The sequence below is a fragment of the Pristiophorus japonicus genome, chromosome 7 (genome assembly GCF_044704955.1).
Source record: "Pristiophorus japonicus isolate sPriJap1 chromosome 7, sPriJap1.hap1, whole genome shotgun sequence".
In the NCBI taxonomy this organism is placed as follows: Eukaryota; Metazoa; Chordata; class Chondrichthyes; family Pristiophoridae; genus Pristiophorus; species Pristiophorus japonicus.
The window spans coordinates 147,086,876-147,231,054 of NC_091983.1; the positions used below are offsets into that span (position 1 = coordinate 147,086,876).

General features: G+C 46.4%; 1 protein-coding gene across 1 annotated transcript; it reads left to right on the forward strand.

Annotated features, from left to right (window-relative positions):
• Positions 1–20,321: 20,321 nt before the first annotated feature.
• LOC139266871 (4-galactosyl-N-acetylglucosaminide 3-alpha-L-fucosyltransferase 9-like) lies at positions 20,322–111,231 on the forward strand. The gene is made up of 3 exons (XM_070884480.1): positions 20,322–20,404; positions 97,432–97,510; positions 110,177–111,231. The coding sequence occupies exons 2-3, from the start codon at positions 97,456–97,458 to the stop codon at positions 111,229–111,231; spliced, it is 1,110 nt and encodes a 369-aa protein (XP_070740581.1). The 5' UTR covers positions 20,322–20,404; positions 97,432–97,455.
• The last annotated feature ends 32,948 nt before the right edge of the window (positions 111,232–144,179 follow it).

Sequence of the window (144,179 nt, forward strand, 5' to 3'; positions counted from 1 at the left end):
CCTGGGGTAGAGGGCTGGAAGTTTTTGTGCCCAACAAAAATCTTTTTTAAAAAAGCTTGACCTTTTCAGAGTGCCCTCTGAGATGAGAAATGATCAGCTGGCAGTTAAAATCCCCCCATTGTCTGTCACTGTCTGCGGGGCCTTATCCTTCCTTATTCTTTTGATGTCTCTGAAGTATTCAATATGATTGACCTTATCATCTTCCTCACTCACCTCTCTGTTGATCAGCTCCTTGGAAATACCCTGACATCGTTTCATTCCTCCATCTGTCAACATGCAGCCAGCACAGCTTGTCTTCCTGTCCCCACACCGTCTCCTCCAGAGCCCATCAAAGACCTGTCATTGGCCTTCTACTCCTCATCATCTGCATGCTGCCCCATTATCCACAAGCTCAGGGACAGCTTCCATCGGCTTGCTCATGACCCCCAGCTTTATCTCTCCACTGCTTCCCTCAGCCTCGTGACCACTTCTGGGAAACATCATCTCTGCATCTATCCTGTCAAGCCCCCTCAGAATATTATACGTTTCATTTAGTGTTCTACTTGCTGTTTCTTCTATCTTCTGTTCTGCATAAACTCGAACCTGTTCAAAACTCAACTGCCCATATCAAGTCCTGCAGTAAACCCTGCTCGCCTATCATTCCTGTCCTTGCTGACCTACAATGGCTCCTATTGCCTATAGGGCTGAATTTTTGTTTTAATTGCATCTCTGTTAGTGCCCCGGAGTGGCAGTAATGGGTCTGGAAATGATTAGCTTCCAGCGCCCCGTCGGGAAATTTGTTGCCAGTTTTGCGGGGGGTGTTGAGCAGTACCACCTGGGAGTGTCACGCCGGTGTGCATCGCCCCCAATATCATCCCGATCTGAAAATTTGTTTCGCGCTGACCCCGTAGTGCCCCATAGCCAACCCGATAGAAAAAGCTGGTGGTCAGAGCTGTGCCGGCGGTGGTGAGGGAAGGAACAACTGCAAGAGGTAAGTGTGATTTTTTTGTTTGTTTTATTTTTGCAATTTATCTTTATTTGGGGTGAGCAATATATTGGGAATGTTTTTTGTATTTTTTGTGCCGCTTTCTTTTTCCAGAGAGGCCTCTCTTAGGACGCTCCAATGCTGGTTCTTTAGCAATGGATATGCAGTTGCTCACCCGGCCTACCGCCCTCAAAGAAATGTGGAACGCCTCTCTTAGCGCTCCGCTCCACTCTCAGGTCGCATCAACCGAATTTGTTGGCTGCCATCGCAAACCATTTCCTGACACCATTAGCACCCTAAGAAGCCTCCAACTGAAAATTCAGCCCATAGCATTGAATTTAAAATTCTTCTTCAATCTTTCATGGCATGGCCTCACCCTGCCTCTGTCGCCTCCTCCACACTTCCATCCCCTCCCATCCTTTTCGGTCCTCTGACTCTACCCTCTGTGCATCCCATATCTTTACCCCACCCAAGGAAGCACCTTGCTAGGTTTTCTATGTTAAAGGTGCTATATAAATACAAATTGTTGTTATCTACTTTCTGTTAACATTATCGAACAGAAGAAATCTCTACCCTTTAGAGAGGACGCTTCAAAGGCTAAATTTTATGAACTTGCACTGCTGGCACAGAGCATTGTATGCCCTTCAATGTAAGCCATGATTGGACATCAGAAGAGTCTGATTTTAAACAATGCTGGAATGTGATTATTCATAAACAAATTGGAAATGACACTACTGTCACTGAGTGATACTTAAAAAAAAATACTCTTTTCAGTGCAAAATAAACATTTGAAATTTCTCTGAAATCTGCCAAAAATTATTAGAACTTTTATTTTGATTTTAATTGTCAATCATTATCTGCTTTTAATTAGCCACTTGTTATCAAGCCAGCTTGCCGAACACCAGGGATCCAGGAAGAAAACAGACATTTTGAAATCATGTAGTCAATTCAAACCTTTGCAGTGATTTATTCTGGTAATTTGCTTCCTCACAGAGTTGTTGAGTCATAGAATCATAGAAACTTATGGCACAGAGGAGACCATTCAGCCCGTTGTGTCTGTCAAATCTCTAGTCTATCCTAGAGCTGCTACATTCATTCATTATGTTCGCCCTCTGAACCACTCTGACATTGCATGAGAAACAAAAATAAATGTGGACGCTGCAGCAACGAAAAAGGAATGTTCTTCAATGCACTCTTCAATTAAAAATATCTCTATTTTATATGTGCAAAAAGAGAACATTATGGAGATCAGGATAATCTGGAGATTGTTGAACAGATAACTTTTCCTTATGTGGGTAAATTTACTCCACTGTGTCATTTTTTTTTCTCCTCCACTTATCTCTAAAAATATATCACTTGCTTATCAAAATGGAGGGAAAGACTACAACACAAAAAGTGCCCCTGATTATTGTACAAAAAAAAGCAGCCAAGTAAACTAGCATGAAATATAAAAACAGATAGTAAGAGTTTCTACAGGTACATAAAAATGAAAAGAGTGGCTAAAGTAAATGTTGGTCCCCTGTAGGATGAGACTGGGGAATTAATAATGGACAACATGGAAATGGCAGAGACGTTGAACAAATATTTTGTATCGGAAGAAGACACAGTAGAAGACACTAAAAACATCCAAATAGTGGATAATCAAGGGGCTACATGGAAGAGGAACTTAATACAATCATTATCACTAATGAAGTAATACTAGGTAAAATAATGGGACTAAAGGCGGACAAGTCCCCTGGACATGATGCCTTACATCCTAGGGTCTGAAGAGAAGTGGCTGCAGAGATAGTGGATGCATTGGTTGTAATCAACCAAAATTTCCTGGATTCTGGGCCGGTCCCAGCAGATTGGAAAACTGCAAATATAATGCCCCTATTTAGAAAAGGAGGCAGACAAAAAACAGGAAACTATAGACCAGTTAGCCTAACATCTGTCATTGGGAAAACGTTGGAGTTCATTATTAAGGAAACAGTAGCAGAACATTTGGAAAAGCATAATTCAATCAAGCAGAATCAGCATGGTTTTATGAAAGGGAAATCATGTTTGACAAATTTGCTGGAGTTCTTTGAAGATGTAACTAGTAGGGTGGATAAGGGGGAACCAGTGGATGTGGTGTATTTGGATGTCCAGAAGACATTCGATAAGGTGCCACATAAGAGATTACTGCACAAGATAAAAGCTCACGGGGTTGGGGGTAATATATTAGCATGGATAGAGGATTGGCTAACTAACAGAAAACAGAGAGTTGGGATAAATGGGTCATTTTCCGGTTGGCAAACGGTAACTAGAGGGGTGTCACAGGGATCGGTGCTGAGGTCTAAACTATTTACAATCTACATTAATGACTTGGATGACGGGACCGAGCGTAATTTAGCCAAGTTTGCTGATGATACAAAGATGGGTGGGAAAGCAAATTGTGAGGAGGACACAAAAAATCTGCAAAGGGATATAGACAGGCTACGTGAGTAGGCAAAAATTTGGCAGATGGAGTATAATGTGGGAAAAGGTAAGGTTGTCTACTTTGGCAGAAATAATAGAAAAGCAAATTATAATTTAAATGGAGAAAAATTGCAAAGTGCTGCAGGAGAGAGGGTCCTAGGGGTCCTTGTGCAAGAAACACAAAAAGTTAGTATGCAGATACAGCAAGTAATCAGGAAGGCAAATGAAATGTTTGCCTTTATTGCAAGGAGGATAGAGTATAAAAGCAGAAAAGTTCTGATACAACTGTACAGGGTATTGGTGAGGCCACACCTGGAGTACTGCGTACAGTTTTGGTCTCCATATTTAAGGAAGGATATACTTGCATTGGAGGCTATTCAGAGAAGGTTCACAAGGTTGATTCCGGAGATGAAGAGGTTGACTTATGAGAATAGCTTGAGTAGGTTGGGCCTATACACATTGGAGTTCAGAAGAATGAAAGACGATCTTATTAAAACTTATAATATAATGAGGGGGCTCAACAAGATGGATGCAGAGAGGATATTTCCACTCATAGGGGAAACTAAAACTAGGGGACATAGTCTTAGAATAAGGGGCCACCCATTTAAAACTGAGATGAGGAGAAATTTCTTCTCACAGAGGTTTGTAAATCTATGGAATTCTCCGCCCAGAGAGCTGTGGAGGCTGGGTCATTGAATATATTTAAGGCGGAGATAGACAGATTTTTGAGCGATAAGGGAATAAATGGTTATGGGAAGCGGGCAGGAAAGTGGAGCTGAGTCCATGATCAGATCAGCCATGATCTTATTGATTGGCGGAGCAGACTTGAGGGGCCAAATAGCCTACTCCTGTTCCTATTTCTTATGTTCTTGTGTTCCTGTTCTCCAGTTCTCCTGCTCTCCAGTGCTCCAGTGCTATGTTCTTAAATCCCCGTTGGCTGGTGACTGTGCTCTGCAAGCATCGCTTTGTCTGAGATCAACGGAGGACAGCCAATTTATGTCTGATTGAAACGCAGTTCCACCCCTTCCACAACTTATGTCCGATGTACATAAAGCAATTTCTGGCATAAAAAATTTATCTGAAAAGAAAATAGTCAGATCTCCAATAATTCGTAACACATAAAGGACTACAATTGACTTCCTCTACAGCTAACATCTCCTTTAAAAATACTTTTGTTGCATTGTGTTTTACTCTTCTTTGACCATGTATACAGAGTATTGAATACCCCCATAGACACTCTGAAAAAAATTACTGCATTCTTTGTACATATTCTGGTGTTAAACTCATTTCATTAATTTGGGCTAGATTAAACTTGCTTCCATAGATGAATTACCACAGAGCTGATGTTAACTCAGTCCACCCGGAGGGGAGCCAAGCGGCAGCAGCCCTACAATTTGAGGGCTGCACTTACCGCCCATTTCCCGCTCCAATCTCGTCTGCCGCCATTTTGTCTAGGGGACCATCACAAGGGCATCACGGGCATCCATCTGAAGCAGGTGAGAGCCTCATTAAAGTATGAAGATCAGGTTCCATGTCGTATATAGAACCTAGAAGGCAATTTTGAGGGTGATGGGTGACAACCCCACAGATCCTTAAAGCCCAGGAAATGTCTAATTTCTTTTGTGGAGTCAAGAAGAGCAGGAATGCCCATTCGAGGCGCCCACCCCCACTGACCGTAATCGCTTTCTTGTTCCCAGTCAGCCAGCTCAGCTTTGTGCCTTTCCACAACTAGCAAGCTGCAGCGGGGTGCCAGAGTAAATGGCTAAAGCCTACCACCGGCAAGAATGTGCAGGTGTGGGCGCAATCCGTCGGCATCACCCATTTTTTGACAGTAGTTAAAATCAGCCCTCACACTAACTCCCTCCATCTCTGAATCTCTTCTCCTCTATCTCCAATCCTTTACTGCCTCTCTCCCCCTTTCTCTGATTCCTCAATGTCTCTTTCCCTCCATCCTCCATTCCATCAGTCTCTCTCCTCAGTATCTTTCCCTCTCCAATCCCTCAATCATTTTGGTAACAAAAATAGGGAAGTCATTTATTGGAAAATAAGGATCTAAATGGGGTAGAGAGCAAAGGGATCTCAGAGTACAAATACATAAATCACTGAAAGCAGAGACGCAAGCTGATAAGGTTATAAAAAAGTTAAGACCAAGCATTAGAGTTTATTTCTAAAGGGATAGAATTGAAAAGTAGGGAAGTTAGGCTAATCCTGTATCAAACCTTGGTTAGACCATACTTGCGGAGTACTGCGTATAATTCTGTTCGCCATATTATAAAAAGGATATAGGGGCATTGGAGAAGGTGCAAAAAAGATTTACATGCATGATACCAGAAATGTGAGGGTATACATATCAGGAAAGAATGAAGAGGATTAAATAGGATTACATAGAATATATGGCACAGAAACAGGTGCGCCTTTTTTCTCTTGAAAAGAGAAGGCCAAGGGGTGACCTAATAGAGGTCTTTAAAATTATGAAAGGATTCGATAGAGTAGATACAGAGAGAGTGTTACCACTTGTGGGGAAGAGAAAAACTAGAAGCCATCAATATAAGATAGTCAGCAAGGAATCAAATATGGAATTCAGAAAAAATGTCTTCACCCCGAGAATGGTGAGAATGTAGAACTCACTACCACAGAGAGTGAAGTGAATATTCTAGATGCATTTAAGGGGTAGATAAGCACATGAGGGAGAGGGGAGTTGAGGGTTATGCTGATAGAGTTAGATGAAGAACGACCGGAGGGGGCTCGAGTGGAGCGCAAGCGCCGGCATGGACTGGTTGGGCCGAATGGCCTGTTTCTGTGCTTTATATCCTATGTAATCTCTCTCTCCCTCTCCAATCCCTCAGTCTTTTCATCCCCCGACGCCACCCAACCCCCCCCCCCCCCACCATTTCCCTTAGTCTCTCTCTCTCCCTCATCTCCAATCCTTATTATCTTTCCCTTTCCAATCCCTCAGTGTTTCTCTGACCACCATCCTCTCCAGCCCCCTCCACCATCCCCAAGTGGGATCTGTGCCAATCATATTCCACTTATGTAAATCATATTATTGACATCTTCCTCAGTTATCAAATTAATCTTGTGTTCCAGTTCCTGATTGAGTATCCTCTCTTTAGTCCAATCTGATTTAAGTAAATTTCTGATATACTAAAATCTTTAAAAAGTACAAACTAATCAAACTGGCATTTTTGACAATCCAACCTGTTCTATATGAAAAGTTCTATAGGAAAGCTTCTATATTAAAGGTTTTCAACTAAATATATATGGAAATTGAACCATACGCTGAAAATTGGATCATAGATGATTTTTTTTTTAAAGCGTTGTTTATAACAACCTGCACACAGCAAAAATTAATAAAAGTATTGGCTAGGTGAGACATGACAATTTTCTCATTTCAGGAATTTGCGTGTATCAGAATTCTGTATGCATATATTTGACTGTATTTGTGTTAGTTATATGCCAAATACAAGTTAAACACAACCTCATAGCATCCTGAACTAAGTTCCATAATGAAGGGTTGAGCTTACTTGGTCTACATGACAATATATTTAATATATTAAGTGTAATATATCGGTATGAATAGTTTTGTAATATCCACCTTTGTTCTCGTGTAAACAGCCATGTAAGCATTCAGTTCCTGACCCTTTTATGTGAAAACAGGGATTGTAATAAATATTTTGTACCTTGATTCTAAAGTTTGTGTAATTCAGATTGACAGTTGAGATGCATTCACCTACTCGTACCAAATCAAACCACTTGATATATATTCACTCTTGCCATGTTGGAATTGCCAAACTTCAGTACTTTTTATTTCAGAGTTCTTGTGTTATAGCATGAAACTTTATTGACAATATTTCTGTTCATTTGGTCCAAAACTTGTATGAATTTGAAAGCTGATTATTCTGTGTCACTAGCAGTAAATCTCTTCAATTAAGTTGGAACTTTTTCGGTTAATACAAATCATTTTTTTAAATAAAACAGTTCAAGCTAACCTCTTCGAAGAGAAACAGAAGAAATACAGTTAAATGCACAAGTATCAATGAATACAAAAAACAAGGGCAAAGTTTTTTTTGAAGGAGCTATAAATATGTTTCCATCCTATTTTTTTCATGGCTGTAGGCTGTGAGTACCATTGTAAGAGCGTTATACTGCTTCAGCTTTCTGCTGGTGCAAAAAACCCAAAAAAGAATTATATAGATGAGTCTATGTTGGTTGTTACACGAACAAAATCTTTATTTCAAGCCCTGGAAAGTAATGAACTTTAGGCCGTTAGCACCAGCAAGGAAATTGCCAAAATATGTAACTTTTCATAGTTCTTGTATTGCCATGAATTTATATTGTGATATTTGTGTCGACTTGTCCTGAGCTATTTTGTGAGTTGACGAGTTTGTTGAACACTCCATCATATTTTGTTAAGTGTGCTTTGCAGTGCAGTTATTTCAGTAGATAGATAAAGATATGAAAACTGCACTTAACTTTGTATATAACAGAACAGAACTATTAAAATAAATATGATACATTTCTCCGAGTTCTCTTCTTTTATATTGTTCTTCCACAATTATAAAATCCTTCAAAATAAGAAGATACATGTTGAATCATGCAGAAATTGAGAAATGAAAAGGACACTGACATCTCTGCAAACATCCAAGTTGGATCGCAGAGTGTGAATGGCAGTTGTTTGAGCTTCCACCAAAACCGCAAATTCTGGTGTAAGCAAAAAGAGGCAAAGTGAGTTTACACTTTAATTTGGGGAATGGCCTTTTTATCTCCACATAATTTTATTTTATTTTTAACTTAACGGGCTTGTTTTCCTAAAGAAACTTCAGGCACAAACCATGGCTTTATAAAGAAAACAATCATTTATTATTAATACACTAGAAAATTAACATTAGATTTTAAACAACACCTTGGGTTTATGCACAAATTAGAATTGCCTTAACAACAATACACCTTCAGAATTCTCCAAATTTACATTTTGGAAATCTAGAGGGCAATTTTAACCCCCCAAAACAGGTGGATTTTGGGCGGATAAGATGTAAAAAAATGTTAATCTCAAACCTGAATTCAACCCGCCTCGAACCTACCTATTTCAGGTTTTAATGGAGGAGGGACTGGGGGCAAGCAACCAACCTGCTCACAGGAGGCGGGTCGCTCATTTAAATATTTTAATAAGGCTGCGTACCTCAGATTTTAGCTCCATTTTAAAGTTAAGCCTGGCCGGCCGGGTTTCCCAATCTTTGGGAAACCTGGCAACCAAAAGGAGACGACAACTGCTGCGTGGAAGAGGTAAGTGTCTTTCCAGCACTCCTTGTGAGTCAGGAGGAGCAGGAGTGTATCCTGCCAGCACCCTCCCCCCACCCCCATCTAATCTGCTTCCCTCCCTGCGATCGGACCCGCCTGCAATCATCGCCCCTCTCCCCACAATCACCAACCCCCCACGATTGGATCACCGTGTTCTGTCTCCGACACCCGCTATGATCACATTACAACCCTACAAACCACCCTGTCACTCCACCCCCCCACCACTCGCAATCTCTAAGCAGGACAACCTTAATTGCTCCTGGGCTGTGTCCTCTGCTGCAGTGTTGCCCGCCCAACAGGGAGCCAAGGTTATCAATCAGGCTGGCCTTTGGGCAGGGTTCTGGTTTAAAACAAACTTCAACACTGTGGAGTCGAAACGCCTGCCCCATGCTTGGAAATCCCGCCCCAATAGTCCAGGCCCAAATGCCCACTTAGACTAACACATAACGGGAATTATATACTGAGGGTTGGCTCAAGCCTGTTGGGAAGATTCCAAGTATTTAGATGGATACAGCTGTGGTGCAGCATGGTATAGCCAGGTCATCTGCTTCACAGGCAATCTGTCAGCCTGCATAGGCATGAAGTTGTGAACAGTCAGGAAGATACCGGGTGAAGTGGCGCATCCAGGAAGCGAAAGGCCGGTTTTGCGGTGGAACTGTGTCTCATTTTACTCTGAATTCTGCCTGGCTTTAAAAGACCTTTTGAACCTAGAATCACATCTCGGGGGCGGTGATTGATCAGCAATCGGTCCCGACAAATACAACTCACGATTGATTGACACTTCACTTGTTTTCTCTCAGTGTCCACAGCACAAGGTATGCAGGTGTTCACAATGACCTCCAGCTGGCCTGGACTTCTTCTTGTTGCTATGGTGATCTATCCTCTGCTTCGTATTCTTTTACAATGTGTCCTTTTAAAAGTCCTTTTCCTTCAGACATGTTGGAGACAATTTAGTATCAGGCTTTCATTTATCGAATGAATTTTCACTACATATTCTCCCATCTAGGGATACAATGGTAAACAGATTTATCTTTGCATTCCAAACCTAACAAGTTACACTAGTAGGTCATGTATTAAGGTTATGAAGGAAAAGTTACAATCGACATAGGGTGTATTCCACTAATGTTCAAAATTATACAAACATCACAACACCGGGTAACAGTTTGCACCTCCTCCGATCCAGCAGCCTCAATTTTTCCCTGAGAATGAGTTGGTCCATATGCAGAATCTGAATTGTAGCCCAGATCTTGTTATTCTTGATGGATATGAAAGTCCTCTGTAGTCTTTCCTTAGTTTCTGAAGAAAAGGGTCAGTTCACAAAAGCAAAACACTGCAAATGCTGGAAATGTGAAAGAACAGAAAATGCTGGAAATACTCAGTAGGTCAGTCCCTTTTGTTTCACTGAAGTTGTTGTTTGCAACACACTGGCCTCAGTGTAATGAACTCAAGAGCAGCAGCTGTTGAAGCTCTCTGTTCAAATTAAAGGCCAATTTTTTTGTTCCTTATTTTCTCTTTTTAATTTTCTAAAGACAAGAATATAATCCTCTTTTCCTTCTTTTGAATAGTTCTTCAATAAACTTGGTGTTGCTTTCTTCAACAGCATACTTAATATTTGTTATGCAAATTTGTACGTTATGGGTGTTCTGTACTGTCACACAAACTTAGTTTTTTCTTATTAGGATCTGTAGCTATTTTATTCACATGCAGATCGGTTTTACCACAATAATATGCATCTTTGGCAAAAAGATCCTAAAACTCCCAAAACAGTGCCTTTAATTGTTCCCTTTGGGAATCTGACTCTAAAGCATCAGCAGCTTCAGTTTACAGTGGCTTTTGGTCAAATTTAGAAGAATCTTTGTTCCCTATTTTTACTTTTCCTGAATTTCTTTTGAAAAGTCTTGCACTGTAACTGAGTTTACAATACTGATTGGCAGTAATGCCAAGCCCACCATTTCAGAAATCAAGACACAAACTCTTAAAATCAAGAGATTTGGTATAGAAATCATGTTACAATTTTTTCAAACATAAACCAATATAGATATATTGACAGTTGGTAAACTCTCATTAGTGACTTATTTAATTTCTAACAGATCAGAGGCTTTTATAAAAACTGTGGCTGAAAATTTCTGGGGGGTCAGCGGGCGGGATCAGTGGTGGGTCGGGTGGGAAGTGTTTTTTTTTCACAGTGGGTTGGGATTAAGCTCATTATGACCTTGTTTAGACATCATTAAGAATACATTTGAGCTTACCTTTTGACTTTACGTGCTCGCCCACAGGGTCCTCCCTGCTCGGGATCACATCTGTTAAGCTGAGGCAGGAGATGAATGGCCATTGAATCAGCTGATTACTTGACAGCTTGAAATGTGCTATAACAGCTCTCACCTCAGAGCTCTTCACTTTCCAATCTGAGAAACTGCAGTTTATTGCATTTGGAACACAGATTGAGCTTTATGCAGGTTGAAAGTGTTTGGAGCAAACTCTCTATCCCATGTCACTTCAATGGAACAACCTCTCTCACCATTGACAGAATGTTTCTGTCATCTCAACTTCACCTGCCATCTATTCCATCAACATGGGTACCCTTTATACTCTCTTCCTTGGTCCTCAGATTCCCACCATATTCAGCCCCAACGCCAGCAGCAACAGGCACACCAGCAACACCAACAACAATACCAACCTTTTTCGAAATCACCTGATGCTGCACAGGACACAGAGCATTAGCACCTGATCACAGGAGGCCAGGGATGGCCTCACCATGGTCAGATTTATTTCAATTGAACACGGTACACCCTGGCTGCCACAGTATGCGCCAGGTTGGCACCACCCTATACCAACACCATAAAGCATCCTTACAATGCCCAAGCCATTCCTTTCACAGTCATCACTGTTATTGTTATGTCTTGAATAAAGAATCTGACCAGATACTGTAAGCTTAAAGTAATGTGTGACCGTAGTCCTTTATTGCAGGTCTCCAGAGTGTCTCTCCAGCCTGTGAGGCTTCCTTATGTACAGATGCTCCCAAGGGATTGTGGGATCCCTTGGGACTCCAGGGGATGAGCCCTCTGGTGGTTAAACAAGGTATTTACAGGTTTACATATATAACAACACTCCCGCCCCCACACAAAAGTCTGGGGCCTTCCTTTCCCTGGTTGATCGTCTCGGTGCAAATGTTAGTTTTGGTGAGTCATTTGTTGGGCCCTCGCTGGGCTGCTGCGCAGCTGACCTTGCCGCGCTGCTGGGTGTGGTGAGTCCTGCTGGGCTGATACAGGTGATGGGTTCTGCTTCGTGGTCAACCGCTGGGTTGGTTGCCACTTGAGTGTGTATTGGGGGGTCGAAAAAGGTAGAGTCTATTGTGGGTTGTTCTGGATAGCCCATAAATCTGAGTTTGGTTTGGTCTAAGTGTTTTCTGCAGGCGAGTCCATTTGAAAGTTTGATCAGAAACACCCTACTCCCCTCTTTGGCCACGACAGTGCCGGGAAGCCACTTGGGACCTTGTCCATAGTTCAACACAAATACAGGATCATTAATCTCGATTTCACGTGACACATTTCCGTGATCATGATATGTATTCTGTTGAAGCTGCCTGCTCTCTACCTGTTCGTGTAGATCATGGTGGACTAACGAGAGCCTTGTCTTAAGTGCCCTTTTCATGAGCAGTTCAACGGGGGGAACCCCAATGAGCAAGTGGGGTCTTGTGCGGTAACTAAGCAGGACTCGGGATAGGCGAGTCTGCAGCGAGCCTTCAGTTACCCTCTTCAAGCTCTGATTGATTGTTTGTACTGCTCACTCTGCCTGACCATTGGACGCTGGTTTAAACGGAGCAGATATGACATGTCTGATCCCATTGCGGGTCATGAACTTTTTGAACTCGGCACTGGTGAAGCACGGCCCATTGTCACTCACAAGGACATCAAGCAGGCCGTGCATGGCAAACATAGCCCGCAGGCTTTCAATGGTGGCAGCGGACGTGCTTGCCGACATTTTCTCACATTCAGTCCATTTGGAGTACGTATCTACAACCACAAGGAACATTTTTCCCAAGAATGGGCCTACATAGTCGACATGGACCCTGGACCGTGGTTTGGAGGGCCAGGACCATAAACTTAGTGGCACCTCCCTGGGTGCATTGCTTAACTGTGAACATGTGTTACATTTGTGCACGCAGGACTCTAAGTCTGCATCGATACCGGGCCACCACACGTCGAATCTGGCTATCGCTTTCATCAATACAATGTCTGGGTGGGTACTATGGAGGTCACTAATGAAAGTGTCCCTGCCCTTTATTGGCACCACTACCCGATTACCCCATAGGAGGCAGTCTGTCTGTATGGACATTTCATTTCTATGCCGCTGGTATAGCTTTATTTCTTCCTGCATCTCTAATGGGATACTAGACCAACTCCCGTGAAGCACACAATTTTTTACGAAGGACAGTAAAGGGTCCTGGCTCGTCCAGGTTCTAATCTGTCGGGTGGTAACAGGTCACTCTCGAATGCCACCATTACCATAATTAAATCTGTGGGCTATGCCATCTCCACCCCTGTGGTGGGCAATGGCAGCCTACTGAGAGCATCGGCACAGTTTTCTGTGCCTAGCCTTTGGCGGATGGCGTAGTTGTATGCGGACAACGTGAGCACCCATCTCTGGATGTGGGCCGATGCATATTTATCCCCTTACTTTCAGAATAGAGGGATATAAGTGCCTTATGGTCAGTTTCCAATTCAAATTTGAGCCCAAACAGATAGTGATGCATTTTCTTTACCCTATAAACACATGTTAACGCTTCTTTTTCAATCATGATGTAGGCTCCCTCAGCCTTAGACAGACTTCTGGATGCATAAGCAACCGGTTGCAATTTCCGAGATTCATTAGCTTGTTGCAACACACACGTGACACCATATGACGACGCATCACATGCTCGTATCAAATGCTTACATGGATCATACAACACAAGCAATTTGTTTGAGCATAACAGTTTCCTAGCTTTCTCAAAGGCATTTTCTTGGCTTTTACCCCATACCCATTCATCTCCTTTATGCAGTAAAGAGTGCAGGGGTTCTAATAGTGTGCTAAGACCCGGTAAGAAGTTGTTGTGTTCCTAACACAGATGAGACTGCACACAGGGAGGTTAAAGTAACAGTGACCTCAGTCTTTATTAAGACACTCCAGAATGAGGAACAGGCCTTAGGGGCCGGCTTATATACAGTGCTCCCAAGGGATGCTGTGCTCCCTGGTGGCGGAACATGGGAGTGCATGCTTTACAGATACACAACATCACTCCCCCCCGCCAAAGTCAAAGTGAAAACTATTTACAAGGTGAGGCGGTCGGGAGCATTTCTTTCCCTGGTGGACCGCCTCGCTACAAATGTCTGTTCTGGTGTGTTGGCTGTGCCCTCGCTGGGCTGGCGTGTTGTTGGCCCTGCAGGGCTGCTGGGTGAGCCTGGCCTTGCTGAGCTGTTGGGCATGATGGGTTCGATTTCCTGGTCCGGCATGGTGTCGTTGATCCTTTGGGTGTGTGTTGTGGGCTCGAAAAATGTGGTGTCTGCTGTGAGTTGTTCAGGGCAGTCTGTGAACCGCAGACTCATTTGGTCCAGGTGCTTTCTGCAAATGTGTCGATTGTCTAGTTTGACTACAAACACCCTACTCCCTTCTTTAGCTATCACCGTGCCCGCGATCCACTTGGGACCATGTCCATAGTTTAGCACATACACAGGGTCATTCAGATCAATTTCCCGTGACACAGTGGCGCGACCATCGTTTACATTTCGTTGCTGCCGCCTGCTCTCCACCTGATCATGCAGATTGGGGTGAACCAGCGAGAGTCTGGTTTTAAGTGTCCTTTTCATGAGTAGCTCAGCCGGGGACACCCCTGTGAGCGAGTGGGGTCTTGTGCAGTAGCTGAGCAGTACTCGGGACAGGCGGGTTTGGAGTGAGCCTTCTGTAGGCTATTGCTTTCATCACTACTATACCCAGGTGTGTGCTGTGGAGATCCGAGATGAACGTCTCTCTGCCCTTTTTGGGTAGCACTACGCGGTTACCCCGCAACAGTCAGTCTGCCTGAATGGACAGCTCGTCCTTTCGCCGCTGGAACGGCTTGATTAGCTCTTGCATTTGAACGGGGATGCTGGCCCAGCTCCCATGCAGTACACAGTTTTTTACGAGGGACAGCAGAGGATCTTGGCTGGTCCAAGTCCTAATCTGGCGGGCCGTGACAAGTGATTTATCATTTTCAAACGCTTCCATGACCATTAACAAGTCTGCGGGCTGCACCACCATCAACAAGTTTGCAGGCTGCACCATTTCCACCCTGTGGTGGGCAATGGTAGCCAACTGAGAGCATCCGCACAGTTCTCGGTGCCTGGCTTGTGGCGGATGGTATAGTTATACGCTGATAGCGCGAGTGCCCACCTTTGTTGCAGGCTGAGGCATTAGTACTTATCCCCTGTTTTCAGTGAACAGGGATATGAGGGGCTTGTGATCGGTTTCCAGCTGAAATTTGAGGCCAAACAGGTACTGATGCATTTACTGATGCCTCTTTCTCAATCATGCTGTAGGCCCTCTCGGTCTTAGACAAGCTCCTGGAGGCATAGGCGACAGGTTGCAACTTCCTTGCAACGTTAGCTTGTTGTGATACACACCCGACTCCATACGACGATGCATCACATGCGAGCACATGTCTTTTACATGGGTTATACAATACAAGCAGCTTGTTGGAGCATACCACAGAAAGTTGTTGAGGCCAATTCACTAAATATATTCAAAAAGGAGTTAGATGTAGTCCTACTACTAGGGGGATCAAGGGGTACAGCGAGAAAGCAGGAATGGGCTACTGAAGTTGCATGTTCAGCCATGAACTCATTGAATGGTGGTACAGGCTCGAAGGGCCGAATGGCCTACTCCTGCACCTATTTTCTATGTTTCTATGTTTCTAAAATGTTTCTGGCTTTCTCAAAAGCAATTACTTGTTTTTTTCCCCATACCCAGTTCTCACCTTTGCACAATAACACATGTAGGGGCTCTAAGAGGGTGCTTAACCCCGGTAGGAAGTTACCAAGATAGTTCAGGAGTCCTAGGAATGACCGCAGCTCCGTGACGTTCTGTGTCCTGGGTGTGTTACTGATAACCTCTGTTTTGGCGTCTGTGGGCCGAATGCCATCCGCCACGATCTTTCTCCCCAAAAACTCCACTTCTGCTGCCATGAAGACGCATTTCAACCTCTTCAGCCGTAGCCCTACACAATCCAATCGTTGGTGGACCTCCTCCAGGTTTTGTAGGTGCTCGGCGGTGTCCCGACCCATGACCAATATGTCGTCCTGAAAGACCACCGTGTGTGGTACTAACTTGAGTAGGCTCTCCATGTTTCTCTGGAAGATCGCTGCAGCCGACCAAATTCCAAACGGGCATCTGTTGTAGATGAACAGTCCCTTGTGCGTGTTGATGCAGATGAGGCCCTTCGAAGACTCCTCCAGCTCCTGCGTCATGTAGGCCGAGGTCAGGTCGAACTTGGTGAATGTCTTGCCTCCTGCCAGCATCGCAAATAGATCGTCTGCCTTAGGTAGTAGGTATTGGTCCTGTAGCGAGTAATGATTAATAATTACTTTATAATCGCCGCAAATCCTGACCGTGCCATCACTTTTGAGTACTGGAACAATTGGGCTGGCACACTCGCTGAATTCCACTGGGGAGATGTTGCCTTCGCGTTGTAGCCTGTCCAGCTCGATTTCCACTCTCTCCCTCATCATATGAGGTACCGCTCGCGCCTTGTGGTGAATGGGTCGTTCCTCTGGGATCAAGTGGATCCGCACCTTCGCCCCGGAAAAGTTTCCAATGCCTGGCTCAAAAAGGGAAGGAAATTTGTTGAGAACCTGGGTACATGAGGCCTCATCGACATGTGATAGCACTCGGATGTCATCCCAGTTCCAGTGGATTTTGCCCAGCCTGCTCCTTCTAAGCAGTGTGGGGCCATTGCCTGGGACAATCCAGAGTGGCAGTTCATGCACCATGCCTTCGTAGGTGACCTAGACCATGGCGCTGCCCAGGACAGTGATAAGCTCTTTGGTGTACGTTCTCAGTTTCGTGTGGATGGGGCTCAGGGCTGGTCTGAGTGCCTTGTTGCACCACAGTCTCTCAAACATCTTTTAACTCATGATGGATTGGCTAGCGCCAGTGTCCAGTTCTATGGCTATGGGTAAGCCATTCAATTTTACATTTAGCGTTATAGATGGACATTTCGGCGAAAATGTGTGCACCCCATGTACTTCAGCATCTGCCTCCTCTCTCTGAGGCTCAAAATTGCTTTGATCCACCATGGACCAATCTTCCTCTGCTATGTGGTGGTTAGCAGGTTTTGCAGAGCTTGCAGCTCGTCTGCAAGCTCGTTGGAGGTGCCCCATTGTTCCACAGCTCCTGCAAACATACCCTTTGAAGTGGCATGAATAGGCTGAATTGAAGCCTCCGCAACGCCATCAAGGTGTGAATTTCCTTGCATTCATCCTTTGTTGTGGACTCTGAGTCATCTGGGTCACCTGAGGTCTGCTGGCAGTTGCAGACTCATGGTTTCTGCCCTGTACATTTCTGCTCACAAACACAGTTCCGGTTAATTTATGAAAATTGCTAGCACTTGTGTGCTGAGAGATTTGTTTGGTGTTATCACTGGTGGACATAAATGCTTGTGCTATCGCAATGCCCTTGCTGAGGGTCGGTGTCTCTACGGTCAAAGGTTTTCATAGGCTGGTCTCGTGGCCAATGCCCAGTACAAAAAAAATCTCTGAGCATTTATTCCATCAAACTCACATTGTCCTGCAAGTCGCCTTAGCTCGGCGATGTAGCTCGCCACTTCCTGACCTTCAGATCGCTGGCACGTGTAGAACTGATACCTCGCCATCAGCACACTCTCCCTCGGGTTAAGATGCTCCCGAACCAGTGTACACAACTCCTCATATGACTTATCTGTGGGTTTCACCAGGGCCAGAAGATTCTTCATGAGGCTGTAGGTCGGTGCCCCGCAGACCGTGAGGAGGACCATTCTCCTTTTTGCAGCACTTCCTTCTCCATCCAGCTCATTGGCTAAAGTACTGGTCTAGCCGTTCGACATAGGCTTCTCAGTTCTCACCCTCCAAGAACTTCTCCAGGATGCCCACAGTTTGCTACATCTTTGCGTTGGATTCGTATACTTGTCGCCAGTTGTTGTGTTCCTAACACAGCTGAGACAGCACACAGGGAGGTTGAAGTAACAGTGACCTCAGTCTTTATTAAGACACTCCAGAGTGAGGAACAGGCCTTAGGGGCCTGCTTATATACAGTGCTCCCAAGGGTTGCTGGGATCCCTTGGGACTTCAGGGGATGCGCTCCCTGGTGGTGGAACATGGGAGTGCATGCTTTACAGATACACAACAGGAGTTACCAAAATAGTTCAGGAGTCCTAGAAACGACTGCAGCTCCATCACGTTCTGTGGTCTCGGTGTGTTCTTGATTGCCTCCGTCGTCGAATCAGTGGGCCTCATGCCGTCCGCCGTGATTCTTCTCCCCAGGAACTCCACTTCAGGTGCCAGGAAAACGCACTTCGAGCGTTTTAACCTGAACCCCACACAATTAATCCAACTAAGAACCTGCTCCAGGTTCTTCAGGTGCTCGACGGTATCCCGACCTGTAACCAAGATGTTGTCCTGGAAGACCACGATACGCGGGACTGACTTCAGCAAGCTTTCCATGTTCCTCTGGAATATCGCCATGGCTGATCGAATCCCAAATGGGCATCTGTTATAAATGAAGAGACCTTTATGCGTGTTGATGCAGGTGAGGCCCTTCGATGATTCCTCCAGCTCCTGCGTCATGTAGGTCGAGGTCAAGTCCAGCTTCGTGAATGTTTTTCCTCCCGCCAGCGTCGCAAATAGGTCGTCTGCCTTTGGTAGTGGGTATTGATCCTGCAGGGAGAAATGATTGATAAGTTACTTTGTAATCACCACAGATTCTGACGGTGCCGTCTTCCTTGAGGACTGGAACAATTGGACTGGCCCACTCGTTGAATTCGATCGGCGAAATGATGCCCTCTTGTTGCAACCGGTCTAGCTCGATCTCCACCCTCTCTCTCATTATGTACGGTACCACTCTCGCCTTGTGATGGATGGGTCGCGCCCCCGGAATTAGGTGGATCTGCACTTTTGCTCCTTGGAACTTCCCGATGCCCGGTTCAAACAGCGAGGGGAACTTGTTTAGGACCTGGGCACATGAAGTGTCGTCAACGGACGAGAGCGCTCGGAGGTCGTCCCAGTTCCAGCGTATCTTTCCCAGCCAGCTCCTGCCAAACAGCATGGGGCCATCGCCCGATACCACCCAGAGTGGTAAATTGTGCACCGCTCCATCATAGGAGACCTTTATGGTAGCACTGCCGATTATGGGAATCAGTTCCTTTGTGTAAGTTATCAGTTTAGTACGATTGGGAGTCAGGACTGACCTTGAGGCCTTGCTGCACCACAATTTATCAAGTCTTTTTGCGCATTATGGACTGGTTCGCGTCCGTGTCTAGCTCCATTGACAACGGGAGTCCGTTTAATTCAACCTTCAGCATTATCGGGGGACACTTTATGGTAAATGTGTGCACCCCATATACCTCTGCCTCCTCAGTCTGAGGCTCTGGTTCATTGTGATCCACCGTGGATCTGTCCTCCTCTGCAACATGGTGGTTTTCAGGATTAGTAGGGTTTGCAGCTCGCCTGCACATATGTTGGCGGTGTCCCATTGTTCCACAGCCCTTGCAAACGTATCCTTTGAAGCAACATGAATTGAAAACAATGATCACCCCCGCAGCGCCAACAAAGTGTTAATGATCTTGCATTCACCACCCTTGATGGTGGACTCTGAGACATCTGCGGACGTGCAGCTGTAGGCATGTGAGTCCTGCCCTGTACGTTACGATTCGAAAACAACATTACTTTGTGCAGCAGCTGAGAGATTTGTTTGGTACTGTCACTGGTGGCGATGAATGCCTAGGCTATCGCTGCAGCTTTACTCAGGTTGGGGTCTCTACAGTCAAAAGTTTGCGAAGTATTACTTCATGGCCAGTGCCAAGTACAAAGAAGTCCCTGAGCATGTGCTCCAAGTATCCTTCAATTTCACAATGTTCTGCAAGGCGCCTTAGCTCAGCGACGTAGCTCTCCACTTCCTGGCCTTCAGACCTCTTGTACGTGTAGAACCAATACCTCGCCATCAGAACGCTTTCCTTCGGGTTTAGATGCTCCCGGACCAGTGTGCACAAATCATCGTACGAATTCTCTGTGGGTTTCGCTGGAGCGAGCAGCTTTTTCATGAGGCCATACGTTGGTGCCCCGCAAACGATGAGGAGGATCGCCCTTCGTTTGGCAGCGTTCGCTTCTCCTTCCAGCTCGTTGGCCACGAAGTATTGGGTTGAATCGCTCCACGAAGGTTTTCCAATCATCTCCCTCCAAAGATTTCACCAGGATGCCCATGGTTCTCTGCACTGTTACTGTAGGGTTCGTCATCTGTATCTCGTCCCCAGTTGTTATGTCTTGAATAAAGAATCTGACCAGATACTGTAAGCTTAAAGTAATGTGTGACCGTACTCCTTTATTATAGGTCTCCAGAGTGCCTCTCCAGCCTGTGAGGCTTCCTTATGTACAGATGCTCCCAAGGGATTGTGGGATCCCTTGGGACTCCAGGGGATGAGCCCTCTGGTGGTTAAACAAGGTATTTACTGGTTTATATATATAACAGTTATGTCTCACCATTCACTGCAACTCACTAAGCTACTTCCAAAGGTGTTCCAAAGGACAAATCTGTCCATGAATACAAAGGGCTACTTTTCCTAAAGCCCCTCACTGCCCAATTGCTGCGCAGAAACACCGCTGAGGTTCTGCAACTAACGCTGGCAAAAATTTCCAGAATAAAGGTAAGAAATACCGCCCAGTGAGAAAATGGATCTTGCACCAGGATTCTCTGTGGTTTCTCGGCAGTTAAGCTGAAACTAGGGAAAAAGGGCGGTTCTTACCGGAATGGACGGTAACTATTTAAAATTTAGTCCTAGCCTAGGGAGGGGGGGGAAAACTTAAAAAATATTTTTTCACTTAAAAAAAAAAGTTATAAAACATTCTCAAGACAGTTTTGAAGGTAATCGCCATTTTAGAATTAAAAAAATAAGAAAAAACCTCTAACTTACCTTTTTTGCAGGGTACTCACCTACCACCCTGTTTCAGGCAGCTTTTCGTGGGCAGTTTCCTCGGCGGTATGTAAGGGCCGTCGTTGAGGCCAAACTTAGATCCTGGCGATTTTCTCGGCGGTGCACGCAGATGCACGTGGGCGGTTTGCTCCCCAGTGATCTTTTCGAAATGTGGGCGGAAGTCTTTAAAAAATAAGGGGGAAACTTTCACCGGGCGGTTTCCCACCAAAAAACAGCTGTACCGCCGAGAAAACCGCTGAAAATGAAGGGGAAAGTCTAGCCGAAATGTGTTGAAAATAAGGGTTTCAATGTTTGACACACATTAATAGAAACTTTACATGAACACTGGATAAAACACCCAGATGGCTAGCCTTGTGTGGTGTTAGTTGGTATGATTGCACTAGGATGAGGTGTTGGAATTCTTAAGGATTTGGACTTGATACCAATTGGTTACAGTAAATCTTTTATTAATATACACAGCAGAGATCAATACCTTTCTGTGTATGATGGCAATAATTTACAGTTCTGAATGGTTATTACCCATTCAGTCGCTGGACAGAGTAGCGTGCATCATCTTCTTCTTTAGCGACGTAGGTGTTAGGCTCTAGCCAACATTACGTCCACCTGCACAAGCTCGACATCCCTCAAGCAATTTCCGAACATCTTGAGTTCAGTTATAGCAGGCTTTCTTAACTGTCCATCATCTTTGCACAGATATTAGTTTAAGTTAATAACAGGATGCATTTGAGACAGGTTTAGTCAATAGCAGGAGGCATTCAAGGTTAGAGCTCATTCTTGCAGCAAAATACTGCTCATTCAGCAAATAGCTATTAACTCTTTAAATTCTTACAGTACCTGATTTGAGGACGAGGAATCCTTTCCGACTCCTCACAATTACACAATTATTTCTTAATAAATGTAGCAAGCTGTTTGCCCTTTCATTCAAACATTTTGTTAAGCCTAGAGGTGTTATGTTGGGCTGGCACAAATTTGGTAGCATGTGTACTGCTGACAAATTGAACACTACTGTTTATCATATCAACAACAACAACTTGTATTTATATAGTACCTTTAACATACTGAAACATCCCGAGGCATTTCACAGGAATATTATGAGATATAAAATTTGACACCGAACCGCATATAAGTAGAAATTAGCGCAAGTGACCAAAAGCTTGGTCAAAGAGGTGGGTTTTAAGGAGGAAAAAGAGTTAGCGAGGTGGAGAGGTTTAGGCAGGAAGTTCCAGAGCTTGGGGCCTAAGCAACAGAAGGCACGGCCACAAATGGTTGAACGATTATAATTAGGGATGCTCAAGAGGGCAGAATTAGAGGAGCGCAGACATTTCGGTGGGTTGTGAGGCTGGAAGAGATTACAGGGATAGGGAGGGGCGAGACCATGGAAGAATTTGAAAATAAGGATGAGAATTTTGAAATCGAGGCGTTGCTTAACCGGAAGCTAATGTAGGTCAGCGAGCACAGGGGTGATGGGTGAATGGGATATCAACACGTAATCATAGATTTAAAAGGTTCCCCTTACGATTATGCTTCTTGTTGATGTTCTTGCTAAGTATCATTTCCCACTAGCTTTCAATTATTCCAATTCCATTGTGATCTCTGAATTTTAGAAATCCAAACTCTATGTTCCTTTTTACTTTAATTTCAGTCCCTCTGATAGGTACCAGTGCATTTAACTAGATTGTTTCATTAAAAAGATGTCAATCAGTTTCGCTCTGCAGTATGTTAGTGCTTTGAATAAAAGTTGTCTCACTCACCTGAGCCACATTAACTATTTCATGTCGTGCTGTTGTCAAATAACTGAGCATGTCTGAGACCCGTTCTTTAGTGCATCTTCACCATGCATTTCCGCATACTAGTTGCCTCATATGCAACATATCACATTTGCACACACACACCAGTATCCCAGTATCATACCACATTTGACATCGGATACAAGCTATTTCTGGGCTTTTAAATTAACTTATGAAAAGATCAGAGGTTTCTTCTCATCTTTTTCTGCATGGTCCCAATGTCTAGGATAGTGGCCAGGCTATCACATACATTTTCCTTACTGTTCAGTATAGGCAAAGACACAATCATCTCCAAGAGAAACAGAACAATTAATGATTCACACCTGCACTTCCCTGTCTTGCAATAGAATTTACATTGATACCAAATTGAAAATCTTTTCTGTTACTCAGAGTTGCACTCATATATTTTTTCCTAACCTATGTTTGAATTCCTGCAATTCACTCATAATCATCGAGGGAAATTATTTTAGAAAAATTTCCATTACTGTTTTTCATTTCATTCAGGAACCCTGGAGAAACCTTAATGTCCAATACAATACCATCATTACCATTTAAAAAAAATTCCCAAAACAATTCAAGTTATCAACGCACTTTTGTTTATTCTACTTAAAACTTTTATTGGACTTTTTATTCCTCAAAATATGCCAGAGAACAACTCAGTCTGCAGATGAGGGATGTTAGTTACCTTTAAAGCAACAATCTCCCCCAAAAATCTTTTTTAAAAACACACAGTTTGGATGGAACCATGTAGATTGGACCTTATCAAATACAAAATTTGATTATCCCCTTAAATTTCCCTTCCCGAGGGCTTGACATAGAAACATAGAAACATAGAAAATAGATGCAGGAGTAGGCCATTCGGCCCTTCTAGCCTGCATCGCCATTCAATGAGTTCATGGCTGAACATGCAACTTCAGTACCCCATTCCTGCTTTCTCACCATACCCCTTGATCCCCCTAGTAGTAAGGACTTCATCTAACTCCTTTTTGAATATATTTAGTGAATTGGCCTCAACAACTTTCTGTGGTAGAGAATTCCACAGGTTCACCACTCTCTGGGTGAAGAAATTCCTCCTCATCTCGGTCCTAAATGGCTTACCCCTTATCCTTAGACTGTGTCCCCTGGTTCTGGACTTCCCCAACATTGGGAACATTCTTCCTGCATCTAACCTGTCTAACCCCGTCAGAATTTTAAACATTTCTATGAGGTCCCCTCTCATGAACAGAAACTCTTATCAATTTATCAATTTATCTAATCAACTTTAATTACGCAAGTCCAGTCTTGTGCTTTAACAAAATAAAACAAATGTATTTGTAATTGCGTTTGGATGTAAGTCCTTTATCTTCTCTCTCTTGGAAGATAACACATGATGCCAAATAGTTAATTACAAGCATTAAAAAAAGCAAAGTCTTAAGTCCAAATTTGTCACCATGCTGCAACATTCGAAATCCATCAATGTCTGCAGATAAGAACTTAAATTCTGAACATTACTGGAGCTCCCACTGCACTGTTTCAGCAAAGTTCAAGCTGTGTAACACGTTGAAGCCATTTCTATATCAAAGAACCACTCTTGGTAATTTTGCACTATCAACATTCATCTGGCCCTCTGCTTAAAAAAAAGCAAACAGAAAATCCGTTTTGGTTTTCCTTTGAGCCCAATGGGCTAATTTGTCATTTGTCAATTTCTGATTCCCTTCCGTTAGTGTAAGGAAACATCCACTCAAATTAAAAAGTTAACATTTAACGTTAAAATGTGGAGCTAACTACTGTTTTTCATTTTGAAAGAAGACAAACCTGTAATAGAGCTCCACCTAGTGGACTACTGCTCCACCCAGTGTGGCAATGCAACTACTGATGTATTTTAAGAATTTATCACTTTGACCATGAGGATAGGATTTACGGATTCCCAAGTTGAAATTTTTGTTGGTGAATGATCCAGCCAACCGACAGAGAGACTTTGAGAGGTTCTTTGTTTTGCAGAACATTTAAAAATCCAGGGTAAATTACAAGCACACTTGGCTGAACTGTTAAGAGTTCAGATGGCCAAGCCTATGGGAATAATAGGGTGCTTGGGTGAGTTCCATCGCAACCGAGACTCTTTCGGAGTGCGTGTGGAGCAAATAGAAATGTTTTTTCACCGCAAATAGTATCGTCAAAGTCCCCAATGATGAAAACCATAACCGCATGGTTCTAGAAAGGAAATGGGCTATTTTCTTGACTGAAGCAGGCCCCAAGCTGTATGAAACACTGAAAAATGTGCTTGTTCCCACAAGCCAAAGGACACGTCACTGATGGAGATTCTAACCAAATTAGAACAGCACTACAGTCCTGAGCCCCTGGAAATTGCTGAAAGTTATCGTTTGGAATATGAAATCAGTTAAATTATGAGAGTATCAGTGCGTACATTGTAGCTTTAAAAAAGCTATCCATTCACTGTCATTTTGGAAACTTTCAGGACCAAGGATTGCATGAACACTTTGTTTGTGAGATGTAAAATGAAGCAATCAGAAGGGAGTTGTTGACAATCCCTAACTTGACTTTTGATTTAGCTTGTCAGAGAGCTATGTCGATGGATACTCCTGCACCTATTTTCTATGTAAATTTCTATGTGATATAGCCGACCAATACTCCCGAGAATTTTGCACCATTTCCAGTCATCAGACAACTGAGGTGAATTGCCTGCAGGTTAAAAGTAAAAGGCAGTTGGGCCCCAAGACCTCAGCAACTGGCCACAGTAACAGTACATTAAAGTCGTGCTGTCGGTGCCTGGGACAACACATTGCTTAATGCTGTCCATATGCAAAGGCAGAGTGTTTCTACTGCAAGAAAACTGGGCATCTTGTGAAGGCATGCCGACTGAAGAGTAAACCAATGTGCAATGCTAGAAGTAGACATTGCCAGAGACTACATAGCATTGAAGAGAAGCAATAGGACGAGGAGGTTTTGGAGATACACATCATCAGGAGCATGAGGGTACCTAACAGTGATTCGCAAAATATCATCATCCAAGTAGATGTTGCAGGAACCAGGATACCCATGGAAATCGACACTGGTGCATCCATGAACGTAGTACCGGGATCACTGTATCTCGACATGTTGAGTGATTTCCGACTGGAGAAATCAAAGATAGAGCTGCGAGGCTACTCAGGAAAGCAAATCCTGTTGTAGGACATATCACCATACCAATGAAATACAAGCATCAAGTGGTGCAGGAAGCAAGCCTGCCTTGATCGGTAGAAATTAGTTGGGATCACTGAAGCTGGATTGGAATGAAATTTTTCGTGTGGAAACTAAATTTGCATTGAAAGTTGACATCATCAAGCAGTATCTGAAGATGTTCCGTGAAACAGACAGTCTGATCCAAGACATCAAGGTGAGTATCAGAGCGCACAAAGTTTACTGCAAGCCACGTCCCGTACCATACGCACTCAAAGAAAAGGCTGTGCAAGAACTCAAAAGACTAGAAACTGAGAACATTATCTCTAAGGTAGATCTAAGTAATGCTGATGCTATCTCCAGATTGACATCCCCATTGCACCCAATAGGGAAGAAGTGTTCTATTTTTCATACATTGATGAACTGCCAGTCACAGCTGAAGAGATTGGTAGAGCAACCAAGCATGACCCAGTTATGTCAAATGTGTATGATTACATAGCAAACGGCTGGCCAAACCAAGTATCAGAGGAAGATATTCGTCCATACTTCATTTGTAAGAATGAATTATCAGTGGATAAAGATTGTGTCATGTGGGGTGCAAGAGTAGTTATTCCAAATAAGTTCAGGTCCAAATTGTTATGAGATCTTCATGACCAGCACCAGGGAATGTGTTTGACCAAGTGTTTTGCACACTGTTACTTATGGTGACCAGGTTTATATAAAGATATAGAGTACATCGTCAGTCAGTGTACAACATGTCAATCGGTAAGCATGATACCACCATCAGTACCATTACATAAGAACATAAGAACATAAGAAATAGGAGCAGGAGTAGGCCATATGACCCTTCGAGCCTGCTCTGCCATTTAATACAATCATGGCTGATCCGATCATGGATTCAGGTCAACTTCCCTGCCCGTTCCCTATAACCCCTTAATCCCTTATTGGTTAAGAAACTGCCTATCTCTGTCTTAAATTTATTCAATGTCCTGGCTTCCACAGCTCTCTGAGGCAGCGAATTCCATAGATTTACAACTCTCTGAAAGAAGAAATTCCTCCTCATCTCAGTTTTAAATGGGCGGCCTCTTATTCTAAGATTATGCTCCCTAGTTCTGGTCTCCCTTACAAGTGGAAACATCCTCTCTGCATCCACCTTGTCAAGCCCCCTCATAATCTTATATGTTACAGCCATGGAAATGGCCTCCCAGGGTGTGGCAACGGTTACATATAGATTTTGCTGAGCTTGAAGACAACAATTGTTCATTGTGATTCGAAAGTCATTCAAAGTGGGTAGAGGTGTTTCCGATGCAAAAAGTAACAACAAATAAAACACTAGACAATTTGCGAAGATTATTTTCTTTATATGGCCTCCCAGAAGAAATTGTGTCTGATAAAGGGCCACAATTTTGTTCAGAAGAATTTGCACAGTTCATGAGCAGAAATGGTGTGAAACATACCAAAGTTCCACCATACCACCCTGCTTCAGATGGTGCAGCAGAGCTCACAGTACAAATTGTAAAATGTGCCCTCATCAAGCAAATGTTGGATTCAAATCCAAGGAAATGGCAATTGTCGTTGGACCACAAATTGGCAAATTTTCTAATTACTTATCGTAATACTCCTCATACAACTACTGGTAGAACACCAACAGAGTTGTTTCTCAAACGACAGCCATGAACCAGGTTCTCGTTGTTAAAGCCAAATGTGAAACAGTCAGTAGAAGAGAAACAATTAAGACAGGAAGAGAATCATGATAGAGGTAGAGTAAGAGAGAGAAGTGTAAAATTGAATCAGAAGGTTAGAGTGAAGAACCATTACCATAAATGGTTAAAGTGGTTACCAGGAAGAGTAGTGAAGATATGTGGTCCTCATACATATTTGATGAAGATGTTTGATCATGGAAAGGTTAGCTTTGTTCACATTGATCATATTTTGCCTACAGATGTGGAAGGAGTTGAAAGTTGGAATGATTCAATTATTTCTAATGAGTCAAATAATCTTGTTGCAAGTAGAGTACCAGTAGCAAATCCTACATCAGATATACTAGAAGCAAGTCCAAGAGAAAGTCAGAATTTAAGTCTGAGTCTGAGTCAGGTCGACAAACAGTCTGAAGTTGTAGAGAGTCAAAATGTAGATCAAGGATTGCCCTTGGAGAAAAACTCTCCTCAAGCTCAGCCTAGAATGAGTCTTAAGTTCAACACCAAGTTTGGAAAGTTCTGTTCAAGAGCGAAGGTATCTTCTTTGAAACAGAAAACCAGTGGTTAATTTATAAATATGGCAAAAAAAAGTCCCTATCTTTTGTTGTGTATACCATGCAAGTTATGTATAATGATTATTTTGTTATGATTACTTCTTCATTGAGGGATAAGTGTAATAGAGCTCCACCTAGTGGACTGCTGTGGTAATGCAACTACTGATGTCGTTAGAATATATCACAAAACCCAAACATCATCAATTGATGTCAGCTTGTGTTTTACTATTTCTCGCAGCTTTCAAATAAATGTAAAACTTTTGCCTGATATAGACACAGCAATAGCATTCCCTTTCACACAATTTACAACAACCAGAATATCACCATGGCCACAATACATGTCTGGTTTTCGCACTTTGATAGGCAAGTTAACCTCAAGAATTCCAATTTAATTTATACCAATATCTTCAATTCAATACACATTCCAGCCTGAAAAAGAGGGAGGAGCCACAGCCACAGTAACATTCACACATGCTTTTAAAAAAAGACATTAACATTCACTTTGAAAATAGGTCAATAGAAGAGACATGAGCTTCCCTTTTGTTTTTAGTCCATCCAAACTATTTTATCTTTTTTCCCATAAACCAATTTTCAATTTCTGATGTTTTCTATTGAATCCGATTCTGTGCTGATTCATAGTTTCAAGCTGACAGCCCAAGCCCCTTTCCTCCTGCACAATGCTGAGGAGTTTCTCTGAGGCTTTTTCAGAATCTGTTTCAGTGCTAGGAAGAGAATGGTTTGAATAGATTGTCTCCTTTTTCTCCTTGGGAGTTCAATAGGATTGTCTCCAGTTTTAAGAGGTCCTACCTCCTGAGCCAGTAGCTCAGTGTCCTCGTGACTCACCAGCATCGCAATCACTCGGACTTCCATCGGAGTGTTTTTGCCATTATAGTGGTGGACCCTCGTTGTTACACAGAGCGGAGATGGTTGAGAATCATCAGCGGCGTAGTTAGGACTATGATACTGAGAGGCCTCCCAATCCAATTCTCCCCAGTCTCATAATACCATCATAGGCAGTCCCTCAAAATCGAGAAAGACTTACTTCCACTCTAAGGTGAGTTCTCAGGTGACTGAACAGTCCAATACAGGAATTACAGTCTCTGTCACAAGTGGGACAGACAGTGGTTCAAGGAAAGGGTGGGTGAAGAGTTTGGCTTGCTGTACACTCCTTCCGCTGTCTGTGCTTGGTTTCTGCATGCTCTCGGCGACGAGACTTGAAGTGTTCAGCGCCCTCCCGGATGCTCTTCCTCCACTTAGGGCAGTCTTGGGCCAGGAATTCCCAGGTGCCAGTGGGGATGTTGCACATTATCAAGGAGGCCTGAGGTTGCCCTTATAACGTTTCTTCTGCCCACCTGGGGCTCGCTTGCCGTGTAGGAGTTCTATATCAGTGCCGTCATCGGATGTTGTGTCTGCAGACACTTCGGACACCAAAGCTGTTTGCTTACCTAACTTACCCTGTAATACATAAATTGTTAGCTTACACTTAGAATGGTCAGCCTTTTGGTGAGGCTGTTTAATTGCCTCACGGAGTGCTCCCCAGCCATCTTCTAATTCTTTTTTAAGTTTTTTGTCTTCTCATTTGGTTTGTTCCTATTGTTTTTTTGTTTCAGTTGCATCCGTTACCACCGCACAGATTGTGACATTTGCAACATGTTGTTGTTCTATGATAGTGTTTAACTGATTGTTACATTGCTTTTCATTTTCTAATGATTGTTTTAACTGCTCAATTTGTCTCCCTCGGTCCTTAATTTTTTCATCATTTTCTTGTACACAAAAATGGGTCACATATGCGAGTAATTTTCTTCCTTCGTCTAACTTAATTTGTCTACTTGTCCTTGAATATACTTCACTGCCTCTTCATAAGATGATGTCTCTCTAGTAAAACACTCTGACACCAACATTTGAGTGTCCTTAGTACTTAACCTTTTCTCTAATACTTCTTTCATGTTTCCCTTTTTGGGCATTTTGACACTCCTCTGATTACTGGCAAGTGATTAGATCTATTGCACTCCCATTAGGCTTTCCCTCCCAGTTCAGTAGTGTGCCCTCTAACTTAAACCAGGACTCCACTGTGTAACACAACAAAAGATCAACCGTTTATCAAGTTCCCACTGTTGGAATTCTTAAGGATTCAGACATGATATCAATTGGTTACAGTAAATCTTTTACACAGCAGAGATCAATATCTTTCTGTGTCTGATGGCAATAATTTACAGTTCTGAATGGTTATTACCCGTTCAGTCGCTGGACAGAGTAGCTTGCATCGTCTTCTTCTTTAGCGATGTAGGTGTTAGGCTCTAGCCAGCATTACGTCCACCTGCACAAGCTCGACATACCTCATGGATCTTCTATCTCTGCGCTTGAATGTTCGCAAACCCTCTTCTTTTATCCTCCAAAATTCTGATCATATGACTTAAAAAGTCCAATTGTGTTTGCCCACATAATGTTTAAACTACTGTTTTGAAATTGCTTATCAAGCAATTTCCGAACATCTTGAGTTCAGTTACAGCAGGCTTTCTTAACTGTTCATCATCTTTGCACAGATATTAGCTTACGTCAATAACAGGATGCATTTGAGACAAGTTTAGTCAACAGCAGGAGGTTTTTCAAGGTTAGAGCTCATTCTTGCACCAAAATACTGTTCGTTCAGCAAATAGCTATTAACTCTTTAAAGTCTTACAGAGCGTGAGTGTGAGGGTTGGCTGGTGAGATGGGGATGTGATAATATAAATAGAGAGGGATGGGTGGTGGTCCGAAGTAGGTTGGTGTGTGTAAGGATGTGCAGGAGTAGGGTAGGGAAGGAGAGTGATGGGGATGTGATGAGGGGCACAGCAGAATGAGGTTGAGTGTTGCTTTGTACTAACATTTCGTGACCTACTGAGATCATTGAAAGATTTGCGCCACTGCATCCAAGTCTTCCTGACCACATCTCTGCTTGTAACCTCCTCTGCAATGTACAATCAAACTGTGTTGATCTCCTGGGGAGGTCTCTTCTGTTCATGGAAAGGGAAGAGGACCTCCCTGCGTGCTGTGACTCCCTCCATAAGCACATGGAGGGAGTCATGGGAGAGCTAGGCTGTATCCCTGTGTCTTTGTGCATATATTTTCAGTGTTTGCAGCACCTCAGTGCTGTCATCATCATCATCATCAAAAAGGAGCAGAGGTGCGGTGGCCCGGGAGCAGCGTGGAGGCGTGCCACTTCAGGGAGCAGTGCGAGCTGGTGCAGGAGGGTGACGACTTGGAGAAGGGCGACTGGATTGGACGTCACCAAAATCAAGTTCGCTGATTGGAGCATGGGTAGGTACAGCAGGAGAAGCGGCAAGCAGCAGAGGAGCGGCGAGGTCGTGGCGAAGGAGCGGCGAGAGATTATAAAGGGACGTGATCGGGGTCCAGGAAAGGCATGAGATCGGGGCTCGGAAGAGGCATGGGTACAGGGGCAGCACGGGCCAGCCCACACCGCGATATGTTTGTGTACTACGTCCATGCAGCAGAGCTGGTCTCCAATCGTCTTGGTTAATCCTCGCCACTGGAACAAGGCCTAGCTCTGTCAAACCTGTGTGGTGGCTGGTGTGCAACAGCCACCACACATTAAAAAAATCCAGGCACAGGCATCTTCCACCCTTCAATATGTAGTTCGGGACCTGGAATGTCAGGTCCTTCATTGAAACACCTGTGAACTCATCCCTTTTTGGTGTCGAAGCAAGTCATCCTCGATACGAGGGACCTCCTAAGAAGAAGATAGGCAGTCCCTCGAAATTTACCGGAATTTACTGGAATTCTTTGAGGATATAACGAGCATGGTGGATAGAGGTGTACCGATGGATGTGGTGTATTTAGATTTCCAAAAGGCATTCGATAAGGTGCCACACAAAAGGTTACTGCAGAAGATAAAGGTACGCGGAGTCAGAGGAAATGTATCAGCATGGATCGAGAATTGGCTGGCTAACAGAAAGCAGAGAGTCGGGATAAATGGGTCCTTTTCAGGTTGGAAATCGGTGGTTAGTGGTGTGCCACAGGGATCGGTGCTGGGACCACAACTGTTTACAATATACATAGATGACCTGGAAGAAGGGACAGAGTGTAGTGTAACAAAATTTGCAGATGACACAAAGATTAGTGGGAAAGCGGGTTGTGCAGAGGACACAGAGAGGCTACAAAGAGATTTAGATAGGTTAAGCGAATGGGCTAAGGTTTGGCAGATGGAATACAATGTCGGAAAATGTGAGGTCATCCACCTTGGAAAAAAAAACAGTAAAAGGGAATATTATTTGAATGGGGAGAAATTACAACATGCTGCGGTGCAGAGGGACCTGGGGGTCCTTGTGCATGAATCCCAAAAAGTTAGTTTGCAGGTGCAGCAGATAATCAGGAAGGCGAATGGAATGTTGGCCTTCATTGCGAGAGGGATGGAGTACAAAAGCAGGAAGGTCCTGCTGCAACTGTATAGGGTATTAGTGAGGCCGCACCTGGAGTACTGCGTGCAGTTTTGGTCACCTTACTTAAGAAAGGATATACTAGCTTTGAAGGGGATACAGAGACGATTCACTAGGCTGATTCCGGAGATGAGGGGGTTACCTTATGATGATAGATTGAGTAGACTGGGTCTTTACTCATTGGAGTTCAGAAGGATGAGGGGTGATCTTATAGAAACATTTAAAATAATGAAAGAGATAGACAAGATCGAGGCAGTGAGGATAGTTTCCACTGGTCGGGGAGACTAGAACTAGGGGGTACAGCCTCAAAATACAGGGGAGCCAATTTAAAACCGAGTTGAGAAGGAATTTCTTCTCCCAGAGGGTTGTGAATCTGTGGAATTCTCTGCAAGGATAGCTCATTGAATGTATTCAAATCACAGATAGATAGATTTTTAACCAATAAGGGAATTAAGGGTTATGGGGAGCGGGCGGGTAAGTGGAGCTGAGTCCACGGCCAGATCAGCCATGATCTTGAAATCGAGGAAGACTTGCTTCCACTCTAAAAGTGAGTTCTCAGGTGACTGTACAGTCCAATATGGGAATTACAGTCTCTGTCACAGTTGGGACAGACAGTGGTTGAATGAAAGGGTGGGTGGGGAGTCTGGTTTGCCGCACGCTCCTTCCACTGTCTGAGCATGATGTCTGCATGCTCTCGGCGATAAGACTCAAGGTGCTCAACGCCCTCCCGGATGCTCTTCCTCCACTTAGGGCAGTCTTGGGCCAAGGATTTCCAGGTGCCGGTGGGTTTGTTGCACTTTATCAAGGCGGTTTTGGAGAAATACCAGCAGCGCTGCCTCCACAAGATCCTGCAAATCAACTGGGAGGATAGATGCACCAACGTCAGTGTTCTCCCTCAGGTCAACATCCCCAGCATTGAAGCACTGATTACACTCGACCAGCTCTGTTGGGCAGGCCACATTGTCCGCATGCCCGACACGAGACTCCCAAAGCAAGCGCTCTACTCAGAACTCCTGCATGGCAAGCGAGCCCCAGGTGGGCAGCGCAAACGTTTCAGGGACACCCTCAGTGCTGTATAGTAGTAGTATTAGGCAGTCCCTCATATGGAGGATGACCCACTTTCACACCAAAAAGTGATGAGTTCACAGGTGTTTCAATGAGGGAACTGACATGCTAGGTCCCGAACTACATACTGAAGGGTGGAAGATGTCTGTGCGTGGATTCTATTAATGTGGGTGGCCATTGCACACCAGCCACCACACGGGCTTGACAGAGCTAGGTCTTGATCCAGTGGCAAGGGTTAACCAAGACAACTGGAGACCAAGCTCTGCTGCACGGACCTAGTGCGCACATATGCTTCTACTATCCATAGATCGCAGAGTGGGCTGGCCCATGCTGCCCCTGGGCCCTCGCCTAAAGGACTAGGCTTTGTATTGAGGGAATAGGGACAAGATAGATGCAACGACTTCCACATACTAACCCAAGTAACCCTGGGTTAGTGTAAACAGAGAGATGAAAGGAATTCTACAGAAAAGCGACTTTGATAAGGTATAACCAATGACATATAGCTTGAATCGTAAGACATGCTTAAGGCGGGCTCTGTTTCGAGCTTCGAGACAAAGAACTAGAAGTCTTATTGGATATTAAGGTTTTAGGGAAACCTCTATAGATCAAAAAGTCTTGTCAATATCCAGGTTCAGGCCCACCCCTAAAAATAGGTTAAAAGACCTCCCGGAAGCTTGTAGTCACAGACGGTGGAGGGGAGAGTGGATCAAAGAAGGTTCGAGACAAAGAGAGATACTGCAAGCTAAAGAGAACTGCTCACGTGCGCCAGCCATTTGTCCGATCGGAATGGGTATTAACTATCTGTTACAGTTGTATGCTTTTGCTATATAGCTAATGTGTTATATTCCATTTTAAACTCTGAGTAAACACAATATATCCACCAGATTGGTTTTACAGTCGATCCTGAATAGAGATAGGCTTAACCTGGCATATTTCTAACAAGCGATACAAGGAAATGGTTTGAGATAGCCTTATCTGTAATTGACACTGTTGGAATAGCAAGGCTACGAGAGATTGCAAGGTCAAGGGGGTGTCCGTGAATATGGGTTGAGGAATTTACATGGAGGGAGCGATTAAGAGAGGACATGAGGGTGACAGCACATGTCCAAATATGGTCCCTTTAAGGAAACCGCCTGATGACATGTCATCAAATGACATCATCAAACCCACTTCCTCAATTGGCCGGGAAACGCGCTGGGCAGGCTTAACAAGCTCATCAAGGGAAATTCATTTCAGACAGTAGGGTAGAGCCACTGCAGGGTCAGGACCCGCCTCCAACGTCAACCGCACTGGACTCGCTGAGGTTAACAAAATCCCGGCCCTGGGATACTGCATCCGAAAATGCTTTACAAAAAACCTTTTAAAAATTCTACCTGTTACATGGCAATGTGGTGTGGCACTAATTGGATAGCTCTAACAAAGAGCCAGCACAGGCACAATGGGCTGAATGCCCTCCTTTGTCTTATAAGATTCTAAAATGGCTGCACAAGCGCTGCGCACATTGAACCCTTACCTCCATTTTGTAATAAGTTGCCGGCCAGTTCCCTTGGTAACCCAAGACTGTCCTGGTGCGAGAGAAGAGAGAGGACAGCAGCACCTGCCATCCCGCTGAACATACATAGCACCTGAGGCCGCACTCGATGTTTATAGGCACGGCCTCCAGCAGGTGATTATTAACTTCCAGTCCCTCAGCTCTCTCCTACCTGCTAAGGACAAACATCTCCTAGTCTCCATTTCGCAGCAGCACAGAGCCCCTTCTGAGTATGTGCGCTTGCCTCCTGTAACAGGGACAAGGTGTATTCCACCGCGCAGGACGTTGCGATCAACATAACCGTCACTGAAAGTAAATAATCAGAGAGTTGCTATGATCCAATTGCAAGGGGAGGGGTGAAGCACGAGGGCAGTTGGAGCAATAATAAGTAAAACAGCCAGGAACATTGAAACATAGAACGGTTTCACTCGATTGAGGCACGCTGGATAGCAGCCCCGCCATTAATCGTCACAAAGGCACCGCCGCTTCTCTCCACTTTAAAAACCTTTAACTGAACTAGTCACTTATTTAAATATTTCTATTCATAAATGGGAGGGATGAGACAGATTATTTCTAGTCAGTTCTTTGTTCTGGGCCTAGTTTATGATCCGCGTTGATCAGGCACAAAACGACATATATTTCACGCATGCGGATCGGTGAATTGTCGTCATCAGGCATTCGGCACAAATCACTTGCGGACTGAATGGAGGTGTTCCACAAAGCAGTCAGCCAATCTGCATTTAAATCTTTAGGGCTGGTTTGCACTCTATCAAATTGACCTTCTCCAGTTAATCTTTATGGTAATTTCTATAATGAGTACAGCTAGTTTTAAATAACAAAATTATTCTCCAATTACACTCCAATTTCAGTGTCTTCTCTAGATGATAGCTTCAGGGTTAGTATTTTAAGTCAGCAAATGTGGAATCTTTTATCACATCGAAACAAGGGATTTTAAATTTCTAAACACATCAATAAATTATGTAATGGGTTTAAAGGTCCCTGAATTAAACATCAGCTGACCTTGTAATTCTATTGTTAAGTCAGAGAGAAATCTTTCATATGTCTTGGTTTGGCTACTGTGCATCATTAACTATCTGACATGCTGGTATAGTTGTCCTGATTTCAAAGACTCCATCGTACCTTTAAGAGACTTTGGATTATTTTCCAATTGAAACCACAAGTCACGGTTAATGAAACCTACATAGGATCCCAATCTGATCAGAGAATCTGACCCAATACAAATTGGTTGAGGGTTCAATTCTCCACCTTTCATTCCAAAGGAAGGCTGTGTACTAATCTCACTCACTTTTACCCTGGGTTTGAATTTTTCTTTTCTTACACCTCTTACCTTTTGAACATTATCATAAAGAATTATCCATTCAACGTTTGGTTCATACCTTTCTACATCCCCAGTAAGTATACTTTTAGTTCTAAATGGCAAGGAGTGCAAATATATGTCCTTAAATTGTCTTTCCTCAACATTGGAGTGGTCTTCTCCCCCAAAATAGACATGTTTAAATCTATTAAAATAATCCCTAGGGTGTTCATCAGGTCTGCATGACCTTACATAAGCTGCTGTTTTTGCTGCAGTATGTACCAAATGTCTTTTTCAATATTTTGCAACCGTCTCCTTTTATGGTTTCCTTTGTCTCTCGTGGTAATTGATTAATGCATTCACTATGTTCTAAAAACAGAAAAACACTCAGCAGGTCTGGCAGCATCTGTGGAGAGAGAAACTGAGTTGATCTTTTAGGTCGGTGACCCTTGGTCAGAACAGGAAGAAATTAGAGATGTAACAGATTTTTAAGCAAGTGCAGGGGCAGGGAAAGGGTGTGGGGGGGTGGGGGAAGGAAAGAAAAAAAGGGAAGGTCTGTGATAGGGTGGAAAGCAGGAGATGATTTAATAACAGAAGGGATGATGTTTCAAGGCAAAAGGGTGTGGTAATGGGATTAGTAAAGAAACAAAAGATGGGTCTAGAGGAGCTGTAAATGAGAGAGGGAGAGGCTGCACCCGTGCTGTACCTGCCCTGGGAATGTTTGATGGGACAGTGTAGAGGGAACTTTACTCGGCAGCCCGGACCGGAAATCGGCGCGGTCCCAGCCTGCAAAACCATCAGCAGGCCGGGTCATTGGAGGGTGCAGCGCGTGCTGCTGCAGAAGAGCAATGAATGCGAAGCCAGGTCACTGATTGCAGTGCGGGCAGGCACAGCAGGAAGGGCGAAGGAGCGGCAAGAGTTCGTAGAGGGATGTGATCGGGGTCCAGGAGAGGTGTGAGTTTTAGGGCCCAGAAGAGGTGAGGGCCCAGGGGCAGCACAGGCCAGCCCACACTGCGATATGCATGTGCAGCAGAGCTGGTTTCCAGTCGTCTTGGTTAATCCTTGCCACTGGACCAAGACCTAGCTCTGTCAAGACCGTGTGGTGGCTGGTGTGCAACGGCCACCACACAATAAAAAAATCTCTTCAAGATATAGTTCTGGACCTGGAATATTAGGTCATTCATTGAAACACCTGTGAACTCATCCCTTTTTGGCGTGGAAGCAAGTCATCCTCGCTTTGAGGGACTGCCTATGATGATGATAAAATGACAATAGCAGAACCACTACCAGCAGCCGCTGTCTGAAAAAAGTGGGGGCAGAGGTTATGATCTGAAATCGTTGAACTCAATGTTGAGTCCGGAAGGCTGTAAAGTGCCTAATCAAAAGATGAGGTGCTGTTCCTCGAGCTCACAGAGCTACGGACCAAGAGCTGGAAAGTGGGATAAGGCTGGATAGTTCTTTCTCAGCCGGCGCAATCACGAAATGGCCTCCTTCTGTGCTGTAATTTTCCAAGATTCTATGATTCTTAGATCGAGCTTCAGTGTACAGAGGAACACTGTAAGAAGCCGAGGATAGAGAGGTCGGAGTGGGAGTGGAATGGAGATTTGAAATGGCAAATGACGGGAAGCTCAGGGTCACGCTTGGAGACCGAATGGAGGTGTTCAGCAAAGCAATCGCCTAATCTGCATCTCGTCTCCTGTAAGCGGCTTTGATCCTAGCCCAATTGCTAGACGAACAGTTCGAATCGCCCCCGCCTTATGAGAATTCTATAGCCGGGGATTATTATTCAGAGTGTAAATGGAATAAATCACGGACAGGAATGCTTCGGTGAAAAATCGCACTTATTTATTTGCTCTAACATACACTGGCTAAAACATGCACTACTAAACAAAATCACTGTCTCTGTGGAGAATAAGATCCAGATTAAAACAACATACAGTACAACACTGAGGATCGGTGACATGCAGTAATTTCCTTCTTGCTATGGTGAAGTCTAACCCTCCCTTACCAGAGAATTACCCAGTCACATGAAACTCCCTCCCCAGAATAGCCCAAAAAAGCTTCACTTCCAAGAAAACTCTGAGCCCTTTACACCCCACACAGCTCGCCTGGTGCTCTGGTTACGAGCTTGGGACACTCTCGACCATGTTCACCAGTTGGTCTCAATCGCTCAGCTGGTCCTTCTTGTCACGTCGGTCTTGGTGGAGCGAGCGAGAGAGGGAGAACGCTCGAACGCTGGAGAACGCTCCAGAACGCTAGAGAATGGTGGAAAAGAGTCTACCTTTAAAGGAGTCCTGCTGACCTTATCTCTCCCGTCAATCTTTGAAATCATTTTGCTTCTAAGTACTATGATGCTTAGTCGGTGATGGGCCATCAGACCCATGTGTATGGGACTGATGGCCCTGGGTCTGGGACATCTCTCGGCTTTTGTGTCGGGAAGAACTGCTTCTCTTCTGAGATGGAGGTGAGAAGTGCCTTTGCATATTAGAATGGTTTTCCAATAGTTTATGCATGCCTCAGATATCTGAGCCCCTTTCCTATTGCTAGGGCGAACCCGTATATCTGCACAGGGTGAACCCATCACAGGGAAAGTAACCTCAGAAAAAAAAAACATAAAATTCATGAAATATTCTCGACTGAGTCCATTCTTTTAACAGAGACTTTGCGATATCTTCACTCACCAATATAGAGGAGACAGCACCTTGAGCAGCGAATATGTTCATCATTTAAGGATTACTTAAATATTTCAACTTTCTCTCTGAATTTATTTTAAGTACGTTACACTGCTGATGTGTTGTTTAATGGAACGCTTTGATTTACCATGCATGTATTGATTTCCTATTACGTGCTTCAGGTAACTGATTAGCTTTGCCTTAGACATGGTGGTGATCGATTTTCTTTTAAAAGTCAGTAAATGCCTGGAAGTTCTATAAGACGGTTCCTAATTCTTAATTGCAACACAAAACGTCTCAGGATGTTAAAATTAAGCTTTCCAAAATTAGATTTAGAAAATTACGATGTGAAAAATTAGGTCTGGCATTTTCCACCAAAATATATAAGAGCAAAAAAGTACAAAGTGATTTTGCACTTTAATTTGGGAAATGGCCTTTTTAACTCCATATTATTTAATTGAATCTTTTACCCTAGTGGGCTCTTTTGCGCACTGTAGCTGTGGTGGTCTTGGACCTGGCCTGGAGATGACGAAAGTTGAACAGGTTCCCACTAGTTCTGTAGTTTAATTCCAGTCCAGTGGGGAGCTTGTTGACTGTGAGGTGGAGCATGGCAGCGAGGAAGATTAAGAAGAGGGTTGGGGCGATGACGCAGTCCTGTTTGACCTCGGTCCGGACGTGGATTGGGTCTGTAATGGATCGGTTGGTAAGGATCACGGCCCGCATGTCGTCATGGAACAGGCGGAGGATGTTGATGAACTTTTGGGGCATCCAAAATGGAGGAGGACGCTCCATAGACCCTCACGGTTGACAGTGTCAAGGGCCTTTGTAAGGTCGAAGAAGGCCATGTATAAGGGCTGGCGCTGTTTCCTGCATTTTTTCTGAAGCTGTCGCGCTGCAAAAATCATGTCCGTTGTGCCCCGTAGGGGACGAAATCCGCACTGTGACTTCGGGAGGAGCTCCTCGGCCACAGGGAGAAGACGATTGAGGAGGACTCTAGCGATGACTTTCCCAGTGGCTGATAACAGGGAGATTCCTCTGTAGTTGCCACAGTCGGACTTGTCCCCTGTTTTAAAGATGGCCACGATCCCTGCATCACTGAGATCTCCCGGCATGCTCTCCTCCCTCCAGATGAGAGCGAGATGAGGTCATGTATTCGCGCCAACAGTGCCTCTCCGCCATACTTCAGTGCCTTAGCAGGGATTCCATCTGCACCCGTAGCCTTGTTGTTCTTAAGCTGTCTTATGGCTTTTTCTACCTCATGCAGTGTTGGGGTTTTACTGAGGTGGTGGCGGGTAACATGCTGCAGGATTGAGTCGAGAACACTCGGGTCAAAGGCAGAATCTCGATTGAGGAGATCTTCGAAGTGCTCCTCCCAGCGGGCCCTGACTGCCTCGGTGTCCTTGATGAGTGTTTCCCGTTCTTGGCCAACAGCAGGGTGGGACCTTGGGTGTTTGGACCATAGGTGGCCTTGACTGCGATGAAGAATCCTCGCACGTCATAACTGTCGGTCAGCTGCTGTATCTCCTGTGCTTTCTCCATCCATCACCTGTTCTTTAGTTCCCGGGTTTTTTGTTGGACCTCAGCCTTGAACCGTCTCTAATGCTGCTTTGCTGCTCCTGAGTGAGTGAGTTTTAATTCGTTTTTAAGGATATTTAAGGATATTTTAAGAATGGGACCTATTCTATCTGTGTCATATTTGGTGACTGCTTATGTTATCCAGAATAATCATAGAAGAAGGCTTATTCGACAACATTATCAGCATAATCAAAGAGGTTGCAGACTTTTGGGGAGGAGGCCTTACCCCCAACGAGTTTACAGGGAACAGCGCTCATACCTCAACCTGACTGAGGCTCAGTGCATTAGAAGGTTGCGCTTTCGAAAAGACGTGGTTACAGAGATATGCCAGCTCATAAAGGCAGACATACAGCCTACCAGCGGCAACAGGACTGCACTGCCCGGCGAGACGAAGGTGACTGCGGCACTTGCTTTCTATGCCTCCGACTCCTTTCAGGCATCAGCAGGGGACATATGCTCCATCTCGCAGCACGCTACACATCGCTGCATTTGCCAGATGACTACTGCACTGTACACATATAGGAAGGACTTCATCAACTTACCAATGACCAGGGAGACACAGAATGAGAGGGTTCCAGGCTTTGCACGAATTGCTGGCTTCCCGAACGTACAGACTGCCATTGACTTACACACATCACTTTGCGAGCACCTTTTGAGGATCTGGAGGTTTACCGAAACTGAAAGGGATTCCACTCGCTGAACGTACAGATCATCTGCGACCAGACTCAGCGTATCATGTCAGTAAATGCAAAATTTCCAGGAAGCATCTCTGACCTATTTGAGGAGCAGCCAGAAGGCCAGAGCTGGATGCTCGGGGACAAAGGTTACGGCCTCGCCACCTGGCTCATGACCCCCCTCCAGAACCCTCAGACAGAAGCTGAGCATCGCTATAATAACAGCCATATAGCCACACGCAACATCATCGAGAAGACAATTGGAGTGCCTGGACCACTCTGGAAGCTGCCTGCAATACTCCCCTCAGCAGGTCGGTGAGTTCAATGTGGGGTGTTGCATTCTGCACAAATTAGCCATCATGAGGGGACAGGATTAACCAATGGGGACTGCAGAACCATCTCAGGAGAAAGGGAAGGGGTAGCTGGAGGAGGACGAGGAGGAGGAGGAGGAAGAGGAACTCATACCACCACAACCGCCCCAAGAGGACACGGGAATAGCCTTGCGCCAGCTGCTGATACTTCGCAGCTTTGCATGAAGGCTGAACGGCCATTTGATCATGGACTGCCCACGCTATCCCACCATGAAGGCTGAACGGCCATTTGATCATGGACTGCCCACGCTATCCCACCATGAAGGCTGAACAGCTGTTTGATCATGGACTGCCCACGCTATCCCACCATGAAGGCTGAACAGCTGTTTGATCATGGACTGCCCACGCTATCCCACCATGAAGGCTGAACGGCCGTTTGATCATGGACTGCCCACGCTATCCCACCATGTTGACTATTTCCCTGTTATTCTGCAAATGAAACACTGCATAAGTTTGGTTTAGTTGAAAAAATAATTTGAAATTTATTAAACATTTGTACACTTGTACTTAACTTTCATCAAAACTTTTGGTATTATATTAAACTTTTAAATTCACGTCACTTAAATAACAATAATGCAAACAACCAACCACAACAACAACAAAAGAAGAACAAAAGACTAGCAAAACACCCCTTTTCTTAGGCAGTCCCTCGAAACGAGGATGACTTGCTTCCACGCCAAAAAGAATAAGTTCACAGGTGTTCCAATGAAGGACCTAATATTCCAGGTCCCGAACTACATGTTGAAGGGTGGAAGATGCCTGTGCATGGATTTTTTTAACGTGTGGTGGCCATTGCACACCAGCCACCACACTGGCTTGACAGAGCTAGGTTTTGGTCCAGTGGCAAGGTTTGCCCAAGACAACTGGAGACCTGTTCTGCCGCAGGGACCAAGTGCGCGCACATATTATAGTGTGGGCTGGCCCGTGCTGTCCCTGGCCCCGAAGTCATGCCTCTCCTGGGCCCCGATCACAGTCTCTCGCCCCTCCTTCACCCCGACCTCGCCGCTCCTGCTGTATCTGCCCATGCTCCAATCACCGACCTCGACCTTGATGACGTCACTCTTCGCTGCCGTCGCAGCTTGTGCTGCTCCCTGGAGTAGCATGCCTCCATGCTGCTCCCAGGCCGCTGCTCACCGCTCCTTTTATGGCCCCGACCTGGTGTTCTCATGCAGGTCGGGTCCTCCATGCAAACAATAGCAAAACAACAACAACAACAGCAGCAAACAAACTTCAGCCTCGCCGCCCGCCCATCTTGCCCTTGCCCTTGCCATTAGCCTTGCCCGTTACCACAGGCTTAGCCCTACTCCCGGTGAGCCCAAGCTTCTTATTAATTTCTCGGGTACAGTGCTCCACTTGTTGGGGGAGAGACGAAGGATACGCCAATGGAAGCCCCTGAAAACCTCTGGCTGTGGAAAGCCCGGCTTCGGACTCTAAAGCCTGTGGGTCAACCTTCCGCACTGACTATTGAGGTTGGTCTGCGTATTGGAGTGGCATCACTCGAGACCGTCAATTGCCATTGGGCAATAACAGCCTTGGTGTTTTCTTGATTTGCAGCGACTATCTCAGACATGCCCTTCCTAATGCCAGCAGATAGTACTGCTATGGATCCCGACATGCCCTCCCTTTGCGTGCCAAGATCCCACCCATGGCCTCAAGGAGCGATTTGGTGAGCTGGTCGCTCCCCCCAGTAATTCCTATCAGCTCCAGCACCTCGCATTGAGCCTGCATCTCGGGACAGCGCTCTTCACATCTCCGCCTCTGTACAGACGGGCCTGCTGCTGCCCTGGGTGTGGGTTCCTGCAACCCACTGGGACCCGGGACCTCGGATAGTGCATACCACCACAACCGCCCCAAGAGGACACGGGAATAGCCTTGCGCCAGCTGCTGATACTTCGCAGCTTTGCATGAAGGCTGAACGGCCATGAGTCATCCCCCTCAACAGCACCCAAAGCAGGAGGCGGGAGCTCGGAGCAGCGCGAGTCCGGGGTCGGCGAGAGGCCTATAAAGGCCAGCGGGAGCTCGGAGCAGTCAGTCGAGGAGGCGGGAGCTCGGAGCAGCGCGAGTCCGGGGTCGGCGAGAGGCGTACCGGTGCAGCTACAGGGAGAAGGCAAAGATACAAAGGTGACGTCACAGCCTAGGGGGTAAGTGAGTGGCTGGTGATTGGTGAGTAGTTTTTCTTTTTCTTCTTATATTGGTCAGTAACTTTTAACATTGTTATTACCAGTTTAAGTGTATCTAAGGGTTAAGTCATGGCAGGAGAGCTCGGTCGGGTGTTATGCTCCTCCTGTACCATGTGGGAACTCAGGGACACTTCCGGTGTCCCTGACGACTACGTGTGCGGGAAGTGTGTCCACCTCCGGCTCCTGACCGACCGCGTTGCGGAGTTGGAGCTGAGGGTGGATTCACTCTGGAGCATCCACGATGCTGAGAATGACGTGAGTATCACGTGTAGTGAGTTGGTCTTACCGCAGGGAAAGGGTCCACAGCCAGATAGGGAATGGAAGACCAGCAGGAAGAGTAGAGCAAGGAAGGTAGTGCAGGAGTCCCCTGTGGTCATCCCCCTGCAAAACAGATACACTGCTTTGGGTGCTGTTGAGGGGGATGACTCATCAGGGGAGGGCAGCAGCAGCCAAGTTCATGGCACCGTGGCTGGCTCTGCTGCACAGGAGGGCAAGAAAAAGAGTGGGAGAGCAATAGTGATAGGGGATTCAATTGTGAGGGGAATAGATAGGCGTTTCTGCGGCCGCAACCGAGACTCCAGGATGGTATGTTGCCTCCCTGGTGCAAGGGTCAAGGATGTCTCGCAGCGGGTACAGGACATTCTGAAATGGGAGGGAGAACAGCCAGTTGTCGTGGTGCACATTGGTACCAACGACATAGGCAAAAAAAGGGATGAGGTCCTACGAAACGAATTTAAGGAGCTAGGAGCTAAATTAAAAAGTAGGACCTCAAAAGTAGTAATCTCGGGATTGCTACCAGTGCCACGTGATAGTCAGAGTAGGAATCGCAGGATAGCGCAGATGAATACGTGGCTTGAGCAGTGGTGCAGCAGGGAGGGATTCAAATTCCTGGGGCATTGGGACCGGTTCTGGGGGAGGTGGGACCAGTACAAGCCGGACGGTCTGCACCTGGGCAGGACTGGAACCAATGTCCTAGGGGGAGTGTTTGCTAGTGCTGTTGGGGAGGATTTAAACTAATATGGCAGGGGGATGGGAACCAATGCAGGGAGACAGAGGGAAACAAAAAGGAGACAAAAGCAAAAGACAGAAAGGAGATGAGGAAAGGTGGAGGGCAGAGAAACCCAAGGCAAAAAACAAAAAGGGCCACTGTACAGCAAAATTCTAAAAGGACAAAGGGTGTTAATAAAACAAGCCTGAAGGCTTTGTGTCTGAATGCAAGGAGTATCCGCAATAAGGTGGATGAATTAATTGTGCAAATAGATGTTAACAAATATGATGTGATTGGGATTACGGAGACGTGGCTCCAGGATGATCAGGGCTGGGAACTCAACATTCAGGGGTATTCAACATTCAGGAAGGATAGAATAAAAGGAAAAGGAGGTGGGGTAGCATTGCTGGTTAAAGAGGAGATTAATGCAATAGTTAGGAAAGACATTAGCTTGGATGATGTGGAATCTATATGGGTAGAGCTGCAGAACACCAAAGGGCAAAAAACGTTAGTAGGAGTTGTGTACAGACCTCCAAACAGTAATAGGGATGTTGGGGAGGGCATCAAACAGGAAATTAGGGGTGCATGCAATAAAGGTGTAGCAGTTATAATGGGTGACTTTAATATGCACATAGATTGGGCTAGCCAAACTGGAAGCAATACGGTGGAGGAGGATTTCCTGGAGTGCATAAGGGATGGTTTTCTAGACCATTATGTTGAGGAACCAACGAGGGGGGAGGCCATCTTAGACTGGGTGTTGTGTAATGAGAGAGGATTAATTAGCAATCTCATTGTGCGAGGCCCCTTGGGGAAGAGTGACCATAATATGGTGGAATTCTGCATTAGGATGGAGAATGAAACAGTAATTTCAGAGACCATGGTCCAGAACTTAAAGAAGGGTAACTTTGAAGGTATGAGGCGAGAATTGGCTAGGATAGATTGGCGAATGATACTTAGGGGGTTGACTGTGGATGGGCAATGGCAGACATTTAGAGACCGCATGGATGAAGTACAACAATTGTACATTCCTGTCTGGCGTAAAAATAAAAAGGGGAAGGTGGCTCAACCGTGGCTATCTAGGGAAATCAGGGATAGTATTAAAGCCAAGGAAGTGGCATACAAATTGGCCAGAAATAGCAGCGAACCTGGGGACTGGGCGAAATTTAGAACTCAGCAGAGGAGGACAAAGGGTTTGATTAGGACAGGGAAAATGGAGTACGAGAAGAAGCTTGCAGGGAACATTAAGGCGGATTGCAAAAGTTTCTATAGGTATGTAAAGAGAAAAAGGTTGGTGAAGACAAACGTAGGTCCACTGCAGTCAGAATCAGGGGAAGTCATAACGGGGAACAAAGAAATGGCGGACCAATTGAACAAGTACTTTGGTTCGGTATTCACTAAGGAGGATACAAACAACCTTCCGGATATAAAAGGGGTCAGAGGGTCTAGTAAGGAGGGGGAACTGAGGGAAATCTTTATTAGTCGGGAAATTGTTTTGGGGAAATTGATGGGATTGAAGGCCGATAAATCCCCAGGGCCTGATGGATTGCATCCTAGAGTACTTAAGGAGGTGGCCTTGGAAATAGCGGATGCATTGACAGTCATTTTCCAACATTCCATTGACTCTGGATCAGTTCCTATGGAGTGGAGGGTAGCCAATGTAACCCCACTTTTTAAAAAAGGAGGGAGAGAGAAAACAGGGAATTATAGACCGGTCAGCCTGACCTCAGTAGTGGGTAAAATGATGGAATCAATTATCAAGGATGTCATAGCAGTGCATCTGGAAAATGGTGACATGATAGGTCCAAGTCAGCATGGATTTGTGAAAGGGAAATCATGCTTGACAAATCTTCTGGAATTTTTTGAGGATGTTTCCAGTAAAGTGGACAAAGGAGAACCAGTTGATGTGGTATATTTGGACTTTCAGAAGGCTTTCGACAAGGTCCCACACAAGAGATTAATGTGCAAAGTTAAAGCACATGGGATTGGGGGTAGTGTGCTGATGTGGATTGAGAACTGGTTGTCAGACAGGAAGCAAAGAGTAGGAGTAAACGGGTACTTTTCAGAATGGCAGGCAGTGACTAGTGGAGTGCCGCAAGGTTCTGTGCTGGGGCCCCAGCTGTTTACATTGTACATTAATGATTTAGACGAGGGGATTAAATGCAGTATCTCCAAATTTGCAGATGATACTAAGTTGGGTGGCAGTGTGAGCTGCGAGGAGGATGCTATTAGGCTGCAGAGTGACTTGGATAGGTTAGGTGAGTGGGCAAATGCATGGCAGATGAAGTATAATGTGGATAAATGTGAGGTTATCCACTTTGGTGGTAAAAACAGAGAGACAGACTATTATCTGAATGGTGACAGATTAGGAAAAGGGAAGGTGCAACGAGACTTGGGTGTCATGGTACATCAGTCATTGAAGGTTGGCATGCAGGTACAGCAGGCGGTTAAGAAAGCAAATGGCATGTTGGCCTTCATAGCGAGGGGATTTGAATACAGGGGCAGGGAGGTGTTGCTACAGTTGTACAGGGCCTTGGTGAGGCCACACCTGGAGTATTGTGTACAGTTTTGGTCTCCTAACTTGAGGAAGGACATTCTTGCTATTGAGGGAGTGCAGCGAAGGTTCACCAGACTGATTCCCGGGATGGCGGGACTGACCTATCAAGAAAGATTGGATCAACTGGGCTTGTATTCACTGGAGTTCAGAAGAATGAGAGGGGATCTCATAGAAACGTTTAAAATTCTGACGGGTTTAGACAGGTTAGATGCAGAAAGAATGTTCCCAATGTTGGGGAAGTCCAGAACCAGGGGTCACAGTCTGAGGATAAGGGGTAAGCCATTTAGGACCGAGATGAGGAGAAACTTCTTCACCCAGAGAGTGGTGAACCTGTGGAATTCTCTACCACAGAAAGTAGTTGAGGCCAATTCACTAAATATATTCAAAAGGGAGTTAGATGAAGTCCTTACTACTCGGGGGATCAAGGGTTATGGCGAGAAAGCAGGAAGGGGGTACTGAAGTTTCATGTTCAGCCATGAACTCATTGAATGGCGGTGCAGGCTAGAAGGGCTGAATGGCCTACTCCTGCACCTATTTTCTATGTTTCTATGTTTCTATGTCCCCTCCTGCATAGGGCAGGCTAAAACCCTTTCTACCTCCATGGCGTCGACCTCCTCCAAATTCAACACCACCGTCTGATTATCCTCCTACCCCCCCCCTCCCCAAAAATCAGCAATTGAAGCATCGTCCTCCTCCTCCTCCTCCAGTGGAGGTTCTGCAGGATGGCTGAGTTCTGTGTCATCCATTTCCGCTTGTGGCGAGCTGGCAGGGTCTTCTCCATTATTGGATGTATCTGAAACATTTGCATAATATAAAAGAACAGACAACTGGTTAGCAGCAGGGGAGTGGGCAGGGGAGACATGAGTAGGCTCACATAACGCAGGCTCATTTGAAAGACCACGACGAATGATAGGACATCACATAAACTGAAGCCTAGCTGACAGAGAGTACATCGTATAAACTGAAGCGTAGCCCACAAAGTATTTAACATTGAGCCAACCGAGACTGTGGATTTTGCAGGGCTTACCCTCTCTCTCGAACCTGGGCTTGGCATCCGCACAGGTGGTCGATCTCTGCGACGCACCAATGAAACCTGCAGTCCGACTTTCCAGGGCTGTGATTGGGAGCAGTCTTGCCGGACCACCACCAGTTTTCCACTGCTGTCGCCGGTTCTCGGATAACTTTCTCTGCAAAGATGGCAATAGACATTTTTAAGAGAGGGGCCTTCTGCTATCATGGCACACACAGATCGTCATCAAAGCACTTATACCATACTTTATGCATTTAATTAATTGATCTGTATAGTGTCCCTTTACTTGTATGTTGTTCATCACAAAAACATTGAAGTGCAGTGCAGAAAAAAAGCAATCTTTATAACGTGTGATGATCAGATGCCTAGTGATATCAAGATGGGTCACATTTACAATTCAAGTAATTGGAGTGCATAAATAAAAATATGACTTATTCTAACTGTCCCGCAAAGGTCATGCCACCTCTTCCTGCACTGTGGATAGGTCCTCCTGATGGAGTCCACTGAGGAAACCTGCTCCACTACGTGTCGCCAAGCTTCAGCCATTGCAGATGAGTGCAGTTTACCAGGACCCTTCTTCCCAATCTGGCCCCATCCTCTCTCTACTGCACCTACTTTGGCTTCATTTGCATCCTGGCTAAACTTTCCAGCTCTCTTCCTTCCCGAATCAAGCTCCATTTTTGATCCTGCAGCACCTGTGTGTAAGTATTGCAACTTTCAATTCCCTGTAAAAATGGCTGCTCGAGACCAGGAAGTGCACTGCGCATGCGCATCACATGAAAAACGGGCAAATTTTTTTTCCGTGCATGCACAGAACGGGCATTTTTATTATGGTGAAAATTTTTGTTCTTAAAAACACTGCTTTTTTAACGCTTCACCAAAAGTTAGAAATTATTTGGGGAAATTTAAGCCTTTTTTTTGCATTATTTCGGTGACAAAAAAATGCGTTAATCGCAAATAATGCCAAAAAATGGTGATATCCTTCTTTGTGGAAATTCAGAAACCTCGTCTGTCAGTGCCATTTTAACTCAGCCACATTATTATCACATTACTTCCGACTTCGGCGTCCAGTGCGTGGCAGCAAATGTAATGAGGACCCATAAGACATGGTCTCTACTCCAGTATTATTATGTATGTATGTAAACCTTACCAAAATATAAGACTTGCCACTAGGGGGCACACCTGTGGGAGACCTAAGGGTCACCTGAGCACCCTGGGGCAAGCAGGTATAAACGGTGATTCACCATGCTGCTTCTCCACTCTGGAGTCTGAATAAAGAGACAAAGGTCACAACAGTTTGAACTTTCAATACAGTCCTGTGGATTTATTCTGAACATAACAAATTGGCGACGAGTAACGGGTCACGAACTTTCACGCGGTAATGGCTGCCGTTGGTATTCTTGAGAGATTTGTCGAGGGTGATGATTGGGAAGCTTTCGTTGAGCGCTGCGACCAGTGCTTTGTGGCCAATGAATTGGACAAGGCTGAGAAGGCGACCAAGCGCAGGGTGATCTCCTCACTCTATATGGGTCTTTGATATTTGGCCTACTCAAAAATTTGCTGGCACCGGTCAAACCAACGGACAAGACTTACACAGAGCTGTGTACGCTGGTTAGGGAACACCTCAAACCAAAGAAGAGCATCCTCATGGCCAGGTATCGTTTTTACACGTAACATCGCTCCGAGGGTCAGAATGTGGCGAGTTTTGTCGCCGACCTAAGACGCCTTGTGGGACAGTGCGAATTTGCAGGATCCTTGGGAGAAATGTTATGGGACTTTTTCGTGCTTGGAATTGGCCACAAGGCCATTCTTCGCAAACTGCTGTCTGCCAAATCCCTAGCTCTGAGCAAGGCCATTTATTTAGCCTAAGGCTTTATATCCATGAGCGATAACACAAAACAGATATCTTCACAGAATTGAAGCTCACCAGCAAGTACTGTGCATAAAATAATGTTTTCAGCAGGCAGAACAGCACAGGGCAGGGCCCACACGATTGCAGAGGCCAGACCTAGGCCTAGAGTGACTCAGAGTCCGCCGTGAGGCGTGAATGCATATCCATTAGCACCATGTTGGCGCTGTGGGAGCAGTCATAGAACTCATCAATGTCGATTCAAGCCCTATGTGTGTAAGGGCTGTGGAATAATGGGGCCCCTCCAGCGAATGTGCAAATGACCTGTGACTCACCACGTGGCAGAGTCAGGAAAGGACGACCGATCCAGCGAGGATCACGCTGAATGAGCAGAAGAGGCAACTCAACCTGAGGATGAAGAGGAAGTATATGGGATACACACCTTCACCACCAAAAGCCCTCTGATAATGTTACAAGTTGAACTTAACGGCACTCCAGTCTCCATGGAACTAGACACGGGGGCGAGTCAATCAGTTATGAGCCGGAAGGCGAGAGGCTGTGGGGCGACAAAACACAGCGACCCGAGCTGATCCCGATTCAGGCAAAGCTGCGCACCTACACCAAGGAACTGATACCAGTTATTGGCAGTGCAGACATAAGAGTATTCCATGAGGGAGCAGTGCACGATTTACCACTGTGGATTGTTTCAGGTGATGGGCCAACGCTGCCTGGTAGGAGGTGGATGGGGAAGATTCGATGGAACTGGGAAGACCTCTGCATATCTTCTCCGGTGAACGCGTCTCCCCTTCTCAAAGGCTGAGCAAATCCCCATCTTCGGCTGAACTAGACATCGAAGTGCAGATCCATTTGCAGATCCCCGAGGCACAGGCCGCTCATCACAACCACGAGGAGGTGAAGATCAACCGAGCAAAGGTACAGGTGCGGTACCCAACACCCGAAGCCAACGGCCTCTTCGCGACGATGGAAGAGGCTCCAGGTTGATAATGCGGAGTGGGACTCCAGCCGAAACGATCCGAATGCATCTTCCCGATGCCAGATGCAAAATCCCTGGGGAGGAAGATCGCGGCAGTCGGCATCACGGACACGGACGAGAGAGAATCCAGACCACGGAATGAGAGTACGGCCAGACTACGGGACAAAGGAGCATCCAGACCATGGGACGAAGGTGCGTCCAGATCACAGGACGAGAGAGCGTCCAGACCACGGGATGAGAGAGCGTCCAGACCACGGGAGGTCACCACAATGGAACGGAGGAATGTGTCACCCAGCAAGGAAGATGACTGGGCTTGGGGCAAAGGTAAAGGGGCGGCCGCTGAGAAGGCCAGGAACCCACCACGTTCTATTAAGTTGTTTGCACTGTGTAACCCATGTGAGCGGTCTTTCGCGGCCAATGATGTACCACTATATGCGATTGGGGGGACCTTACAACAAGCCAAAGTAGTGGGCGAACATCAATCGGTCGTATATGTATCTGACAAAGTACTTGTAACAAGTGATGTGCTATCACACGGGGTCGGGTGTGTTGTACAGCAAGCCAAAGTAGCGGGTGAACCCCAACCAGTTGTACATGTATCTAACAAAGTATTCGTAGCAATTGATATGTTACTGCACGGGACTGTTGTGCAGCAAGCAAAAGTAGCAGGCGAGCCCCAAATAGCTGAACATGTATCCAATAAGTTAACCAAGGCAGCAGCCTGTATTCATGGGACTAAAGAGTGTCCCAATATGTGCTTGAGTCAGACAAGCTGCCCATCTCACAAGTTTAGGAGAGCAGAGGCACACTATCGATGCATTGTTTCAAGAATGTCTAACACTGTCTGTGCACTGTAACATGATCCGCCAGGGGCCAGGCATTGAGAACGGTACTAATGCCCTCAGTTGGCTCCCGTTGCCCACCACCGGTGTGGAAACGGTGTAGCCTGCAGACCCACTCGCGGTCGTGGAAGTGCTAGAAAGCGAGGGGTCACCAGGGAGGGCATCCCCTGATGTCCCAAGGGATCCCAGCATCGCTTGGGAGCACTATATAAAAGCCGGCCCCTAAGGCCTGTTCCTCATTCTGGAGTGTCTTAATAAAGACTGAGGTCACTGTTATTTTAACCTCCCTGTGTGCAGTCTCAGCTGAGTTAGGAACACACTAACTGGCGACGAGTATAGGAAACCAACACAAAGATACAGCAAACTGTGGGCATCCAGGAGAAGTTCTCGGAGGGTGAGGACTGGGAAGCCTATGTCGAACGGTTAGACCAGTACTTTGTAGCCAACGAGCTGGATGGAGAAGGAAGCGCTGCAAAAAGGAGAGCGGTCCTCCTCACGGTCTGCGGGGCACCGACCAACAGCCTCATGAAGAATCTTCTGGCTCCGGTGAAACCCACAGATAAGTCGTATCAGGAGCTGTGCACATTCGGGAGCATCTTAACCCGAGGGAGAGCGTGCTGATGGCGAGGTATCGGTTCGACACGTGCCAGCGATTTGAAGGTCAGGAAGTGGCGAGCTACGTCGCTGAGCTAAGGCGACTTGCAGGACAATGTGAGTTTGATGGCTACCTGAAACAAATGCTCAGAGACTTTTTTGTACTGGGCATTGACCACGAGACCATAAGAATATAAGAATTAGGAAGAGGAGTAGGCCATCCAGCCCCTCGAGCCTGCTCCGCCATTCAATAAGATCATGGCTGATTTGGCCGTGGACTCAGCTCCACTTACCCGCCCACTCCCCATAACCCTTAATTCCCTCCTACGAAAACGTTTGACTGTAGAGACACCGACCTTCAGTAAGGCCATTGCGATAGCACAAGCGTTTATGTCCACCAGTGATAACACCAAACAAGTGCTAGCAATGTTCATAAATTAACTGGAACTGTGTTTGCGAGCAGAAATGTACAGGGCAGAACCCACGAGACTGCAACTGCCAGCAGGCCTCAGGTGACCCAGATGACTCAGAGTCTGCAACAAAGGATGAATGCAAGGCAATTCACACCTTGTTGGCGTTGTGGAGGCTTCCATTCAGCCTATTCATGCCACTTCAAAGGGTATGTTTGCAAGAGTTGTGGAACAATGAGGCACCTCCAACAAGCTTGCAGATGAGCTGCAAGCTCTGCAAAACCTGCTAACCACTACGTGGCAGAGGAAGACCGGTCCATGGTGGATCAAAGCAATTTCGAGCCTCAGAGAGAGGAGGCAGATGCTGAAGTACACAGGGTGCACACGTTTTCAATGAAATGTCCACCTTTAATGCTAAATGTAAAATTGAATGGCTTACCCGTAGCCATGGAACTGGACACTGGCGCTAGCTAATCCACCATGAGTAAAAAGATGTTTGACAGACTGTGGTGCAACAAGGCATTCAGACCAGCCTTGAGCCCCATCCATACGAAACTGAGAACATACAACAAAGAGCTCATTACTCTCCTGGACAGCGCCATGGTCAAGGTCACCTACGAGGGCACGGTGCACGAACTGCCACTCTGGATGGTCTCGGCCGATGGCCCCACACTGCTTGGAAGAAGCTGGCTGGGCAAAATCCGCTGGAACTGAGATGACATCCGAGTGCTATCACATGTCGATGAGGCCTCATGTACCCAGGTTCTTAACAAATTTCCTTCCCTTTTTGAGCCAGGCATTGGAAACTTTACTGGGGTGAAGGTGCGGATCCACTTGGTCTCAAAGGCACGACCCATTCACCACAAGGTGCGAGCGGTACCCCACATGATGAGGGAGAGAGTGCAAATCCAGCTGGACAGGCTGCAATGCGAGGGCATCATCTCCCCAGTGGAATTCAGCGAGTGGGCCAGCCCGATTGTTGCAGTACTCAAAAGTGATAGCGCGGTCAGGATTTGCGGCGATTATAAAGTAACTATTAATTGTTTCTCACTACAGGACCAATACCCGCTACCTAAGGCAGACTACCTATTTGCGACGCTGGCAGGAGGCAAGACGTTCACCAAGCTCGACCTGACTTCGGCCTACATGATGCAGAAGCTGGAGGAGTCTTCAAAGGGCCTCACCTGCATCAACACGCACAAGGGAGTGTTCATCTACAACAGATGCCCGTTTGGAATTCGGTCGGCTGCAGCGATCTTCCAGAGAAACATGGAGAGCCTACTCAAGTCAGAACCACGCATGGTTGTTTTTCAAGATGATATATTGGTCATGGGTCGGGACATCGTCGAGCACCTACAAAACCTGGAGGAGATCCTCCAGTGACCGGATCGCGTAGGGCTGCGGCTGAAGAGGTCGAAATGCGTCTTCTTGGCAGCAGACGTGGAGTTTTTGAGGAGAAAGATCGCGGCGGATGGTATTCGGCCCACAGACGCCAAGACAGAGGCTATCAGGAATGCACCCAGGCCACAGAATGTCACGGAGCTGCGGTCATTCCTAGGACTCCTCAACTATTTTGGTAACTTCCTACCGGGGTTAAGTACCCTCTTAGAGCCCCTACATGTGTTATTGCGTAAAAGTGAGAACTGGGTATGGGGAAAAAAACAAGTAATTGCTTTTGAGAAAGCCAGAAACATTTTATGCTCCAACAAGCTGCTTGTATTGTATAACCCGTGTAAAAGACTCGTGCTGGCATGTGATGCGTCGTCATACGGTGTCGGGTGTGTATTATAACAAGCTAACGTTGCGGGAAAGTTGCAAACTGTCGCCTATGCCTCCAGGAACTTGTCTAAGGCCGAGAGGGCCGACAGCATGATTGAGAAAAAGACATTAGTGTGTGTTCGGGGTAAAGAAAATGCATCAGTACCTGTTTGGCCTTAAATTTGAGCTGGAAACCGATCACAAGCCCCTCATATCCCTGTTCACTGAAAACAAGCGGAAAAATACTAATGCCTCAGCCCGCATACAGAGGTGGGCACTCCCGCTATCAGCCTATAACTATACCATCCGCCACAGGCCAGGCATCGAGAACTCTGCGGATGCTCTCAGTCGGCTACCATTGCCCACCACGGGGGTGGAAATGGCGCAGCCTGCAAACTTGTTGATGGTCAAGGAAGCGTTTGAAAATGATAAATCACCTGTCACGGCCCGCCAGATTAGGACCTGGACCAGCCAAGATCCTCTGCTATCCCTAGTAAAAAACTGTGTACTGCATGGGAGCTGGGCCAGCATCCCCGTTGAAATGCAAGAGTTAATCAAGTCATTCCAGCGGCGAAAGGACAAGCTGTCCATTCAGGCAGACTGCCTGTTGTGGGGTAACTGCTACCATAAAAGGGCAGGGAGACATTCATCTCGGATCTCCAGAGCACACACCTGGTATAGTAATGATGAATGCGATGGTGGCCCGGTATCGACTCTGACTGTGTACGGCAATGCAGTATGTGTGCTCAGTTGACCAACACGCCCAGAGAGGCACCACTAAGTTTGTGGTCCTGGTCCTCCAGACCATGGTAGAGGATCCATGTCGACAATGCAGGCCTGTTTCTCGATAAAATATTCCTGGTGGTAATGGATACTTTTTCAAAATGGATTGAATGTGAAATAATGTCGGGAAGCACCGCCAGCGTCACCATTGAAAGCCTGAGGGCCATGTTTGCCATCCACGGCCTGCCTGACATACTGGTCAGTGACAACGGGCCATGTTTCACCAGTGCCGAATTTAAAGAATTCATGACCCGCAATGGGATCAAACATGTCACCTCGGCCCTGTTTAAACCAGCCTCCAATGGACAGGCAGAGCGGGCAGTACAAACAATCAAACAGAGCCTTAAAAGAGTCACAGAAGGCTCGCTCCAAACCCGCCTGTCCCGAGTACTGCTCAGCTACCGCACGAGACCCCACTCGCTCACAGAGGTGTCCCCGGCTGAGCTACTCATGAAAAGGACACTTGAAACCAGACTCTCGCTGGTTCACCCCAACCTACATGATCAGGTAGAGAGCAGGCGGCAGCAACAAAATGTAAACGATGATCGCACCACTGTGTCATGGGAAATTGATTTGAATGACCCTGTGTATGTGCTAAACTATGGACATGGTCCCAAGTGGATCGCGGGCACGGTGATAGCTAAAGAAGGGAGTAGGGGGTTTTAGTCAAACTAGACAATGGACAAATTTGCAGAAAGCACCTGGACCAAATGAGGCTGCGGTTCACAGACTGCCCTGAACAACCCACAGCAGACACCACCTTTTTCGAGCCCACAACACACACCCAAAGGGTCAACGACACCTCCCCAGTCCAGGAAATTGAACCCATCACGCCCAACAGCCCAGCAAGACTAGGCTCACCCAACAGCCCTGCAGGGCCAACAACACGCTAGCTCAGCAGGGGCACAGCCAACACACCAGAACAGACATTTGTACGGAGGCGGTCCACCAGGGAAAGAAAGACTCCCGACCGCCTTACCTTGTAAATAGTTTTCACTTTGACTTTGGGGGGGGTGATGTTGTGTATTTGTAAAGCATGCACTCCCATGTTCCTCCACTAGGGAGCGCATCCCCTGAAGTCCCAAGGGATCCCAGCATCCCTTTTGAGCACTGTATATAAGCCGGCCCCTAAGGCCTGTTCCTCACTCTGGAGTGTCTTAATAAAGACTGAGGTCACTGTTACTTTAACCTCCCTGTGTGCAGTCTCATCTGTGTCAGGAACACAATAAAGAGAACCTTGCATTAATAAAGGGATCCATGGCATTCCTGGGCAGCAATGTGAGCAACTGGTGCTGCATTGGCCAAATCACTTTCCTTCTTCTCATCCTCCTTCTCTTCCTCCTCGTCCTCAGACCATATGCGCTTTGCGTCTTGTTCCTCCTACGGATCCAAACCTCACTGCTGTGCAATGTTGTGCAGAGCGCAGCACATCACAACCATTTTGGACACCCTGGCCGGTGCATACTGAAGGGTGCCTCCTAATCTGTCTGGGCATCTGAAGTGCATCTTCAGTATGCCGATGGTTTAATCAATCACACATCTGTGGTCATATGGCATTCATTGTATCTCTGTTAGGCTTCATTGGTCAAATTTCTGATGGGTGTTATCAGCCTTCTTCAACTGTACCTCCCAAACTCATGACATCTACCACCAAGAAGGACATGGGTGGCAGGTGCATGGGAACACCACCACCTCCATGTTCTCCTCCAAGTCACATACCATCCTGACTTGTAAATATATCGCTGTTCGTTCATCGTCGCTGAGTCAAAAACCAGCACTATGGGAGTACCTTCACCTCACAGACTGCAGCAGTTCAAGAAAGTAGCTAACTACCACCATCTCAATGCAGTGACACCCACAGCCTATGAATGAAATTAAAAAAGCCAAGTTTGGAGTGGGTATCTCTTGTCTGCTAGCAGGTTCAAAGAGGTCAAAGAGCTTGGAGTTCCATAGGACGAAAGCATCATGGCAGCTCCCCGGGAATCTTGCACAAACCTGCAGAAATATCTTTTTGTGGTGGCACATCAACTGCACATTGATGGAGTCCTCACACATTGCTTTTCCTCCCATCTTTGAATCGTCAGCAAACTTGGCTATGTTACACTCGGTTACTTAATCCAAGTCGTTAATATCGATTGTAAATAGTTGGGGTCCCAGCACTGATCCTTGCGGCACCCCACTAGTTACAGATTGCTAACCCGAGGATGAACCATTTATCCCAACTCTGTTTTCTGTTAGTTAGCCAATCCTCTATCCTTGCTAATATATCACCCCCATTACTGAAGGGGAATTCATGTTTGACAAATTTGCTAAATTCTTTGAGGATGTAATGAATAGGGTGGATAAAGGGGAATATTTGGACTTCCAGAAGGCATTTGACAAGGTGCCACATAAAAGGTTACTGCACAAGATAAAGGTTCACGTGGTTGGGGGTAATATATTAGCATGGATAGAGGATTGGCTAACTGACAGAAAACAGGGAGTCGGGATAAATGGTTCATTCTCTGGCTGGCAACCAGTAACCAGTGGGATGCCACAGGGATCAGTGCTGGGACCCCAACTATTGATAATCTATATTAACTGTTACACTCAAAATAAATGGTCAGACTGAGTACTGTGTGTAATGAGTAAGTGTGACCTTAGCTCCTTTATTAAGGTCCCAGAGTGCAGGTACCTCGTAGGTGGCCTGCTTATATACTATGCTCCCAAGGGATGCTGGGATCCCTTGGGACTCCAACAGGTAAGCCCTCTGGTGGACAGGATGCAGGTTACAAGGGATTAAATACATAACATCACTCCCCCGTGAAGTCAACAGTACACTTATTTACAAGGTGAGACGATCTGGGGCTTTGCGCTCTCTTGTCGATCGTTTTGGTACAAATGCTGGTGTGGGTGGGTTAGTCAGTTCTTCACTGGGCTATTGGGCAGCCAGGCTGCTGGGAATGATGAGTTCGGTTTTGTGGTCAATGTGATGTCAGTTGCCACTTGTGTGTGTGTTAGAAGGTCAAAGTTGCTTAAGTCCTCTTCAGGTTGTTCGTAGCTGTTGGTGAACCTCAATTTGATTTGGTCCAAGTGTTTTCTGTGCGTTTGTCCATTGGTCAGTTTGACCTGAAATACCCTACTCCCCTCTTTGGCTGTGACCGTGCCAGCGAGCCATTTGGGACCATGTCCATAATTGAGCACAAACACAGAATCATTGATCTCAATATCGCGTGACAAATTTACGCGGTCATGATACACACTTTGTTGATGCCGTTTGTCCTCCATGTGATCATGTAGATCAGGGTAGACAAAAGAGAGCCTTGTTTTAAGCGCCCTTTTCATGAGCAGCTCGGCTGGGGGAATCCCGGTGAGTGAGTGGGGTCTGGTGCAGTAGCTGAGCAGTACTCGGGACAACTGGGTCTGCAGGGAGCCTTCCGACACGCGTTTCAAGCTTTGCTTGATGGTCTGAACTGGCCGTTCTGCCTGGCCGCTGGATGCGGGCTTGAACGGCTCAGATGTGACATGTTTGATGCCGTTGCAGGTCATGAATTCTTTGAATTCAGCACTGGTTAAACACAGCCCATTGTCACTGACTAGGACATCAGGCAAGCCGTGCGTGGCAAACATGGCTCGTAGGCTTTCAATGGTGACCGTGGATGTGCTTACAGACATTATTGCACATTCAATCCATTTTGAGTGAGCGTCCACGACAACCAAAAACATTTTGCCTAGGAATGGGCCCATATAGTCTACATGGATCTTCGACCACGGTTTGGATGGCCATGACCACAAACTTAGCGGTGCCTCTCTGGGTGCATTGCTCAACTGAGAGCAAGTGTTGCACTGGCGCACACATGACTCTAAATCTGAGTTGATGCCAGGCCACCACACGTGGGATCTGGCTATGGCTTTCATCATCACGATACCAGGGTGGGTGTTGTGCAGTTCGCAAATAAATGTCTCTCTGCCTTTCTTGGGCAAGACGACGCGATTGCCCCACAAAAGGCAGTCCGCCTGCAGGGACAGCTCACCTTTGCATCTGTGGAACGGCTTATTCGCTTCCTGCATCTCCACTGGGACACTGGACCAGCTCCCATGGAAGACACAGGTTTTTACCAGGGACAGTAAAGGATCCTGGCTGGTCAAGGTCCTGATCTGGTGGGCCGTAATGGGGGATTTCTCGTTCTCAAATGCCTCCATGACCATGAGCAAGTCCGCTGGCTGTGCCATTTCCACCCCGGTGGTGGGCCGTGGGAGCCGACTGAGAGCACCTGCGCATTACTCTGTGCCCGGTCTGCGGCAGATTACATAGTTGTATGCCGACAGCGTGAGCACCCATCTTTGGATGCGGGCAGAAGCTTTGGTATTAATCCCTTTGCTCTCCGAGAATAGCGATATGAGCAGCTTGTGGTCAATTTCAAGCTCAAACTTGAGGCCAACTAAGCACTGGTGCATTTTTTTTACCCCGTAAACGCACGCCAGAGCCTCTTTTTCAACCATGCTGTCGGCCCTTTCGGCCTTGGACAAACTCCTGGATGCATATGCAATTGGTTGCAAAATTCCCGATTCATTAGCCTGTTGTAACACATACCAGACCCCGTATGACAATGCATCGCAAGCTAACACCAATTATTTACATGTGTTATACAGGACAAGCAGTTTGTTAGAACACAATAAGTTTCTGGCTTTCTTAAAGGCAGCCTCTTGTGAATTTCCCCACACCCAGTTGTCTCCCTTGCGCAGTAGCGTAGGTAGGGGTTCTAGCAGGGTGCTTAAACAAGGTAGGAAATTACCGAAGTAGTTAAGGAGTCCCAGGAATGACCGCAGATCCATCACGTTCTGTGGTCACGGCGCGTTCTTGCTGGCCTCCGTCTTGGCGTTGGTGGGTCTGATGCCATCTGCTGCAATTCTCCTTCCTAAGGATTAGACGTCCTGTACCAGGAAAAAACACTTCAAGTATTTCAACCTGAGCCCCACGCGATCCAACAGCCTAAGAACCTCCTCCAGATTCTTCAAGTGCTCCAAGGTGTCCCGACCTGTAACGAATATGTTGTCCTGGAAGACCACTGTGCAAGGAACCGACTTTAGCAGGCTCTCCATGTTGCGATGGAAGATCACTGCGGCCGACCGAATCCCGAACGGGCACTGGTTGTCGATGAACAGACTTTTGTGCATGTTGATGCAGGTGAGGCCTTTCGAAGGCTCCTCCAACTCCTGCGTCATGTAGGCCGAGGTCAGGTCCAGCTTGGTGAACGTCTTCTCTCCAACCAGGGTTGCAAATAGGTCATCTGCCTTGGGTAGCGGGTATTGGTCCTGCAGCAAAAAACGGTTAATCGTTACTTTATAGTCCCTGCAAATTCTAACCGTACTATTCTCCTTGAGTACCGGAACAATTGGACTGGCCCAGTCGTTGAATTCCACCGGCGCAATGATGCCTTCTCATTGCAACCTGTCCAGCTCAATTTCCACTTTTTCATGCATCATTTACGGTGCCGCCCGAACCTTGTGGTGGATGGGTTGCGTACCGGGAACCGAATGGATCTGCACTTTCACCCCCAAAAAGCTTCCAATGCCTGGCTCGAATAACGAAGGGAATTTGCTTAGAACCTGGGTACATGCGGTGTCGTCGACGGACGAAAGCGCTCGGATGTCGTCCCAGTTCCAGCGGATTTTCCCCAGCCAGCTTCTGCCAAACAACGTGGGTCTATCCCCTCGCACAATCCACAGCGGGAGTTCGTGTACTGCTCCATCATAGGAGACTTTGACTTCAGCACTGCCAATTACAGGGATTAGTTCCTTGGTGAAAGTCCATAGTTTGGTGTGAATGGGGCTGAGCTTGGGCCTGTGTGCCTTCTTCCCCCACAGCCTGTCGAAGGCCATTTTACTCATTATGGACTGACATAGAAACATAGAAACATAGAACATAGGTGCAGGAGTAAGCCACTCGGCCCTTCGAGCCTGCACCACCATTCAATAAGATCATGGCTGATCATTCCCTCAGTATCCCTTTCCTGCTTTCTCTTCATACCCCTTGATCCCTATAGCCATCAGGCCATATCTAACTCCCTCTTGCATATATCCAATGAACTGCCATCAACAAGTCTCTGCGGTAGGGAATTCCACAGGTTAACAACTCTCTGAGTGAAGAAGTTTCTCCTCATCTCAGTCCTAAAAGGCCTATCCCTTATCCTAAGACTGTGTCCCCTGGTTCTGGCCTTCACCATCATCGGGAACATTCTTCCCACATCTAATCTGTCCAGTCCCGTCAGAATCTTATGTTTCTATGAGATCCCCTTTCATCCTTCGAAACTCCAGTGTATAAAGGCACAGTTGATTCAGTCTCTCCTCATATGTCAGTCCCGCCATTCCGGGAATCAGTCTGGTGAACCTTTGCTGCACTCCCTCAGATTAGGAGACCAAAACTGAACACAATATTCCAGGTGAGGCCTCACCATGGCCCTGTACAACTGCAGTAAGATCTTCCTGCTCTTATACTCAAATCCCCTAGCTATGAAGGCCAACATACCATTTGCATTCTTCACCACCTGCTGTACCTGCATGCCATCTTTCAATGACTGATGAACCATGACACCCAGGTCTCATTGCACCTCCCCCTTTCCTAATCTGCCGCCATTCAGATAATATTTTGCCTTCGTGTTTTTGCCCCCAACGTGGATAACCTCACATTTATCCACATTATACTGCATCTGCCATGCATTTGCCCACTCACCTAACCTGTCCAATTCAACCCGCAGCCTTTTAGCATCCTCCTCACAGCTCACACCGCCACCCAGTTTAGTGTCATCTGCAAACTTGGAGATATTACACTCAATTCCTTCATCTAAATTATTAATGTATATTTGTAAAGAGCTGGGGTCCCAGCACTGAGCCCTGCGGCACTCCACTAGTTACTGCCTGCCATTCTGAAAAGGACCCGTTTATTCTGCTGGGGGAGATGACTTACCAGGGGAAGGCACCAGCAGCCAGGTTCATGGCACCATGGGTGGCTCTGCTGCACAGAAGGGCGGGAAAAAGAGTGGGAGAGCTACAGTGATAGGGGACTCTAGTGTAAGGGGAATAGATAGGAGTTTCTGCGGCCGCAACCGAGACTCCAGGGTGGTATGTTGCCTCCCTGGTGCAAGGGTCAAGGATGTCTCGGAGCGGCTACAGAGCATTCTGGAGAGGGAGGGTGAACAGCCAGTTGTCGTGGTACATGTAGGTACCAACGATATAGGTAAGAAGCGGGAAGAGATCCTACAAGCTGAATTTAGGGAGCTAGGAGTTAAGTTTAAAAAGTAGGACCTCAAAGGTAGTAATCTCTGGATTGCTACCAGTGCCACGTGCTAATCAGAGTAGAGGGAGCAGGATAGTTAGAATAAATATGTGGCTTGAGCAGTGGTGCAAGAGGGAGGGATTCAAATTCGTGGGACTTTGGAACCAGTTCTGGGGGAAGTGGGACCTGTACAAAAGGGACGGTCAGCACTTGGGCAGGACTGGAACTGATGTCCTGGGGGTAACATTTGCTAATGCAATTCGGGAGTGTTTAAACTAACATGGCAGGGGGATGGGAACCTATGCAGCGAGACAGGGCGAAGTAATATGGAGTCTGAAACAGATGGTAGAAAGGTAAAAAGCAATAGTGGAAGGCCGAGTAAACAAAGGCAAGAAACAAAAAGGGCCACACTACATCATAATTCTAAAAGGATAAAGGGTGTTAAAAAAAACAAGCCTGAAGGCTTTGTGTCTTAATGCAAGGAGTATCCGTAATAAGGTGGATGAATTAACTGTGCAAATAGATGTTAACAGATATGATGTGATTGGGATTACAGAGTCGTGGCTCCAGGATGATCAGGGCTGGGAACTCAACAACAAAGGGTATTCAACATTCAGGAAGGATAGAATAAAAGGAAAAGGAGGTGGGGTAGCATTGCTGGTTAAAGAGGAGATTAATGCAATAGTTAGGAAGGACATTAGCTTAGATGATGTGGAATCTATATGGGTAGAGCTGCAGAACACCAAAGGGCAAAAAACATTAGTGGGAGTTGTGTACAGACCTCCAAACAGTAGTAGTGATGTTGGGGAGGGCATCAAACAGGAAATTAGGGGTGCATGCAATAAAGGTGCAGCAGTTATCATGGGTGACTTTAATATGCATATAGATTGGGCTCACCAAACTGGAAGCAATACGGTGGAGGAGGATTTCCTGGAGTGCATAAGGGATGGTTTTCTCGTCCAATATGTTGAAGAACCAACTAGGGGTGAGGCCATCTTCGACTGGGTGTTGTGTAATGAGAAAGGGTTAATTAGCAATCTCGTTGTGCGAGGCCCCTTGGGGAAGAGTGAACATAATATGGTGGAATTCTACATTCGGATGGAGAATGAAACAGTTAATTCAGAGACCATGGTCCAGAACTTAAAGAAGGGTAACTTTGAAGGTATGAGGCGTGAATTGGCTAGGATAGATTGGCGAATGATACTTAAGGGGTTGACTGTGGATGGGCAATGGCAGAGATTTAGAGACCGCATGGATGAACTACAACAATTGTACATCCCTGTCTGGCGTAAAAATAAAAAAGGGAAGGTGGCTCAACCGTGGCTATCAAGGGAAATCAGGGATAGTATTAAAGCCAAGGAAGTGGCATACAAATTGGCCAGAAATAGCAGAGAACCCGGGGACTGGGAGAAATTTAGAACTCAGCAGAGGAGGACAAAGGGTTTGATTAGGGCAGGGAAAATGGAGTACGAGAAGAAGCTTGCAGGGAACATTAAGACGGATTGCAAAAGTTTCTATAGATATGTAAAGAGAAAAAGGTTAGTAAAGACAAACGTAGGTCCCCTGCAGTCAGAATCAGGGGAAGTCATAACGGGGAACAAAGAAATGGCAGACCAATTGAACAAGTACTTTGGTTCGGTATTCACGAAGGAGGACACAAACAACCTTCCGGAATAAAAGGGGTCAGAGGGTCTAGTAAGGAGAAGGAACTGAGGGAAATCCTTATTAGTAGGGAAATTGTGTTGGGGAAATTGATGGGATTGAAGGCCGATAAATCCCCAGGGCCTGATGGACTGCATCCCAGAGTACTTAAGGAGGTGGCCTTGGAAATAGCGGATGCATTGACAGTCATTTTCCAACATTCCATTGACTCTGGATCAGTTCCTATAGAGTGGAGGGTAGCCAATGTAACCCCACTTTTTAAAAAAGGAGAGAGAGAGAAAGCAGGGAATTATAGACCGGTCAGCCTGACATCGGTAGTGGGTAAAATGATGGAATCAATTATTAAGGATGTCATCGCAACACATTTGGAAAGAGGTGAGATGATAGGTCCAAGTCAGCATGGATTTGTGAAAGGGAAATCATGCTTGACAAACCTTCTGCAATTTTTTGAGGCTGTTTCCAGTAAAGTGGACAAGGGAGAACCAGTTGATGTGGTGTATTTGGACTTTCAGAAGGCTTTCGACAAGGTCCCACACAAGAGATTAATGTGCAAAGTTAAAGCACATGGGATTGGGGGTAGTGTGCTGACGTGGATTGAGAACTGGTTGGCAGACAGGAAGCAAAGAGTAGGAGTAAATGGGTACATTTTTCAAAATGGCAGGCAGTAACTAGTGGGGTACTGCAAGGTTCTGTGCTAGGGGCCCAGCTGTTTACATTGTAAATTAATGATTTAGACGAGGGGATTAAATGTAGTATCTCCAAATTTGCTGATGACACTAAGTTGGGTGGCAGTGTGAGCTGCGAGGAGGATACTATGAGGCTGCAGAGTGACTTGGATAGGTTAGGTGAGTGGGCAACTGTATGGCAGATGAAGTATAATGTGGATAAATGTGAGGTTATCCACTTTGGTGGTAAAAACAGAGAGACAGACTATTATCTGAATGGTGACAGATTAGGAAAAGGGGAGGTGCAACAAGACCTGGGTGTCATGGTACATCAGTCATTGAAGGTTGGCATGCAGGTACAGCAGGCGGTTAAGAAAGCAAATGGCATGTTGGCCTTCATAGCTAGGGAATTTGAGTATAGGAGCAGGGAGGTCTTACTGCAGTTGTACAGGGCCTTGGTGAGGCCTCACCTGGAATATTGAGTTCAGTTTTGGTCTCCTAATCTGAGGGAGGACGTTCTTGCTATTGAGGGAGTGCAGCGAAGGTTCACCAGACTGATTCCCGGGATGGCCGGACTGACATATCAAGATTTGGATCAACTGTGCTTGTATTCACTGGAGTTCAGAAGAATGAGAGGGGATCTCATAGAAACGTTTAAAATTGTGACGGGTTTAGACAGGTTAGATGCAGGAAGAATGTTCCCAATAAGAACATAAGAACAAAAGAACATAAGAATTAGGAACAGGAGCAGGCCATCTAGCCCCTCGAGCCTGCTCCGCCAATCAACAAGATCATGGCTGATCTGGCCGTGGACTCAGCTCCACTTACCCGCCCGCTCCCCGTAACCCTTAATTTCCTTATTGGTTAAAAATCTATCTATCTGTGATTTGAATACATTCAATGAGTTAGCCTCAACTGCTTCCTTGGGCAGAGAATTCCACAGATTCACAACCCTCTGGGAGAAGAAATTGCCTCTCAACTTGGTTTTAAATTGGCTCCCCCGTATTTTGAGGCTGTGCCCCTAGTTCTAGTCTCCCTGACCAGTGGAAACAACCTCTCTGCCTCTATCTTGTCTATCCCTTTCATTATCTTAAATGTTTCTATCAGATCACCCCTCATCCTTCTGAACTCCAACGAGTAAAGACCCAGTCTACTCAATCTATCATCATAAGGTAACCCCCTCATCTCCGGAATCAGCCTAGTGAATCATGTCTATACCCCTCCAAAGCTAGTATGTCCTTCCTTAAGTAAGGTGACCAAAACTGCACGCAGTGCTCCAGGTGTGGCCTCACTAATACCCTATACAGTTGCAGCAGGACCTCCCTTCTTTTGTACTCCATCCCTCTCGCAATGAAGGCCAACATTCCATTCGCCTTCCTGATTACCTGCTGCACCTGCAAATTAACTTTTTGGGATTCATGCACAAGGACCCCCAGGTCCCTTTGCACCGCAGCATGTTGTAATTTCTCCCCATTCAAATAATATTCCCTTTTACTGTTTTTATTTCCAAGGTGGATGGCCTCACACTTTCCATCTGCCAAACCTTAGCCCATTCGCTTAACCTATCTAAATCTCTTTGCGGCCTCTCTGTGTCCTCTACACAACCCGCTTTCCCACTAATCTTTGTGTCATCTGCAAATTTTGTTACACTACACTCTGTCCCCTCTTCCAGGTCATCTATGTATATTGTAAACAGTTGTGGTCCCAGCACCGATCCCTGTGGCACACCACTAACCACCGATTTCCAACCCGAAAAGGATCCATTTATCCCGATTCTCTGCTTTCTGTTAGCCAGCCAATTCTCTATCCATGCTAATGCATTTCCTCTGACTCCGTGTACCTTTATCTTCTGCAGTAACCTTTTGTGTGGCACCTTATCGAATGCCTTTTGTAAATCTAAATACACCACATCCATCGGTACACCTCTATCCACCATGCTCATTATATCCTCAAAGAATTCCAGTAAATTAGTTAAACATGATTTCCCCTTCATGAATCCATGCTGCGTCTGCTTGATTGCACTATTCCTATCTAGCTGTCCCGCTATTTCTTCCTTAATGATAGCTTCAAGCATTTTCCCCACTACAGATGTTAAACTAACCAGTCTATAGTTACCTGCCTTTTGCCTGCCCCCTTTTTCCAACAGAGGCATTACATTAGCTGCTTTCCAATACGCTGGTACCTCCCCAGAGTCCAGAGAATTTTGATAGATTATAACGAATGCATCTGCTATAACTTCCGCCATCTCTTTTAATACCCTGGGATGCATTTCATCAGGACCAGGGGACTTGTCTACCTTGAGTCCCATTAGCCTGTCCAGCACTGTCCCCCTAGTGATAGCGATTGTCTCGAGGTCCTCCCTGCCCACATTCCTGTGACCAGCAATTTTTGGCATGGTTTTTGTGTCTTCCACTGTGAAGACCGAAGCAAAATAATTGTTTAAGGTCTCAGCCATTTCCACATTTCCCATTATTAAATCCCCCTTCTCATCTTCCAAGGGACCAACATTTACTTTAGTCACTCTTTTCCGTTTTATATATCTGTAAAAGCTTTTACTATCTGTTTTTATGTTTTGCGCAAGTTTACTTTCGTAATCTATCTTTCCTTTCTTTATTGCTTTCTTAGTCATTCTTTGCTGTCGTTTAAAATTTTCCCAATCCTTTAGTTTCCCACTAACCTAGGCCACTTTATACGCATTGGTTTTTAATTTGATACTCTCCTTTATTTCCTTGGTTATCCACGGCTGGTTATCCCTTCTCTTACCGCCTTCTTTTTCACTGGAATATATTTTTGTTGAGCACTATGAAAGAGCTCCTTAAAAGTCCTCTACTGTTCCTCAATTGTGCCACCGTTTAGTCTGTGTTTCCAGTCTACTTTAGCCAACTCTGCCCTCATCCCACTGTAGTCCCCTTTGTTTAAGCATAGTACGCTTGTTTGAGACACTACTTCCTCACCCTCAATCTGTATTACAAATTCAACCATACTGTGATCACTCATTCCGAGAGGATCTTTTACTCGGAGATCGTTTATTATTCCTGTCTCATTACACAGGACCAGATCTAAGATCGCTTGCTCCCTTGTAGGTTCTATAACATACTGTTCTAAGAAACAATTCCGTATGCATTCTATGAATTCCTCCTCAAGGCTACCCCTTGCGATTTGATTTGACCAATCGATATGTAGGTTAAAATCCCCCATGATTACTGCTGTTCCTTTTTCACATGCCTCCATTATTCCCTTGATTATTGCCCGCCCCACCGTGAAGTTATTATTTGGGGGCCTATAAACTACGCCCACCAGTGACTTTTTCCCCTTACTATCTCTAATCTCCACCCACAATGATTCAACATTTTGTTCATTAGAGCCAATATCATCTTTCACAACTGTCCTGATATCTTCCTTTATTAACAGAGCTACCCCACCTCCTTTCCCTTCTTGTCTATCTTTCCGAATTGTCAGATACCCCTGTATGTTTAAGTCCCAGTCTTGGCCACCCTGCAACCACGTTTCTGTAATGGCCACCAAATCATACCCATTTGTAATGATTTGTGCCATCAACTCATTTACTTTATTTCGAATGCTGCGTGCGTTTAGGTAGAGTGTTTTAATACTAGTTTTTAAACCATGATTTAAAAATGTTGGGGAAGTCCAGAACCAGGGGTCACAGTCTAAGGATAAGGGGTAAGCCATTTAGGACCGAGATGAGGAGAAACTTCTTCACCCAGAGAGTGGTGAACCTGTGGAATTCTCTACCACAGAAAGTTGTTGAGGCCAATTCACTAAATATAGTCAAAAAGGAGTTAGATGTAGTCCTTACTACTAGGGGGATCAACGGCTATGGCGAGAAAGCAGGAATGGGGTACTGAATTTGCATGTTCAGCCATGAACTCATTGAATGGCGGTGCAGACTCGAAGGGCCGAATGGCCTACTCCTGCACCTATTTTCTATGTTTCTATGTTTCTGACTCTCTGCTTCCTGTCTGTCAACCGGTTCGGTATCCACGTCAGTACATTACCCCCAATACCATGTGCTGTGATTTTGCACACCAATTTCTCGTGTGGGACCTTGTCAAAAGCCTTTTGAAAGTCCAAATACACCACATCCACTGGTTCTCCCTTGTCCACTCTACTAGTTACATCCTCAAAAAATTCCAGAAGATTTGTGAAGCATGATTTTCCCTTCATAAATCCAGGCTGACTTGGACCGATCCTGTCACTGCTTTCCAAAAGCGCTGCTATTACATCTTTAATAATTTATTCCAACATTTTCCCCACTATTGATGTCAGGCTAACCAGTCTATAATTACCCCTTTTCTCTCTCCCTCCTTATTTAAACAGTGGTGTTACATTAGCTACCCTCCAGTCCATAGGAACTGATCCAAAGTCGAAAGACTTGGAAAATGATCACCAATGCATCCACTGTTTCTATGGCCACTTCTTTAAGTACTCTGGGATGCAGACTATCAGGCCTTCAATCCCATCAATTTCCCGAACACAATTTCCCACTTTATAATGCTATCCTTCAGTTCCTCCTTCTCACTAGACCCTTGGTCCTCTAGTATTTTTGGAAAGTTGTTTATGTCTTCCTTCGTGAAAACAGAACCAAAGTATTTGTTTAACTGGTCCGCCATTTCTTTGTTCCCCATTGTGAATCTGACAGCAAGGGACCTACGTTTGTTTTCACTAATCTTTTTCTCTTCACATACCTATAGAAGCTTTTGCAGTTAGTTTTTATGTTCCCAACAAGCTTCCTCTCATACTCTATTTTTCTCCCTCCTAATTAAACCCTTTGGCCTCCTCTGCTGTATTACAAAATTCTCCCAGTCCTCAGGTTTGCTGCTTTTTCTGGTCAATTTATATGCCTCTTCCTTGGATTTAACACTATCCTTAATTTCCCTTGTTAACCACGGTTGAGCCACCTTCCCCATTTTATTTTTACTCCAGACATGGATGTACAATTGTTGAAGTTCATCCATGTGATCTTTAAATGTTTGCCATTGCCTATCGACCGTCAACCCTTTAAGTATCACTCGCCAGTCTATTCTAGCCTATTCACGTCTCATACCATTGAAGTTACCTTTCCCCAAGTTCAGGTCCCTAGTCTCTGAATTAACTGTGTCACTCTCCATCTTAATAAAGAATTCTACCATATTCTGGTCACTCTTCCCCAAGGGACCTCGCACAACAAGATTGTTAATTAGTCCTTTCTCATTACACATCACCCAGTCTAGGATGGCCAGCCCTCTAGTTGGTTCCTCGACATATTGGTCTAGAAAACCATCCCGAATACACTCCAGGAAATCCTCATCCTTTGCATTGCTACCAGTTTGGTTAGCCCAGTCAATATGTAGATTAAAATCGCCCATGATAACTGCTGTACCTTTATTGCATGCATCCCTAATTTCTTGTTTGATGCTGTCTCCATCCTCATTACTACTGTTTGGTGGTCTGTACACAACGCACACTAGAGTTTTCTGCCCTTTGGTATTCCGTAGCTCCACCCATACAGATTCCACATCATCCAAGCTAATGCCCTTCCTTACTATTGCATTAATTTCCTCTTTAACCAGCAACGCCACCCCACCTCCTGTTCCTTTCTGTCTATCCTTCCTAAATGTTGAATAACCCTGGATGTAGAGTTCCCAGCCTTGGTCACTCTGGAGCCATGCCTCCGTGATGCCAATTACATCATATCCGTTAACTGCTATCTGCGCAGTTAATTCATCCACTTTATTCCGAATACTCCTCGCATTGATGCACAGAGCCTTCCGGCTTGTCTTTTTAACATCCTTTGCCCCTTTAGGATTTTGCTGTAATGTGGCCCTTTTTGATTTTGCTTTTTGCCTTGGGTTTCTCTGCCCTCCACTTTTACTTTTCTCTTTCTATCTTTTGCTTCTGCCCCCATTCTACTTCCCTCTGTCTCCCTGCATAGATTCCCATCCCCCTGCCATATTAGTTTAACCCCTCCCCAACAGCACTCGCAAACACACCCCCTAGGACATTGGTTCCGGTCCTGCCCAGGTGCAGACTGTCCGGTTTGTACTGGCCCCACCTCCCCCAGAACTGGTTCCAATGTCCCAGTAATTTGAATCCCTCCCTGCTGCACCACTCCTCAAGCTATCCTGCGATTCCTACTCTGACTAGCACGTGGCACTGGTCACAATCCTGAGATTACTACGTTTGAGGTCCTACTTTTTAATTTAGCTCCTAGCTCCCTAAATTGATCTTGTTGGACCTCATCCCGTTTTTTACCTATATCGTTGGTACCTATATGCACTACGACAACTGGCTGTTTACCCTTCCCCTTCAAAATGTCCTGCACCCGCTCCGAGACATCCTTGACCCTTGCACCAGGGAGGCAACATACCATCCTGGAGTCTTGGTTGCAGCCACAGAAACGTCTATCTAGTCCCCTTACAATAGAATCCCCTATCACTAAAGCTCTCCCACTCTTTTTCCTGCCCTCCTGTGCAGCAGAGCCACCCAAGGCACCATGGACTTGGCTGCTGCTGCTCTCCCCTGATGAGTCATCCCCCTCAACAGTACCCAAAGCGGTGTATCTGTTTTGCAGGGGGATGACCGCAGGAGAATGACTGCAGGGGACCCTTGCACTACCTTCTTTCCACTGCTCTTCCTGTTGGTCACCCATCCCCTATCTGGCTGTGTAACATTTACCTGCGGCAATACCAACTCACTAAACGTGTTATTCACGTCAGTCTCAGCATCGTGGATGCTCCAGAGTGAATCCACCCGCAGTTCCAGTGCCGCAATGCGGTCTGTCAGGAGCTGCAGCCGGATACACTTCCCGCATATGTAGTTGTCAGGGACACTGGAAGCATCTCTGACTTCCCACATAGTACAGGAGGAGCATAACATGGTCCGAGCTCTCCTGCCATGACTTAACCACTAGATTAACTTAATTTGGCAACAATAATGCTAAAGGTTACTGACTGATAACAAAAAGAAAAAGAAAAAACTACTCACCAATCACCAGCCAATCATTTACTCCCTTGGCTGTGACATCACCTTTTGATTTCTTTCTATTTCTTTTTTGCCTTCTCTCCCTGCTGCAGCTGCACTAGCTGGTCTTTATAGGCCACTCTGACGTCCCCGAACTCCCGCCTCTCCGACTGCCGCCGCCTCTCCGACTGCTGCTGGGCCTTTATAGGCCGCTCCGACGTCCCCGAACCTCTTGCTGTGACATCACACTTCGTTTTCTTTTCCTCCCAGGTTGGGGAGTCAGCACTGGTGGGGAAAACAAGACAAAGCAACACCTCCTGCTCCCACTTGCCCGAATTCTCCCACTTACCAAACTCTTACCTTTGCACTCTGACCTGCCACTGCACTCCGAGCAAGACTGCACCAAGCCCCCTCTTTTTATACTGTTCCTGGCTGACTCACCACTAGCCTGTTTAGGGAACCAGTTTTTACTAGCTGTCCAATTAACTAAGCTAGCTTGCTTGTTTGTCTCTGCTTAAACCTACAAGAATCCGATCTGTTTAATATTGCAGCTTTACTTAAACTTGTAATCTTATTTTACCTTTAGAAGCTACTTCTGACTTGCCCCCATGTCCAGCCCCATAGACACTGGAATACCGTTCAGTTCAACTTTCAACATTATTGGTGGGCATTTCGTCATGAACGTGTGTACCCCATACACCTCTGCCTCCTCAGTACGAGTTTCCAATTCCGTCTGATCCACCGTGGATCGATCTTCCTCTGCAACGTGGTGGCTTGCAGGGTTTGCAGCTCGCCTGCACATTCGTTAGAGGTGTCCCATTGTTCTGCAGCCATTGCATGCATAGTGCATAAAGCGGCATTGATGGGGCCAATGATCACTCCCGCAGCACCAACAGGGTGTTAACTGCCTTGCATTAACAGATGCTGGTGGACTCTGGATCAATTGAGGTCGAGCCACAGCAACCGGCGTGTACGTTCTGCCCTGTACATTTCTGCTCAAAATCAACGTTACTTTGTGCATAGTACTGGCTGAAACTTCTTTGTTCTGCTAAATCTGCTTGGTGTTGTCGCTGGTGGACATAAATGCCTGGGCTATCGTTATGGCTTTACTCAGATTCGAAGTTTCTACAGTCAACAGTTTGCGAAGGATTGTCTCATGTCCGATGCCCAGTACAAAAAAGTCTCTGAGCATTTGTTCTAGGAATCCCTCAAACTCACAATGTCCTGCAAGGCACTTCCTGGCCCACCGATCGTTGACTGATATCTCGCCATCTAAACGCTTTTCTTAGGATTTAGGTGCTCCCGGACCAGCGTACACAGTTCTTCGTAGGATTTCTCTGTTGGTTTTGCCAGGGTCAGGAGATTCTTCATGAGGCCGTAGGTTGTTGCCCCACAGACAGTTAGGAGGATCTCCCTTCATTTGGTTGCGTTCTCGACCCCTTCCAGCTCATTGGCCACGAAGTATTGGTCGAGTCTCTCCACGACGGCTTCTCCAGGATGCCGACTGTTCTTTGCATTTTCGCGCGGTTGTTCACTACCTCATCGCCAATTGTTACACTCATAATAAATGGTCAGACTGAGTCCTGTGTGTAATGAGCAAGTGTGACCTTAGCTACTTTATTAAGGTTTCAGAGTGCAGGTATCTCGTGAGTGGCCTGCTTATATACTGTGCTCCCAAGGGATGCTGGGATCCCTTGGGACTCCAAAAGGTAGGCCCTCTGGTGGACAGGTGTGATGCAGGTTACTAGGGGTTAAATACATAACCCACAGAGCGTAACGTAGCCAAGTTTGCTGATGATACAAAGATGGGAGGAAAAGCAATGTGTGAGGAGCACACAAAAAACCTGCAAAAGGACATAGACAGCCAAAGTGAGTGGGCAAAAATTTGGCAGATGGAGTATAATATTGAAAAATGTGAGGTTATGCACTTTGGCAGAAAAAAATCAAAATGGAGAAAAATTGCAACATGCTGCAGTGGGATTTCTGGTACATGAAACACAAAAGGTTAGCATGCAGGTACAGCAAGTGATCAGGAAGGCCAATGGAATCTTGACAATGGAATCTTGACCTTTATTGCAAAGGGGATGGAGTATAAAAGCAGGGAAGTCTTGCTACAGTTATACAGGGTATTGGTGAGGCCACACCTAGAATATTGTGTACAGTTTTGGTTTCCATATTTACGAAAGGATATACTTGCTTTGGAGGCAGTTCAGAGAAGGTTCACTAGGTTGATTCCAGAGATGAGGGGGTTGATTTATGAGGAAAGGTTGAGTAGATTGGGCCTCTACTCATAGGAATTCAGAAGAATGAGAGGTGATCTTATCAAAATGTATAAGTTTATGAGGGGGCTTGATAAGGTGGATGCAGAGAGGATGTTTCCACTGATAGGGGAGACTAAAACTAGGGGGGGGCATAATCTTAGAAGAAGGGGCTGACCATTTAAAACTGAGATGAGGAACAATTTTCTCTGAGGGTTATAAATCAGTGGAATTTGCTGCCTCAGAGAGCTGTGGAAACATAGAAACATAGAAAATAGGTGCAGGAGTAGGCCATTCGGCCCTTCTAGCCTGCACCGCCATTCAATGAGTTCATGGCTGAACATGCAACTTCAGTACCCCATTCCTGCTTTCTCGCCATATTCCTTGATCCCCCTAGTAGTAAGGACTTCATCTAACTCCTTTTTGAATATATTTAGTGAATTGGCCTCAACAACTTTCTGTGGTAGAGAATTCCACAGGTTCACCACTCTCTGGGTGAAGAAGTTTCTCCTCATCTCGGTCCTAAATGGCTTACCCCTTATCCTTAGACTGTGACCCCTGGTTCTGGACTTCCCCAACATTGGGAACATTCTTCCTGCATCTAACCTGTCTGAACCCATCAGAATTTTAAACGTTTCTATGAGATCCCCTCTCATTCTTCTGAACTCCAGTGAATACAAGCCCAGTTGATCCAGTCTTTCTTGATAGGTCAGTCCCGCCATCCCGGGAATCAGTCTGGTGAACCTTCGCTGCACTCCCTCAATAGCAAGAATGTCCTTCCTCAAGTTAGGAGACCAAAACTGTACACAATACTCCAGGTGAGGCCTTACCAAGGCCCTGTACAACTGTAGCAACACCTCCCTGCCCCTGTACTCAAATCCCCTCGCTATGAAGGCCAACATGCCGTTTGCTTTCTTAACCGCCTGCTGTACCTGCATGCCAACCTTCAATGACTGATGTACCATGACACCCAGGTCTCGTTGCACCTCCCCTTTTCCTAATCTGTCACCATTCAGATAATAGTTGTCTCCCTGTTTTTACCACCAAAGTGGATAACCTCACATTTATCCACATTATACTTCATCTGCCATGCATTTTCCCACTCACCTAACCTATCCAAGTCGCTCTGCAGCCTCATAGCATCCTCCTCGCAGCTCACACTGCCACCCAACTTAGTGTCATACGCAAATTTGGAGATACTACATTTAATCCCCTCATCTAAATCATTAATGTACAGTGTAAACAGCTGGGGCCCCAGCACAGAACCTTGCGGTACCCCACTGGTCACTGCCTGCCATTCTGAAAAGTACCCATTTACTCTTACTCTTTGCTTCCTGTCTGACAACCAGTTCTCAATCTATGTCAGCACACTACCCCCAATCCCATGTGCTTTAACTTTGCACATTAATCTCTTGTGTGGGACCTTGTCGTAAGCCTTCTGAAAGTCCAAATATACTACATCAACTGGTTCTCCCTTGTCCACTCTTCTGGAAACAGCCTCAAAAAATACCAGAAGATTTGTCAAGCATGATTTCCCTTTCACAAATTCATGCTGACTTGGACCTATCATCTTACCTCTTTCCAAATGAGCTGCTATGACATCCTTAATAATTGATTCCATCATTTTACCCACTACCGATGTCAGGCTGACCGGTCTATAATTCCCTGTTTTCTCTCTCCCTCCTTTTTTAAAAAGTGGGGTTACATTGGCTACCCTCCACTCTATAGGAACTGATCCAGAGTCAATGGAATGTTGGAAAATGACTGTCAATGTATCCGCTATTTCCAAGGCCACCTCCTTAAGTACTCTGGGATGCAGTCCATCAGGCCCTGGGGATTTATCGGCCTTCAATCCCATCAATTTCCCCAACATAATTTCCCTACTAATAAGGATTTCCCTCAGTTCCTTCTCCTTACTAGACCCTCTGACCCCTTTTATTCCGGAAGGTTGTTTGTGTCCTCCTCAGTGTATACCGAACCAAAGTACTTGTTCAATTGGTCTGCCATTTCTTTGTTCCCCGTTATGACTTCCCCTGATTCTGACTGCAGGGGACCTACGTTTGTCTTCACTAACCTTTTTCTCTTTACATATCTATAGAAACTTTTGCAATCCGTCTTAATGTTCCCTGCAAGCTTCTTCTCGTACTCCATTTTCCCTGCCCTAATCAAACCCTTTGTCCTCCTCTGCTGAGTTCCAAATTTCTCCCAGTCCCCGGGTTCTCTGCTATTTCTGGCCAATTTGTATGCCACTTCCTTGGCTTTAATACTATCCCTGATTTCCCTTGATAGCCACGGTTGAGCAACCTTCCCTTTTTTATTTTTACGCCAGACAGGAATGTACAATTGTTGTAGTTCATCCATGCGGTCTCTAAATGTCTGCCATTGTCCATCCACAGTCAACCCCTTAAGTATCATTCGCCAATCTATCCTAGCCAATTCACGCCTCATACCTTCAAAGTTATCCTTCTTTAAGTTCTGGACCATGGTCTCTGAATTAACTGTTTCATTTTCCATCCTAATGCAGAATTCTATCATATTATGGTTACTCTTCCCCAAGGGGCCTCGCACAACGAGATTGCTAATTAATCCTCTCTCATTACACAACACCCAGTCTAAGATGGCCTCCCCCCTAGTTGGTTCCTCAACATATTGGACTAGAAAACCATCCCTTATGCACTCCAGGAAATCCTCCTCCACCGTATTGCTTCCAGTTTGGTTAGCCCAATCTATGTGCATATTAAAGTCACCCATTATAACTGCTGCATCTTTATTGCATGCACCCCTAATTTCCTGTTTGATGCCCTCCCCAACATCACTACTACTGTTTGGAGGTCTGTACACAACTCCCACTAACGTTTTTTGCCCTTTGGTGTTCTGCAGCTCTACCCATATAGATTCCACATCATCCAAGCTAATGTCTTTCCTAACTATTGCATTAATCTCCTCTTTAACAGCAATGCTATCCCACCTCCTTTTCCTTTTGTTCTATCCTTCCTGAATGTTGAATACCCCTGGATGTTGAGTTCCCAGCCCTGATCATCCTGGAGCCACATCTCTGTAATCCCAATCACATCATATTTGTTAACATCTATTTGCACAGTTAATTTATCCACCTTATTACAGATACTCCTTGTATTAAGACACAAAGCCTTCAGGCTTGTTTTTTTAACACCCTTTGTCCTTTTAGAATTTCTTTGCCTTGGGTTTCTCTGCCCTGCACTTTTCCTCATCTCCTTTCTGTCTTTTGCTTTTGTCTCCCTCTGTCTCCCTGCATTGGTTCCCATCCCCCTGCCATATTAGTTTAACTCCTCCCCAACAGCACCAGCAAACACTCCCCCTAGGACATTGGTTCCGGTCCTGCCCAGGTGCAGACCGTCTGCTTTGTACTGGTCCCACCTCCCCCAGAACCGGTTCCAATGCCCCAGGAATTTGAATCCCTCCCTGCTGCACCATTGCTCAAGCCACGTATTCAGCTGCGCTATCCTGCGATTCCTACTCTGACTAGCACGTGGCACTGGTAGCAATCCCGAGATTACTACTTTTGAGGTCCTACTTTTTCATTTAGCTCCTAGCTCCTTAAATTCGTTTCGTAGGACCTCATCCCATTTTTTACCTATGTCGTTGGTACCAATGTGCACCACGACAACTGGCTGTTCTCCCTCCCTTTTTAGAATGTCCTGCACCCGCTCCAAGACATCCTTGACCCTTGCACCAGGGAGGCAACATACCATCCTGGAATCTCGGTTGCGGCCGCAGAAACGCTTATCTATTCCCCTCACAATTGAATCCCCTATCACTATCGCTCTCCCACTCTTTTTCCTGCCCTCCTGTGCAACAGAGCCAGCCATGGTGCCATGAACTTGGCTGCTGCTGCCCTCCCCTGATGAGTCATCCCCCTCAACAGTACAAAAGTAGTGTATCTGTTTTGCAGGGGGATGACCACAGGGGACCCCTGCACTACCTTCCTTGCACTACTCTTCCTGCTGGTCTTCCATTCCCTAGCTGGCTGTGGACCCTTCTCCTGCGGTAAGACCAACTCGCTACACGTGCTACTCACGTCATTCTCAGCATCGTGGATGCCCCAGTGTGAATCCACCCTCAGCTCCAATTCCGCAACATGGTCCGTCAGGAGCTGGAGGCGGATACACTTTCCGCAGATGTAGTCGTCAGGGACACCGGAAGTGTTCCACATGGTACAGGAGGAGCATATCATGTGACCGAGCTCTCCTGCCATGACTTAACCCTTAGATACCCTTAAATTGGTGACAACAATGTTAACGGGTTACTTACTGATATGAAAAGAAAAGGAAGCTGGGTCATTGAATAAATTTAAGACAGAAATAGACAGTTTCTTAACCGATAAGGGAATAACGGGTTATGGGGAGCGGGCGGGGAAGTGGAGCTGAGTTCATGATTGGATCAGCCATGATCGTATTAAATGGGTGGAGCAGGCTCGAGGGGCCATATGGCCTACTCCTGCTCCTATTTCTTATGTTCTTATGTTCTTATGTTCTTATGAATGAATCCCCTTGCTGTTCACAAACACTCCTGGATTGACCTTGGGGTGCACGGATTGCCATGTGAGTGCAGTCGATGACGCCCTGCACCTGTGGAAAGCCAGCCAGAGGTGGAAGCCTGAGTGCCCACTCATTCTGACTGGTCTCATCACAGGTAACGTTCACATAATTGCCGGCCCTGACAAACAACCCATCAGTCACCTGTCGTATGCATTTGTGGACCGCCGACTGGGAGATCCTGGATATGTCTCTGACAGAGCCCTGGATGGATATGGAGGGAAAAAAGATGAGGCCGGTGGTCACTTTGACAACCACTGGTATCAAGTGACCACCAGGTCCAGCAGGGAGCAGGCCTTCTTCTCGGAAGTTGCAGTTGTCAGCCACCACCTGATGCGACAACCTGAGTTTTCTGAAGCACTGCTGTTCCAACATGTCAAGGAAAGTCAGCCTCTGCCTGTACACCCTGTGTCGTGAGTAGCGCCTCCTGTGAGCTGCACTCCTCTGCTGCTCCCCTCTCTTGTGCTCCATTCTATGGTGCTCCCCTCTCTGATGTCGAGCTGCAGGTCTCTCAACAGCAGACTGTTGGTGCTGCTACTGGTGCTCGTCATATTGCTCCTTATCTGAGCTCCAATCTAAGGCAACCACCCACCCTGATGTGATTTTGAAAATGTCCAAAGAGTAGAAAGTAAACTCCCTGCAAAAGTATTGAGAACAAACACCTTTCCAACAAGTTGGTAAGTAAGCAGTTCTAAGCCTTGAGTATTTATTGCAGTATTTCCATGAGTTTTAATCAACTCCCTCAATTGCCATTGTGATCTCGCCTTGCTTTCACTGGCGAGTTTCAGGAGACCCGGGAAACGCTTGGATGCAACTTTAATTTTAAAACTGTGTTGAAATATCGGCCCAATTGAGCGATTACCTTATGTTAATAGGCAATCCATCTCTCCCGAGCAACCAGCCGAAGTCAGAGGACTGGAGCTGGCTTCCTGACGTGCTCGTGTTTTTGCCTGATTTAACCCCCCACCCGCACACAAACCCACGCACTCCTCCAGGTTAAAATCCCCTCCCAAATGCCCACCTTAGACTAACCCAATAATGAAAATTATATGCAGATGGTTGACTCAAGCTTGTCAGGAAGATAATTTTCATGGATACCATGTGGTGCAGCATGGCTTTCTCTTGTAGCCAGGTCATCTGCTTCACAGGCAATCTGTCAGCCTGCATAGGCATGAAGCTGTGAAGTGGCGAGCAGTCAGAAAGATACCAAGGTGGGTAAATTAGTTAACTGCCAAAAACGGGTGTGGGGATCCGCGCGCCCGTTCATTACGTCGCAGGCAGCATGGGGCCGACTGCTGTATTGCATGTTTGCTGCGTGCAGCCAATGCTACCCGTGCAATTCATTGGCTGCACGCATCAGCAGGAGACCCGATTTCACAAGAAAGACAGCTTGCACCTCTTAAAGGGGAAATGCATTGTGGCTGTAAGAAGTGTTGGGAGTCCTTTGTGAACTGAATCTGTGCTATAAAAGATTGAAGTATGGCTAAACATGCAAGAGAGCTGGAAGGTTTTCTATTAATATACTGGAGATCAAGATGTACATGACATAGAATCATAGACATTTACAGCATGGAAGGAGGCCATTTCGGCCCATCGTGTCTGTGCCGGCCGACAAAGAGCTATCCAGCCTAATCCCATGACATGGTGAGAAGGAGAGACATCCTGTATCTACAAGGGGGGTGCAGGAAGCCCTCAAGACAGAAGCTCAAGAGTATAGCTCCAAGAAAATAGATGCAGTGCAGGAAAAAGTTTAACGATCTGACACGAGTTGTCAAGGTGACTGAGGCCAATCTTCAAATAACATATCCTATCAGCTGCACCACTAGACTCATCCATTGCTCAATTCACTACACCTCCATCACCCACCTACCAATAATCTATAATAATAACAGTCAGTTTTTGTGTGTCCTGGGGCGGGGGTGGAGCCGGTGGCTGGGAGCACGTGGTCCAGACTGAGTGACAGTTGTACCGACCAATGGGTGATCAGAGTCTGCCCAGCCTCGCAACCAATCAGGGCAGGGAGCGGTGGCGCAAATTTTAAAAGTTTGATTGGCACTGGGTCTGCTCCAATGAGGAGGCAGCAGTAGATGTGGCAGGGCCAATGGGCACAGGCATGGGGAGCGGGGCTTCCCCGGGAGTTGCTGTGGAGCTGAGAGGAGAGTGTGGCGTGAGCGATGGGTGAGAGAGAAAGAGAAAGAGAAAGAGAGGGGGAGAGGTGGAGGGAGGGTGAGAGAGAGAGGGAGGAGTGAGAGGGTGGAAGGGAGGGAAAAGGTGGGAGGGAGAGAGACGGAGGCAGGGAGAGACAGAGGGAGAGGGAGGGAGGGAGAGGGTGGGAGGGAGTGGGGAGGGAGCAAGGGGGTGGGAGGGAGAGAGAGGGTGGGAGGTGGAGGGAGAGTGAGAGAGAGATAGAGGGAGAGAGAGGGAGGGAGAGAAAGGTAAGGAGAGGGGAGAGAGGACATCAGCGTTGATTCTATAGACGAAGAAGATGATAACAGTCTAAACAGGTACTGTTGCAATAAAGTTACTAATTTGACCGCAAATGTTTTGCGGGTCTCTGCTAATCTCTATTAATCAGTACTCAAATCTAAAATGCATATGGTTTACCTCAGCCTCACACACTAAGCACCCACAACTCAGAATTCACACACACTGTCAGCTATTCAACCATGACAACCACATATTACATGACACTCACTGACACACTTGCCGCTTTCTTGCAGGAGAAGGTGGTACATAACAGGAGGCAGCAAGAAGAACTGCGCCTTCACGTTTTAAGCTCCATGAGGAGACAATGCTGGCCATCATGGGAATGGGCATTACTGAGGCCGTGGCCACAGGTGGGGCTGGAGCGATCGATGATCAGGGTATCTGCATACCTAATCCTCCTTCTCCTATCCAACTTCTCCCTCATCTCACATCTCTTTTGACTCACAAATTGCTAGCGTGTAAGCATGCACCTCTTATTTTCTCCTCTCCCAAATCACAATTCAACCGTTGTCCCTTTTACATTTCAGATACCCAAGAAGTGGAATCATCCCAGCCAGATGAGGAAGAGGAAGAAGACAATGATTGAAGATGAAGAGACACCATCATGCGATCTTATGCTTGCAGCCACCAGCTCAGAGATTGACACTATGAGCAATTTATAGGATGCAGTTATTTGCACTGTGAAAATGGTCTGATTAACTCTGATTGGCTCTCCATTAACACATGACCTGATTACTGATTGGTCCCCTGGGAGGATAAGTCACACCCAGAAGTTTCTCTTGCATGTGTAATTGGAACCACCCAGCCCAAGTTCGCAGTGACTTTGCAAAGTATAATTCGAACCATTCTGACTAGAACCTAGAGGGGATAGAGCTCCACCAACTTAGCAAAATCCTCCTAAGTTCCTGACCCCATCCCAGCCCAAGTGCATGCATTTCCTAGCTCAAGTTCCTTACCCCCAGCTCAAGTTCCTGACCTTACATCCCACCCTGCCATAGATGGGCCATTGTGTGTGGGTCATGGATTGTTAACAGGTTTATTGGGTATGAAGTGAATAGTGACAGAGTCGTGACTTCTGGATTTCATCCACTCCAACGATGTACACTCGCTACGAGCTTTCCGAGAAATCAGGTGTGGGTGTAAAGGGGGTTCTAAGAATGTGATCCACCTTCCCTGAGTTCTCTCTCCCCCCATCTCCCCCCCACCCCCGTCTCTCTCTTTCCCCCCTCCGTGTCTTTTTCTCTCCTCTCCCCACCCTGTCTCTCTCTCTTCCCCCCCCACCCCGTGTCACTCTCTCTTCCCCCCATCTCTCTCTCTCTACCCCCCCGTCTGTCTCTCACCCCCCCCAGCTCTCTCTCTCCCTCCCCCCCACACCCCGTCTCTCTCTCTCTCCCCCATCTCTCTCTCGCTTTCTCTCTCCCCCTTGAGTTCCCTCTCTCCCCTCCGATCCCCACTCCTGCTTTCCCTCTCTCTGCCCATCTCCCTCCACACCTCACCATCGGTCTCTACTCCCCCGGCTCTTTCTTCCCCCCCATCTCTATTTCACTCTCTTCCCCCCCTCCCCACTGTGTGTCTCTCTCTCTCTCTACCCTCCCATCTCTCTCTCTCCCCCCCATGTGTCTCTCTCTGTTTCCCCCTGTGCCTATCTTTCTCTTTCCCCCGTCTCTCTCTCTCCCCTGCCCTCCACCTCTCTCTCCCTCGCCTGCTTGCCCACCACCTCCCTGCCTCTCTCTCGCTCTCCTACTACCTCCGATGTTTTCTCTCCCACAGAAGACTGCAATAATGCAAAGGCTGGAAACAAATGCAGCGACAGCGGACTCCATGTGGACTCGTTGGGGCCCACTTCCAGTTCCGTGTCCGAGGAGTCTGCGCATGCACGAGAGACGCAGGGGCAGAGTCCAGAGGACGCAGGCGCAGAAAAAACACAGTGCAACAAGCCACTTTGTATTTTAGAGGTTAGGATAGAGGCGGGATCTGCATGTGGTGAGACACAGGAGCTTTGGTGGAGGGAAAAGTATACTGGAGGTGTCAGCTTGCCTATGGGCAAGGGCACATACTAGTTCTGCTGCAGAGGACTCAGATGAGGACTTCGATGGGCCAGGCTACAGAAGAAGGCTGATGGGTGTACGCAACCAAATGCTTGGTGCATTGGCAATCCAGAGCACAATGTCAAGGAGCATATAGGAGTCCAGCTCCAACTTGGCACAGGGCTTTGCTGTTGCTTGCCAGCCCAGACTGATGTACTGCCTGTGACCAACTGCTCATTGAGTGAGTGGAATTCCTTTTGGTTCATGAAAATGGCCAAGTTCAGAAGAGGAGCACACAAGGCAATGTGCGCAAAGTAAATGGCATGCTGCACCATGAGGAAGCCTGCAATCCATCCAAAACCTTGCACTTTTTTCTCCTTTGTTTCTGGCAAGAGGGAATGAGATGAATGTGTTTCTCTTGCTATAGAGAGCCTCAGTGACCTCCCTTATGCAGCAGTGTACTGCAAACTGCAAGATGTTGTTTATGTCTCCAGCAGCAGGCTGAAAGCAGCCAGATGGATAAAAGTTAAATGCTACAGTCAACTTGACAGCCACAGGCAATGCTGTCCGGGCCCTACGTTGAGGCTGCAGTTGTGGCTGCAGCAGCTGGCAGATTTCACTCACGACGTCTTTTGTGAAACAAAGATGTCTCATGCATTGATCCTCGCTGAAGTTGAGATAAGAGAGTTGTTCCCTAAAAAATCTTGGCAGATATCATCATCATCATCATAGGCGGTCCCTCGAACGAGGATAACTTGCTTCCAAAGAGTTCACAGATGTTTCAATGAAGGACCCGATGTTCCAGTCCTGAACTCTAATTGAGGGGGTGGAAGATGCCTGTGCGTGGGTTTTTTTAATGTGTGGTGACCATTGCACACCAGCCACCCCATCTAGCTCTATTTATAGCCCCGACCTGATGGCCTTCTGCTGGAAGCCCTTCTCCCCCTCCTCCCTCTTCCAACAGCTTGCCCTGCTCTGCGTCGCTACTCTTCTAACACAAAGATAGGTGGCATTGAAGGCAATGTAAAGGAAACCATAAAAATACAAAGGGATATTGATAGATTAAGTCAATGGCCAAAACTGGTAAAAATGGATTTCAATGTAAGCAAATGTGAGGTCATACAACCATAGAAGTGTACAGCACGGAAGAAGACCACTCCGGCCCATTGTGTCCTCGCCAGCCGACAAACAGCTACACAGCCAAATCTCAATTTCCAGCTCTTGGTCCGTAGCCCTGTAGCTTATGGCACTTCAGGTGCACATCCAAGTACTTTTAAAATGTAGTGAGGGTTTCTGCCTCTACCACCCTTTCAGGCAGTGAGTTCCAGAGCCCTTCCACCCTCTGGGTGAAAGAATTTCCCTTCAAATCGCCTCTAAACCTCCTACCAATTACTTTTAATCTTTGCACCCTGGTTGTTGACCCCTCTGCTAAGGGAAATAGGTCCATCCTATCCACTCTAGATATCATTTCCACATCTAGGCCCATCATAATTATATACATGTCTATTCCAAAGAAAACATACCCAGCCTATCCAATCTCTTCTCGTAGCTAAAATTCTCCAGTCCAGGCAACATCCCTGTAAATCTCCTCTGTACCTGTCATCAACCACGAGATTATCCTGCGTAAGCTACTGGCGGCGGAGACGCTGGATTTGAGCAAGGCCATCACGATTGCCTAAACGGACAAAAGCTTAAAGCAGATATCATTGAAAAATCAGAACTCGCCAAGTACTGTAAACAAAATAGTGTTTGGCAGAGCTGCATATGGCAGGGCCTACCCGACTGCGTACGCGAAACCTGTGGCTGCTCAAAGTCCGCGAATGGGAATGAATCCAATATCACCATGTTGGCGTTGTGGGGGAAATCATCAGCATTATCAATGTCGGTTTAAACAGTATATTTGTAAAGGCTGTTCGAGAGTGGAGCATCTCCAGCGCATGTGTCCGCAACTGAGCAAGCGTGCTGTGACACACCACGTGGAGGATGATGACCAGTCTAGCGCGGATCCGCATATGCAATCCGAGATACCAGAGGAGGAAGAGTATGGACTGTATTCGTCCCTAACAAAGAGCCAACCAATAATGATTAATGTAAAACTTAATGGTGTGCCGGTATCGATGGAATTGGACACGGGTGCGAGTCAATCAATAATGAGCCAGAGGACATTCGACAGGCTGTGGGATACTAAGGCTGTGAGGCCTAAGCTGAGTCCAGTCAATGTCAAGTTGCATACATACACTAAAGAACTCATAACAGTGATTGGCAGTGCAGTAATTAAGGTGTCGTGTGATGGTGCGGTTCACGATTTACCACTATGGATTGTTCCAGGCAATGGTCCAATGCAGTTCGGCAGGAACTGGTTAGAAAAAATCAAATGGAACTGGAACAAGATCAAAGCATCGTCGGAGGAGGAGGATACTCCATGTGCTCAAGTGCTGAGCAAGTTCCCCTCACTGTTTGAACCAGGCATCGGCAATTTCACGGGAGCCAAGGTGCCGATCCACATGGACTCGGATGCAAGACCTGTCCATCATAAAGCTCAGGCAGTTCCGTACATGATGAGGGAGAAGGTCAAAATCGAACTGGACAGACTCCAGCATGAAGGGATCATATCACTGGTCGAATTTAACAAATGGGCCAGCCCCATTGTTCCCGTGTTGAAAAGTAATGGCACTGTCAGGATTTGTGGAGACTACAAGGTTACGATCAACCAAGTTTCGAAGCATGATCAATACCCGTTACCGAAGGCTGATGACCTGTTTGCAATGCTAGCCAGGAGGAAGTCATTCACAAAACTGTATCTGACGTTGGCCTACATGACACAGAAGCTGGTTAACATGTCAAAGAAACTTACGTGCATCAACACTCATAAAGGACTGTTTATCTACAACAGGTGCCTTTTGGAATTCGCTCAGCTGCAGCCATATTTCAGAGGAACATAGAGAGTCTACTGAAGTCCGTCCCCAGAACTGTCGTGTTCCAAGATGACATACTGGTCACAGGTCATGACACTGCCGAACATCTGAACAACCTGGAAGAGGTTCTACATCGTCTGGACAAAGTGGGACTCAGACTGAAACGTTCAAAGTGCATCTTCATGGCACCGGAAGTCGAATTCCTGGGGAGTAAAATTGCTGCTGATGGTATCAGGCCTATGGACTCAAAAACCATTAGGCCATAAAAAATGCACCCAAGCCTCGGAATGTGACGGAGCTGCATTCGTTCTTTGGTCTACTCAACTACTTCGGTAATTTCTTACCTAGATTGAGCACCTGATTAGAGCCACTGCACATGCAGCTGAGAAAAGGCAACAACTGGGTTTGGGGTGCACCTCAAGATAGAGCTTTTGAGAAAGCTTCTAATCTGCTTTGCTCTAACAAGCTGCTGGTACATTATGATCTGTGTAAGTGCCTAGTATTGGCCTATGATGCTTCGTCATATGGAATTGGTTGCGTGCTCCAACAAGCTAATGAATCTGGCAAATTACAACCTATTGCATATGTTTCAAAAAGTTTGTCAAAGGCGGAAAGAGCCGACAGCATGGTAGAGAAAGAAGCACTAGCCTGTGTGTATGGGGTTAAAAAGATGCATCAGTACCTGTTTGGTGTTTGGTTTGAACTGGAAACAGATCACAAGCCACTCATTTCATTGTTTTCGGAAAACAAAGGTATCAATGACAATGCATCGTTCCACATCCAGAGGTGGGCGCTGACATTATCTGCCTATGATTATGTAATTTGCCATAGACCTGGCACTGAGAATTGTGCCGATGCATTGAGCCGTCTGCCGTTGCCCACAGCGGAGGTGGAAACGCCACAATTGGCAGACCTACTGTTAGTCATGGATGCTTTTAAAAGTGAAGGAACCCCTGTCACGGCCCAACAAGTTAAGACCTGGATCAGCCAGGACCCGATATTATCGGTTGTGAAACGTTGTATCCTTAGTGGTGATTGGTCTGCCATACCCAAGCAAATGTGTGAGGAGACCAAAGCTTACATCCATCGCAAAGACAAACGCTCCATTCAATCAGACTGTGGGGTAATTGTGTTGTTATGCCCAAGAAAGGCAGAGAGAAATTTGTGCATGATCTACATAGCACACATCCCGGTATTGTCATGATGAAACCGATTGCCAGGTCTCATGTATGGTGGCCTAGAATTGACTCTGATCTGGAATCATGTATGCATCAGTGCAACACTTGCATGCAGCTTAGTAAAGCACCAGCGGAATCGCCACTGAGTCTGTGATCGTGGCCATCTAAACCATGGTCCAGGATTACACATCGACTTTGCAGGTCTCTTCCTGGGAAAGATGTTCTTAGTTGTGGTGGATGCTTATTCCAAGTGGACAATCATGTCATCCAGCACATCCACAGCTACCATTGAGAGCCTTCGTGTCATGTTTGCTACACATGGTCTACCTGACATCGTTGTGAGCAACAATGGATCTTGCTTCACCAGTATGGAGTTTCAAGAGTCCATGAAACTCAATGGTATCAAACATGTGAGGTCAGCACCATTCAAACCCGCATCCAATGGACAAGCAGAGCGTGCGGTCCAAACCATCAAGCAGAGTATGAAACGTGTAACTCAAGGTTCACTGCAAACTCGCTTGTCGTGCATATTGCTTAGTTATAGGACAAGACTCCATACACTTACCAGGGTCTCCCCTGCTGAACTATTGATGAAGAGAGGTCTCAAGACCAGGCTCTCTCTTGTCGACCCTGACTTGAATAATCGTGTCGAATACAGCCGTCAAAGTCAGCAAGGGTATCATGATCACACTACTGTGTCACGTGACATTTCTATCAATGATCCTGTGTATGTACTGAATTATGGTCATGGTCCCAAATGGATCGCCGGTACTGTTACAGCCAAGGAGGGTAACAGAGTGTTTATCGTTAAGCTCAAGAATGGGCAAACATGCAGGAAACATGTCGATCAGATAAAGCTGCGACACATGGATGAACCGGAACAGTCTGAGGAAGATACAATCAGTGATCAGCCAACCTCCCCTCAGTCATCAGGGGACTCCGCTATCATCAATAAATCTGGACTTTCAATCACTGACATGGTCAATGAATCTAGACTTTCAATGCCACTCCCATCAGATTGGCTACCCAGCCCCCAGTCATAATAGACTCAGAACACTCGCCCAAGGCTGGAGTTGAACTGAGATGTTCAACACGGGAGCGGAAAGCCCCGGACCATCTCAATTTGTAAAAAAGACCGTTACAAATACCTTAAAGGGGGATATTGTCTTGTATGTATGCTTGGGTTTACTAGCCACCAGGTGGCGCCACTGTCAGAGGTCATTGGGCTGTGCGGACGTGTGTGCAGCCCAGGTATAAAAGGCCAGCCATCTTGTAATGTGATCACTTTGGGCTCTAATAAAGCGTATCATGATCGTCTGCACACATTCTGAGGCTCTACTCCAGGATATAGTTAATGTATTCACCGAGGTATATGAAAGCATGGGCCTTACCCTTAACATCCGTAAGACATAGGTCCTCCACCAGTCCTCGCTGCACAACACTGTGCCCCAGTCATCAAGATTCATGGCACAGCCCTCGACAACGTGGGCCACTTCCCATACCTCGGGAGCCTCTTGTCAACAAAGGCAGACATTGATGCAGAGATTCAACATCGCCTCGAGTGTGCCAGTGCAGCCTTCGGCGCCTAAGGAATAGAGTGGCCCTCAAATCTACCACCAAGCTCATGGTCTACAGGGCTGTATAATACCTGCCCTCCTGTATGGAGCAGAGGCATGGACGATGTACAGAAGACACATCAAGTCGCTGGAGATATATTACCAATGATATCTCCGCAAGATCCTGCAAATCCCCTGGGAGGACAGACGCACCAGCATCAGTGTCCTTGCCCAGGCTAACATCCCCAGCATTGAAGCACTAACCACACTCGATCAGCTTCGCTGGGTAGGCCACTTAGTTCGCATGCCAGACACGAGACTCCCGAAGCAATTGCTCTACACAGAGCTCCTTCATGGCAAACGAGCCAAAGGTGTGCAACGGAAATGTTACAAGGACAGCCTCGAAGCCTCCCTGGTGAAGTGCGACATCACCACTGACACCTGGGAAACCCTGGCTGAAGAGCGCCCTAGGTGGAGAAAGTGCATCCGGGAGGATGTTGAGCTCTTCGAATCTCAACGCTGTGAGCATGAATAGGTCAGGCGCAGGCAGCGGAAGGAGCATGTGGTAAATCAGTGTCAGCTCCCCCCCCGTTCCCCTGATGAATATCTGTCCCACCACTGACAGGGTCTGTGGCTCTCGTTTTGGACTGTTCAGCCACCAAAGAACTCACTTTAGGAGTGGAAGCAAGTCTTCCTCGATTCCGATAGACTGCCTATGATGATGAATAAAGTAGAGCCAGATTTGTACCTGTTCAGAGTTTACAGTATTCAGTCTATTGAGTTATTGCATACACAAAAGTACCCCCTCCAATGCAATCACATCTTTCCTGTAATGTGGTGACCGGAACTGCACACAGTACTTTAGCTGTGGCCTAACTAGTGTTTTAAACAGTTCAAGCATAACCTTCCTGCTCTTGCATTCTATGCCTCAGCTAATAAAGGCAAACATTCCGTATGCCTTCTTAATCACCTTAACTATCTGACCTGCTACCTTCAGGGATCTGTGGACATGCACTCCAAGGATCCTTTGTTCCTCTACACTTCTCAGTATCTACCATTAAATGTGTATTCCTTTGCCTTGTTATTGCTAAACATCCGTAAGACAAAGGTCCTCTACCAGCCTGTCCTCACTGCACAGCACTGCCCCCCCGTCATCAAGATCCACGGCACGGCCCTGGACACGGTGGACCATTGCCCATATCTCGAGAGCCTCCTATCAACAAGAGCAGGCATCGACGATGAGATCCAACACCACCTCCAGTGTGCCAGTGCAGCCTTCAGCCACCTGAGGAAAAGAGTGTTTGAAGACCCAGCCCCCAAAACTGCCACCAAGCTCATGGTCTACAGGGCTGTAGTAATACCTGGCTCAGAGACATGGACCATGTACAGTAGACATCTCAAGTTGCTGAGAATTATCACCAACAATGTCTCTAAAAGATCCTACAAATCCCCTGGGAGGACAGGCACACCAACATCAGCGTCCTCGTCCAAGCTAACATCCCCAGCATTGAACCATTGATCACACTCGATTAGCTCTGCTGGGCAGGGCACATAGTTCGCATGCCGGACACGAGACTCCCAAAGCAAGTGCACTACTTGGAGCTCCTTCACAGCAAATGAGCCAAAGGTGGGCAGCGGAAACGCTACAAGGACACCCTCAAAGCCTCCCTGATAAAGTGCGACATCCACAAAGGGGAAGTGTTTGCTAGTGCTGTTAGGGATGAGTTAAACTAATATGGCAGGGGGATGGGAACCAATGCAGGGAGACAGAGGGAAACAAAATGGAGACAAAAGCGAAAGACAGAAAGGAGATGAGTAAAAGTGGAGGGCAGAGAAACCCAAGGCAAAAAACAAAAAGGGCCACTGTACAGCAAAATTCGAAAGGGTCAAAGTGTAATAAAAAGGCAAGCATGAAAGCTCGGTGCCTCAATGCAAGGAGTATTCGGAACCCAGGAGAGGGCTCTGAGCTAGTTAGAGTGGGTGAGAACTCAGATGAACAGGACCCCAAGAAAGAATGCAAAAGGCAGGAGGCAACAGAGCAGAGTAGCACTGGGGTAAGTGTAAACCACAAGGTGACAGGAAGGGACAATATGTATGAATATAAAGGGGCTGCAGGAGGGGTTAAAACTAAAAATCATGGTTTAAAAACTAGTATTAAAACACTCTACCTAAACGCACGCAGCATTCGAAATAAAGTAAATGAGTTGACGGCACAAATCATTGCGAATGGGTATGATTTGGTGGCCATTACAGAAACGTGGTTGCAGGGGGGCCAAGACTGGGAATTAAACATACAGGGGTATTTGACAATTTGGAAAGATAGACAAGAAGGGAAAGGAGGTGGGGTAGCTCTGTTAATAAAGGATGATATCAGGGCAGTTGTGAGAGACGATATTGGCTCTAATGAACAAAATGTTGAATCATTGTGGGTGAAGATTAGAGATAGTAAGGGGGAAAAAGTCACTGGTGGGCGTAGTTTATAGGCCCCCAAATAATAACTTCACGGTGGGGCGGGCAATAATCAAGGGAATAATGGAGACATGTGAAAAAGGAACGGCAGTAATCATGGGGGATTTTAACTTACATATCGATTGGTCAAATCAAATCGCACGGGGTAGTCTTGAGGAGGATTTCATAGAATGCATACGGGATTGTTTCTTAGAACAGTATGTTACAGAACCTACAAGGGAGCAAGCTATCTTAGATCTGGTCCTGTGTAATGAGACAGGAATAATAAACGATCACCTAGTAAAAGATCCTCTTGGAATGAGTGATCACAGTATGGTTAAATTTGTAATACAGATTAAGGGTGAGGAAGTAGTGTCTCAAATGAGCGTACTATGCTTAAACAAAGGTGACTACAATGGGATGAGGGCAGAATTGGCTAAAGTACACTGGAAACACAGAAACACAGGTGGCACAATTGAGGAACAGTGGAGGACTTTTAAGGAGCTCTTTCATAGTGCTCAACAAAAATATATTCCAGTGAAAAAGAAGGGTGGTAAGAGAAGGGATAACCAGCCATGGATAACCAAGGAAATAAGGGAGAGTATCAAATTAAAAACCAATGCGTATAAGGTGGCCAACTTAGTGGGAAACTAGAAGATTGGGAAAATTTTAAACGACAGCAAAGAATGACTAAGAAAGCATTAAAAAAAGGAAAGATAGATTATGAAAGTAAACTTGCGCAAAAAATAAAAACAGATAGTAAAAGCTTTTACAGATATATAAAATGGAAAAGAGTGACTAAAGTAAATGTTAGTCCCTTAGAAGATGAGAAGGGGGATTTAATAATGGGAAATGTGGAAATGGCTGAGACCTTTAACAATTATTTTGCTTCAGTCTTCACAGTGGAAGACACAAAAACCATGCCAAAAATTGCTGGTCACGGGAATGTGGGAAGCGAGGACCTTGAGATAATCACTATCACTAGGGGGGTAGTGCTGGATAGGCTAATGGGACTCAAGGTAGACAAGTCCCCTGGTCCGGATGAAATGCATCTCAGGATATTAAAAGAGATGGCGGAAGTTATAGCAGATGCATTCGTTATAATCTACCAAAATTCTCTGGACTCTGGGGAGGTACCAGCAGATTGGAAAGCAGCTAATGTAACGCCTCTGTTTAAAAAAGGGGGCAGACAAAAGGCAGGTAACTATAGGCCGGTTAGTTTAACATCTGTAGTGGGGAAAATGCTTGAAGCTATCATTGAGGAAGAAATAGCGGGACATCTAGATAGGAATAGTGCAATCAAGCAGACGCAACATGGATTCATGAAGGGGAAATCATGTTTAACTAATTTACTGGAATTCTTTGAGGATATAAAGAGCATGGTGGATAGAGGTGTACCGATGGATGTGGTGTATTTAGATTTCCAAAAGGCATTCGATAAGGTGCCACACAAAAGGTTACTGCAGAAGATAAAGGTACGCGGAGTCAGAGGAAATGTATTAGCATGGATCGAGAATTGGTTGGCTAACAGAAAGCAGAGAATCGGGATAAATGGGTCCTTTTCGAGTTGGAAATCGGTGGTTAGTGGTATGGCACAGGGATCGGTGCTGGGACCACAACTGTTTACAATATATATGGATGACCTGGAAGAGGGGACAGAGTGTAGTGCAACAAAATTTGCAGATGACACAAAGATTAATGGGAAAGCAGGTTGTGTAGAGGACACAGAGAGGCTGCAAAGAGATTTAGATAGGTTAAGCGAATGGGCTAAGGTTTGGCAGATGGAATACAATGTCGGAAAATGTGAGGTCATCCACCTTGGAAAAAAAACCAGTAAAAGGGAATATTATTTGAATGGGGAGAAATTACAACATGCTGCGGTGCAGAGGGATCTGGGGGTCCTTGTGCATGAATCCCAAAAAGTTAGTTTGCAGGTGCAGCAGGTAATCAGGAAGGCGAATGGAATGTTGGCCTTCATTGCGAGAGGGATGGAGTACAAAAGCAGGGAGGTCCTGCTGCAACTGTATAGGGTATTAGTGAGGCCGCACCTGGAGTACTGCGTGCAGTTTTGGTCACCTTACTTAAGGAAGGATATACTAGCTTTGGAAGGGGTACAGAGACGATTCACTAGGATGATTCCGGAGATGAGAGGGTTACCTTATGATGATAGATTGAGCAGACTGGGTCTTTACTCGTTGGAGTTCAGAAGGATGAGGGGTGATCTTATGGAAACATTTAAAATAATGAAAGGGATAGACAAGATCGAGGCAGTGAGGTTGTTTCCACTGGTAGGGGAGACTAAAGCTAGGGGGCACAGCCTCAAAATACAGGGGAGCCAATTTAACATTGAGTTGAGAAGGAATTTCTTCTCCCAGAGTTTGTGAATCTGTGGAATTCTCTGCCCAAGGAAGCAGTTGAGGCTAGCTCATTGAATGTATTCAAATCACAGATAGATAGATTTTAACCAATAAGGGAATTAAGGGTTACGGGGAGCGGGCGGGTAAGTGGAGCTGAGTCCACGGCCAGATCAGCCATGATCTTGTTGAATGGCGGAGCAGGCTCGAGGGGCTAGATGGCCTACTCCTGTTCCTAATTCTTATATTCTTATGTTCACTCACACCTGGGAGTCGCTGGCCCAAGACCACCCTAAGTGGAGGAAGTGCATCCGAGAGGGCGCTGAGCACCTTGAGTCTCAACGCCGAGAGCATGCAGAAATCAAGCGCAGACAGCGGGAAGAGTATGCGACAAACCAGTTCCACCCACCCCTTCCCTCAACGACTATCTGTCCCACCGTTGACAGAGTCTGTGGCTCTTGTATTGGACTGTTCAGCCATCAAAGAACTCATTTCAGGAGTGGAAGCAAGTCTTCCTCGATGCTGAGGGACTGCCTATGATATCCCTCCCCAAAAGCATTACATCACACTTCTCCGGATTGAATTCCATTTGCCACTATTCTGCCCACCTGACCAGTTCATTGATATCTTCCTGCAGTCTGCAGCTTTCTTCTTCATTATCAACCACACAGCCAATTTTTGTATCATCTGCAAACTTCTTAATCACACCCCCTGCATTCAAGTCTAAATCATTGATATATATACCACAAAAAGCAAGGGACTTAGTACTGAGCCCTGTGGAACCCCACTGGAAACCGCCTTCCAGTCACAAAAACACCCATCAGCCATTACCCTTTGCTTCCTGCCTCTGAACCAATTTTGGATCCAACTTGCCACTTTGCCTTGGATCCCATGGACTTTTACTTTTGTGACCAGTCTGCCATGTGGGACCTTATCAAAAGCCTTGCTGAAACCCATATACACTACATCAAACGCACTACCCTCATTGACCCTCCTTGTTACCTTCTCAAGAAATCCACTTTGAACCTAAAAAGTATAGAACAGTGTACTTTCTAAATGATGATAGGTTAAAAACCGTGGCGATCCAAAGAGACTTGGGTTTTAATTACATAGATCATTAAAATGTCATGAACAGGTACAGAAAATAATCAAAAAGGCTAATAGAATGCTGGCCTTTATATCTAGAGGACTAGAGTACAACGGGGTAGAAGTTATGATGCAGCTGTACAAAACCCTGGTCAAACCACACCTGAAATATTGTGAGCAGTTCTGGGCACCACACCTTAGGAAGGATTTATTGGCCTTGGAGAGAGTGAAGCGTAGGTTTACCAGAATGGTTAAGGAAATCTGCCGTTCTTAATCAATCCAGCCTATATGTGACTCGAGTCCTACACCGACGTGGTTGATTTTTAACTGCCTCTGAGGTGGCTTAGCAAACCTCTACTGCAGCAGCTTAGGAACAGGACCCACCAATGAATAGGATACTAGGTTGTATTCAGAGGACAATTCACATAAAACAAAGTGCACCATTTTGTCCTTGTACAAGACCTTGATTAGGCTGCAGTTAGAATACTATGTTCAGTTTTGGTCTCCTTACTTGGTGGTTGGGGCTTTGGACAGGGTGCAGAGGAGTGCCACAAGATTAATTCTCAGTTTAAAAAATCTTAGTCGTCCAGATAGACTCCAATAACTGGAGGGGGTGGGAGGGGCGAAATTCCCCAGCGCCCCGACTGAGGGCGGTAACTGACTCGGGTTGGGAATTCGTGTGCCCAGAGCGGAGGTCCCGCCCTGCCACGAAATTGCGGTTACTGCCCCTCACAGGAAGTGGAGTGCAATCTCGTGCGCTCCACTTCCTGTTGGAGCGGGTTCCGGGGCACTACTCGGGCGCGTTGGTCAGTGCCTCGTAGCTGGTTCGTGTAGCGCTGACGTGTCTCAATGCCCCTTCCCTTCAGGTAAAGGGGAGGGCCGCTGTACACTTCGCCGGGCCTCTGATGGCCTCCACTGGGCCACCAGGGCGGCGTGGTGCCGAGACCGCAGCCTGGCACCCAAACGGTGTGCTGGTCTGCATGATGGTGGCCCAGACTACGCAAAAGAAGCAAAGAAGGAGCCGACTGATGAGTTGGCCAGAAAATAAAAATGGCGGCGCTCTCGACCTCCCCTTTAACCTCCGCCCCGTGAGCGGATGTCGACCGGTTTGAGACCTGCGTTTTTAGCGCTCACACTGCTCGCAGGATGCTGTGCACGCCGATGACATCGTTGCCGGTTGCGCGATGGCCCAAGGTGCTATCGGCAGACGTGGCACTACCATGGCAGCGGCTCCGGTAACTCCCCCACAGTTTTGCGGGAGCCGATAGCACCTCTCCCCTGCCCCCCGCCCCCCCGGCTCCTGCTCCGGGCAAAAACAGTTTGGCTTCCCGTTAGCTCCCCCCAGAGGTTCTAATGGGTGTTGCAAAATAAGGCAATTTCGACCCTTGGTCGCTACATTCCAGAGAAGCACAAACTTAGGGTTGATTTGATCAAGGTTTATAAGATGATGAAGGGACTCGATTTGCTTGTGTAGATCAATGGGGCAAAATTGCCCCACGCCCCATTTGGAGGCAGTAACCTTTCAGGGCCGGGACATCTATCGCCCAGCCAGATGTTCAGCCCCTCAATGCAGGTGGAGTGTTATAGGAGGTGCACCACATCCGTGGAGGGTCAATCCAGGAGCGGTAGAACAGCGCTGAGTTCAGCACCGCGCTCTGGAGCCCAGCTCCTCACCGACAACGTCAGTTCCGCATAGCGCTGACGCAACAGAATGCCCCTCCCCTGGCTGGGGTGGAGATCACCTCATATAACATTGATCAGGGCCATTATTGTCTCCTGGACCAGTTTCAATTGCCTAAGGGGGGGACGGAGAGTAATTTTCCATATTTTGTCCCCCAAATTGTCCTGGGTTTTTATCTATTTTTTCACCTCTTCCAAGAGATCGAATGGTTCCCTGTGGGGTGGGGAGTGTCTGTATTGTGATGGACATTTTTTGTATGTTCGTATCACCTTCCTATGGATCGGCTAATTGTCAGTGACGCTGGCATTACGAGAGCAAATTAAAAAAATGGACCTGCAGGCGTCTGTGAGAGAGAGGGCGGAGCTAGCCAAAGTACAAGCAGTTTTTCATTATTTGTGAATAACTTTAGAGAGATAGTGCACTGAATTAACTAAAAGCAATTAACTTAAATCTTAAATATTTATGTACAATAGACTGTGATTCTGTAACTGTGATGTGGAAATAACACACCGCATGAAAGATTGAAACAAAAGAGGTGATTATGGAAATCCTGTGTTAACCGAGTTCAAGTGTATTGCATTCCTAAAAGATCATTTATATTCATACATCTTGCCTGCAGGAAAAGCTCCAAAACCCATTAGAAATGTTACGGAAAGAGAAAATCTTTGCTGATGGAGGAAAACGGGCAAAAACTTCAGGTAAGGAAGCTATCATGGAAGCATCAGCCAGAGTATATCAACTTAATTGCCTTGTAACAAGTTGTTGGATCAAGTTTTTACGTGAGCCAGAGGATCATTACAGGCTGAATAACATAGCTGAATAACTCTCTGCTATAAAAGTGAGTGAACAATTTTCTAAATTTACGGCTCTTTTTCTCTTTGGAAATGATACTGAGGAGTGGAGGGGGTGGGGATGGTGGGGGGGGGGGGGGGCGGTCGGGAGCATTGTGAATAACAATTGAGGTATTGTGGGCCAGTCCACAGTCAGTACAGTGGGTGGCCAAATCCCTGCAAAATGCCTGCAACAACCATTCCAATTCTGTGGCAGCATGTATACGAATTGATTTGCTAAGTATATCTTGTACCAGATCATCCAGCAGTAATGGCTGTGAGACCGAGAGTTCACATTCAGTGTAAATGTCCCCTGTGTTGTTAAATTATTTGACAAAGGGTAGCATTCTCTGAGGATGATAGGTAGTTTTCATCCTGAGGGCCACTGGCATAGAATGATCTTTAGTAGACTGGCTGACATGTGGAGAATACCATCAACCCTTGGAAAGTAGTGATTGCGGAGAGTGGGGGGGGGGGGTGGGGAGAAAGGGTGAAATTGGTGGCAATTTCCCGGCCTGTGCTAATTCTAGTGAAATAGTGGATAGGACTGTTTCCCTGCTTACTACGACTTTACAGGGTACAAAAGTTCCACTAAAGTCTACATCTATGGTGATATATAGTTGCATAAAAGGGAGTTCACATTCTGTATCCATAACAAAATCTCTATGACCGCATCCCAAGAACAAGGTAAAAAAAAATATAGCTGCAGGCGTCTGTGAGAGAGGGCGGAACTAACCACAACACAAGTTGTTTCAAGTGCAAGTACTTTCAAACAATTCTCGCTGTTTGTGAATAACTTTAAAGAAATATTGCGCTGAATTAAAAGCAATTGACTTAAATCTTAAATATCTACATATGATAGGCCGTGATTCCGTAACTATAATGTGGAAATAACACACTGCATGAAGGATCAAAACAAAAGAGGTAATTTTGCAAACCACAGTTCAAGTTCAAGTTTATTGCATTTCTAAAAAGGTAAACGATAATTTATATTTATACGTCTTTCCTACAGAAGAAGTCCCATATCCATTAGATATGTCAAGGAAATAAACCTTTGCTGAGGGAGACAATTGTGCAAAAACATTGGGTATGTAGGCTACCATAGAAACATCAGCCAGAGTAAATTAATTTAATTGCCAGGTATCATGTTCCATCAAGCTTTTGCGTCGGCTGAATTGGATTATTCCACAAAATGTTTCCACAGAATGTAAGCTCTGAGGATAGTCTCCTCATTTATGGCAGACATACCCCAAGCTGAGATCACAACAGGACCATTTAGCAGAGTTGTGGTTAGTAAACTGACTGACACCTGAAGAATATCATCAAAGCCTTGGAAAATAGTGATGGGAGTGGGGAGGGGGAGGGGGAAGTGATATCGGTGGCAGTTTCCAGCACTGTGCTAATTCTAGTGAAATGGTGGGTGGGTATGTTCCTGTGTTTACTGGGGCTTTACAGGGTACAAAAATTCCACTAAGGTAATTTTGAAAACCACAGTTCAAGTTAAGTTTATTGCATTTCTAAAAAGGTAAAATCTATGGGGACATATAGTTGCATAAAAGGGAGTTCACATTCTATATCCACAACAAAATCTAGACATTCCATTTCTACCCACCATCTCCTCCCAAATTCCGACATTTACTGAGTCTTTCACAACTCCTTTCCGAATTTGCATTATGACATTCCTTTAAGGCTCAGGGCTAATCAAGAATTTGAGTTGGCTCCAAAAATCACTGGGTCTGTCACAAATTGCACTCTGGTGCCAAATTTTGGAACACAGTTAGCTCAAGTTATGGCAAGTTCGAATCCTAAACGAGTGTATACCCTTAAGCAGTTGGAAATAAAATTAGAGGACATAGCTGTTGTGTATCTGTAAAGCATGCACTCCCATGTTCCGCCACCAGGGAGCACATCCCCTGAAGTCCCAAGGGATCCCAGCATCCCTTGGGAGCACTGTATAAAAGTCGGCCCCTGAAGCCTTTTCCTCACTCTGGAGTGTCTTATTAAAGACTGAGGTCACTGTTACTTTAATCTCCCTGTGTGCAGCCTCATCTGTGTCACGAACACAACAACTGGCGACGAGAATACAAATCCAACGCAAAGATGCAGCAAACTGTAGGCATCCTGGAGAAGTTCTCGGAGGGTGAGGACTGGGAAGCCTATTTAGAATGGCTAGACCAGTACTTTGTAGCCGAGCTGGACGGAGAAGTAAGCGCTGCAAAAAGGAGAACGGTCCACCTCACAGTCTGCGGGGCACCGACCTACAACCTCATGAAGAATCTTCTGGCTCCGGTGAAACCCTCAGATAAGTCATATGAGGAGCTGTGTACACTGGTTTGGGAGCATCTTAACCCGAGGGAGAATGTGCTGATGGCGAGGTATCGGTTCTACACGTGCCAGCGATCTGAAGGTCAGGAAGTGGCGAGCTACGTCGACAAGCTAAGGCGAATTGCAGGACAATGTGAGTTTGATGGCTACCTCGAGCAAATGCTCAGAGACTTTTTTGTACTGGGCATTGGCCACGAGACCATCCTACGAAAACTTTTGACTGTAGAGACACCAACCCTCAGTAAGGCCATTGCGATAGCACAGGCGTTTATGTCCACCAGTGATAACACCAAACAAATCTCTCAGCACACAAGTGATCGCAATGTTCATAAATTAACTGGAACTGTGTTTGTGAGCAGAAATGTACAGGCCAGAACCCACGAGTCTGCAACTGCCAGCAGGCCTCAGGTGACCCAGATGACTCAGAGTCCCCAACAAAGGATGAATGCAAGGCAATTCACACCTTGTTGGCGTTGTGGAGGCTTCCATTCAGCCTATTCATGCGGCTTCAAAGAGTATGTTTGCAAGAGCTGTGGAACAATGGGGCACCTCCAATTAGCTTGCAGACGAGCTGCAAGCTCTGCAAAACCTGCTAACCACCATTTGGCAGAGGAAGATCGGTCCATGGTGGATCAAAGCAATTTCGGGCCTCAGAGAGAGGAGGCAGATGCTGAAGTACACTGGGTGCACACATTTTCGACGAAATGTCCACCTATAATGCTAAACGTAAAATTGAATGGCTTACCCATAGCCATGAAACTGGACACTGGCGCTAGCCAATCCATCATGAGTAAAAAGATGTTTGAAAGACTGTGGTGCAACAAGGCATTCAGACTAGCCCTGAGCCCCATCCACATGAAACTGAGAATGTACACCAAAGAGCTTATCACTGTCCTGGGCAGCGCCATAGTCAAGGTCACCTATGAGGGAACGGTGCACGAACTGCCACTCTGAATTGTCCCGGGCGATGGCCCCACACTGCTTGGAAGGAGTTGGCTGGGCAAAATCCGCTGGAACAGGGATGACATCCGAGCACTATCACGTGTCGATCAGGCCTCACGTACCCAGGTTCTTAACAAATTTCCTTCCCTTTTTGAGCCAGGCATTGGAAACTTTTCCGGGGCGAAAGTGCGGATCCACTTGGTTCCAGAGGCACGACCCATTCACCACAAGGCGCGAGCGGTACCCCACATGATGAGGGAGAGAGTGGAAATCGAGCTGGACAGGTTGCAATGCGAGGGCATCATCTCCCCAGTGGAATTCAGCGAGTGGGCCATCCCGATTGTTCCAGTACTCAAAAGTGATGGCACGGTCAGGATTTGCGGCGATTATAAAGTAACTATTAATCATTTCTCGCTACAGGACCAATACCCGCTACCTAAGGCAGACGACCTATTTGCGACGCTGGCAGAAGGCAAGACGTTCACCAAGCTCGACCTGACTTCAGCCTACATGACGCAGGAGCTGGAGGAGTCTTTGAAGGGCCTCACATGCATCAACACGCACAAGGGACTGTTCATCTGCAACAGATGCCCGTTTAGAATTCGGTTGTCTGCAGCGATCTTCCAAAGAAACATGGAGATCCTACTCAAGTCGGTACCACATACATGGTCTTTCAGGACGACATATTGGTCACGGGTCGGGACACAGCCAAGACTGGATCGCGTAGGGCTGCGACTGAAGAGGTCGACATGCGTCTTCATGGCAACAGAAGTGGAGTTTCTGGGGAGAAAGATCGTGGCAGACGGCATTCGGCCCACAAACGCCAAGACAGAGGCTATCAGGAATGCGCCCAGGCCACAGAACGTCATGGAGCTGCAGTCGTTCCTGGGACTCCTCAACTATTTTGGTAACTTCCTACCGGGGTTAAGCACCCTTTTAGAGCCCCTACATGTGTTATTGCGCAAAGATGAGAACTGGGTATGGGGAAAAAAACAAGTAATTGCTTTTGAGAAAGCCAGAAACATTTTATGCTCCAACAAGCTGCTTCTATTGTATAACCCGTGTAAAAGACTTGTGCTAGCATGTGACACGTCGTCGTACAGAGTCGGGTGTGTATTACTACAAGCTAACGTTGCGGGGAAGTTGCAACCTGTTACCTATCCTTCCAGGAGCTTGTCTAAGGCTGAGCGGGCCTATACCATGATTGAGAAAGAGGCATTACTGTGTGTGTTCGGGGTAAAGAAAATGCATCAGTACCTGTTTGGCCTCAAATTTGAGCTGGAAACCGATCACAAGCCCCTCACATCCCTGTTCACTGAAAACAAGGGGATAAATACTAATGCCTCAGCCCACATACAAAGGTGGGCACTCACATGATCAGCGTATAATTATACCATCCGCCACAAGCCAGGCACCGAGAACTGTGTGGATGCTCTCAGTCGGCTACCATTACCCACCACGGGGGTGGAAATGGCGCAGCCTGCAAACTTGTTGATGATGGCGCAGCCCGCAGACTTGTTGAGGATCATGGAAGTGTTTGAAAATGATAAATCACCTGTCACGGCCCGCCAGATTAGGACTTGGACCAGCCAAGATCCTCTGCTGTCCCTAGTAAAAAACTGTGTACTGCATGGGAGCTGGGCCAGCATCCCCGTTGAAATACAAGAGCCAATCAAGCTGTTCCAGTGGCGAAAGGACGAGCTGTCCATTCAGGTAGACTTCCTGTTGTGGGGTAACCGCATAGTGCTACCATAAAAGGGCAGGGAGATGTTCATCTCAGAGCTCCACAGCACACACCCGGGTATAGTAATGATGAAAGCGATAGCCAGATCCCACGTGTGGTGGCCCGGTATCGACTCTGACTTAGAATCCTGTGTATGGCAATGCAGCGTATGTGCTCTGTTGAGCAACGCGCCCAGAGAGGCACCACTAAATTTGTGGTCCTGGCCCTCCAGACCATGGTCGAGGATCCATGTCGACTATGCGGGCCCGTTTCTCGGTAAAATGTTCCTGGTGATGGTGGATGCTTTTTCAAAATGGATTGAATGTGAAATAATGTCGGGAAGCACCACCACCATTGAAAGCCTGAGGGCCATGTTTGCCACCCACGGCCTGCCTGACATACTGGTCAGTGACAACGGGCCATGTTTCACCAGTGCCGAATTTAAAGAATTCATGACTCACAATGAGATCAAATATGTCACCTCGGCCTCGTTTAAACCAGCCTCCAATAGGCAGGCAGAGCGGGTAGTACAAACCATCAAACAGAGCCTTAAATAAGTCACAGAAGGCTCACTCCAAACCCGCCTGTCCCGAGTACTGCTCAGCTACCGCACGAAACCCCACTCGCTCACAGGGGTGCCCCCGGCTGAGCTACTCATGAAAAGGACACTTAAAACCAGACTCTCGCTGGTTCACCCCAACCCGCATGATCAGGTAGAGAGCAGGCGGCAGCAACAAAATGTAAACGATGGTCGCGCCACTGTATCACGGGAAATTGATTTGAATAACCCTGTGTATGTGCTAAACTATGGACATGGTTCTAAGTGGATCGCAGGCACGGTGATAGCTAAAGAAGGGAATCGGGTGTTTGTAGTTGAACTAGACAATGGACAAATTTGCAGAAAGCACCTGGACCAAACGAGGCTGCGGTTCACAGACTGCCTTGAACAACCCACAGCAGACACCATCTTGTTCAAGCCCACAACACACACCCAAAGGATCAACGACACCACGCCGGACCAGGAAATCGAACCCATCACGCCCAACAGCCCAGCAAGGCCAGGCTCACCTAGCAGCCCTATAGGGCCAACAACACGCCAGCCCAGCGAGGGCACAGCCAACACACCAGAACAGACATTTGTACCGAGGCGGTCCACCAGGGAAAGAAAGGCTCCCGACCGCCTCACCTTGTAAATAGTTTTCGCTTTGACTTTGGAGGGGGAGTGATGTTGTGTATCTGTAAAGCATGCACTCCTATGTTCCACCACCAGGGAGCTCATCCCCTGAAGTCCCAAGGGATCCCAGCATCAATTGGGAGCACTGTATATAAGCCGGCCCCTAAGGCCTGTTCCTCACTCTGGAATGTCTTATTAAAGACTGAGGTCACTGTTACTTTAACCTCCCTGTGTGCAGCCTCATCTGTGTTAGGAACACAATAATAGCAAATAGTTGGAAGCCGGAGGGATCATTTTAACTTTTGGCAATAATGTAAAATGGGCGGTTTCAGATCAGCCACCTGTTATACATTATTATGGAAAGGATAATCGGGAAAAGTGAATATGTGCTAGATGCAAAACGTAATGAGTCAGAAAGACAGAAATAGAGACAGAGAAAGACAATTTTAAAAGGGAGGGGTGGGAACGGTGCGTGAAAGCCCCAAAGTGGGCGTGCACCCAGCGAGTCCAGGGACGCGAAGGCCCTGCTGATCTTAATGGCAATATATTTCATGAACATAAACCTTCCCAGGGTTCCACCCAACACCTGGCTTGATCCACAACCTGGACGGCGGACGGGAGCAGGAATTTGGCAGTAGTAGGCCGCATCCAGGGACCTGTAAGAGCAGTCCCCGACAGTCAGTTGGATGAGGAGAATAGAAACGATCAGGGAACGGAGACTGGGGGCCGGGTGGAGGGGGGAGAGGTGGTGGGGGTAGGTGGCGTTCCTCTACGATCAGGAGGAGGCCATGGCTAGAGAGGCCCAGTCAGAGCCTCCCATCGTGGTTCTGCTGCTGGGCTGCAGAAATTGTGATACTCCCCCTGACTTTAAGTAAAAATGACATCGAGTGCTGATGATGTCATCGGGTAGCGACTTTTAAATGTTAAGTAGGCTCTCGCCAGCCTGTAGTGGGAGCCCTGTCGATGTAATAAGTCACCATCGTTAAATTTAAGGAGGCCAGGTACACAACGAGTTGGATCCAGGGATCTATAATTTTCACGTCTTAAACCCTGACTCGACCCTTTACTGACCGTCTGGTCGGGTGGGGGGAGGGAAGGGTTAAATTCGTGTTTGAGTCTTCTATCAGATATTTTTTTACTGAAAAGAAACTCTCATTAGTCAAAAGGAATATTTGAACGAGGCTAATATGTTCAGAAAACTTTAACACCAAAAGAATGAACATGAAAGCAACTCCCCGATTATTTTTCAAACTATTTGGTCTGAGAAGGATTCAGCAGAGTTAAGCATTGTTATCATCGTCGTGATGTTACGTGGAAGTGAAGTGATGATGTATTTTGGATATATATATATTTGTTCACTTTAAAACATGTTGGGCAACCATTTTTCAGGAAGATAGTGCCCTTTAAATTAAAGACAGCAATATATTTTAGTGTATTAGATTGCATGCCTGCTAAGTCCAGGACTATTTATTTCCCTCCCTTACTGTTTTTATTCAATCAATTAAAATATTTTAAAATATGTTCGTAAAAATATATATGCTGTTCAGAAATGTTATTGTATTAACAAGTCTTAAAAAAATTAACTCAGCTTTTTGGAGAGGTCAAGCATCGCCAGTTAGGTCTCCCAATGCCTGGAGGAGTAAGATTGGCATGCACCGAGTATGCTCCATCCATTTCTTTTTGAAAATTGCAGTTGGGATCCTTTGCCCAGCATAGGATATCAAGGGGGATTATGGAGAATGTGGGAAACAGATGCTATGCAAGAGTTAGGACAGAATTTTGGAAGTGACTGAATATGGTTCAAGAAATAGGCTTTGAGAAGGTTTTTGAAGATGGGAGAACTGGAACAAAGCTGAAGGGTTTCAGAAGAGAATTCCAGAGTTTAGGAGCATGGTAGCTGAAGGTGCTGCTATTTATTGGTACAGCAAAAGGAGAGGAGCTGTTAGAAATAGTCAAGTTTAAGGCTATCTCTGGTCATTTTAATAATCAGGATCGACTATAAAACCAATCTGGTGGATATATTGTGTTTAATTAGAGTTTAAGATGGAAATTAACACATTAATTATACAGTAAAAACATGCAACCGTAACAAGTAGTTAATACCAATTTTGATCGGACAAACGGCTGGCGCATGTGAGCAGTTCCCTGGCTTGGAGTCTCTTTCTCTGTGTAGAGTTTCCTTCGGTAAAGCATGGAATCACTCGAAAAGTGTTCAACCAGCTGGACTTTAGTTTCTTCCCTCCACCGTCTGTGAGGAGGCTACCTTTATTCTCTTTTTAGGGGTGGGGCTGACCCTAGATATTTGACCTATAGAAGTTTCCCTGAAAACTCAATATCCAATTAGGTTTCTAGTTCTTTATCTCGATTCTCGACACAAAGCCTGCCCTAAAGATGTCTTATGATTTTGACCACATGTTTTCTCTGTTTACACTAACCCAGGGTTTCTTCCTGTGAAAAACGTTTCATTTATCTTGTCCCTATTCTCTCCTTTGATCCCAAGAGGCCAAACCAGAAAACTGCTCGTTATCTCTTTTACGAAGTAGCAACATGTTTATGTTAACTCTCTCAACTTCTATCCATTCTAAGTCTTTCTGAAACAAATTGTCTTAAAGATACATAAACAAACTAAAGCTTTAACTTGAAAACCACAGATAATGGTTGTCATAATGCAAAATGCTATAACATCTCAGCAGGGTACCAAGGCATTTCTAAGCATCTTGAATAGACAATTCATCTCCAGTTCAAAACAACGATTTAAACACTGCATTCGTATCAGTATTATACATTTGTATCAGTTTTATACATTTTTGGGCATCCTTGATTTCTAATAGAGCATATAGTGGACCCAAGTCAGAGAAGCTGGGGCTCAGAGTTAGGGCTGGGGGAAGTTGCAGAAACAATAAGAAGGAAGGCAATGGCGGAGGTTACATACAAATCACATGCATAATACTTTATCATAATACAACCAGAATCAACCATGTTAACAAAATTAATTTGACATTTTTATCAAATTATCAGCTAATCAGCACGAAGAACTATATGCAGATTTGACATAAGTGAAACAAAATAAGCATTCAAGTACATTAGTATTCATCTAAATATTTAATAATAATTGAATTCCTGAAGTTGAGGAGTAACACAAATTCACACAAGGAGAAATCCTTATTTTTCTTCATAATTTCTGACCTCTAACAAAATGATAGAAATGTCCAGCTTTGAAATGTGCACTTCCTGAGATTGCAATTTTGTTGGCAGTGATGAAAAAAAGTAGCTCATCCCAAGCACCTATAACAATGATCCTTTAACATTTCTCGAGAAGCTCACCAGCAATTTATCTGGAGTTAATCCACATGTGGCACACACAACTACTTCTATTCAGTGGCTTAACAACAATCGTAAAAATCCTAATATATCTATAGGGCTAGAAATTCAGCAGCCTTAAATTTTGAAAAGTTGAAAAGTAGCGGCAAGCACTAATCATCCTTTCCTCCAGCGATATTCAGTTTCAGCCCTCCAAGAGGGAAGTGCAGCACTAAATTAAACACTAACTAGGGCACTAACGTCCGAGAGCGGGGCAGTAGTGGCAAACGCTAAACAATTTTGAGTGCATTGGAGAAGGTGCTTCCCTCGCTTAAAGGGAAGGGCCAATGATGCTGCACAAACTAGCTGTCGGCAGTTTTGCATTGCAAGGTGACCTGCACGACTGCCATTATAGCCCCAAACACTCTCACAAAGTAGAGGGCTTGAACAACTTGCATCAGTGAAACATGAAAAACTTTGCGCAGGTGCAAATAATAAAGGTTGCGCTAGCTGAAATTCTCTTGAATTAACGCTCCCCAAGCGGCCAGCCGAGTTCACAATGCCTCCTCTTGCTGATGTTGTCGGCGTGAGGTGATACAGCAGGGGGCAAGAGTCAATTTTACATCCGGGCAATAACGGAAGGGACTGTGCACTTTATGACGTCATGATCTGTGAGGCGCTAAACGACCAGGCGCTATGAGGTAGCGCCAGCACCAAACCAACACCAAAGTTCACGGGCGTCACTGCATTCACTGCGCCTGGTCGCTAACCCTTAGCGCCCCGTTAGAGCCCCCCCCCCCCCGCTAATAGGTTAGTGGGAGGCACTATTGAATTTCTAACCCAATGTTCTCCTTGTGTGTATTGTGTATATTAATTTCTGTCATTGTTTAATATAAACTCCTTATTTGCACAATCGGCATTAATTTTAGAACAGAAGACATGTTGGCCACCAGTTCAGTGATGACTGACTCTTAAAGGGCATTTAGAAGCAAATCCACCGGGACTGGCAATCAAAAAGTTTATTCACATTATCATACGAATACTTCTTTCAAACACCTTTTTTATACCACATCTAAAACAGAGAGCAACACTAGTTCCAAATTCTATACACAAAACTTTTTCATTTGTATTAACAACTGGAAAAAAATTATACCCAAATACGGCAAATGAATATCTGTCATTAACATGTAATTTGAATGTACAGCCCAAATATGGGTGGGTATAATCGTCTTCTGCCTTCACTTCTGACAGAAAGTCCTACATCTGGTGCCGAAAGCCAGGGAGCTGGCAGACCATTTCCCATTTCCGTCAAGCTGAAAGCACTTGAAAAGATTGGAAAATCTGACCCAAGCAGCGTGAGATTGTTCATACCCTGCAGGATAATCCTGAAAATTTGGCCATGAAGGGAGAGAATCAACATTGCTTGAGGTGGTTAAGCCAAATCTTGTGGCCAACGGCCATATGAAATGAAGCCAGCGAGTCTCAAATTTAACAATACATAAACGATAGTTATACTGAGGGAATGGTGAGGGTAGGATACGCTCAGGTAATTAGTAGAGTCGAAGGTATTGGAAATAGAAACAGAGCATGTTGTTGCAATAATCTGACGATTGGAAGGATGTAGTGGAAGGTTCTTGGGGTTAGAGATAACTGGCAATAGCTTTTTTCCAAGGGTAAAGTGTAAAAGTTACAGCTTTAGAGGCAGGAAGGGAGATATGGATCGTAAGGATGATGAGGAAATGTCCACAGTTAGTTTTGTCTGTAATCAAAGAGTTTTTTAAAAATTCATTCCTGGGATGTGGGCATCTCTGGCAAGGCCAGCATTTATTGCCCATCCCTAATTACCCATGAGAAGGTGGTGGTGAACTGCATTCTTGAACCGTTGCAGTCCTTGTAGTGAAACTACTCCCATAGTGCTTTTCGGGAGGGAGCTCCAGGATTTTGACCCAGCGATGATGAAGGAATGGTGATATATTTCCAAATCAGGATGGTATGTGAATTGGACGGGAATTTGGAGGTGCTGGTGTTCCCATGCGCTTACTGCCCTTGTCCTTCTAGATGGTAGAGGTTGTGGGTTTGGGAGGTGCTGTCGAAGATGTCTTAGCAAGTTGCTGCAATGCATCTTGTAGATGATAGAAACATAGAAAATAGGTGCAGAAGTAGGCCATTCGGCCCTTCTAGCCTGCACCACCATTCAATGAGTTAATGGCTGAACATGCAACTTCAGTACCCCATTCCTGCTTTCTCGCCATATCCCTTGATCCCCCTAGTAGTAAGGACTTCATCTAACTCCTTTTTGAATATATTTAGTGAATTGGCCTCAACAACTTTCTGTGGTAGAGAATTCCACAGGTTCACCACTCTCTGGGTGAAGAAGTTTCTCCTCATCTCGGTCCTAAATGGCTTACCCCTTATCCTTAGACTGTGACCCCTGATTCTAGACTTCCCCAACATCGGGAACATTCTTCCTGCATCTAACCTGTCCAATCCCGTCAGAATTTTATATGTTTCTATGAGGTCCCCTCTCATTCTTCTGAACTCCAGTGAATACAAGCCCAGTTGATCCAGTCTTTCTTGATATGTCAGTCCTGCCATCCCGGGAATCAGTCTGGTGAACAACTGCAGAGTAAAATTACACACTGCAGATAGAGTGTGCCGGTGGTGGAGAAAGTGAATGTTTAACGTGGTGGATGGGATTCCAGTGAAGTGGGCTGCTTTGTCCTCGATAGCATCATGCTTCTTGAATGTTGTTGGAATTGCTCTCATCCAGGCAAGTAGAGAGTATTCCATCACACTCCTGATTTGTGCCTTATAGGTGGTGGAAAGGCTTTAAGAAGTCAGGTGGTGAATCACTTGTCGCAGAATACCCAACTTCTGATCTGCTCTTGTACCCACAGTATTTATGAGGCAGGTTGAGTTGAGTTTCTGATCAATGGTAAACCCCAGGATGTTGATGGTGGGGGATTTGATGACGGTAATGCCATTGAATATCAAAGGGAGGGAGGGTTAGACGTTCTCTTGTTGGAGATGATTACTGCCTGGCACTTGTGAATTTTGTTTTCTTTTACAGGACACATTATGACATCAGTATCTAATAAAGGGATTTTACGCATCTTGTTAATTTCCATCTACATTTTGGGCTGTCTTTTAACCTTGTTGTTGCTGTATGTCAATCCATCCAACACCTGGATTTATGGTCCAACCTCAGTTCAACGCATGCCTACGGAGAATGAAACTATTGTGCTCATTTGGCTGTGGCCTTTTGGTCAGTCATTTATGCTCAATTCTTGTCAATTTGAGTTCAACATCCATGACTGTTACTTGACTGTAAATAGGAACCTGTACAGCAAATCTCACGCTGTCCTTATCCACCATGGGGATATCAGACGCGATGGGTCCAACATGCCCACGCAGCCTCGGCCAGCATTTCAGAAATGGGTTTGGATGAATCTGGAGTCACCTACCCACACTCCAAAAAAGACTGGGCTCGACCAACTCTTCAACCTGACCTTGACATATCGGCGGGACTCAGATATCCAAGTGCCTTATGGGTCTCTGACAAAGAACAACATTCCATTAGCTTTTGAATTGCCTAGTAAAAGCAATCTAGTGTGTTGGGTTGTAAGCAACTGGAACTCTGATCATGCCAGAGTGAAGTATTACAATGAACTCTATAAATACATTAAAATCATAATTTACGGTCAATTTCTCTGGCAACGCCTGAGCGATAAAAGTTTGATCCCTACAATATCTAATTGTAAGTTCTACCTTGCCTTTGAAAACTCGATACATGAAGATTATATAACTGAAAAACTCTACAACGCTTTGCTTGCAGGCACGGTGCCTGTGGTCCTGGGGCCATCTAGAGAAAACTATGAAAATTACATTCCAGCCGATTCTTTCATTCATGTGGATGATTTTATTTCAGCTAAAGAGCTTGCAGATTACCTGCACATGCTGAATGATAATGAAGACTTGTACATGCGTTATTTCAAATGGAGGAAATACTACACAGTGAGGATGGCTCATTTCTGGAATGAACATGCATGTAGTGTCTGTGAGAATATAAAACAACATCAAGAATATAAATCACTTTCCAGTTTAGAGAAATGGTTTTGGGATTGAATTTTAACATATATCTCCAGTAAATATCAGTATCTATGGAACTCAATTGCCGTTTTCCTATTATAATATTTTTTTGATAAAAAAAAATGAAGGGGCCAAAATTGCGGCGAATCTAATGAAATTGGGATCTTTAAAATAAAAATTCTGTCGGGGCAGTGATTGGGACGGCTGAGGGGCGGAGGTCGGTTGGGAGTGAGGCCGAATGTGGGCGGTCAGTGCGGTGATGCTTATGACATCAGCTAAAGGGGAGGGCCACTGCGAGCTCTGCACAAAGTTTAGTTGGGCCCACTGGGCTACCAGGGAGGGTTTCAGCCGGGCCAGTGGCCTGGTACCCACGAGCGGATGCCGGGCTGCCTGTTGGCGCCCCGGCTGAGCCCGTAGCCGTCATTGTCGGGTCAACTTCGGAGTTGGTGGGCTATTAAAATAAAATGGCGGCCGCGGAAGTGCACCCTCCCCTTTATGGGCGGACGCACCGCCCAGCCACTAGCAGCTTCCCGCCTGGGGAAAGCTGTTGGGGGCACCAAGCAGCAGCCGATCTGCTCTCGTGGGGCAATTTCCCACGGGGCAATTTCCTATGCGGGGCGGAAAAGGGGTCGCCGCCAGTCAGTAAGGGGTCAGCACGTACTCGATGGGGCAGGAACATGGGCGGGGTGGCAGCATGCACCGCCACAAATATAAAGGAGGGCAATTTCTCAAATGTCGGCACCTCCACCCTGACTGAGCGGTAGATGTATACCGACCTAAAAAAGGGGCAATTTTGGCCCCTTGTTTAAAAATATTCTGCAACTTTATATCTTACCTAGTTACATGAGTATTTATCATGTCTTTGGCATCAAATTATCATTTTAAATTAACTCTGCTAGAGAACGCTATTGCTTTTCAAGCTGAATATTATTTTAAAATATCTTCACATTCTGTTTCCCCTGTCATTGCCATTTGTAGTAAAATAATAGAAAAATACAGAGATTTTCAAACTTTGGGCCATTGGGCCACCAGGGAGGGTTTCGGCCCCCAAGAGGGGGTGCCAAGCTGCCTATTGGTGGCTCGGCCAAACCCAGGGGCATAATTGTCGGGCTGACATGCAGTTGTCCGACAAAAAAAAAACATGGCTGCGGCAGCAGTGCATCCTCCCCGTTATGGGAAGCCGCACCACCGCTGCAGAGGGCCACAGCCTCACTGGACCACCGGGCCAAAGCTTGTTTTGGCACCGTTAGGCGGGCCAAAGATTTTTGGAGGGGAATGTTGCCGTTGGGGGAGGGTGGGTGGGGGTAGATCGGCAGTGCACACGGTGATGATGCACTTAAGACGGATCGGTAAGGAAAGGATTGGGGCACCGTCGGGAAACCTCGGGAGGGCAATTGGGCAAGCAGCAGCTATTCCACCAAAAGTCGCCGACCACCCCACTCCGCAGCGTGGCCGCCGATTTGCGGTGGTAACAGGCCTGAAGGAGAGAGGCAATTTCAGCCCCATAATCTTTACTAAACATGAAGAAAGTGTCCTGAAACAAATTGAACAACTGATCTGATATTTTGACTGGAAGTATATTATTCAAATTATATTACAATTTAACGAAAAGAGCTTTAAATGATTTATAAGCATTGTAAATTTATATCCATTCATTTTTAGTAGAGTAGCAATGCTTTATTTAGTATTTGTAATCTTACTTGATCTTTGAGCTCTTACCTCTGCTGCTGTGATGACTTTGTATACAAAGTTGATGAGCTGACTTGAGGACCCACCTCTACAGCCTCTAACACCGCTGATTGACAGGTCTATCCTTAGCACCTTCATTTACTTGTTGCCCCTTTGACAGCATCATCAACAGACAGGGGGTCAGCTTCCACATGTACACTGCTGATACCCAGCTCTCCCTCTCCACTACCCCTGTGCTGTTGGACTGCTTGTCTGACATCCAGATTGTTTATGCATCACACAATGCTGTCACATTTCAAACACGTAGCCAGATCAAACATGGATTGATCCGAAGGATTGTCTACAACTGCCAGTTTAACATTGATATTAAGTTGCATTGGATCTGCTGAACTACTTAGTTCATCTCAAAGGCCACCATGTTTACTACAGCTTGAATCTTTCTCAATCAGAAACAACTGCTTAATCTACAACATCTTTCAAACTGTTCGCTGTGCTTTATTTAGCAAGAATTTGATGTAATAAGTTAATTAAATTCATTTTGTTTATTTAGATTTTTTGAATCAGTAACCTGAACCTTTTCCACTTTGAAGTGTTCCAGGATTCACATGCATGCTGGGAAATTTGTTGCTACTGCCGACCAGCAAAAGTTTTCATCTCAGTAGCGTGATATTTACATTTCCCTGTTTTACCCATTTTTGTACTTCTTTTAGATAGATATATTTTTGCACTTCAGGAAAGTATATAGTATTGTATTTCTGAACAAATACACTGAAGTAATCAACTGTTCTAAATGAACTCTTTGTGCAGTTGTTACATTTTTTTAAATTACAATGAAATTGACTGTATTTCAATGATCTGGGGGAATAAAAGTTCATCCTTTTCAGTAACAGTTTTAACCTCTACACATGAACTTCTCTGTCTCACATCATATGTATGAGAATAGATTAACGTGCAACATAAAAGATGACACGGCTAGAAATGTGGGACAATAACTTTTGCGGGAGCACAAAAGTATCGCCGGGCGCTACACAATTGAGTCCGACGTGAACTTTCACTTCCCTTGGAGCGCTAAACGGAGCAAGAGGGGTGGTAGCAGCAGAGCGCTGCACAATGTCCCGTGAAGCACTGCTGGATTCACAGGCTCCTTCTGTCCTTTAAAGGGAAGGGTCAATGCTGAGGTCATTTCAAGGTAAGGCTGGGAATGGTCGGTGACTACACCTGTGATCCATGAAGAGCAGCCACAAGCATTATAAGAGAATGCAGGACTGATCAATCGTGGGATGGAAAACATTCAAAAAACAGCAGTTATGGGGTGATAATAACATTTTAGCCTACCTGATCACTACTGCCTTTAATTACCACTTCCCAAGCGGTTGGCTGACCTCACAACGCCTCCTGCAGCTGCCGTTGTTGATGCCCGGCGATGCTGCAGGGGGTGGAAGCGAATTTAAGATCCGGGGCGATGACAGGGCTCTGCGCACCGAATGACGTCACAATCTCTGGGGCACAGGAGATCGAGGCGGTAAGTTTTAGTGACAGCACTAACCCACCATGCAAGTTCGCGGGCGTCGGTAATTTTGCCGCTCCCGGTTGGTCAGCAATTAGTGCCCCATTGTCGCCCCTGGAGGTGCTGACCCAGGCATAAAGGAGACAATTTCTCCCTAAAGTCTTTTACAATTATATAAATAGCAAAAAGATAGCCAAAGGAAGGGTGGTGCCGACTAGGGATCAAAAAGGAAATCTTCTTGTGGTGGCAGAGGGCATGGCTTCACAAAAGAGGATGCTGCCAATGTCGCAGTAAAGGAGGAGATAGTACAGAAATTGGATAGGATAGAAATAGATAAAGAGGAGGTACTTAAAAGGTTAACAATGCTCAAAATAGAAAAGTCACCCAGTCCGGATGGGATGCATCCTAGGTTGCTGAAGGAAGTAAGGGGAGAAATTGCGAAGGCTCTGGCCACAATAATCAATTCTCCTTACATATGGTGCCAGAGGACTGCAGGGTTGTAAATGTTACAGCACTGTTTAAAACAGGGGCTGGAGATGAATCAGGTAACTACAGGCCAGTCATCCTAACGTCAGTGGCGGGGAAACGTTTAAAGATAATAAGCTGGGACAAAATTAATTGTCACTTGGAAAAACATAGGTTAATCAATGACAGGCAGCACAGATTTGTTAAAGGCAAATCATGCTTGACTAACTTGATTGGGTTCTTTGATGAAGTACTGGAGGTGGTTGATTAGGGTAGTATGGTTGATGTTGTGTATATGGACTTTCAAAAGGCCATAAAGTAGCACATAATAAAATAATCAGAACAATTGAAGCCCATGGGCAGTGGCAGCATGGATACAAAACTGGCTAAGGGACAGAAAGCAGAGAGTAGTTGTGAACAGCTGTTTTTCAGACTGAAAGGAAGCATACAGATCGGTATTAGGACCACTGCTCTTTTCGATATATATTAATGACCTGGACTTGGGTATACAGGGCATAATTTCAAAATTTGCAGATGGCATGAAACTCGGAAAACTGGTAAACAATGAGGAAGATAGCAGCAGACTTCAGGAGGACATAGGCACAGGCCTCCGATACCCCACTCTCCACACCCCCACGAGACCTCCGATCGCCGCTGACCTCCTCTCCCTGAGGCAACGGATCTTCTCTTCCCCCAACCTTCCCCCTCCCTCTCCCACGCCTCCAGCACCACACACACCCCCGCTCCCACCCCACAACCTCCCCTCTATGAGGCCTCCGATCACCTTCTCAGCCTCCTCCCTCCACCCCCGATGATCCTCCAGCCCCAATCCTCCTCCGGCCACTGACCACACCCCACCCGATACCACCCCCCCTCTTCTCTGTGGCCTAGTGCTGCAGCCCCACGTGCCTGCAGCATTCCAACTGGCTAGCTGCGGGCGGAAAACAGAGCATTGAAGTGCTAATCAGGCCTTGCCGTTAAATTCGGCAGGGTATGTGGGAAAACTGTTCTCCCAGGTTTCCCCACTGCTTTCGAGCACTGTTCCCAACCCGCCTGCATATTAAAATTCCGGCCAGTGAAACTGAAGAAAGCATGGGCATTTCCGCAGTAATATCGCTGTTAAATACCCCATTAACTGCCTTGTTGGAATAGGTTTAAACGGGGATTTAACAGCGTATTGACTGTTAAACAAATGTTCTGGCCCTGAAAAACTAATTTTTATTTTTGTGGAGTGTCAAATATCTCCATTATGACAAGAATTACAATTTTTTTTAAACTTTAGTTTTTTTTTCAAATATCATGATATATCAACTTCTACCTTATCCTCATGTGAGAGTCCCAATCTTTATTTTGTTCTCTGTAACTGTTGTGTATGCAATAACTGTTAGACTGAGTACTGTTTAACTCCAAGAGGTATAACCTTGGCTCTGCTTTATTAAGGCCCAAAGTGACTAATATACAAAATGGCTGGTCTTTTATACTTGGGCTGCACACACGTGCATGCAGCCCAATGGCCTCCAACAGTGACGCCATCTAGTGGCTAGTGATCCCAAAACTAGATTCATGACAATACCCCCCTCTGAGATATTAACACAGTCTTTTACAAATTGAGACGGTCTGGTGTTTTACGCTCCCAGGTTGACCATCTCAGTTCAACTCCAGCCTTGGGTGAGTGTTCAGAGTCTGTTGTGTCTGGTGGCTGGGTGGCTGACTTGATGGGAGTGGCAATGGCCATGTCAGGGACTGAAAGTCCATTTTCATTGAACATGTCAGTGATTGAAAGTCCCGTTTCACTGATGACCACTGAATCCTCTGATGACTGGGGGTAGGTTGGTTGGTCGTCAATTGTCTCTTCCTCCGACTGTTCCGGTTCATCTGTGTGCCGCAGCTTTGTCTGATCCACATGTTTCCTACATGTTTGCCCATTTTTGAGCTTGATAATAAATACTCTGTTGTCCTCCTTGGCCATGACAGTCCCAGTGATCCACTTGGGACCCTTACCATAATTCAGAACATATACAGGATCATTTACAGAAATATCGCATGACACAGCTGCGCGATCGTGATACCCTTGCTGACTTTGTCTTCTATATTCAACATAATTATTCAAGTCAGGGTGTACAAGAGATAGCTTGGTCTTAAGACCTCTCTTCATCATTAGTTCAGCAGGCAAGACCCTGTAAGCGTGTGTGATCTTGTCCTGTAACTCAGCAGCATGCATGACAGGCGGGTCTGCAGTGACCCTTGGGTTACTCGCTTCATACTCTGCTTTATGATTTGGACAGCACATTCTGCTTGCTCATTGGATGTAGGTTTGAACGGTGCTGACCTTACATGTTTGATACCATTGAGTTTCATGAACTCTTGAAACTCCTGACTGGTGAAGCACGATCCGTTGTCGCTAACAACGATGTCAGGCAGACCATGTGTCGCGAACATGACACTAAGATTCTCAATGGTAGCTGTGGATGTGCTGGACGACATGATTATACACTCTATCCACTTCGAATATTCATCCATCACAACTAAAAACATCTTCCCCAGGAAGGGACCTGCAAAGTCTATGTGGATCCTGGATCATGGTTTGGACCACAGACTCAGCAGCGATTCCGCTGGTGCTTTGTTGAACTGCATGCAAGTGTTGCACTGATGCACACATGATTCCAGCTCAGAGTCAATTCCCGGCCACCATACATGAGACCTGGCGATGGCTTTCATCATTACAATGCCGGGATGTGTGCTATGTAGCTCACGTACAAATTTCTCTCTGCCTTTCTTGGGCATAACAACATGATTACCCCATAGTATACAATCCGACTGAATAGACAGTTCGTCTTTACGACGAATGTAAGGTTTGGTCTCCTCGCACATTTGCTTGGGTATGGCAGACCAATCACCTTTGAGGATGCAACTCTTCACCACCGATAAAATCGGGTACTGGCTGGTCCAGATCTTAACTTGTTGAGCAATGACAGGGGTTCCTGCACTTTCAAAAGTATCCATAACCAACAATAGGTCCGCCGCTTGTGGCGTTTCCACCTCCGATGTGGGCAACGGCAGACGGCTCAAAGTATCGGCACAATTCTCGGTGCCAGGTCTATGGTGAATGACATAATCATAAGCGGATAATGTCAGCACTCACCTCTGGATGCGGGATGAAGCATTTGTATTGATACCTTTGTTTTCAGAGAACAGTGAAATGAGCGGCTTGTGATCTGTCTCCAGTTCAAAGTGAAGACCAAACAGGTACTGATGCATCTTTTTAACCCCATACACACAGGCTAGTGCTTCTTTCTCTACCATGCTGTGGCTCTTTCCGCTTTAGACAAACTTTTTGAAGTATATGCGACTGGTTGAAGTTTACCCGATTCATTAGCTTGTTGGAGTATGCAACCAATTCCATATGACGAAGCATCACAGGCCAATACTGAACGTTTACATGGGTCATAATGTACCAGCAGCTTGTTAGAGCAAAGCAGATTAGTGGCTTTCTCAAAAGCTCTGTCTTGAGACGCACCCCACACCCAGTTGTCGCCTTTTCTTAGCAGCATGTGCAGTGGTTCTAATAAAGTGCTCAATTTAGGTAGGAAGTTACTGAACTAGTTGAGAAGACCCAGGAACGAATGCAACTCAGTCACATTCTACGGCTTGGGTGCATTCTTGGGCGGCAGTTCGGGAGATCGAGGCCCTGATAAAAGAGCACGGAGTTCAGGAGGAGGAGCAGCAGTTCGGGAGATCCAAGCCGAAGGTAAAACAAAGAAGTAAAAAGAAATCGAAGTGTGATGTCACAGCCAAGCGGGTAAGTGATTAGCTGGTGGATTGGGGAGTATTTTATCTTTTTCTTTTTCTTTTCTTATCAGTTGGAAACCTTTGGCATTGTTGCCAAATTAAGTTAATTTAAGGGTTAAGTCATGGCAGGAGAGCCCAGACCCATGTCATGTTCCTCCTGTGCTATGTGAGAAATCAGGGACACTTCCAGTGTCCCTGACTACTACGTGTGCATGAAGTGTATCCAGCTGCAGCTCCTATCAGACCGCATTGCAGCACTGGAGCTGCACATGGATTCACTCTAGAGCATCCACGATGCTGAGGATGTCGTGAATAGCACGTTTAGTGAGTTGGTCACACCACAGGTAAAGGTTACAAAGGTGAATAGCAAATGGGTGACCATCAGGCAGAGCAGGAGTAGGAAGCTAGTGCAGGGGTCCACTGCGGTCATCTCCCTCCAAAACAGATATACCACCTTGGATACTGTTGTGGGAGATGGCTCATCAGGGGAAGGCAGCAGCAGCCAAGTTCATGGCACCATGGATGGCTCTGCTGCACAGGAGGGCAGGAAAAAGAGTGGGAGAGCTATAGTGGTAGGGGATTTCATTGTAAGGTGAATAGATAGGCATTTCTGAGGCTGCAATTGAGACTCTAGGATGGTATGTTGCCTCTCTGGTGCAAGGGTCAAGGATGTCTCGGAGCGGCTGCAGGGCATTCTGGAGGGGGGGGGGGGGCCGGGTGAACAGCCAGTTGTCGTGGTGCATATAGGTACCAACAATATAGGTAAAAAATGAGATGAGGTCCTATAAGCTGAATTTAGCGAGCTAGGAGTTTAATTACAAAGTACGACCTCAAAGGTAGTAATCTCAGGATTGCTACCAGTGCCACGTGCTAGTCAGAGTAGAAATAGCAGGATAGTTAAGATGAATACGTGGCTTGAGGAATGGTGCAAGAGGAAGGGATTCAAATTCCTGGGACATTGGAACCGGTTCTGGGAGAAGTGGGACCAGTACAAACCGGATGGTCTGCACCTGGGCAGGACTGGAACTGATGTCCTAGGGGGAGTGTTTGCTAATGCTGTTGGGGAGGGGTTAAACTAATATGGCAGGGGGATGGGAATCTATGCAGGGAGACAGATGGAAGTAAAATGGGGGCAGAAGCAAAAGTTAGAAAGGAGATAAGGAAAATTGGAGGGCAGAGAAATCAAAGGCAAAAATCAAAAAGGGCCACAGCACAACATAATTCTAAAAGGACAAAGAGTGTTAAAAAAACAAGCCTGAAGGCTCTGTGTCTCAATGCGAGGAGCATTCGTAATAAGGTGGATGAATTAACTGCACAGATAGCTGTTAACGGATATGATGTAATTTCGATTATGGAGACATGGCTCCAGGGTGATCAAGGCTGGGAACTCAACATCCAGGCGTATTCAATATTCAGGAAGGATAGACATAAAGGAAAAGGAGGTGGGGTAGCGTTGTTGGTTAAAGAGGAGATTAATGCAATAATAAGGAAGGACATTAGCTTGGATGATGTGGAATCTGTATGAGTAGAGCTGCGGAAGACCAAAGGGCAGAAAATGATAGTGGGAGTTGTGTACAGACCACCAAACAGTAGTAGTGAGGTTGAGGATGGCATCAAACAAGAAATTAGGGACGCGTGCAATAAAGGTGCAGCAGTTATCATGGGTGACTTTAATCTACATATAGATTGGGCTAACCAAACTGGTAGCAATACGGTGGAGGAGGATTTCCTGGAGTGTATAAGGGATGGTTTTCTAGACCAATATGTCGAGGAACCAACTAGAGAGCTGGCCATCCTAGACTGGGTGTTCTGTAACGAGAGAGGATTAATTAGCAATCTTGTTGTGCGAGGTCCCTTGGGGAAGAGTGACAATAATACGGTAGAATTCTTCATTAAGATGGAGAGTGACACAGTTAATTCAGAGACTAGGGTCCTGAACTTAAAGAAAGGTAACTTCGATGATATGAGACGTGAATTGGCTAGGATATACTGGCGAATGATACTTAAAGGGTTGACGGTGGATAGGCAATGGCAGACATTTAAAGATCACATGGATGAACTTCAACAATTGTACATCCCTGTCTGGTGTAAAAATAAAATGGGAAAGGTGGCTCAACCGTGGCTAACATGGGAAATTAGGGATCGTGTTAAATCCAAGGAAGAGGCATATAAATTGGCCAAAAATAGCAGGAAATCTGAGGACTGGAAGAAATTTAGAATTTAGCAGAGGAGGACAAAGGGTTTAATTAGGAGGGGGAAAATAGAGTCTGAGTGTAAGCTTGCAAGGAACATAAAAACTGACTGCAAAAGCTTCTATAGATATGTGAAGAGAAAAAGATTAGTGAAGACAAATATAGGTCCCTTGCAATTAGAATCAGGTAAATTTATAATGGGGAACAAAGAAATGGTAGTCCAATTGAACAAATACTTTGATTCTGTCTTCACCACACAGAAATACTAGAGGACCGAGGGTCTAGCGAAAAGGAGGAACTGAAAGAGATCCTTATTAGTCAGGAGATTGTGTTCGGGAAATTGATGGGATTGAAGGCCGATAAATCCCCTGGGGCCTGATAGTCTGCATCCCAGAGTACTTAAGGAAGTGGCTCTAGAAATAGTGGGATACATTTCATTTTCCAACATTCTATAGACTCTGGATCAGTTCCTATGGATTGGAGGGTAGCTAGTGTAACCCCACTTTTTAAAAAAGGAGGGAGAGAGAAAACAGGGAATTATAGACGGTTAGCCTGACATCGGTAGTGGGGAAAATGTTGGAATCAATTATTAAAGATGTAATAGCAGCGCATTTGGAAAGCAGTGACAGGATCGGTCCAAGTCAGCATGGATTTATGATGCTTGACAAATTTTCTAGAATTTTTTGAGGATGTAACTAGTAGAGTGGACAAGGGAGAACCAGTGGATGTGGAGTATGTGGACTTTCAAAAGGCTTTTGACAAGGTCCCACACAAGAGATTAGTGTGCAAAATTAAAACACATGGTAGTGGGGGTAATGTATTGACATGGATAGAGAACTGATTGGCAGACAGGAAGTAAAGAGTAAGAATAAACGTGTCCTTTTCAGAATGGCAGGCAGTGACTAGAGGGGAACCGCAAGTTTCAGTGCTGGGACCCCAGCTATTTACAATATACATAAATGATTTAGACAAAGGAATTGAATGTAATATCTCCAAGTTTGCAGATGACACTAAGCTGGGTGGCAGTGTGAGCTGTGAGGAGGATGCTAAGAGGCTGCAGGGTGACTTGGACAGGTTAGGTGAGTGGGCAAATGCATGGCAGATGCAGTATAATGTAGATAAATGTGAGGTTATCCACTTTGGTGGCAAAAAACAGGAAGGCAGAATATTATCTGAATGGTGACAGATTTGGAAAAGGGGAGGTGCAACAAGACCTGGGTGTTATGGTACATCAGTCATTGAAAGTTGGCATGCAGGTACAGGAGGCAGTGAAGAAGGCAAATGGCATGTTGGCCTTCATAGCGAGAGGATTTGAGTATAGGAGCAATGAGGTCTTACTGCAGTTGTACGGGGCATTGGTGAGGTCACACCTTGAATATTGTGTACAGTTTTGGTCTCCTAATCTGAGGAAGGACATTCTTGCTATTGAGGGAGTGCAGTGAAGGTTCACCAGACTGGGATGGCTGGACTGACATATGAAGAAAGGCTGGATCGACTAGGCTTATATTCACTGGAATTTAGAAGAATGAGAGGGGATCTCATAGAAACATGTAAAATTCTGACAGGATTGGACAGGTTAGATGCAGGAAGAATGTTCCCGAAGTTGGGGAAGTCCAGAGCCAGGGGTCACAGTCTAAGGATAAGGGGTTAGCCATTTAGGACCGAGATGAGGAGAAACTTCTTCACTCAGTGAATTGTGAACCTATGGAATTCTCTACCACAGAAAGTTGTTGAGGCCAGTTCATTAGATATATTCAAAAGGGGGTTCAATGTGGCCCTTACGGCTAAAGGGATCAAGGGGTATGGAGCGAAAGCAGGAATGGGGTACTGATGTTGCACGATCAGCCATGATCATATTGAATGGCGGTGCAGGCTCAAAGGGCCGAATGGCCTACTCCTGCACCTATTTTCTATGTTTCTATGTTTGATGGCCTTGGTTTTTGCAGCAGCAATTTTCCTCCCCAGGAATTCGACCTCTGGTGCCATGAAGACTCATTTTGAGCGTTTCAGCCTGAGTCCCACTTTGTCCAGACGATGTAGAACCACTTCCAGTTGTTCAGATTTTCATCGGAGTCACGACCTGTGATCAGGATGTCAATCTTGGAACACGGCGATTCTGGGAGCGGACTTCAGTAGATGCTCCATGTTCCTCTGGAATATTGCTGCAGCCGAGCAAATTCCAAACGGGCACCTGTGGTAAATAAACAGTCCTTTATGCGTGTTAATGCACTTAAGTCTTTTTGACGTCTCGACCAGCTCCTGTGTCATGTAGGCCGACGTCAAGTCTAGTTCGGTGAACAACTTCCCCCCGGCTAGTGTTGCAAACAAGTCATCAGCCTTCGGTAACGGATACTGATCCTCTTTCGAAACCCTGTTGATCGTAGCCTTGTAGTCTCCACAGATTCTGACTGTGCCATCACTTTTCAGCACAGGAACAATGGGGCTGGCCCATTCATTACATTTAACCGGTGATATGATCCCTTCACGTTGGAGTCTGTCCAGTTCAATTTCAACCTTCTCGCTCATCATATACGGAACTGCCCGAGCTTTATGATGGACAGGTCTTGCATCCGAGTCCACGTGGATCTGCACCTTGGCTCCCATGAAATTGCCGCTGCCTGGTTCGAACAGCGAGGGGAACTTGCTCAGTGCTTGGGCACATATATCTTTCTCCGACGACAACGCCTTGATGTCGTTCCAATCGCATCTGATTTTTTCAAGCCAGTTTCTGCTGAACAGCGTTGGGTCATTGCCTGGGACAATCCATAGCGGTAACTCATGAACCGCACCTTCTTACGACACTTTAATCGTGGCACTGCCAATCATCGTTATGAGTTCTTTGGTGTATGTGCGCAACTTGGCATTGACTGGACTCGGCCTGGGCCTCACAACCTTAGTATCCCACAGCTTGTCGAATGCCCTCTGGCTCATTATCGATTGACTCACCCCCGTGTCCAGTTCCATCGATACCGGCATCCCATTAAATTTCACAGTGATCATTATCGGTTTGCTCTTAGTTAGGAATGAGTACAGTCCATACACTTCCTCCTCTGGTATCTCGGATTGCGTATCCGGATCCACGCTAGTCTGACCATCATCCTCCACATGATGTGTCGCAGCACGCTTGCTCATCTGTGGACACTTGCGCTGGAGATGCCCCACTCTCAGACAGCCTTTGCAACTATATTACTTAAATCGGCACTGCTGGTGGCGATGATTTCCCCACAATGCCAACACGGAGAAATCGGGTGCATTCCCGCTGGCGGACTTTGGGCAGCCATAGGTTTCGCGTACGTAGTCGGGTAGGCCCTGCCATGTGCTGCTTTGCCAAACGCCGAATCAATCATATTTACAGTACTTGCCGAGTTTTGATTTTTCACTGATATCTGCTTTAGATTTCTATCCGTCGTCATGCATGACTGAGCGATCGTGATGGCCCTGTTCAAGTCCAATGTTCCCACCGCCAGTAGTTTATGCAGGATCACCTCGTGGTTAATGCCGATTACAAAGAAGTCTCGCAGCATGTCTGCCAACACAGCCCTGAACTTCCACGGTCCCGCTAGACTTCTCAGGTCGGCACCGAATTCCGCCGCATTCTGGCCCTCTGAGCGAACGTGTGTGTAAAATCTGTATCTCGAGATGATGATGCCTTCGTCTGGTTTAAGGTGGTCCTGTACCAGTGTACACAATTCTTCATACGTCTTCTCTGTTGGTCTCACAGGCAGGAGTAGATTCTTTATCAGACCATAAATCTTTGGACCGCAAACTATGAGGAACACCGCCCGGCGCCGATCTGCGTCGCCGACCTCCTCCATTTTGTTGGCCACGAAGAACTGGCTCAAATGGCTCACAAAGTCTGCCCAATCTTCGCCTTCCACGAATCGCTCCAACAATCCAATTGTGCTCATTTTTGCCTCGTCGCCAAATGTTGTGTATGCAATAACTGTTAGACTGAGTACTGTTTAACTCCAAGAGGTATAACCTTGGCTCTGCTTTATTAAGGCCGAAAATGACTAATATACAAAATGGCTGGCCTTTTATACTTGGGCTGCATTCATGTGCGTGCAGCCCAATGGCTTCCAACAGTAAAGCCATCTAGTGGCTAGTGATCCCAAAAGTACATACATGACAGTAACATTTTTAAAATTCCAAATAAAAGCAGCTTCCCATTTCCTAGTTTCCTGTCGGTGAGAATTCTGCAATGTGATTGGCTGCTTAGACAGTTTATTGACGTCACAGCAGCATTGCACTAGAATTCCCATTACAGAGTGCTGAAATCAACTGAATGTCGAAAAAGGCAAACTTCTCGTCACAGACATCATGAGATTTATAAAGGTTTAGCTTTGATAAAATGCAACATCCCCTCCGACCCCTGGGAATCCCTGGCCAAAGACCGCCCTAAGTGGTGGAAGAGCATCCTGAGAACTCACTTTCAGAGTGGAAGCAAGTCTTCCTCGATTTCGAGGGACTGCCTATGATGGTTTGATGAAAGATTTAGCATAACTTTCTTACTTTTTTACTCTATGGCCTGTAATAAGCAAAGGTGCTCACCGCTGACCAGAGGACATAGATCAAGGTATTTGGCAAAAGAGGTGAGATGAAGAGACATTTTTTATGCACTGAGTTATCATGATCTGGAATGTGGGGTGGAAGCATATTTAATAGTAACTTTCAAAAGATAATTGGATAAATACTTGGGAGTATGCCTAATTGGATAGCTTTTTCAGAGCTCGCACAGGAATGATGGGTTGGTACACACTCCTTGCTGAAGACTGCCAGCGGCATTTCAAGGTACGGTGCGTCTCCCACCATTCTTGTCAGCCACATTATTTCGGACACTTTAAACCATTGAGAGTTGCCTTCTTGACACCGGAATTGAGGAATAGTGGGCCAGCCTCTTCTTAACTCAGCAATATGGAGCCCTGATTGAGGAGGATTACTAAATGGGGTCAGTGCTGGCAGTGGAACGCCTCCTGCACATTGTGCGTGGCAGGGAGGCACACAGGAGAAGGTGGCGCCAGCTCTGCTGCCTCTCCAATGGGAAAGAGACACAGCACACATGGCTGAGCAACATGCAGAAGGCCATGGAGATGGTGACAGAGCTGAACCCAGAGAGGTGTACCAGGAAGGACCTCAGGAAGGGTCTGCCGTCAGGATGAGGGTCAGGTACGCAGACCCCCAGCACAACATAGTGGGCCAGATGGACAGAAGGCAGCATGTACAGGAGGCACATGCTTGCCAGCAGCAGGCTGCAGAGGGTGAGGACCAAAAGAGCAGGAGGGAGAAGGCAATGAGGCAGCTGTCAGATGAAGACGCCTACATAGACTTGCTGGCAGAAGGCCCTATCGTGAAAGGGTCTACAGACATCAGTTTTCCTACATGGACCTGACTGATAACCAGTGTCTCCGGAGACTGTGATTCCGCAAGGACATCGTCACGGAACTGTGAAATCTCCTGCAGCCAGACCTGCAGCCTCAAACAAGATTGAGGACAGCTCTGTCCATCGCATCAAAGATCATCATCTCCCTCAATTTCTATGTGACTGGATCTTTTCAAGCTGCAACAGCAGACATTTAGAACATTTCACAGTTTGTCGTGCATAGCTCCATCCATCAGGTAACAGATGCTCTTTTTAACAGGAGGAGGAGGGACTACATATTCTTCCCTATGAGCAGGGAGAAACAGTTGTAGCGGCAGACCGGATTGGTCAGGATTGCGAGCTTCCCCAGAGTTCAGAGCGCCATAGACTGCACCCACATTGCATTGAGGGCCCCACAAAACAATCCCGAGGTGTTCCGTAGCCGCAAGGGATTCCACTCCCTCAATGTCCAGCTGATGTGTGACCACAACTGCAAAATCATGTCAGTTGATGCCCGGTATCCTGACAGCAGCCACGATGCTTTCATCCTGCGGCAGACCAGTGTGTCAGGCGTGTTTGTTGGGCCAAACCAAGATTGTGGCTGGCTCCGAGGAGACAAGGGCCACCCACTGTGCACTTAGCTGCTGACTCCTCTTCGCCACCCCAGGACTGCTGCACAGCAATCGTACAATGACTCTCATTCAGCCACCAGGTACATCATTGAGCAGACCATCAGAATCCTTAAAGAGAGGTTCCGATGCCTGGATTGCTCAGGAAGAGTGCTGCAATACTCGCCTGAATGGGTGTCCCTATTCGTGGTCGTCTGCTGCTAGCTTCACAACTTGGCAATCATGAGGGAACAACCACTGGTGGACGAGGCTCCAGTAGCACCTGAGGAGGAGGCGCAGGAGCACAATGCGCTGGAGGAGGAGGAGGAGGAGGCACAGGAGGAGGAGGAGGAGGAGGAGGAGGAGCAGGATGCGGGTTATCAGCCATGCAGAAGGACCCTGCAAGGGAAGTGCAGAACCGTCTCATTGCTGCTCATTTCCACTGGGTTCATGCGCACTTCAGCCTTGATCTGTGCACCACCATGACCAAACCACTGAGCCCTTTCACACATCATTCCCCACAATGAAATGAGAGACCTGCACAGATATTCAAACCCAAAATAAAGATTTATTACACAACAAATAATAGGGCAACAATTCTCACCCTTTTGCATACCTATTCTGAAACTATGCTGTAGTGTCTGCCCTGTGGCTGCATCATGTTTCTGGGAAGGCTGCTGTGTTTCAGGTGTAGAAGCTACAATGTCCTTCTAGGATGCCACCGACCAGCTCCGGTGCTTTCAGTCGGAATTGGCTGGGGCGAAGCCATGGTTGGCAGCAATGGTAAAGAGATCTCTTCTCAGGACTGCTGTGATACTGAGAAAGCTCACATCAGTATCCTGCTCCGAGGAGCCTGCGCCACTTCCCCCAGGCAGCACCTCACCATCACCACCAATCTGCTGGAGCACAGGTCAGTGGGGTGGTACGACACCGGAAGGCCCCCTGTGGACCGTGGTGGGCCCAGCTGCGATGGCAGCAGTCAGATCTCGCGTGGCATCCAGCTGAGACTTCATGAGAACAGGCACAGTCTCGATGCCACCAGAGACGACAGCAGTAAGATGCTCCATGGCCAGTTAATGAGAGTGCATGAGAGCATTCTGAGCTTCCAGGCCAGTGTCCATCCTCTCCAAAGCAGCACTGAGATGTTAGTTCCCTTCTGCCTGTGCTGTAATGTCAGCTGCCACATCACCCATGACATGCCTCCTCCCATCTGGATCCGCACGGTCACTCTGAGAATCTGCACACTGGCAATGATGGGCTCCATGGTGCGCACAGAGCTGTCCACAATGCAGGAGGCAGACTCCTCCACTTTCCTGACCACTTGCGACAGGCTCTAGGGCATCCTTGCCATTGCCCTCAACATCTGGGAATGCATGGCCCCCACCCAGATTCAAAAGCTGCCACATCGATGGGCTCGTCCGAGTATTCTATAGCAGAACGCATGTGCGGACTTGACCCCGCAGTGCTGGCATCCGAGTTTCCCTTTGTCCTTGACCATGCTGCAGCCCGCTAGGCCCCTCTGCTAAATCTAACTGACCCGACCGCTTACTCCCAGTATCTGAGCTGGCGCGTGCGAGTGTAGAAAGCAGTGATGTGGTGCTCGCAGCAGTGTCCCCGTCATCGGACATGCCGCCAATGTCTGCACTTGGCTCAAGGGTGTCGGCCTGACTCTGGCTCACACTCGCCTCAAAGGTCTCGGTCTTGCTCTGGCTCACACTCAGGATATCATCTGCAATCATAAATGGCACAAGAGGTCCCTTCAGGGTGAGATCGCGCATTGCACCATCCAGCAAGCAACTTGCACACAATCATAAGCAATTGCCTGTTAGGCGCTTGGGCTTTCTGGGAGAGATGGCATTAAAGGAAGGCCTTCACTTACCGATGTTGCCACCAGAAGGATCCACACGACCGGCGGCCACAGTGAATGCAACATGTGGGCCCACTAGCTGTTGCACCCTCACTTCTATGTCACTGAGCTGCTGGATATCGGCTTCGCCCCCACAAGTCCTCTGTTGCTCCAAATGGTTGTGAGATACCTTGACCCGCACAGCAAATAAGGCTTGCTGTGTAGCAGTGTCATGAGGCCTCGGCAATTAGTGCAAGTGTGTGTCCATTACATGCAGCTGTAACTCTCACATGAAAAGGACCCACCATTATGAGTATGCACACATAGAAATACAGACCTCCCCAATCAAATGGTGCTTCACTGACTATATAGTGAAGTTGGGAAATAAGAGAAGGTGAAGGAGAGGCTCAGAGATGGAAGGAGAGGAGTTGGGGGAATATGTACACACTTTTATGATGTCATTCAGCCTTTTGCGGCATTGGGTGGTGGTGCGGTCAGGAAAGGAGATCCCTGACACCTCCACAGTGGTCTCTGTCCACGCATTCACAAAGAAGGAGTGACTGGGTCTTCCTGTGTCCAGATAAAATATTGTTGTGGAACAAAAATAAAGGCTCAACACAAGTCTGTTAAACAACAAAATATGTTTATTTGAGAATACCTTGGCCAAGGGGAGAATAGCAGTTTTGGGTATAACCCTAAACTCCGTCTCTTGCCTGGCTGCCAGTTCACAGTATTTAAAGCCGCAATCCGTTATGCATCATCAGTTCCAAGAACTGATCCCAGACTCTCTGTGACATTTCAAAAGTGCTTTTGACTTAAGCAGAAGAGCTGAATATAAGCTCATGACATTTGAGAATGTTTCCACAGACATCTCCAAGTTGCGCCTACCTTGCGGGCTAAAAGTCGTATTTGTTGCGTGGTCTGTATTACTTGACCACGGTAGATGCTCTTATCTCCAGCAACTTGAGGTGCCTTCTATATATCGTCCATGCCTCAGATCTATACAGGAGGGCGGGTATTAGTACAGCCCTGTAAACCATGAGCTTGATGGTAGATTTGAGGGCCAGGTCTTCAAACACTCTTTTCCTCAGATGGCCGAAGACTGCACTGGCACACTGGAGGTGATGTTGAATCTCTGCATCAATGTCTGCCTTTGTTGATAAGAGGCTCCCGAGATATGGAAAATGGTCCACGTTGTCGAGGGCCGCGCCGTGAATCTTGATGATTGGAGGGCAGTGCTGTGCAGCAGGGACAGGCTGATGGAGGACCTTTGTCTTACGATGCTAAGCGTAAGGCCCATGCTTTCATATGCCTCAGTGAATACATTGTCGCTGCAGATATATCACCAACAATGTCTCCGCAAGATCCTCTGGGAGGACAGGTGCACCAATTATTCAGTGTCCTCGTCCAGGCTAACATCCCCAGTATTGAAGCACTGACCACACTCGATCAGCTTCGCTGGGCAGGCCACATAGTTCACATGCCATATACGAGACTCTCTAAGCAATTGCTTTATGCTGAGCTCCTTTATGGTAAACGAGCCAAAGGTGGGCAGCGGAAGCGTTACAAGGACACCCTCAAAGCCTCCCTGGTAAAGTGCGACATCACCAGTGACACCTGGGAGACCCTGGCCGAAGACCGCCCGAGGTGGAGAAAGTGCATTCGGGAGGGCGTTGAGTTCTTCGAGTCTCAACGTGAAGAGGTCAAGCACAGACAGCGGAAGGAGCGCGCGGCAAACCAGCCCCACCCACCCCTTCCCTCGACGAATGTCTGTCCCACCTGTGACAGGGTCTGAGGCTCTCGTATTAGACTGGTCAGCCACCAAAGAACTCACTTTGGACATGGAAGCAAGTCTTCCTCGATTCCAAGGGACTGCCTACGATGATGATGAGATGCTCTTATCTATAAAGATGTATGTTCATCTTGACCTGCGGTTGCCATCACTGTCTGTTAGTCTAAGAATACTCAGGTAGCCTAGTTTGCTATAATTTGACATTCTAAGATATGTCTGTTTCTAATAGCAGGCCCAATTCATACTTTCCTGAACAATAGTGGGCCTCTAAAGTCCCACTTCAATCCCCCATTTGGTTGCTGGCTAACTCCAGCCCACGAGACTACTAGAGCGAAGCTTATCTAATGCTTTAGACTTCCCGTTCCACTTGCGGTCATATCTGCCGCCAAGTTTGGGAGGTCTATTGCTTAACCGGGGTTTAAATTCGTCCATGCATCATCAGTCTATCTTTCGCTTGCATACGAGTGATTGCTTTAGCTTGCTGCCAGTGTCTACATTTCCTATAAACTGCACATGTCATTATCAGCCAGCATAGTGCCAAAATCAGTTGAACTGCCACCAATATGTGAGAAATGATATGTATCCATGGATGGATATTAACCTTCAGTCCCCAGGGGGTACATTGAAGGTCTTTTGCAATTTCCTTGCCCAGTTCACGCAGCTCCTGTTTGAGCATATGACATCGTTTTATGCTTGCCAGCAGAGGATCCTTTATGTCTCTCAGGTCCTCGGGCAGGTGGCGTATGGTGCAGCCAGTTCATTTTCATATTGGTACAAATCTTGTTTAATTTCGTCAGTCAGGTTCAGGATAATGGTTTCTCGAGCATGGATATACGTCATTCATGCTCGTCCGATGCTCGGGGTGAAGCAGAAACATAGAAACATAGAAAATAGGTGCAGGAGTAGACCATTCGGCCCTTTGAGCCTGCACCACCAATCAATAAGATCATGGCTGATCATTCAGAGTATCCATTTCCTGCTTTCCCTCCGTACCCCTTGATCCCTTTAGCCGTAAGGGCCATATCTAACTCCCTCTTGAATATATCCAATGAACTGGCATCAACAACTCTCTGCGGTAGGGAATTCCACAGGTTAACAACTCTCTGAGTGAAGAAGTTTCTCCTCATCTCAGTCCTAAATGACTTACCCCTTATCCTTAGACAGTGTCCCCTGGTTCTGGACTTCCCCAACATCGGGAACGTTCTTCCTGCATCTAACCTGTCCAGTCCCGTCAGAATTTTATATGTTTCTATGAAATCCCCTCTCATTCTTCTAAACTCCAGTGAATACAGGTCCAGTCGATCCAGTCTCTCCTCATATGACAGTCCTGCCATCCCGGGAATCAGTCTGGTGAACCTTCGCTGCACTCCCTCAATGGCAAGAACGTCCTTCCTCAGATTAGGAGACCAAAACTGAACACAATATTCCAGCTGAGGCCTCACCAAAGCCCTGTACAACTGTAGTAAGACCTTCCTGCTCCTATACTCAAATCCCCTCGCTATGAAGGCCAATATACCATATGCCTTCTTCATCGCCTGTTGTACCTGCATGCCAACTTTCAATGACTGATGTACCATGACATCCAGGTCTCGTTGCACCTCCCCTTTTCCTAATCTGCCGCCATTCAGAACGTGGAGGAGTCTGCCTCCTGCATTGTGGACAGCTCTGTACCCCTGCACCTATTTTCTATGTTTCTATGTTTCTATCTTGGCATTTCTCCCAGCATGGTTGATGCCGTGGTGCAGTTCCATGAGCACCTTTCTTATACAAATGGGGTCTGTCACCTTGCCGTCCTTTCTCCACACGGAGTCTGGATCTGGTGCCCCTCCCTGTCTTTTCCATTCTGTCTTCTCTTTATCACTTACATCTGCATGTAATTTTGCAATGTCAATATCTTCTTTAGTAATCATACTACTTACCTATTACTCCCTCACTTCGGACGAGGCTGCTGCTTCCTGTGCAGCCTTGTTCGCAACCTCATTTCCTCTCTGGACATCATCCACCACTCTCTGGTGGGCTTTAACCTTTATTACTGCCGCCTCGGCAGGTTTACGAGCCAGGTCTAACAGCAGCCTAATTCGGCCTGCATGTTTGATGGCCTCCCCTCCTGGGGTGACAAACCCCTGCCTCCCCTCGGCAGTCATGTAGTCATGTACTAGTCCAAAAGTATTATGTATGTAGGCACCTTGGTAATGACTCCACGAGGCAGGGTATGGTACTCAAACTGTGTAGACTGTAGTCCTTTATTTGCAGCTCCTCGAGTGTGGATACCTAGATGTGAGCTCCCTTTTATACTGGGTTACCTGCAGTGTGCAGTGTGCAGGTAACCCTTAGGTCTCCAGCAGCAGCACCCTCTGGTATACAGGTAAGGTGTATACAGTGTAAAGGTGCATTCAGTGTTACAGACATCATATAACAAAACAAGCATGCATACATAACAACACTCCCCCCTTAGCATTTTTCAAGACCTTATTGTCATTGCCTGGGGAGGTGATCAGTAATGGGCTATGGGAGGTTGTGCTGAGGATTGTGTGAGTGTCAGGTGTGATCCCTGTACTTGAGGCTGGCCTCATACATTTCCCCCCCCCTCACACACAGACCATGTGGGTGTCACTGTTGTGGGATTCCTCAGTGGGGTAGCCATTGCAGCAGTGGGTAGGGTACATACTCTATAGTGAGGGTAAGTGTGTGGTGGTGCGCAGGGCCATAGGACTGTGTGGGCTCCTTGTCCTTCAATTGGGATGAGAGTCTGGTCATCCAAGGTTTTGCCAGGAAAGCTGGAGGGTATTGGTCTCACGCTCCTGGTGTTGGCCCTGGTGGCCAGAAGGTGTAAGGCTGGTCTGGGGCAGGTTGCCAGTGGTGGTGGCTGTGCTGCCCATTGACCACTGTCCCTGTAGTGGGTCTGCTCCCACTGGGTGTGTGTGTGTCCTTCCTGGGGCATCACATTTGTTCCAAAGGTCCAGGCTACATGGTCTGGCAGCCCGCTGGATCTGGGGGTCTCCCACGGAGGGATTCCTCTAACATTTACATGGTCCCTGTAAAACCCAGTGTCTTTTAACAGTGTCCTACCTGTATACATGACACATTGGCTCCGATCATACATAGTCGAGTCTACATTATTAACTGCCTTTACATTGTTCATAACAGCATTTGCTTCACTTTTTTGTATCATGGTCTCATCATACATGGTTACATTAGGCATTTTGAACTTTCTATCATGATTATCAGACATTACAAGCTTGTTCTTAACCTTACTTACACAAGCATTCATTTCATTTTTCATATTAGTTACATCAGCATCATAATTCATGGTTACATTATTATACCTGCACCCATTAACTGCATTTTTAGCTTTAAAGTCCCTGTCATCTTTCAGTTGAAACTGTCCCTTTAAATGTTTTGGTTACCAGTCTCCTTGAAGGGAGCCTTCCAATCCGATTTGCCACTCGGTGCCACGTGTCGCTCCTCTAACGCTGCCCGTCGTGGTCTGGTCGTGGCCATTTTGATTGAAGGTTCTTCTTCTCGTGGTGCAGCTGCCATCTTCTGGCTCTCTACCAGGTGGTGGTTTTTTCTTCCTCAGGTTCGGCCATGGACATTGGGAATCCGCTTTTCTTGACGATATTCGTCTCTTGGAGTCCTGCCCCGGCCCAGAAGGCGAAGTTTGGACTTTCGGTCTTGGAGATTTCGCCACGGTGTTGTGGAGTCGTCGCTGTGCAGTCGGGCTGGACGGTGGGATCTCTAGATGTAGCGATGGATCCATGTTCGGGGCTGCATGGGATGCCGATTGCTGGAGCCCGGAGGCTGTGGCCACTTCGACCGACTTAGACCGGGTTCATCCAATTTCTTCCCAGCAGTGTGGGACCATCGCTGGCAATGATCCACAGGGGGAGTTCGTTCAACACGCCACCCTGGGAGACCTGGACGTCCACGCTGCCAACGACCGGGATTTTACCTTTGGTGTAGGTGAGCAGCTTAGTTGGACAGGAGACAGTTTTGGTCGGTTAGTGGGATTGATCCAAATTTTTGCAAAGGTTGTTTGGCTCATCATAGACTGGCTTGCCCCTGTGTCGATCTCCATTAAAATTGGGACTCCGTCGCTGTCTAGCTCCATCGTCCACGGAGAACTTTCGGTGGAGCAGGTATAAATTCTGTACTCTTCTTCCAGGGGTTGAGCAACTTCATCTTCATCTGTGCTGGAGCCCCGGTGATCAGCCAACTCTTTGGTGATGCGGTGAATAAAGCCTTTTCTGCACATTCTTTGAAGGTGCCCTTTCTCTTTGCAGCCTTTGCACGTGTAGTCTTTGTCGCGGCACTGGTGGGCCCTGTGGTTTCCTCCACGGCGCCAGCACAGGGCCAGCCAGTTTGCCCCATGTGGCGGACTCAGGGTTGCGGAACTCGGGGCAGCATTTCTGCCTTTAGAAGTAGTCATTCGGTGCACTGCATTCGTCAGTTTAGAGTCCTGGGTCAGTATTCACCTGGAGTCGCGGCCCGAAATCATGTCGGCCTGGCTCACTTTAATTGCTTTCTGCAAGGTGACTATGATGTCCGCAGACAGCAATTTGTGGGGGAGGCCCTCGTGGCTGATTCCGATGACGAATATGTCCCTTAGTGCTTCGTTAAGGTGGTCACCAAAATCACACGGTGCAACCAATCTCCGTAAATGTGCAGTATACTTAGCAATTTCTTGGCCTTCAGGTCGCCAGTAAGTGTAGAACCGGTGTCTGGCTGTGAGGATGCTCTCTTTTGGTTTTAGTGTTACAAGTTCCTCATAGCTCTTGGTGGCTGTCTTCTCCGGGGCTAGTAAGTCCCCGATGAGACAATGGATGGTGGGCCCACAACTGCTGAGCAGGATGGCCCTGCGCTTGTTCGGTAGTGTAATCGGTGTGTCCCCATCCAGGTCGTTGGCTATGAAAAAATGTTCCAATCTTTCTACAAAAGTGTCCCAATCTTCCCCTTCGGTGAATTGCTGAAAGTTGCTGAGATTCGACATGCTGTGCATGTAGTTCGTGACCTCGTTGCCAGTTATTATGTATGTAGGCACCTTGGTAATGATTCCACGAGGTAGGGGTATGGTACTCAAACTATGTAGACTGTAGTCCTTTATTTGCAGCTCCTCGAGTGAGGATACCTAGAGGTGAGCTCCCTTTTATACTGGGTTTCCTCATATAACAATACAAGCATGCATACATAACAACAAGCATAGCGGCTGTCTGTGTAGATATTTGCCCGCTTGCCTTCAGCTAATTGGATAGCTTCTGTCAGGGCAGTGAGTTCTGCCACTTGTGCAGAAAGTCCTCTGTCCAGTTCCCCACTCAGGTCGGTGTCAAATGCTCCATAGACCACCACCCACCCTGTATGTGGAGTCCCTTGGATATCTTTGCGGGACCCGTCCACATAAAGAGTTAAATCGGGGTCCTCGAGTAGGATCTCACTTATATTATCGGGTGAGTCTTCCCACTCTCGGGCATGGCACTCATGGGGTTCACCCGTGACCAGGAGACCCTCTGCAGGGTTTTCCCCTATGTCGCGTACTATTTCCATGGACTCATCATGGGGGAGTAAAACTGTCTCCCATTTAGCCCTGCGTACATTGGACACGGATCTTAGTTTCCCGATGTTGAGCATTTCTACCAGAGTGTGTTTAGTGTGCATTACAATCTCCCTGGTCCTCAATACCGGTTCACTGACTTTCACTGCCCACAGTGCACAGTCCAGAGCCCCCACATACCGGGACAGACCGACCGCCACAGGTGACTGTTGGGTTGAGTAATAGGCTACAGGACGCATCCTGTCCCCATGCATTTGAATGACCACTGACCCATAGAATCCTTCCTCATTTTCGCAGTAAGTGTGGAAAGGTATGTCCATGTTCAGGAATCCCAGGCCGGGTGCAGACATTAAGGCTTCCTTCAGATTACCATATGCTACTTTCTGTTCCAGGCCCCATTCTGCACTCTCTAGGGAGGGTTTCCCCCCCTTTCACCAATTTCTGTATTGGTTCTGCTATGGCTGCAAAGTTGGCTATAAAGTTTCTGCAGTAATTAAAGAGTCCCAGTACTTTCTGTGCCCCTCGGACTGGCTTTGGGCGGGGCATGATTCTGATAGCTTCTTTCCTATCTTGAGACATTGTTTTGGTCCCTTGTGTTATCCCATGTCCCAAATATTGTACCACTGTCTGTCCGATCTGGGCTTTCTTGGGATTGGCTTTAAATCCCACCCTGTGTAGGGTGTCTAAGATTTCTATGAGAGTGCCTGTCTGTCCCCATTCATCCTCCGAGGCGATCAGCAGATCGCCCACATACTGGAGGACTGTGCTTCTGTAAGGGCTCGACTCATAGTCCGGTGAAATATTGCCGGGTATTGTGGAATCCCTGTGGCACCTGTGTCCAGGTATATTGGCGGTCCCCTACAGTAAAGGCAAACTTGTCCTGCAACTCCCAAGGCAGAGGTATGGACCAAAATCCATTGACTATGTCAAGCACTGTGAATATCTTATGTTCGGGTTTCAATCTGTTAAAGATTGTGGCTGGGCTGGCTACACTGGGGTGCTGATGAGGTGTCACTTTATTCAGAGCCGTGTAATCTATAGTGAGCCGGTATGAGCTGTCTGGCTTCTTTACTGGCCACACGGGTGAAGTAGTGGTGCTCTCAGCTTCCCGGAGTATGTCACTGTCCAGCAGATCTTGTACAATTTGTTTGACTGCCTCGCTGGCTTCAGGTTTGATTGGATATTGTTTATGAGGGGTGTGCTTGGGTCCCAGGACAATGATTGGGTCGGTTTCTACCAGTCCACAATCTTGTTTGAACCGTGCCCACACTCCATCAATCTGCAGACACACAGGGCCATACTCTTTTAATGTATCCCAATCCCTGGTGAGGAGTTGTACGCTCCCCACCGTTGCATGGTTGTCCAATTTATTTTGTTCCCCGAAGGTAGTAGTTTTGCACCCATTTGGGCTTCTCCAAACTATTTTCTTCCCCCGGGGATCAATCAACACTCCTAATTGTTCTAGGAGGTCGATTCCTAATATTGTGTCCTCATTATTAGGACAAACATAAAATTGTGCGGGGATTAGAATCCCTGCTACGTCCAATAATATTACTTCGCTTAGGTGTGCCCTGGTGGCAAATCCTCCAACCCCTGTGATTAGAACTGTCCATTTGGTTGTGGGTAGGGGGATATATGTCATTGAGACAGAGGCGCCTGTATCCACCAACGTCTCGCACTGCCGGCCCCCTAACAATGATGTTATGTGGATTCAAGGGTCGCCTTCGCTCTGAGCGGGAGCCGGTGGCTTTCAGTCCCATGCCAGGTCCTTGAGGGCCTGGAGGAGCTGATTCTTGGTCATGTTCTGGGATTTGGGTGGGCTACACTGCAGTGCGGGTCTTTTCCCGCCCCTGCCTGGCGCCCAACACTGGTTTTTGTTGTGCCCCATTTTCTGGCAGTTGGTGCACTTGAGACGTAGACTTTTACAGTCCTTGGACATGTGTCCGGGACTGGGTCTTTTGCTAGATGCCGCTCCTATTTCTACTTTGATCGGCTTCTAATATTGGCTGGCTTCATTATCCACTTGGCATGCCCAGCTCACCAGTCCTTCTTTGGTATCTGCGCCAACTACCCCCATCTTAAGTATTATCTGATGGTCGGCTGACAGGCCGTCTTTAAACATCTGTAAAAATGCCTGATGGGCCTTGTCTGAGGCTGCCTAACTTGAGTATTCTTGATACGCAGCCCACAGTCTCATCATCATCCAAGGCAGTCCTCGGAATCGAGGAAGACTTGCTTCCACTCCTGAAGTGAGTTCTTTGGTGGCTGAACAGTCCAATATGAGAGCCACAGACTCTGTCACAGGTGGGACAGATAGTCGTTGAGGGAAGGGGTGGGTGGGACTGGTTTGCCGCACGCTCCTTCTGCTGCCTGCGCTTGACCTCTGCACGCTCTCGGCGTTGAGACTCAAAGTGCTCAACGCCATCCTGGATGCACTTTCTCCACTTAGGGTGGTCTTTGGCCAGGGACTCCCAAGTGTCAGTAGTGATGTTGTACTTTATCAGGGAGGCTTTGAGGGTGTCTTTGTAACATTTCCCATCTTTGGCTCATTTGCCATGAAGGAGCTCTACAGAGGGCACTTGCATTGGGAGTCTTGTGTCTGACATGTGAACTATGTGGCCTGCACAGTGAAGCTGATCGAGTGTGATCAGCGCTTCAGTGCTGGGGATGCTAGCCTGGACGAGGACACTGATGTTAGTGCGCCTGTCCTCCCAGGGGATTTGCAGGATCTTGCAGAGACATCGTTGGTGATATATCTCCAGCGACTTGAAGTGTCTTCTGTACATCGTCCATGCCATACAGAAGGGCGAGTATTACTACAGCCCTGTAGACCATGAGCTTGGTGGTAGATTTGAAGGCTTGGTCTTCGAACACTCGTTTCCTCAGGTGGCCGAAGGCTGCACTGACGCACTGGAGGCGGTGTTGAATCTCCACATCAATGTCTGCTTTTGCTGACAAGAGGCTCCCGATGTATGGGAAATGGTCCACGTTGTCCAGGGCCACGCCGTGGATCTTGATGACTGGGGGCAGTGCTGTGCAGCGAGGACAGGCTGGTGGAGGACATTTGTCTTACGGATGTTTAGAGTAAGGCCCATGCTTTCATATGCCTCAGTAAATACATCGACTATATCCTGGAGTTCAGCCTCAGAATGTGCACAGACGCAGGCATTGTCTGCGTACTGTAGCTCAACGACAGAGGTTGGGGTGATCTTGGACCTGGTCTGGAGGCGGCATAGGTTAAACAGCTTCCCACTGTGTCATGTATGTATGCTTGGGGCTATTGGCCACCAGAAGGTGCCACTGTCGGAGGTCATTGGGCTGTACGCACGGGTGTGCGGGCCAGGTATATAAAGGAAGCCACCATGTACTGTGGGCACTTTGCACCCAAATAAAGTTGAGCCAGGTTTGTACCTGAGTGAGTTTACAGTATTCAGTCTATCGAGTTATTACATACATAACATTTGGCATACAAAATGAGCACCATTGGAATTCTGGAGAGATTTGTGGAGGGAGAGGACTGGTCGGATTTTATCGATTGCCTGGACCAGTACTTAGTGGCCAACAAAATGGAGGAAGCTACTGACCCAGTTAGGCGCAGGGCGGTTTTCCTCACTGTTTGCGGTCATAAAATCTATGGCCTCATAAAGAATCTCCTCTCGCCTACACGTCCAACGGACAAGGACTATGAGGAATTGAGTGCTCTGGTACGTGACCATCTCAAACCAAAAGAAGGCATCATCATCTCACGCTATCGATTCTACACGCATGTTCGTTCTGAGGACCAGGATGTGTCGGAATTCGTCGCCAACCTAAGATGTCTTGCTGGGCCATGTAAGTTCAAAGACGCGTTGGGAGACATGCTGCGAGATTTCTTTGTAATAGGAATCAATCATGAGGTGATCCTTTGGAAGTTATTGGCTGCAGAGACACTGGATTTGAGCAAAGCCATCGCGATTGCCCAGGCATGCATGATGATGGATGATAATTTAAGGCAGATATCATCGAAGAGTCGGAGCTCCACGGTAATAGTACTGTCAACAAGATTGTGTCATTGTATGGCAGAGCTGCTTATGGCAGGGCCTACTCGACCGCGTATGTGAAACCTGTAGCTGCTCAAAGTCCACCAACGGGTACGAATCCGATTTCACCCTGTTGGCGTTGTGGGGGCAATCATTGGCATTATCAGTGTCGTTTTAAACAGTACATCTGTAAAGACTGTTCGAAAGTGGGGCATCTTCAGCGAATGTGTCCACACGTGGATGATGATGACCAGTCCAGCGCAGACCTGGATATGCAACCCGAGATACCCGAGGAGGAATTATATGGACTGTATTTGTTCCTGACAAAGAGCCAACTGATAATGGTTAATGTGGAACTAAATGGCGTGCCGGTACCGATGGAATTGGACACGGGTGCGAGTCAGTCGATAATGAGCCAAATGACATTCAACAAGCTGTGGGACACTAAGGCTGTGAAGCCTAAGCTGAGTCCAGTCAATGCCAAGTTGCGTACTTACACCAAAGAACTCATACTGGTGATTGGCAGTGCAGTAGTCAAGATGTCGTATGATGGTTTGGTTCAGGATCTACCGTTATGGATCGTTCCAGGAAATGGTCCAATGCTGTTCGGCAGGAAGTGGCTCGAAAAAATCAAATGGAATTGGAACGATATCAAAGCGTTGTCATCGGTGGATGACACTTCCTGTGCTCAAGTGCTGAGCAAGTTTTCCTCACTGTTTGAACCGCATATCAGCAATTTCATGGGAGCCAAGGTGCAGATTCACCTGGACTCAGGTGCAAGACCCATTCATCACAAAGCTCGGGCTGTTCCGTACATGATGAGGGAGAAGGTCGAAATTGAGCTGGACAGACTCCAGTGTGAAGGGGTCATATCACCGGTCAAATTTAACGAATGGGCCAGTCCCATTGTTCCTGTGTTGAAGAGTGATGACACTATCAGGATTTGTGGAGACTACAAGGTTACGATCAACCGATTTTCGATACAGCATCAGTACCCGTTACCGAAGGCTGCTGACCTGTTTGCAACGCTAGCCGGTGGGAAGTCATTCACTAAACTGGGTCTGACGTCGGCCGATATGACACATAATATGAGGGGTTGGTAGACGAGGAAGGGAGGACCAGGGTGACATGAGAACACTTACGCTGCATAGGCATATGTCGGAGGAGCAACACTACTGCATTAGATATCACCGACAGACATTACATTTAATTGAACAGAAAGTACAGAAACTACATGGCATTATAATAAGATTTCATGATCCTAGCATTAATTACATTACATTATTCATATATTATACTCAAATAGCATTAAATTACATTAAATTACCTGGGGGTTATACTTTACTTACATGGAGCCACAACCGGATCTGCACCACCACAGGTGGCCAAGCGATTATGGACCCCAATCAGGGCTGCGGCCCGCTCCTCCAGGTCGATGAGTTCTGCCAATTCTGTGCGCCCTCCTCTCGTGTGCCAACGCTCCGCAAGATTTGCAGATATCTTCTTCTGCAAAGGTGACAAGAGCATGGTATAAACTAATTGCACAACACACAGATAGATATCTACAATTAGTCATCGCCAATGCTTTTCTTCAATGTCCCATTAACGTTATATGTTATATGCTAATACAGTTTGGATGTAATTGATGCATGATTAACATATCTACGTTCAGAGAAGCAATGTAATAGGATCGTGGATAGGAAGTAATGCGTGACACCAAGATTACCCAGCTTACCAAGCTTAATTACAATCTCGCAGGTTTACATTTTAAGTAATGAGTCAGTGCATGATTAAAGTTATTAAAGTTATTAAAGTTAGTACTTACTCTCGCAGACACAATCAGGTCGTTCCAGCGCTTGTGGCACTGGCTCGTCTCACGATAATCGTGGGCAGCCGACGACACCACCTCCAAGATCTCCGCCCATATACGTTGGTACACATTTGGGCGGGGGGGTTTCCCACGCCCACCCCAGGTTAATTGGCTCCACCTGCTTTCCACTTCGTGGACCAAGGCTGCATTGGTCTCATCTAAAAATCGCTTGGCCCATTTTCTCCCTCAAACCTCAGCCACCTCACCCACGTCACTCATTACAATTTTTTCAATGTCCATAACTTTTCTTTGAAACATATTATAATTTTTTTCAAACTTTTAAAACCTCGAATATTCTCCTTCCACTTGATCTGGTTGCAAGCCTGTGTGTCTCGCGCGCTCTTTCTCCCTTCCTTCCTCTTCTGCGCATGCGCAGATGACCCCTGACCTCCCCAATCGCGGGAAAAGTTAAGTGCCAAAAAAAAAAATCGCACATGCGCAGAACGGCCGTTAATAGGGACACTGGCCTTGCACGACAGAATAGATTGCTACTGCCTACTTGCTGTCATTACCGCTACCGCCCAAATAAAAAATGCAAAACTAGCGGTTTTTAAAATGGGTGATATTCACCGTTTCTTAAAGGTGGGATACATTAGAGATGGCAGGGCAGGCAATGTGTTACTGCTGCAACATGTGGGAGTTGATGGACACCATTGAGGTCCACGGTGACCACATCTGCAGTAAGTGTCTGCAGCTCGAGGAACTTCGGCTCCGTGTTGATGAGCTGGAGTCCGAGCTGCGGACACTGCGACACATCAGGGAGGGAAGAAAGTTACCTGGACGCTGTGTTCCAGGTGGCAGTCACACACCTTTGATTAATTAATTCAAATTTAGTCCGTGATCAGGGACAGGAGGGTGTGACTACGAGTGAGGCAGGTATGAGGACCCAGGAGGTAGTGATGGAGGAGCCTTAGCCCTTGCTCTTTTCTAAAAGGTATGAGATTCTTGCTCCCTGTGTGGATGAGGGCAGGGACTGCAGGGAGGATGAGCAAACTGACCACAGCACTGTGGTACAGGGGGTCATTCAAGTGGAGGGGGGGATGGGGGGGGGAGTAAAAAGAAATGTTGTAGTGGTAGAGGACAGTATCGATAGGGGGATAGATACTGTTCTCTGCAGCCGAGAGCTTGTGTCCCAAAGGCTGTGTTGCCTGCCCGGAGCTAGGGTTAAGGATATCTCCTCTGGCCTGGAGAGGAACTTAGAGTGGGAGGGGGAAGATTCAGTTGTCATGGTCCACATGGGTACCAACAACATAGGTAGGACAAAGAAAGAGGTTCTGCTGAGGGAGCATGAGCAGCTAGGGGCTAAATTAAAAAGCAGAACAACAAAGGTAATAATCTCTGGATTACTACCTGCCTTAATTAGTCGAGGCATGGAATACAAGAGCAAGGAGGTTGTGCTTGAACTATATAAAACACTGGTTAGGCCGCAGCTGGAGTACTGTGTGCAGTTCTGGTCACCACGTTACTGGAAAGATGTGATTGCACTGGAAAGGGCGCAGAGGAAATTTACAAGAATGTTGCCTGGACTGGAGAATTTTGGCTAGGAGGAAAGATTGGAGATGCTGGGTCTGTTTTCTTTGGAACAGAAGAGACTGAGGGGAGACGTGATTGAGGTGTATAAAATTATGAGGAGCCTGGATAGAGTGGATAGGAAGGACCTGATTCCCTTGGCAGAGGGATCAACAACTAGGGTGCATAGATTTAAAGTAATTGGTTGGAGGTTCTGAGGAGATATGAGGGGAAATGTCTTCACCCAGAGGGTGGTGGGGGTCTGTAACTCACTACCTGAAAGGGTGGTAGAGCCAGAAACCTTCAACACATTTAACAGTTAAAGTGCCATAACCTACAAGGCTATGGACCAGGAGCAAAAGTGGGTTTAGGCTGGATAGCTCTTGGTCGCCCGGCGTGGACATGATGAGCCGAAAATGGCCTCCTTCCGTGCTGTAAATTTCTATGATTCTATTACTACCTGAGCCACAAGCAAATTTGCATCGGGTAAATAAGATCAGAGAGATGAACATGTGGCTCAAAGACTGGTGTGGGAGAAATGAGTTTCGATTTGTAGGGCACTGACACCACTACTGGGGTAAGAGGGAGCTGTTCTGTTGGAATGGGCTTCACTTGAACCAGGCTGCGACTAATGCGCTGGCGAATTGAATAACTAGGACTGTAGAGCGTGCTTTAAACTAAATAGTGGGCGGGAGGATTCAGGTGCTAGTGCTGTTGGGGAGGGTTTAAACTAGGTTTGAACTAGCTTGGCAGGGGGATGGAAATCTGGGAATAGATTCAGTAGGGAGGAG

What these genes read in the sequence shown, in the direction of transcription:
- LOC139266871 (XM_070884480.1), top strand. Translation starts at nt 97,456, where the DNA reads ATGTTACGGAAAGAGAAAATCTTTGCTGATGGAGGAAAACGGGCAAAA. An exon ending in AAAACGGGCAAAAACTTCAG is followed by an intron (nt 97,511 to 110,176) that starts GTAAGGAAGCTA and finishes TTTCTTTTACAG; the next exon opens with GACACATTATGACATCAGTA.